Source organism: Ursus americanus, chromosome 16 (genome assembly GCF_024610735.1).
Source record: "Ursus americanus isolate L20-20 chromosome 16, mUrsAme1.1.p, whole genome shotgun sequence".
NCBI lineage: Eukaryota > Metazoa > Chordata > Mammalia > Carnivora > Ursidae > Ursus > Ursus americanus.
Window position 1 is genome coordinate 61,488,331 of NC_142142.1, and position 144,179 is coordinate 61,632,509.

Sequence of the window (144,179 nt, forward strand, 5' to 3'; positions counted from 1 at the left end):
CTGGAGCTTAATCCTCCCAAAACACCGAGGAAAACAGAGGAGAACAGGCACCTGGGCATCACTCCACCCAAGAGATGGGGAGACAAGCCAAACATTCCCGTTAGCCACGGGTGGAGGGATGGTTGACCCTGAGGTCTATCGATGCACCATCAAGTGGGCAAAAGAGGCTCTGGTGGTCAGGGACAGCTCTGAGCCAGGTCAGAGGTGCTGGCATTTGGAAGCTGGCCCAGAGAGCAGAGAGACGGTACATGCTGAGGAGAGAAGAGGGGGTCACTTACAGTGTCTGCCATGACCATCCACCCGTATTTGTTTCACTACAGGATACCTAGGATGGCCCTTCTGCTCTATCCGGGATGTTGGCTGCTCTCTACGCCACATGCTCCTGACTTTGACCTCATCTGGCCACCGCGAGTTGGTAAACCTCTTCCCCAACTCCACTGTCTTCTCACAGTTTTAATTTACCCTCAATTCTTTATTATCTCTTTATTACTTCATTCAAAGTTCTGCAATGTGGCTCAAAGACTCTCCAGGACTGCACCCCACTTTTCCCGATACTATTGTTTCGAGTACTTCTGCGTCTGCACATATTCTCACAAGCAATAGAGACAAAAAGGCGGCATTTGACATATTTTTCTGGCCCTATATTCTATCATTCCTCTGCCACTTCTATTCCTACCGAATTCGATCCCTGAGTTGTTCTTCCTTTCCTGGATAGAGCACATCCCCCATTAGCTCTCTCCCCATAGCCTTTTATGCCTTGACTCATCTCTCGTTCTTTAAGGCCCAGCTTCTTCTGTGATCCTTTTCTGACTGCCTGGGTAGAATCATTCCCGTATCAGTGCTGCCATGGTGCTGTTTCTTCTTCTGTGTGTTTGACCCATATTACAGCTATTGTCTCTAATATCTGCCAATAAATGGTGAGCTTTCCAGGCCATGCACGCACCTGAGTGCGTTTGCCACAGCAGGTGTCTAACAAACGGGCCTTTGGTAGCATGCAATCAGAATCAGATTAACTAGTCTAAAAGATGGGATGAGAAACGGTGTTAGATGGAAGTGTTATGTCAAAAGACTGACACCCAGTCAAGCGCTCTCAGGACTAAAGAACACATAACTTCAGTCATCTTTTAGAACATGCTTCCAAAAATGATAAATTAAAATGAATAAATATTGGAATGACCACTTTGCCATGACCCAATTCTCCTTTTTTCCCTTAATATTATTTCAAGCACTGCTTGTGGACTCGATTTACTTGATTCTTCAAGTATCCTGGAAGAAGAATCTTCTGAATACAGTACACACGGGAGCCCACTGTCCCACAGCAGAAAAATGGTGCTGAGTTGCTGCGAACGGCCTGGCTGGTATCCGGCCTCAGTGAAGGAGCCCGCTGGCACTGCACAGTGCAGACTCTGTCTTACATTTTAAAACGATATTTGAAAACAAAGCAAAACCGAACAAAACTGAAGTAGGTCTAGCAACAAGCAGCAAAAATGATTAAATAGATAGAATTAGCCCCATGTGAGAAAAGGTCATGGAGTAAGAGATATTTATTAAACAACAACAACAACAAAGACAGACCCAGGGTGACATTAACTGCCTAAAAGTATATCAAACATTATTTATTAAATGAGAATGCTGAGCAACTGAGCTCTACTTGAACACCACGAAATGAAAATGAAAAATAAATTTCTCTAAGAATTTTCTTAGATAAAAGTTGAATTTGTCTGATTACTGAAATTATTTATTTGTCAAATACATAAAATATATATGTTTAGACACATTTTGCCTGACACCTTTCAAAATTGCTCTAATGAACAGATTAGACAGTTACCCACCTAGGGGGTAACCCTATGACAATGCTCCCAATGCCTTTCACATTTTAGGGGATTGTTTTTTTAAGAGAAGAGGATCTGGATCAGATGTCAGATTTATGAAGCCAAAGCAAAATGAAGGATTGAAGCATTAACGATGTGATGAATGAGTCTAAACAGTAATGGTAAAAACATAAAGATACAGCAGCCAACACTCTCTAGTTGTAGTTCACTTCTCCACCGAACCTCTAGGCAGGACTCCGGGATTCTGAAGCTGTTTACGCTGGGACATCATAAATGCAAAGGAATGTTTACTGTAACAGTGACCTGTGCATTTTCTCTCTGTGGGCATTGAACAGTTCAGATTTAAATCCTAAGGGAGCGCCCTGTTGAAAGTCAAGAAGTAGCTAGGGTCGGGTGTCTGCTGCAGAGAATGTAGGAAATGTAGAGAAGAATAAATCTCTCCCTCCCCAAATTATTCTGCACTGTGGTTATTTGGAAAACCAGAGAAAGACAGTGATAGATGGCCCCACATACTGGTTTTCAACCTTCTCGGGAGCTTCTTAGGTATTATCTGAAATCAGCCCCTTACATGGAACACAGGAAGAGACTAAAGAAGTAGGCACACTGCTCCAGATCGGTAGGCGGCAGGTGTAATACGCAAGGGGTCTTTCTTCCGAGGCTTGTGTTGGGGGGCCACAAGATGAGTAGATCTCTGCACCTGTCCACCAAATCCAAAGAGTTTATTTGGAGGCCTTGACTGGGTTCAGTCATGCACAGTATTCAGATGGTCTCAACACTGCATCACTTTCTTGAGGCCATGCCCTTGGGATAGCTTCAGGAAGCTGGGAAGGTAAGAAGAATACATATTCGAAGGACAGGAAAGTGGGTGAGAAGCCTCTGACTGCCCCAGTCCAGACCACTGGTAAAGCGGTGGTCACATCCTCTCGATGGCCACAGTAAGGAACAAGCAGTGACCACATCAGTGAAATACGGTGAACAGACCTACAGGCTCAGTTTATGTGGGAAGATTCTGCAGCCCACAGGGACTGTGAGTATTATGGGAGCATTGAAAGCTGAAGGAAACCAGGAGAATATGATATCGTCAGTTATTATAATTTGTGTATTGTAAGTGTACATGTGCGGGTGGGTGTTTATATTTGCAGGACAAAAGGAAAGCGGAAGTTATATGTATTATATGCTTATTATGCAAACTACTTTCTATTGTGCGCTTTGAATGGATATTCGACCTATGTTGGTTTTATAGTTGCACCCAGAAGCCCCTGGAAAAATACTGCCTTACTGAGTTATAAAGACCTTCCATACATTGATGCATTTCATTATACACTATTTTAAAAACATCACATTTGTTAATATTACCATGAATCTCAACAGAAATATCTTTAAGTATTGAAAAGCTCTCAAGACCATGGCGGCAGATACCTTTTTTCCAAAAAACCTAATTTTTGCTTGAAAGCTGCAATTTTATCCTTGGCAGTTGTCTTCTTACAGGGACAGGTTTACTTCGCCTTTCATTTTGCTACATTTTCTGTTGTTAAAAGAAAATATCCGCAGAATACTCAAGTGTGAATAATCATAGTTTGTCAGTCTGTTGGCGTTTCAGGTAAATGATGCTTCATGAATAAAGAGACTCATTGAGCTAGCACCTGAAATCATCACCCAACGGTTGTGCTTAGAGACGAGCACTGAGCTCCGGCAGGCAACGGAAGAGCTTGATGCCCATTCTCACTCTGTCACACGGAACGTGAAAATGACACCTCATAGACTCAGGGGTCAATATTTAATAAATCTAGTAATTTCTATTGCTTTACCAAGGTCATTCATAAATAAAATTGATGTGTGTGTGTGTGTGTGTGTGTGTGTGTGTGTGTACTGCATGACAATGAGAAATACATTGACTGCAAGTAGTTTGTGGCCCCTACTGCGATGTGTGATAAGTTGCCAGCAGTTTTATCCACCACTGTTCCTCTTGAACGGTCAGTGAAAATGTCAGCACAGTAAAGAAGACCTAGTGTCTTAGTGTTATTATAACAATCATTGTGACCTCGAGGAGTCCCTGAATGATTTCCATGCACACCTGACACAGTCTGGCCCAGTGCCTAAAGTCCTAGGGAGCGTGTGCCATAGGGGAAGAGGGTATCTTCAGATGGGACCCCTGCCGGTGGCTGTCACCAGCCCACGTTTGTCCCTACATTAGAAACTCCTCAAGAAACAGCCCACTCGAGTGCATGTGCTGTGCGACGGTACCACGTGGAGACACGGGTTTCTCATGCTCTTCACTCAGTGTTTTGGGCTGTGAAACGCCTGTACTCTTTCTCTGTGATATTGAGGCTGTCCAGCTGGAATGTCTCATCTGCTCATTCTGGACCTCTGACCCCACCTCTGTTACTTGGTTTCTCCATCTCAGCTTTCTCCTTTTGCCTGGCCATCACAGAAACCATTTTCCAAGTCAATTTCCAGTTCCTCCCATCTGGACTTTCTCTCAGGGGAACAGTTTCCTCCTGAACTCCCCCCACCTCCCACCGAAGCATCACCTAGATGTGGGAACAGGAGAAAGCCAGAAATGTCCCCTATTTACTGGCAATAACTTTCCTGCAGAAGAACACTCACCATTATTTAATGACTTTAAGATACAAGGCTTTTATCAATTGTGACTTTGCCTGACAAATAATTTTCAGATATTAATGGCTTGCGAAAATTCAGACAGAGTACCTAAGCAGCATTTCCCAATTCCTGAACACAAGAATCCTATCAATAAAGAAACATGCATATATGTTACCTGTGGTAAGTAGTGGTGATCACTGAAGGTCTTTCTAGAGAAACAAGCCACTATATTTCAGGTCTGTATTCTCTAATATATACAATCAACTTTAGTTAACTTTTAAAAATTGGGAAAACAGTTCTTTAGTTTCCAAGTTATAATTTGTTTTCATATTCCTAACTTTGGAACTTTTTTCCCTGGACTGTCTCTGAATTTTGTCCTTAGAACAGAAATTCATGCTTTTGGACTTGGAATGCTGGGTTCATTCAGACCATCTGTGAATTCTCCCATAATTTGTCATGTATTAAACCCTAATTCCTTTTTAACCCTTTGTTGTTGTGGTTATTTTATCATCATTAGTTTTGGTGTTAAAATTAATGAGCCATATACCCAGGTGTTTCTTTTATGGTTTACTACTTCAAAATTTGGTGTCATTAATCAACCCCTCACTTCTGTTATTTTAAAATTAGAAAAAAAAATATTGCTGAAAATATATGGCTGTTGATCAACTCTAGGGACAGAGAGTCAGGCCTACGAAAAAAAATGTACCTGTCAGTTCTCTCTTTCTTTAAGTTGGAACAGCATAGACAGGGTGAGAACCCTCATTTAGACGGACTGTAGGCTCTCCAACATTAAGTACATTTCATCATCTTGTTTTTTCAGAAACAACAACAGTGGGAGGCAGATAGTTGCCAGTAATAAAAAATTTTTGTTGGACAACAGTATGATTACAACTAAAACAGAGACAGTATCCTCTTTTCTGTCGTCCTGTGTACATATTGACTATCTGCCTCAAACACCAGGAGGGACCCTCCGCCCAAAGTCGCCCTATCCATAATAGACTTGATCCATGTCTTCTTGAAAATTTTAGATTTTTCAAGGTTTTCTAACCCCAGGTGTTAGAACTCCTGACGATATTCCAACAATCATAGTCATTAATTTACATCTGACTGCATCTGTGTTTCTCCTTTGATACCTTTAGGTGTTTCTTCAGGAGAAGAGAGTGGGAGAGAGAAGGAATGCAGATCTTGACCTTCCCTCGTGCACTCACACATTTGGTACTTTGGTCTTAGCAGTTTTATTGAAAGAGACCGACTGATACCCTGTGTGTGTCTGAGGCAGTTAATCTGTCTGGAAATGTTAGTCTAATGTTGGGAAGTTATTTCAGAAAAAATATGATCATCAAACTAGCTCTGGACGTTGGTTTTGGTTTTCTTCGTGTCGTGGGCTTGCCTCCTACCTACTCGGGATGTCTGGGCAAACAGGAAGATTCTGTGACTGAGTCGTCAACAGTATCCCATTGCTGATGAAACAAGGGTCCTTTCTGCCTGATGTGTCATCTGTTCCTGACAGACTCAATCAAACATTGTTTCCTCATAACTGGCAGAATCCTCCCAGGAAGTCTCATGAAAATCGCACTCCCACCACGTCCCTCAGGCTCCACCTTGCGGGAGCTCTTTATGGTACCTGCTCACTTCTCCTGGACCAGTAGAGTGGGACAGAATGCCCCTGAAATATGTATTCGGCTCTATACACACATCACTAGGGTCCTGAGCCCACCGCTGGCATCACAAAAGACATGATCAGGAACGTAGCACCGCCTTCTCCCACAATTTCATAAGCTCCAAGGTTTGAATCTTAATACTACTGCTTGGAAAACACCAGTTCGGGGCTTTAAAAAAATGCAGGAAACCAAAACGCAGGTGAAAATATTCAAACCATGGTCCTTACATGATTTCAGCTAGAATTACGTGGAATACTTCTAAAAATACAGATTCCTGACTCCACCTTAACTCTCAGAAGCGGTGTCCTTGAGGATATCTCTGAAAAATTTGCATCTTTCATGAGAAATCCAGGTGGTTGTTTTTCTAACCCAAAATTTGAAAACCACTGTTCTGGCCTGTGTTCTGAGGCTGAGGATTTTGTTTTATAGGCAAAGAGACATGAAACCTCTCTTTTACAGGAGAGATTGAGGTCAATCTTCATCCAAAATCTCTTAAAGGGGTTTTGTGCTTTTTTTGAAATGGAAAGTAAAAATAGCCATCTTAGGTGACACTGTGCAGTTAGACAATAAATCAAAATCTGCATGTACGGGAGGAAGAGGAGAAATCCATTCTAAGTGCACTTGGTCACCCAGTTCCCCCTTTTGTGGGTAAGTTCGTGTGTGCTCCCTGAACCCACTTCCCATCCAGACAGGGACAGGAAAGGGGCAGAATGAGGAAGGAGGAGGAAAAAAAATAGAAAGGTAGTATATGACAGGTTTTCCCCACCTACAAGTAAAGATACTGAATTAAACAGGGTAAGAAAAGAGCGGGGAAAAAAGGATACTAATAAAATAAAATTAAATAAATAAAATAAAAAATAAAAAATGTCCATCTCAACACAACACAAAGCTTGTCTGATGCCCTCAAAGTTATCAGAGATCAGGATTAAATTCTGGCAAAAATGTAATGAGTTTTGTGGGTAATGACTAAATGCAGAAAATAGAGAGGAAAAGGAAAATTATATCATAAACCATGTAGAACATCCCAATACGCCAACCAGCAGGCAATTTTGAGCAGATTAATAAATATTTTGAGCTGATATTAAAGTAAGAGACAAGAGGATATGACTTTCCATATAAAGACTAGGGTAATGTTATAAAAGCAGTAGCATTTACCACAATGTGTTTCCCAGAACACATTCTGTATATTAAAATATAGATTTGCATTGTCACCAAAATGCCTACACACAATAAACGCATTAGAGATTAGCTCACAGAGTAAGAGACTCCCTTCCCCTCTCCTGCTATCTTCTTGTAGTTAGCACGCTGTGGCTCCCCCTTTCCAACCTGAACTTCCCAGTTCCACATCTGCACATATTTTCACTAATGATATTAACAGCAAACACATCAGTATTCCCTGTGCCAAATGCTGGTGATGCTTAGGACCCTCTCCCCCTCAGAGGCTGCTCTCAGGAAAATGTGTGACACCAAATTTTCGGTCGATAATATGGCTTTAAGTGACTAAACACTTCTTGAACATTAAGTGACTAAACACTTCTTGAACATGGAGGTACACATTTTAGGTGGGAGCTTACATGATAAAAGTTTTCATATACTGGAGAAGTAATTTCAGAGACCCTGGGGCAAATGGGTAAAATGATATAAAATCATATTCAACATGAAGATCAGACTCTGGAACTACTAATTCGGGATTTGAAAGGATTTCTGCATTGCAACAGGCAACTCTATGCCTTAATAAAGTGCACATTCACTGTCCTGAAGTGAAAGTTTCAAACATTTAAATAACTGTGGCATTAGTTAAATTACAGAAAAAATGAGTGTAACGTCCATATCTATTACGCGACATGCGTTCCAAACTACAGGAAGTCCAGGCACCCAATACAGTTTCTGGTACTTAATGGAGGAACAAATATTTGTTAAATATTGACTAAAAACATGCCTAGTCATTATATTTTAGTTTTACATTATCTGTTTTGGTCACCAAAAACTCTGTGAAGCTTAATGCAGCACATTATCTATGGTACAATACTGACTTTCAAAAATAACTATATATTTAACTTTATTCCTTGAGAATTTTCTTTTAGAGAATTTTTGTCTTGATTTGAGAAGACCCATTAGTTTAATGCAAATCACTTATTCTATAGTGACAGTGACAGATAACTTGCTCTAAAGATAAGACTTTGCCTGGATGAGAGAATTTAAGCGTGAGGAAGGGCAATAACTTTGCTAGCTCACACAGCAGTTAATGAGGGAGTAAGAATTTGACCTAGGCAGTCAGAATCCTGTCTGTCCAAGATTTCGATCACGTAAGAAGAGAACCAAAAGTGTACAGCTGCCTGCAATTAAGGGGAGGAAGTATTTCCTAGGAGGAAAGAGAAAAGGATTTATGATTTCAATGTAGCAAACCCAGCAGAGCATTCAAGGACAGTGGGGGCTAAGAAAAGTCCTTGTAGAAATTAAATGTGAATCCACTTTGCCAAAAGTTAAGGTGAGAGTGAAAGGAAGAGGAAGACAGTGAGAATAAATTATTTTTTTTAATGAATTTTGACAAAGAAAGGAAAGGGAATGATCAGTCACTCAGGTCAAAGAAAGACCTTTTTAAAGAGAGAGTTAAAAAAAATGGATGTGTAGGGAAGGAAAAAGCTATTGGTGAAGTAAAGATTAAAGGATGGTAGGGGAGAGAGAGAGTGGGAGGGAAGGAGAGAGGGAGGAAGAGAGAGAGAAGGGAGGGAGGGAGAATAAAGGAGGGAGAGGGAAGGAAAAGAGAGGGAGGGAGAGAACAGGAGGAAAAGGGAGGGAGAGAGAGAAGGAGAGAGGAGACAGGAGAGGAAACAAAGCATTGGAGAACGAATTCTCAGACAAGAGGAATAAGGGTCACCTCCAGAAGGTGGTGTGACACAGACCAGACTATTTGTTGGAATCCACCATTTAATTATTAGAATACAACTGGTCACCTCAGTGAAAAGCTAGATATATTAAAATAGAACAGTCCGTTCTTGTATTTCTAGTTGATTTCAGAACATCTTGATACAGCTGGTATTTCTATTTTCAAGGGTAAGATTCTGTTTGAAGGATTTTATCTACAACATTTGACAGTACCCATAAACTTCCTTTATGAACCATGGAGTTAGTTAGGAAAGAGTCGTAAATATCAATGTGAAGAGTGTAAAGTGTTGATGTGATGAGTGGTAGCGTCACGAAAAATCAGCTTGTTTAAACAGAACCCTAAACATTTATCTCACTGAATAGAAGAGGTATTGAAACCTTTCTTTAGCATAATGTCTTTTTGATGGCTTTTATGGGGGCAAGGATCCTCAGTCTGTTATCCACAGAGAAAATAGGATGAATCAGTGTTCCCAAAATGTATTACTAAGATTTACACCACACAATGAGTGTGTATGTTTAACCTTTACAAAGAGCTTGAGGGAAAGACTGTTTTTTTAAATACTTCAGTTAAAAACCATTGGAAATGTACTTTCCTCAAGAGGTAATTGATTCAGTAATACTGTAGAACTACAGACTGGAAAGTATGTAGGTTTACACCAGAATCATTTCTGTGTTTTGTTATACTTTTTGAATTTTTTAATAAATAAGATGAAGAGTAAATACAAGGAAAGTGAGTGAAATTAAATTAATATTTGTCTTTGTATCCTGAATGCCCTATGAGATCTGGAAATATTGTGAAAGAAGGACATTATACATTATTTATATGCTGTTAACAAAATGGAAAAGAATGTTATATTTGCTCTACCTCAGGTGTAAGTAGCCACATTTTGTAATGAACAAACATCTCTTAACAAAGAGAATGAAAGTAGAAAGGGAGTACATTTGTCAGATTGGAGTTCTAGAAAAATATTACGTAAAAACAGGAGATATAAATAATTCTTTTGGAAAGGACATTGAAAAACATCTAACCTAACCTATCATTAATACAGAATTTCTTCTACATTGTCCATCTCAAAGTATAGTAAGCACTAAGTACAGGCCAGTCACTAGGTTTGCGAAGGTGAATAAAGTATGTTTCCTACCCTCAGGAAATTAGAGTACAGCAGTGAAAAATAGCTGGGAAATAGTTTGTAGGTAATAGACAACAGTATGTTGTATAAAAATTATACAGAATGATTTTTTTTTCATCACTACAACAACAACGTAGAGGAGGGAGTGAATAATTGTTACATGTTGTGTCAGAGAAGGCATCGGGGAGAAGGTAAGTGTCAAGTACTGTTAAGCCTAAGGCAGGTGTCTACGTATTGTACATGTTTACCATGAAGACACATGAATAGTCGTCTCGATAATACTGAAGTATTTTTTATCTATCTGAGGTCTACCTGAAGCATAAGATAGGATGTCGTGTCTAGGGCAAGTGTTTTAGTCTTTCTGAACAATAACACACTGGTACGGCCCTGCAGCACAGACAAAGGGAGGGCCAATGGATGAGGAGCCTGGGAAGGTGGGTGGGGGCCGGGCCATCTGAGTTCTCATGGGTCAGGCCAACACACCTAACCTCCCACTGGAAGCACCAAGACATGGGGCAGAGAATGAACTGGGATGTGGTTTTAGAGAGATCGCAGGAATGGACCGTGTAGAGCAGGGCAAGGGTAAGGACACGGCTGGTGGTAGAAAGTGACCTCAAGGGTCCAGACATGCGAACGGGAAGACAAGTATTGCGACACACCATGAGGTAGAATCCCAAGGTGCATTCTTTGGATATGGAGTTAAAGGAGGAGTTGAAGACAAATGCTTGGCAAGTGTCACAGGGCGATTAATTGATATTAATATTCCTAGAATGCTTTACCCCTGGTGGAATGGATGGTTTTAGCCACTGGTGCTCAGGGTTCTCAGAAAGACCATGAGGTGCCTCCGATGAATGTAAACTCTTTGGTGACAGTCTTAAGACACTCAGGATGTCACTTAGTCTATGGGGATAATGTCCCAGGTGCCCGTGACTAGTCAACATTGCCTTCTTCACAGACCTTTAGCTGCCTTATAAATCCGCAGTGTATGGGCTTCACTGAGCATTTGTAAATAACTTACAAATTAATTGCTCCTGTTGTTCAGATAATTCTGTAGACGGATGAATCACATTAAAGCTACTCTGTGTTTTGTTTGCCAGAATGGAGGGAAACTGAACTTCCTATTAATGTATGCAGAGCAGGACATATGTGTACATTTATGGTTATTGTAGTAATAATTAGGAAAAGGTCCCTTTGATGTTTTGGCATAAGGCACCCTACAAAGTTAACTCCCTCACATCACATCCAAACAATATCCATAGACCATTTTACAAATAAGGAAACGATAAGGAATGAGGTTCATCTTTGCTGAAATGCCTTTCAGTGAGAGACTGGCCCCAAAGTTTATTCCATCAGAGGAGCTTTATAGAAGATAAGGGCCTGGCTCTTGCTTTAATCCCTCTGCATAACTTTCCTGGGACCAAACTGTACTCAGTCCTTGGCTCGGGAATGTAAGTGCTATGAAGAAAAGAAAACGGTCCAAGAAGCTTCGGGATTTTATCGGTAACATTTTCTACTTCTGCATGCTCAATATCAGGTTTTTAAAGAAAGATGTCTCATCTTAGTTTCTACTACTGCATTTGCTCTTTCTGACGACCATGCACTAATCTACTGGTATTATATCATGGAGAAGGTGAAACTCACTGTTCTAGTGTATAAGTTGACAAGATTTGTATACTTGGCAAATCCAATCACTGGGAAATTAGAGATATGACATACACTGACAAACATTCTTGCTGAGATTTACATTGACTCAGACCCATCCATATTAAGTACAGAGCGGTTGAGTTGTGAATATTTTATAATGTTGGGTAAATACTACCCTGGCCAGGATACAGAACATTTCCCTCATCCTACATATTTCTCCTCTGTCAATTTGCATTGGTCCCTCATTAAAGTCCTGGCCCTTGGCAAACAATGATAGACTTCTTGTCACAATAGTTGGAGTTTCCCATAATCTTACATAAGTGAAATCACACATATCTAATTTAGTAATATGTGTTCAAGATGAACCACCGCTGTGGGCGCATCTCCTGCTGGGTCGTCTCGCACAGTATAGAGGCACCATAACTCGTGTATCTACTCACTAGTCAACAGGTATTTGAATTTTTAAAAGGATTTGGCTATTGTGAATAACGTTGCCATGGTCTAACAGGGGAAGGTATGAAGGGAAGAACAGTAAGAATGTTGTAAAGGGTCATGAGCCAAGGAAGGCATGTGGCCTTTAGAAGCTAGAAAAGGCAAGGGAGTCAATTCTTCTTTGAAGTCCCTACAAGGCCTGCCAGCTCTGTCCTGCATGACTGTGTGTAAACCCAACTGCGCTGTCTTAAGCCTCCGGTTCATGGTCATTTGTTACAGCAGCAACAGGACTCGTACAGACCCTGCTTTGTCCATGTCTGAGTGTGGAGAGATGTTTTTATTGTTTTGGCTACATATGTAGAAGAATGGCTGAGTCACATAGAACATACACAGTATTATTTCAAACAACCAGATGACCTTAAAACCCTGTGTGCCAAGGGGAGGAAAGCATTCCTGCCGATATCCAAGACTGTTGTCCTATGTGACTGTCACTAAAATTAACTTAGGCACTATCAGGATAAACTAATTTTTTTGACTAAAACTACGTGCATGGGAGTCAAAGAGAACTACGTGTTGGTACCTTACTAACTATATAATGTTGGGAAGGCCACCTAACTTCTTTACTCTCTAGTTTCCTTATCTACATGACAAGGACATCAACATAAGTGAGAATGAACAGAATAGTAGAATCAAGCTCACTTGTTCACATTAAATGTTATGATTATGAATATTTAGCAATTCCTACAAAGACACCCTTAAAAACAATGTGTGTCTGTGTGTGTGTCCCTATACCAGGCTGAAAATTATAACCGAGTGTGACTGTGAAAGGTGTTGGTTAAAAAAGCATTTTCAAGTTTACATTCATATATGATCCCTCCAATTCAGGTAAAATCAATTATAATATACCTTAAAAATATACTTTGAAGTTGTATTTGTCAGCATAAGAAGAGGGTAAGTATATATAATCAATAAAGTAAATTACCATAAATAATAAACTGATACTATTCCTTGGGTTATGTAAGAAATACTAGAATGTGAGGGGGGATAGGGTAAATCTGACCAAGCTTCTAAATATCACCACTGATCTATTGTACATACAGCAAACTGAGTTACCTATGTCTGTATCCATATCCATATCTAATCTCTAGCTATGAATCTATCTGTACATCTCAAGCCACAAACCTGCATCACAGATGGGAGCACATTCTTCCAGAATGTCTGGCTCTCTGGTTTTGTGCCATCCTCAGCCATTGATGGCTATTGTCTAGATCCATCAATGCCTTAAAGGTTGCAATATGATAATATCCTAATTCTATCATTCTTTCCTCATTGATTATTATGAATATTAGCATAAAGTGTAAATTCCCTTGTCAACTTGAGGTGATTTCGTACAAGAGTGCCAAGATAAATTCTTCACAGTTTTCTAAATATCTAGGTGGCTTACTAGCATCCTCTCAAAGCGACAACCCCTTCCCCTATTCTGGTACCTCATGTGAAATTCACATTCTACTCAACTATTATTTGAGTGGTTTCTGACCTAATTGAGGAAAAAAACTATCTTAGGGGGAAAAAACAACGCACAATTTTCATTAGAATAGGAAAGAGTAGGGGTTAATTTTATTAAGCAGTTAGTTAAACAGTAATGGGGAAAATGCACATATTGTGCCTTCTATTTCAGTGTTAAGAAAAATCTCAGGTATGTGGGAAGAACAGAAGTTGATTATTTTTTAAATCTTCTAATTGTGACTTTTTAAAAATGTAACTATTAAGCAATAACAAAAACTCAACACACACAAAAATTCCTAAGGCATGAATGGACAGAACATTCACCTCAAAGTAATACAGGCAATGCCTATGATGAAGACTGCACAGACTATACCCTGAAGGAAATTCTTAACAGTTACACTTCTTAATAAAATAATGCATCCAGGAAGTGCCCATCAATGCTGCTAAAATCCTACATGAAAGCTGTATAGAAACTTCATGACAATGCTGAACTCCACCTGAGTCCTGGGCTCCTAGAAAACAATAATGGTTAATTAAGAAGTCTCCCCACCTCTTTTTACTTGAAGAAGGAAATTACTACAAAGAATCACCTTCCACATAGGACTTAAAAAAGACTCACAAATGATTCCCCCCTGCCGCATTTCCCTAACCTATGACAAGGCCATACACAGACCCTCCAAATCCCCATTCTTTGCCTCATGAATGATGAGCTGAACTATTTGTCCCCACTGACCAATCTGGTCAGTGATGACTGAACTTGACCAGACTTTAGTCAGGGTTCTTTCCCGTGTTGCCATTTGGACTCCCTGTCAGTTTGGGTCAGCACTAGAACAGAGAACAATCCTCTCAGTGGCCCTTTCCAAGCTTAAGAAAAAAGAGAGAGAGAGAGAGAGAGAGAGAGAGAGAGAGACAAAGAAGAGAGGGAGAACATAAACTATGGCAGAAAGAGAGCAAGGGAAGGTGGAAAGGAGAAGTAAGGAATGGAGGAAGGAAGGAAGGAAGGAAGGAAGGAAGGAAGGAAGGAAGGAAGGAAGGAAGGAAAGAGGAACAGGAAGACCACAAGGAGAAACATCTTCTGCACAATTGCTTAATCCCACCACACACAGGCATCTGGTCATTTCTAGCTTCCTTTATTCTCTTGATAAAAGAATGTCCCTTCTGCCTGGTCTCTGTGATGCCTTTAGATCTCATAGGCAGCATTCTCTTTGCTGCAACAGTCCCTGTCACTTTCTCCAACAGAGCTGTACCTGCTGTTGCAATGCTCTTTCTCAATGTGTCTCCTTACTGCAGTTCAGACTGGGTTTGTTTGCTATTTGTAACAGATGGACTCAACTGCCACTAACCAAACTGATCCATTTTATCACTAAGAGTAAGAAAAGACAGGCAGTAAAAAGAAAAAAACAAAACAAAACAACACTTGGTAGGATGAAATAGGGAGTATACACCGCTGCCTATATATAGTATTCTCACCAAAAGCAAACTAACAAACTTGAATCTAAACCTAACTCTAGCTCCAACTACACCCCTTATAGGAAATAGAGAAGCTGTAAGAATAAATCTGTTTGTTTGTTTGTTTGTTTGTTTGTTTGTTCTAACTATGAGGACACAAAGTAGCAAACCAAGACCATGGGGGATTCTATAGGACACATGACCCACTTCCTTCAATGAACTAGTGCCCTTAAGAAAATGGGGAAAAGAAGGGAAAAATCTTAGGTTCAAAATGGCTTAAAAGATATAAGAATGATGCTGAAACTTTGTGTGGATCCTGGTTTTAACTATCTGTAAAAAGACATTTTTAGACAATGAAGGAAAACTGAACTTGGGCAGAATATAGATGGTATTAAGGAATTATCATTATTCTTTTGGGTCTTAATACAGTTCTGTTTTTGAAATAGCCTCATTTATCAGAGGTATCCTAAAATATCTGTAAGTGAAATGAAATGATATTTGATATTTGCTTCAAAATACTCAGCAAAATAAAAACATGGCAGGTACAGATGAAACAAGGTCAGCCACAGCTGTTACTTCTGATCAACCGAGTGACGGGCATCTAAGAATTCGGCATGCTATTTTTTATAAATACCTGTGTTTGAAAATCTTCATAATCAATGCTTAAAATGATGGTTATGGACTTCTGGTTTTAGCTCTGTCATGAAAAGGGCTTGGAAGTCATCACTCCTGTCCTTTTAACAAGAAAAAAGCTGAACAAACTAAAAATTGACAACTTTTCTTGGACTCATCAGAGAATTAAGGTCACAGGGAAAACTGGAACCACTAAATCCGGAGAGGCACAAAAATACACGAGTCAAGCCACAAATAGCTCATCTGGAAAAGAAGCTACTGGAACCACAAATTGGTAGGAACCCTCGAGTGGTGATTGTGATGACTTGCTGGAGGCTGAGTGTGGAGTACCATCAGACGAGACACTGTGGGGGCCAGATCTGAGGGGACAACCACACAGTCATGGGTTTTACCTCCAGGAACCCCACCAGTTCCTGCAAAAACAAAATCCCCTTGTCTGGCAGGAAGAGGAGAAAATTAAGATTTCTGAAATACTTCAGAATATTTTTTTATAATAAAAGCCTGTTCTCCAAGGAAAAGATGACCCCATTCTCATCCACCCTGGGGAAGAGCAATCATCCCAATCTAGCCTCTCATCTCACCTAAGGGGAGAAAAAAATGTTAGCAAACACTTGTGAGGGGGGCAGTCCTGAGGCCCCAAAACTAAAAAACTGAGATGTAATTTTACAATTATAGAATACCTCTTGTCCCCCACACTTTACCTGCACATCATGAGGGTTTCAGTACAACAGTGGATTACAGCTCAAAGAGCTTCAAAACAAAGCTGCACTTAAGAAGGAGCTCTTTCTTTTTCTTTGCCAAAAATAATGGCAGAGACAAACACAACAATACGAGAAGGAGCTGAGCCTGAGAAACCCGCTCCAGCAACCGTGACATGCAGACCAGCTTCCACCAGATTACTGCAGAGCTTCCACCGAAGACCTACTCAGTTCCTGCTCCCTGACACACATGCCTGGCTTTCAAAGGAAAACCACAAGGCAAGCTAAAAGCCAAGGAAAAACAAAGTCGGAAGACTGTGACCTAGCACATGGTTGGCTTATTTTGATTTAAAGCCTTTACTGAATTAGTAACAAAAGATGAAATTGATAAATACCTGTAACATTCTGAGTGACAACATATGTTCTTGTTTCTCTTAATCTGAAAACATTTCTAGGATGTGTTTGCTAACATCTGCAGGAGTATGTGAGAGCTGATTTTATAGTTAAACAATCATTTTTTTAAACAAACTTAATTTTTAAAACTATTTATTTTTATAAAATTGTAGTATTCATGCCTAAACCCATATCAGTTAGATCCTTTAATTTTCTTGAGGGGAAAAAAAAAGGATCCGAACTTCTAAATTCGTAAGGAAAATAATTTTTTTTTCCTGTAAATAAAAGTTTTCTCCAAATACAAAACAAAGAGAAACTGCTCTATCACTCTTTCAGCGACAAAACTCTCGTTGACTGGTTTGAAGAAATAACATCTGACAAGGTTAATACAAGCAATTTATTCCAAAGGTGAGTGTTATCTCAGTAACTGTAGAAATGTTTCAAAGTAAAACAAAGAAGAACAAGGGCCACTATGGGTAAACGAACAACTTGAACTATCATGAATGTAGCAGCTGCAGGATATAGAGAGAGGGAAATGACATCCTTAGAGGGAAAGACAGAGACAGTGAAAGGAGAGCTCAATTAGAGAGGTTTGGACTCAGAATAAGGAAGAAATAGAAGCCACGAAATGCAAAGCTCAGTGCACTAAATTCACTGGAGTGACTTCATTATTATCCTATATTGACAGCATGGAAAGGTTTTACTGTTGCTAAGCAATATCCAGAAAACAAGCACTCTGCCTGGTACTCCTGCAGGGAAGGGGACAGAAGGAGGCAGGACACAAATGAAGCAGGACTGGCTACGGGTAGATCATTAATAAAGCGCCATGATGGATACATGAGGTTTCCTAAAACCCTGCTCTTTCCAGTTTTACTGGCTCAAAGTTTTCCTCAATAAAATAGTTCACATTTCTCCTATGACATTAAAAATATAAGTGCATTTTTACTGTTCAACCTGCTATGAGAAAATCAGGACCTTTCACTCAGGTGTTCGTTGTTTATTTACTCAACGACAACCACATGCTAGATTAAAATCCTGGATTTAGAACTCTTCTACACTCCGACCGAGACCTTAGAGGGGAAACAGAGACAGAAAGAATTTATCATCAGACTGTAAAGACTATCAGAACAATGATAATCACGATGAATTGGTAGCAATTATACAATATTCCCCTAACATAACAGAGAACAAATGAATAAACCCAAAGTAATCAGTGAACTGGCAGCATCATCAATAATTTGTTTTCACAGTTTCTGTCCACCAGAGCCTCTGCCACTCCCATAAGAAGGATGTCACAACTGGAATAATGATCCCATGATGTCAGAATATTTCTGTTTATTGTGGAATAAAACCACTCAACTTTCTGCAACTTGGTTAACATTTTCTCTTAATGAAAGATGTTCTGTGCTGAAATAATAAAGTACACTTTATTGTTGGCAAAGGGAAGGAAGCAGGTAAGAAATCTGGCATTGAGTTGCTGCCTGGGGGCCCCAGCCCAGTTAGAAAATTCTCATCATTACCAAGGTGAGCCATCGGCTTCTCATGGGTGTCTGCTGAGGGTGAACCAGTGTTCTCAATATCCTGGGCGAGATGCAATTCAAGCAGAAGACATGGCTACCGATAACACAGGCAGGTTAGTGATGATCTCACAGTCACACAGTTTCCTCTGTTAAACTTAAATGTAGAAATCTGAAGGCTGGCTTCAGGGTCCCTGAAGTCTTCCACCGAAAGGAGACCCATTCTCCAGGCTAACGCCTTGACTGAAGCCCCAACTAGGAACTGATTGGGAATGACTTACTTCTGTTATGCAAAATATTTTATTTACTTTTGAGTCTTCCTATTTTCTCAACACTACCTTTAAATCCAGCTGGTTTCCAAGAGCTACTGAACTACTGAACTACTGATTCTGTCCTGATATTTCCTCCTTATGCCCCTGCTTTGATGGGGGCCTGTATGGTTTCTCATGTAGACTGTTGCGGCAATAATTGATTTTTCTCCATTATTCCAGAAGCCACCCCACCCTGTTCATCATACACTCTGTGAGAGAATGACCTATCTAAACAATTACATGATCATGACATTCCTTCCTCTTCATTGTCTCTGGGAAAATATCTGCGTTTCTTACCTTGGTATGCTAGACGTCTGATGACATCACTCCCCTCACCCCCCGCCCCAAACTCCCCCCTTTCTCTAGCTCTTGTGCCTTCACACCTGTTCCTTGTTTTGACCACAACTTGCTCTTCAAAACTGCCATTCTTTATGCTACTGTACAAATTTTCTTCCATCTATGCACATTCAATTTTTCAAACAAGTTACCTTCTATGAGTTTTTAGAACCATTTTCTCAGAGTCCTTGTTTTGGCAGCTTTTAATCCCCCTTCCCTCTCTGAACCATTCCAGGGAGGCCCATTTTCCCTTGTGTTGTCAGTGCCCAAGCACACCTTTACCTTCACTTTTACTAAACCTCAGTCATTGGTTTTGTTAGAGGTCTTTCCACTAGATTAAGCTCCTTGTGGACAGGGATTTTGCCTCAATTTTCTATGAAGTTTTGTGTTTAGAACTGTCTGGAATGTAGTTTAAGAAACCCACTAAATGTTTGTTAAATGAGTTAGCAGTTTGTAATAATGACAACTGTTTTCAAGACAGGACTTTTAATTCTCTCCTTCTCTCTGATTTCACATTAATCTTGAGAAGATAACTCATCATTTTACTCCCATTTTGGAAATTTTCAAACACTCCTCATTGTGAGGTGAATGACCTGCAGACATCTCTAGTAGGAGTTCATTTCCTTATTTGAAAAGCTCCTTTTTAGATATTGTGTGCCCAGTCAGGTAGAAACAATCGCCCCCTCCTCCTCCCACATCCCTGCCCATCTCTGTCTTCAAATCTTTGAGCCTGCATCCCTATGCAGTATTTTTCATTATTTAAAAATATGGAATTTGCACTTAGAAAAGAACATAGACAATCGAGTAACATCTCATTTTATTTCATTTTGCATTCTACTTTTAGGGTGATTTCTTATTTCTCTATTGCATTAGCTGAAAGGAACTATATATGCTATTAATTTTTATCTCCCATAATACCTTGCATATCATAGCAGATCACTGTATTTGTTGTGTGAGAAAAATGAATTAATGAATGAGTAATGGTTGAGGGGTTAGTGTGTGTGTGCATGGGCACCAAATTGATTGCTGTAACTTAATCATAGAGATTCTGTCTTATGTTTCCTTAGTCTGCTTTCTTTTTTTTTTCTCATAGTTAATACGCTGAGGATTTCAGTTAAGTCTATCATATAAATAAGATAATTGTAGAATAATTAACAGGGAGTTAAGTCATGTTTAATAACTAAATGCGATCATTCCACATCTTTTAAAAGCACGGTAAGGAGAAAGCAGAAGCTGCCGCCGGGCAGCACAGAACTGAGACGATCACGGGAAACGTGTCTGTGAGTGGAGTTAGGCAAGGGCATCCTCCCTGCACGCCCTCATCACACCCAGCGTCTGAGTCTCATGCAAGACTGGAGGGAAGCAGGAAGGGAAAGGAACAACAGAGGAAAGGGTATTTTGAATAACTTTCTGATGAGCAGAGGGAAACTGACTTGAATCAGTGTGGACACAGATCCCAGAAGGCATGAAAAACTTACCCCGAAGGGACCTGTAATTAGACTATTCTTAGAGCACGTTAACACCTCATTAATCTGAGTGGGCTCTGACCTTAACATGTGAGGCATTTTAATAATTACCTTGGGACTGGCAGAGAGTTCCCCTCTTTGTAACTTAAGTGTTTCTCTGAGTTTCGTAAAATATCAGATGCTACTGGTCCATTTCAAACTCAATGTTCAAAGACAGTATCCACCAGTACATTTAGCGACGTCAGAAAATTTTCCGCGTGATCCGAGACAGGATGGACAGGGGACTGGATCAGTATAAACCATTAGTACAAGGAATTACAAAGCCATCCCACATTAGAGAATCATTACTGGGAGAAAAATTTAAATACAGGCCTAATAAATAAATCCTACCATTAGGTCAATTAAGGACTGCTTAATGAAAAGTCTTAACCATGCAAACAATTGATTTATAAATTCCATTTCTAGGAACTGAAGGTCAATAAATAAAGCGGAGTATAAAGATGTGGCTAGAGGGACGGTTATAGCAGAACTGCTCATTAGAAAAGAAAATTGCAAGAAGCCAAACGTTCAATAATAACAGTGCGTGGCATACTCTGCAGCCAGGAAGATACTGAGTAGATTTATGTTTACTCCCTCGGGTAGCTATTCTCAAATGCAAAAGAGAGAGCCACCAATGATGCATCACCCAGGACTGCAGATGGCACGGCGTAGAGGTTACGAATGAGAACCAGCCTTGCTGTTAGTGCTAGTTACAGTGACTTCATCTAGGCGAGCCGTTCCGTTTTCTGGGTCTAAGCTTCTCCAAGTGCAAAGTGGTCTGCCCGATACAACGGCTTTCAGTGCCTACTGTACTATGAGAGATTTTTATTTCAATGTTAGATACAACCAGGAAAACAACCCCTCATCCCCAGACACCCACACCCACAGGTCTCCTCTGCTTCGTTGCTAGTTTGCAGTCCTGAGCTGCTAAGTCATGAAGTCATGAGGCTGTGCTCGAAATGTCTATCCTCACGGTGTTTCCTTACTCTTTGCCAGACATTTGGGAACTAGAATGAAAGCAAAAGTGCTTTCAACTGCAGTATTATTGTGGATTATGCAAACTAGTGTATTGGATTTAACAAGAAGAGATTCAGGAAATAATGATGAAAATTTCCACTGCATTCAGCCATTCAGTATTAGCACTAAGTTGTTTTCCCACCAGGGTACAGCCCTCCCACAAAACAAGAACGCAATCTGGTAAAGAGCAGGGGCTCATGCACAGAATCTAGATCTTAGCCTAACCGCAAGGTCATTTCAGCTATGTCAAGTACTGTCGTTTTTCTGAAGGATGAGGCTCACCCTGTTCTTCAGGTTCTAGACTTTTCAGAACTACTGCAGTACCTGGGAGACAGAGTCGTGCTAAGTCTGAGAAACTGCCTTCTTCACTTTTCCATCTCTTTTTTCCTCCTGTGTTAGTTTCTTATACAATAAATTACCATAAACTTAGTGGCTTAAAATAACACAAATATATTCTTATAGTTCTGGAAGTCAGAAGCCGAAATGGGTCTCACTGGGTTAAAAACAAGGTGTCAGTAGGACTGCACTCCTTCTGGAGGCTGTAGGGAAAATCCATTTCCTTCAACAGTTTCTGGAAGCCACTCCGATTTCCTGGCTCGTGGTCTCCCTCTCCATCTTCAAAGCCAGCAGGATAACATCTACAAATCTCTCTTTCTCCCTGTCTTTCTTGCATGTGCGCGCGCGCACACACACACACACACACACACACACACACACACACACACCCTCTCCAATTCCTGCCTGACTCTTTCCCTGAAAAGGGCCCTGTGATTACAATGACCCACCTGGATAATGCAGGATAACGTCCCCATCACGAACTCCCTAACCCTTAATGTAATATACTCAGAGGGCCCAGGGATAGGACATTGACATCTTTGGAGTGACCATGGTTCTGTCTACCATGTTTCCTTCTAAACAATTCTTTACACCAAAATAATTTTGAGGCATTCATTTCTTAATATCCCGTAGTGATTCCCCATCAATTTCAGGACAAAATCCAAGACCTTGCCATGAAGGACCCAGCTCAGTAAATCTTATGTCCATCCTTAACTTGAATGAGTCCTCTACTAGTATCTTTTCATTCCAGCTGTCCTGACATTGTTTTGAACCTTTCTCCCTAGGCATGGTCTCTTCTTGGTCCAGGTAAGGGACAAGAGAGAAATAAATGAAGCAATGATGTGATGAATTGAGGAAAGAGGAGAGTTTAGTGGTATATTTAGGAAGTAGAATTATCTTCGCTTAGTGATCTCTTAATTCTGGGATACTCTGAGATGACAGGTGTGAAAGAGGAAACTAGATTCTGAATACAGAACAGGTTTGGGGGTGGAGGAAGATCAGATTCGGTTTGTCACATACAGAAGAAAATATACAGTAGATGTTACGATAAGAGCATTACTAACTTCCATGAAAAATTCAAGACTACCATTCATATCTATGACTTAGAGTCCATTTTAATTATTTATTTATTTTAACTACACATTTTTAAAAACAAGATAAACATCTGACAATACAAGGAGCTGTCGCTGTCTAAAAATATTCCCCTGTAGGGGTCTATGGATGTACCTCTTAAGCTGTTCCGCACAATCTTGCAAGACCAATGCAAATGATAAATGATGAAATAATTTTTGATTTGGATGGTAGTGCCAAGCATCTTGTCAGCTGTAAAAGACAGTTGGCCCATAATCTTTAAATGTTAGTCTATTCAGTGTGTTTGATTTAATTCCACAGGAAGGCTGTGAATAGCTAACTTGGTGATATTTGTCTTAGGTTTGCTTGCAAAGCTTTATTTGATGCTGATTCATAAATAATACTTGCTGCATTCGAGAATCTCATTATCCTTCATTAGGAAAAGCATACTAAATAGAAGTTCGGATTCATTGTCAGGCCCTGCCTTCGGGATGCAAGAGCCAAGGAGGGCAATGGCATTGCAGTGTGCTGGCACAAAGAGGCAAGAAAATGCAGGCTCTCATCCTCTTGTCTTTGATATTTTGCACAACCTAGGTCTTGTAACAGAAGACCAAACTTAGACTCATGTCCCATTCATAGATAAGAACTATTAGTAAACCTTTAAATGAGGAGATGTTTATTATATCCGCCCTCCAGGAACATGGTGCCTGGCGTAAGTGCTACAAGCAGTCTTCAAGTATATAAGAATAGCAACATTCATTTTTCCCATATGTGAAATCAATTATATTTATTAATCAGAAATTCTAAAATCCTCCTAAATGGGGATTAAATATTCTTGACACAGAAATTTTAACCAAGATTTACAGCATTTATGAAAATTTCCCTTCACACACATATCCACTTACACACACACACACACACACACACACACACAGTTTAATTAGACAAAGATATAACCGCTGGCTGTAGCTCTTCCCTTGTTTTGTTATTTTAATGTTTGCAATGTACCGTAGGTTGACAGAGAAATGTAAAATGCAGTCCTTTACCTCAAATAGCTTACGGTACACCGGGGATGACACAGCAAACAGAATGGGACAAACTGGAACACTCCCATTAGTCAAGTCACTGATTTCAGATACATTGACATCATTTTGAGGATGTACATATGAAATACCTAGGAAAGGAGTGTTAGTATAAATCAAAACAATGTTTTCTGCTAAAATATTTTAAACCAATTTCTTCAGAGAAAGAGTATTATTTAGAAATAGGAACATCTGGATTTTTGAGAAGCCAGTTTTGTAGAGGTTTAGAAACAAGCCGAGGCTAACGATTCAGAACACACAGGACACTGAGTGACAGCTCAACAGAACTCGGTAGCATAAGGCCCTCATGGTCTTACCACCATTCGTAGCTGCTCAGTCAGTAGGCTGTAAGGCCCAGATGTGCAGAAAGAATGAGGATGACAGGAAAACAGAGGCCACCTGTAAGACAGTGGGACAGACGGTGCAGCTATAAGCCAGCTCTGCAAGGCATTTGGCATTGTTGGGCCATGGGGTCAGGTGGTAGAGCAGTGACCACAAACGGTGAGTTCTGCAAAGGAGCAGTAGCGTTACGGATGCAGATGTATCCAGATTCGTAGACTCATCTGGCCAAATGAAAGGAAAGTTAAGTTCTTATAAATTCCAGCAAGGGAGAATGCACTGATTTTATTGTTCCAGACCTGGTACACCTTAAAGATGAAGAAATTTGAAACAATCTAACCAATTCATAGAAATGGATGCAGAAAGAGTGGATCTGATTGGATTTCCACAGGGAGCCATAAATGAAACAGACTCAGAATCAGCCTGCAGAAAAGATGATCCACATGATAGACCTATGTGGGTCATGGAATTGAATTGGTGAGTCAGAAAAAGGTAAAGGTAGGGGCGCCTGGGTGGCACAGCGGTTAAGCGCTTGCCTTCGGCTCAGGGCGTGATCCCGGCGTTATGGGATTGAGCCCCACATCAGGCTCCTCCGCTATGAGCCTGCTTCTCCCTCTCCCACTACCCCTGCTTGTGTTCCCTCTCTCGCTGGCTGTCTCTATCTCTGTCGAATAAATAAATAAAATCTTAAAAAAAAAAAAAAAAGATAAAGGTAAAGCTGAATTTCATTATTCCGAGTGTGAGGAGTGACTACTGAAATGACATTAGTTAGAGAGGGAAGAAGAAAGGAACGCACACACGTGGCCTCCAAAACAGCTCTTCTCTTTTCCTGAAGAAGTATTTCATACTCACAGGTCATTTTCATGTAGGCAAACAAGAGGATCACTAAAGAGTTAAAGAACAGGATATTCTGGGATTGTTTTTGGTTTTTTAAGTCACTTTATTTTTTTTAATTTTTATTTAAATTTAACTTAGTTAACACACAGCGTATTATTAGTTTCAGGGGTAGAATTTAGTGATTCATCAGTTGCATAGAACACCCAGCGCTCATTCCATCGATGGGCATTTAAGTTGCTTAAACGACTTTGCTAGTCGAGGCTCTCCAGAGAAACAGAACCACCACGGAGATCTTTTAGTAAGAAAATGAAAGAAGAAATTCTAAACGACAGTAGTAGATAAAACGTAAATAATTCCTCCAGCTTTAGAACCTGATTTGTCAATTCTTTCCTTTATTTTTTTTCTTCTGTTGGCTTACGGAGGACACATTTTAAGTTCATTTTCTCAGGGAGGGCTAAAAATGTATGAGCTTTTTAGCTAGTTGTAGTAAACCCTGGGAAATTGCTATATTCAACAGACTGAATCACTCACTAACCCTGCTGCAAATGAAACAAATGTTCCAGCAGCTTTTCCCTCGTGACTAATTAAATATTTATATGAAAGAAAGTGATGTATCTCAATAAAGGAAATACATTCAATTTATAATAGTTGCAGAATGCATTGTCACCAATTTCAAGCAAAGAGAAATTGCACAGAGCGATGGATTCATACTGAAATACAAAAACATTGCCCTTTGCCCTGACATCACTTTCTTCTTTATGCAGCTAGATTCTAACACTATTGTGCTAATTTCTTAGCTCTATTTTTTTTCCATTTCAAATTGAACTACTTCAGAATTTCCAATTTGCAAATTTAGTGCCTAAAAGAAACATTTTACTACTTCAAGGCACTTGTCCTGTGTTGTCTTTCATATTGCTTGCCATCTACTGGCATCACCCATGGTCAAATATTATAATAATATGTAATAACAAAATGCTTAGAGCAGCTGAAAACTGACTTGCTGCTGCTAAATCCTAATTTATTTTTTAGGATTTCCAAGAAACCAAATTGTTCAACCATGCTCAACTCTGCATCTAAGATGTAATGTCAAGTCAGAAAATGGCTTCATAAAAAATTTCAACATTGTAAATGCATTTCAAAGAAAGCCCTCCTGATGGCCCCTGCTCTAAGTCTGGCTTTAAATAGTCTGGCTTTAAATATGCATCAAGACTGAAATATAGTCACAGAACAAGAATTCTTTGAGGTCACGCTGCCTCTGAAAAAAATACATGGTCATCATTGGTCACTGTTTTTCTGGGGGAAGGGGAGATGAGGGAAGAAAAATCCCTCAGTAGGTTCATTATTGGCTTTGCAAAAACAGACTGCATTCTCTTAAAGAAGTGAAAACACTGTAATATATTATTTTTAATATATTAAAAGGTATTATTTTATTTTGTAATATATTACTCCAAACTGATAGGAATAAAGTAGACATTTGCAACAGTAACTGGAGTCAGAGTGTAACGTGTTCCTTCTGGAAGCTTTTGCAGCTCTGTCTTACTTGCAGGGACATGTGAACGGTCAGGGCTGGTTTTGTCTCAAGGTGATCAAATGCAAATACCTCCACATCCTCCCACGAATGGGGACAATCCATGTCTGCTCCCACAATTGTTTATTACATTTGGTATAACATTGCAGCCTTGTCCATTGTATATTTCCAAATGGGAGGTCGTCACTGGAAGGTTTTCCCCACCAATCGCTTTTGGTTTAGGAGTCCTCAGACTCGCATCTGTATATTCAGTGGCCCATGTGACACAATTACAGAATAACTAAAGTACTTAACTTTGCTTTGTTAACACATTTTATTTTTCCATTCCATGACAAGATGGCAAAATAATCTAGTATAAGACTAATACGTCATATGATTCAGTTAACCCTGGAGAAAAACCATATTGGATTACTTTATTATCCATGAATAAAATGGGTGACAAGCAGAGGTCTATTATGATAATATTACAGGGTATAGTCTCTGTTCCTGAGGTTTTCGATATGAAAGATACAAGAAGAGGGGCACCTGGCTGGCTCAGCCCGTGGAGCTCGGAACTCCCAAACGCAGGATTGTAAATTCGAGCCCACGTTAAGTGTAGAGATTACTTAAAAATAAAAGCTCAAAAAAAGAGAAAGACAAGAAGAAAAGTTATCTATTTCTTCACTAAGGACTGAAGGTGAATTACTTGTTATGTCCCATGCAGGTGGTTAGGAAACTACCAGATTCTATTGGAGATCTCTGAGTCTTACATTCCTTTTTTTTTTTTTTTTAAGATTTTATTTATTTATTTGATAGAGAGAGACAGCCAGTGAGAGAGGGAACACAAGCACGGAGAGTGGGAGAGGAAGAGGCAGGCTCCCAGCGGAGGAGCCCGATGAGGGGCTCGATCCCAGAACACTGGGATCACTCCCTGAGCCGAAGGCAGACGCTTAACGACTGTGCTACCCAGGCCCCCCATGAGTCTTACATTCCTATCCAGTACAGGGTATTTTCTTCCTAGTATTCGATAAATGTCCGTGATGATGGCCAATGTGCTGGGTCAAAGTGACTTCAGAGCTGCTATAAATTCTAATTTTGCTCTCACTCTGGGCATGAAATTACGGCCCCCAGAAAAGACGGTGTAGGCATTTGACCCTGTGTCAAAAATGGTTCCAAATGTGGTACAGTCTCAACTTTTCAAAAAGGTAAGTTTTAGAATTTACTCAATATATATGCAAAAGAGTAAATGCATGTAACTTTACAAATAAGGCAACATGTGTCTTTTGAAGTTACATCTCACAAAGTGTACTGAAGGGGGGAATGCATGCTGGGAAATTAAGCCATTACTGCTTGACAGTGATTGTAGGTCAGGCCTTTTTCTGCCTGTTTTATTCAATTTTGAATACTCCTGTTTCTAGGAGATGTCCAGCACTTATTAAGCATCCCATGAAAGTTCACTGGATGAAGGAAGGTTATAATTCTTCAAACCAACATTGTTCATGTTTTGTTTTGAATGGAAATTTAAAGAGATCCTTTAAGGCAAAAGACTATTAAATAGAAACAATGACAATATCTAGTTTAGGGACATAATGAAAGAAATTTGGTGGTAACATCCTTTAATACACAATAAAATTCAACTTCATTGGCTAACAATCTTCAAACTAATAGAGCCAGAGTCAGGATGTGGTTCCTCTCAGCTAGAAAGCTTCACTGGCACATTTTACCAATGTGCACTGAAGAAATGGGAAAGGAGAGTGTATACATGTGCTGAGGGTGGTTAGTGGCCAAGTACATTTTGGAGACCATACTCAACTTATCTCCCTCTCCAACAGTCTGAAAAGATTATTTTTACCAGTGTACCTCAAACTTATTTCACTACCGAATCTTTCAATCAAGGGTCATTTATACACATTTGGGAGAGCAAGCATTCTGAAGAACATAGTTTTAGGAAATGTAATAGTATTGCATAATTACAACCGTTGTCTAAAATAACTTATAAAGTCGGTCAGAGAAAGACAGATAGCATGTGATGTCACTCATGTGTGGAATTTAAGAAACAAAACAAACGAACAAAGGGGGAAAAAGATAGAGGGAGAGACAAACCAAGAAACAGACTGAACTCCAGAGAATACACTGATGGTGACCTGAGGGGAGGCGGGGGGGGGGGGGGCGGGATGGGGGAACAGGTGATGGGAGTGAAAGCGTGCACCTGTCGTGATGAGCACTGGGTGATGTATTGAAGTGCTGAATCACTGCATTGTACACCTGAGACTAATACTACACTGTATGTTAACTGGAACTTAAATAAAATTCAAAAACAATTTCCAGATTTAATGTCGTTCTACTCAAAATCTAAAGAAGTTTTGGGGGGGGGTCAAGTAAACAAGTAAAGTTTTAGTTCAAATTTAACATATATGTATACAAGAGCATCGAATGAAAGTGAGAATTACTTTTTATGAGAGGAACAAACTATTTTTTGATTCTTTAACAAATTATGTAAAAATGTGGGAATTTATTACAAGGACTTTTGTCACTAACTGGGATGAGCACAGGGTTTTTCTTTTTGACTTATTAACATGAAGAATTCGATTTTTCAAAAAAATTTTTTAAAGATTTTATTTATTCATTTGACAGAGAGGGGGACACCCAGCGAGAGAGGGAACACAAGCAGGGGGAGTGGGAGAGGAAGAAGCAGGCTCCCAAAAGAGGAGCCCGACATGGGGCTGGATCCCAGGACTCTGGGATCACGACCTGAGCCGAAGGCAGACACCTAACGACTGAGCTACCCAGGCGCCCCCGATTTTTCAAATATTTAAGCATTATTTCATTTTCTACCTATGGGTTATGGCTCACCATTCAACTGACATTCTCTTGCACTTGACTTGCAAAAACTTTATTCAAAAACTTTATTCTTGCATCTTATGAGTGAGACTTATTTCAAGTTTTATGCACTATATATGTACTATTTTTGTAGCTACATATTTTTAATTACTGGGAAATTGTCCTCCCCCCCCCATTCTAAATGGGTTAAATAGTCCCAGAGTTTTGTATTTGAAGTTAACAGTAAACTAAACTATGAAACCTTCTGGGTACATCCTTTTTGTTAGTAGTTTTTTGATAATCATCACAAAAAAATTCCAAGGCTTTTTGTCTATTTAGTTACTAACTTCATTTTGTGGTCATTTTGGTAATTTGTGCTTCCTAGAGAAAAATTGCAATCATATTTTATTATTTTATTAGCATCATAAAATAAAAGTATCTTTATATTTCTTTGCTCATGCCAAATTTTGTACAATCCCTGTGTTTTTTCATGTTTACATTACCAATTGGTTTACATATATTTTACTGCTTAAAAGGAACCAACTCATAACTTTATGTAACAATACAAATTTTATCTTTTTCTACTTAATTATATACTTTACTGTTTAAGTCCTCATAACTGCTTTTTCTTATATTATCTTTCAAATTTTAGATTTGATTTTTTTTATTTAATTTATTTTATGTTAACATATAATCAAACTGTGAAGGGGAACATTCTGATATGATTTTTCACAATTCATATAGTTTCATATGTAGTGGCATTAATATGTAATCTTATTTAGAGTTCATTTTATGTAAGTATAAAATAGTGTTAAAAATTGTTTCTTATTAGAGCAGCCTTAAAAACGATCCCATTGCCAGTGACTCATTTATATAAAGACTTTTCCAGGTTAGCAGACAAAACCATTTTTGGTGGTCCTACATCTGTGGATCCACAGAAACCAAATTACTGAGGGTTGCAAAGAATTAGCAGGTCGTTTGAAAAGCAGACATCCCTTCACCCAGACTCTGGTTTTCATGCTCAGGTTCTCAGTCCATGAGCTTTGCAGAAGGATGGTTTGGGCTACTGGAAAAACCATAGGTTATTTTTAATTTCTGGTTGTCAAAGTCACCACATCTGTAGGGAAAAAAATGTTTCTTGACTAGACGTAGTGGTGGTTTTTATTTATTGTACTAATGCCTCTCATCTATCTATTTTCATGTTGCCTACAGTAAACATAAATTATTTTCAGGAAAAATACTTTTTTTTAAAGATTTTATTTATTTATCTGAGAGAGAGAGAGAGCATGGGGGGGGGCAGAGGGAGAGGGAGAAGCAGACTTCCCACTGGGGAGCAGCGAGCCTGATGCGGGGCTTGATCCTAGGACCCCAAGATCACTACCTGAGCTGAAGGCAGACACTTCACCAACTGAGCCACCCAGTTGTCCCAGAAAATCATTTTTTTTTTCTTTTTAAATTCAGGTTGGTCTGTAAGTTCACAACTGAAGACAAGCCCTTTGTTCCCAACACAAAGCAGTGAGATGACTATGGAAATAGATCATATGAAAATATGATATATAAGAAGAAAAAAATAGAATATACAACAATTCAGTAAATAAATAAATAAATATAAATATCTCCCTGGAGTAGAAGGGGGAGGAGAATCAGGCTGATGTCCCCAGCCTGATGGAAGCAGAAGGGTGGGGGGGGGGGGCAGGGATTGGTTTCAGAAACAGCTCAAAGACAAAACCACTGCCAGTGAGATGGGAAACAGAGACAGGGAGGTCGGGCTCCTCCAAGAAGACCTAACCTTTCTATTCATCCAAGGAAAGCAAATCAAAGCAAGGAAGAAGAACTATCCCACACCCATCAATTTGGCAAAGGAAGGGAGGGAAGGAGGGAGGGAGGGAGGGAGAAAGAAAGGGGGGGATTAGGCGATTTCAGCTACCAGTAGAGAAATGGGAACTTTCTTAAACTGCTGGTAAGGGTTTTGAAAGCCAGTATTTATGGTCCACTCAAGGTGTTGCCGACATTGTTCAAATGCTTTGTGCACATAACTTATATCATCCCTACCGCGACCCAGTAAGATAGACGTTATTGTTACAGCCGTTTGACAGATGAGAAAGCGAAGTCACAGAGAATTATCTTGTCAAGGTCACACAGCTGGTTCTCGGGGATTCTGACCCCAGATCCCATATAATCCTGAGAACATGAAATAGTACAAATACTTTTGAGAGCCGACTGGAAAATTACAGTAGAGTTGAAGAGGCACACACGGAAGACCGTACCTACCCACTTCTACATGTCACTCCCACACCCAACACTTGGAATCAAGGAGGCAAGCGCAGGAAGGGTCCTTGCAACGTTATTTACAACAACGGGAGACGCACAGTATTTATTTCGCACCAAGTAGAATTCTTATATTTATTATTTTATTCTTCACGACAATCCTATGCGGGGTTACTATTACTAGTTCCAATTTAAAAATGAAGAGGATGAGACACAAAAGAGATGTGTATAAAGTGGCAAATATTTAAACTACCTAAATGCTGGGGTGCCTGGTGGCTCAGTCGGTGAAGCATCTGCCTTCAGTTCAAGTCATGATCCCAGGGTCCTGGGATCAATTTCACACCGGGCTCTGCACCGAGCTTGGAGTCTGCTTCTCCCTCTCCCTCTGCCCCTCCCCCTGCTTATGCTCTCTCTCTCTCTCTCAAATAAATAAATAAACAAAATCTTTAAAAAAAAAAAAAAAAAACCTACCTAAACGCTCATTAATAAAACAAGAGATTTTAAGCCTAATGTATTCATACATGGGAAGCTGACAGCAATTATACAGTGAGTAGTCTATATATATATTATATATGTATATGTATATACATATACATATATAATAAATTAATAAATAAATACATATGTATATGTATATACATATACATATATAATAAATAAATAAATAAATAAATAAATAAACAAGAGATTTTAAGCCTAATGTATTCATACATGGGAAGCTGACAGCAATTATACAGTGAGTAGTCTATATATATTATATATGTACATGTATATACATATACATATACAAATAAACAAAATCTTTAAAAAAAAAAAAAACCTACCTAAACGCTCATTAATAAAACAAGAGATTTTAAGCCTAATGTATTCATACATGGGAAGCTGACAGCAATTATAGAGTGAGTAGTCTATATATATATATTATATATATATATATATGTATATAATATATATATGGAGAGAGAAACACAGAGAGAGAGATGCACAAATCTGAAAAAAAAACCAAAAAAAAAAAAAAAAAAACAATTTTTGGAAAAGTTTACTGATGCTAATATATTTTTAAAGGTAGGAAAACATAAGGATAATGTTCTACACGTACTGACAAGATTCTCCTGGGATTGCAAGTAAAGAAAATGGGATGGGTAATTGTGTACCAAGGGACGCCAGTATCTACATAGTTTTATTTTTCAAACAAAACAAACTCTAAAGTTAATATGAACGAGTATGAAGATTTTTTAAAAACTGAGTAGTGGGTACACTGCTGTTTTTACATGATTCTCTATATTTTCCACATGATTAATATATTTTATACTAAAATATGATGGTAAATTGAAATTGTATCCATCATGTATTAATCAACTTGACATTAACTTTATTAATGTTATTAAAGATTTACTTGCGCATGAGAACAAGTTATCATGAAAAATTGCTAGCAGTATTTACCATTAATTAAGAATTTATTTTCTGAGACTAAGCTTTTATATTAATTTACTTATTTAATTATTTTATGAATTCTACTAAATTGGTGTAAATATTGTTGACATTGTTCAAGACAGAAGGATTCAAGGATTGAGCTGGGATTATCATGGACGTGTACCTGTGGTACCTGGGCTATCATACGTCTCTGCAGTGCTGTAGATGCCAGTGCTGACTACCGAGCTCCCAGAGTCATTAAAAGGAGAAGCCGTTTCTGGTCTCAGAAACGTGGGCATGAGCCCCGTACAACTCAGTCACCTGGACGGAAGCCCAACGCCAAATCCCTACATGCTTTTATTGGCATGGCCTCCAACGTCACGGCCCCTTAACCTCCTCCTGGGATCTCGGTTGTATCAAGGGCTTGAAATGGGCAACGGAGACCTATCGCCATGCACTGGAGATCGAAATAGTTCAGAGTAATTAACGAGAAGTTAGGATTTGGTACAGGTCAGCTTCGGCTACACAGGATTCTGAACCAGAGTATGAAGAGTTGTCCTCAAAAATGACACTGTGTAGGCGCGGTCTCCCTTCTCCATCCTTACTGTATAGCTTCCCTAAGCTGAGGTTAGTTTTTTCTTCATGGGATCACTCCTGAGATATGTTTCTCTATAATGCACCTTTACCAAGGAAGCTATAGCTTCTGAAATTACCCGCAGTAAGTGGTAACCATGTTGACGTTGAGAATGGAAATTCTAGTCCTACAATTCGACATGAGTCAAATACAAGTAAGGTGATGGGGCTCCCACGGCAGCTTCGGATTGGTAAGTGCTTCTATACACTGACCTCCATAAACTGTGTATGCTACGGTGTTGTAAGTTCCTGATTTTGTGGGGTGCCTGGGTGGCTCAGTTAAGTGTCTGCCTTCAACTCAGGTCATAATCTCACGGTCCTGGGATCAAGTCCTGCATCAGGCTCCCTGATCGGCGGGAGCCTGCTTCTCCCTCTCCCTCCTGCTCTTGCTCTCTCTCTCTCTCTATCTCAAATAAATAAATAAAATCTTCTAAAAAAATAAGTTCCTTATTTTGTGATGTAAAATACAGCTGTAAAATAGGAATGCATGTCCCTATATTTTCACATGTATAAACATATACACATAACACCAGAGGCTATGAATCCTCCAAGTGCCGTAACCATACCCAGGCAACACATGGAGCAGGTATCTCAGAAGAGTTCCTAAGTGTCAATCAACAGACGTCTACACTGCAGAAAGACGTTATTTCACCAGCCCTTTTCCTATTAAAAACCAGGGTCTGTTTATATGTCTGTAAGACAGACATAACAGAAAGTCGTATTTGAATCCTCCTGTACCTTTACTTCGGCTCAGGGCGTGATCCCGGCGTGATGGGATCGAGCCCCACATCAGGCTCCTCTGCTATGAGCCTGCTTCTTCCTCTCCCACTCCCCCTGCTTGTGTTCCCTCTCTCGCTGGCTGTCTCTGTTTCTGTCGAATAAATGAATCCTCCTGTACCTTTAAAATTTTTAGCCTTTCTGTCATCACTCAGAGACTTTAGTTCTTACCTTCCTCCATACTGAATATTTTCAGGAATTCAGAAAGCAGCAACTGGGGCAAAATGTAGCTGCTGCCTATAGCTAGCTTCTTCACCTCACGTGTAGTCAACGTTCTTAGAGATAAGACACGGTGCAGCAGACGCCTGAAGTTAACTTCAGATATAAACTCACATTTGTTTCATCACCTCCAATAACACACATTTTTTAATCTTTATACACACAACATCCTCATATTTTCACACCACCCAACGTCCTGACAAGTACGTTATCGTTGTTAGTTCTAGTGGTCTACTGCTGTGTAACAAACACTCTCAAAGTCAGTGTTTTAAAACAGCAAAAACCATCTGGTCATTAGCGCAGCCGGGGCAGGATGCGGTGGGGATGCGTCCCTGCTGTGACTTGTGAGGGGGGCTCCTACAGCGGGCCTCTGGGGACCCTATTCTGTGGGGAGCACTTTAGTCTACTCCCCTCTCCCACCTTCTGAAAGGCAAATTGAAGGATCCCCAAAAAAGGGTTTATAGGAAAAAGGAACACACATTTGGCCTGCATAGATTAGGCAGAGTACAGGATCAGAGAGAATCTTCCAAGAGAAGGAAAAGATATAAAACATAAAAATTCTCAAGCAGGTTAGAAAGTGGAGAGGCTGGAGGGGCCGCGAGAAACATGCTCGCTTGCTGGGGTCTGCCTGCTCACCTCCAGACCCCGTGTACAGACTGAGCACCTATCCATGAAGCCACCGGTCACCTCCGAGACCACATATCAGAGCCCAAGACTCAATTCTCTGAATCTCGTATCCCTCAGAGTGGAAAGCAGTGAGATCTTAAGTTCTTTCAAACCCTAAGAGAAAGAAATCATTAAAAGTGTGTGGAAAAGAGAGCAGCTTAGCTGTCATTTCCTGTGCCATTAACTTGGAAAGCAGCTCATTTCCATATACCTTTTCAGCCCTGTAGATATTTTAGATACTTAATCCTAACACATGCTAAATCACTGCACCCTGCGATACAATTTTCTCATTTCACATGTGCAAAAGGCTTTTTTTTTTTTTAACAGAACATCAAACTGGCATTCCCCCCCCCCCAGGAAAATATTTAAATTGAGTTTTCAATTATGCAGAGAATTGTACAAGTGAGCAAGGGAGCTCTCTATCAATACGCTGCGTTAGAAGGAGGCGGGGTGAGCTCTGCATATCTGTCTCACTACATCTCGCTGAGGCTCTCTGGCCCGTCTGATAATGTTGCAGCAAAGTGTATGAACTGTTTTCCTTCACTCACATAATGAGTCAGTGGGTCAGTCCGATGAATGCCAACAGGGTTATTCATTATCTGGTGACTGCCACATTTCTGAACAAATCTCCTGGCTTTTTGGGTCTACAGCTAGTCACTCTTCAAGGGCAATTTCCCAACCTTGGAGAAAGGGTACCTGAAACACTACCTGATTCTGGAAAAATTAGGGAGATCTTGTTTGCATGATATAAGCCATGCGTTTCAGGTTTGTCCTAAGGGATATGTAAATTACGTTTATCACACCCAAGAGTTGAAAACTGATTGAAGATACAGCAAACCACATAAAATAGTGGAGAACCACCACCGAGCATTGAATTTAACATTTACACAATGAATACAACAAATGTGATTTGATTGACAAGGAAAGAGAGTTGCAGGACTCTGCATTGTACACGTGATTTTCTTGTATCCTTCCTCTGGTTGGGGAGGAACACAGGGAAGAGAATGAAGGAAGTATAGCTTCTTCTACAGAACACCGCACTCTACAAATATGCCCACAACTCTCTCCTCAATTTTCTTGTATGATTAGCTGGGTTTTATGTGGGATGGGTTCTCTGATGGCACTGCTCAGTACATCCTGTGGAAGATGGTCTGTCCAACAGCTGAGGGATCTCGGAGTTTAGAATGTGGAATGTTTGGGAAATTCTGTTCTTAACTTTGGATATTTGCATCATTTTAGCACAACAGAAAAATCCCACTCAGAACACAATTTCCTTTGACATAAGGATGCATAAAGTTAGAGGTTTTGAGGGGGAAAGAGGAAATCAGGAAAGTTGGGAAGCATTAGGTTTTGTTTCTGTGGGAAATAAAAGTCAAGGTTATCCTGGGGATGGGGACAGTCAGCTTAAGCTAACAAGTAAAGGTTTATAGTAAGTACTGGGACAGAGAGAAGAATGACATGTAAAATTAATACTGTGCACTTTAAAGATCCATCTGTACTGAGAAGTTTTACTCTTCAAAGAATCCAAGAAGCATATTTATGTAATTAAGTATGGTAGATTTAATGTCTACGCTTGATTCTGAGTTGAAGATCCAAAGAAGGATGAGGCTGGAGGCCATGGGGATGAAGGCAAGTGAAGACATTTGAAGAGTATGTTTCAGAGTATTTATCTCTTAATTAGCCTCCTTGAAAAAAGGCCTTAGAAAACACAAATTTTGGGATTCAGTTGTCTTGAAAAACTGAACAGAACTCAGAGTCAAGAACAGAGCTGTGTATTCATCCAGTGAGTGTCATTCCAGCCGAAAAGAAGCATGGATGGGAGAGAAGAGCACATTCAGAATTATGAAAAGGGACTCAAACCACGATAAATGGACCAGCAAATAGCAGGGAGTAAATGTGGGATACTTAGTTTGAATTCAGAAACCAAATAGTGGCTCCATGAACTGGGAAACATGGAAGGATGAGAAAGCCAGACTAAAACCCCACTATGTGCTGTTAGGATGAGTCTAAGCCACCCCCGAAATGTCCAGGGGGACACAGGAGTTGTAAGCATGGGGAAGGATCAAGATTGGATTTGGACAAGTAGGAGTGTAAACAGTAGTTTAAAACCTCATAGTAGATGAGATTTCCCAAGGACAGCATGGGGGTAAGAAGGTCAGCAGGTGAAGGATGGAGCCCTTATTCTTAGGGGGTTGGAAGGAATGAGAAGGAACAGAAAATTGAATGGCAACATAAGAAAAGGTTGACGAGTAAAGGGGAGAACCGTGAAGATGAAGGTTCAGATGTGTGAGCATGTCTAGAATGATGGTGATGCTTTTAAGAATTTTATTAGCTTATTAACTTTGAGTCACTAATTAAAATATTAACTGGATGACAAGCATATTAAGGAGGACATGTGATGTGATGAGCCCTGGGTGTTATAGGCGACTGATGAATTACTGAACTCTACATCTGAAACTAATGATGTACTATATGTTGGCTAATCGAATTTAAATAAAAACAAAACAAAAACAAAGAAAATATGCAGCCTGATGCGTCAACTAAATTTTTATTTTTTCAAACTACTCTTTTTCCTCTTGCTGTATAAAACCTATAAATAATAAATAAAGACCCACTATTTAAAAAATTTTACATTAAGGGGCACCTGGGTGGCTCAGTCAGTTAAGTGTCTGACTCTTGGTTTCGGCTCAGGTCATGATCTCAGGGTTATGAGATCGAGCCCCACGTCAGGCTCCACACTCAGTGGAGCATCTGCTGGGGTTTCTCTCTCTCCCTCTGCCCCTCCCCTGACTTGCAAGCTCTCTCTCTTGCTCTCTCTCTGAAATAAATAAATAAATCTTGAAAAAAAATTAAATATGGACTATGCTAGATTTATGACTAATGACCTTCAAAGTATCTTCAATATTAATTTATCATTTTTACTTTAAAATGAGAGTACTAGAGAGTAAACTAAATATATATATAGAAGAGGTCATTCACGTTTAAAATTTAGTTTATAAGATTGTTATTGTGGCATCTAATTCCTTTCCCTAAATGAATGTCTGCCTCCAGACCAGGCAAATAATTTGAAAGGGATAATTTCTTTTGGTAATCCACTTATATACAAAACATAGCGTTCTAAGCATGTATTTTCTGTCAACAGTATCACTTCACAGTGTATGGAACTGTTCTGTTCCTCTCCTTCCTGGTGTCAGCTGCTCGTTCCTGCTCCTGGACCTTACACAGCTTTCATGGCCCACCTCTCTCTCCCACCTGGTGACTTGCTCTTTCTGAGTGATTCTGGAAAAGGAGCAGTTTTGGTCTCTCCGTCTGCAGTTGCTGGAGTTCAGACTTCGAACGACTCTCCTCATGAGCCGTATTTCTATCCTTCCTGCTATGTTTGGACTTGTTTCTGCCCCACGCAGGTGTCTGTGATAGCAGGACTCACAAATATTGACTGCTCTCCAGCCTGTCCTCTGCCTAAACCCCTGCGACACGGTGTGGAGCTGGTTTGTCCTTCTCCACGGAGAGAGCACAACTGAGGTGCCTTAAATTGCTCTGACCTTTGGAATGGGGTGGGGTGAAGGGAAGTGCTTTAGGATTAAGCTGGCTTTAGAAAATCTTCCTTTAAAGCAGTACCAAAAAAAAAAATCCTCTCTGGCTAAAAACTCTTTGAATTAAAATTGCCTTAATGATAAAATTAACTCATTTAATTCTCAAAAGCCCCAGGAAATAGTACTATCACTCTATGATTCCCATTTTAGAGGCAGTGACTGAACCTTGGAAGCCCAAGGTCACGGAGCTGGTGAGCACAGGACTATGTCTTTCTCCAGCACGTTAAGCCCCCTCCTGTACGGCAAGTCTCAGCAAGGACTGGAAAAGAGGGGAAAACCCTGACGTCCAGGTCACAGCTTCGTGCCCACCTCCATGCACCTGCCCATCCAGGCTCCCAATACTGGCAGGTCCGGTTTCGGGCCAGCCAGGAAAGAGCTATGGGCCCTCCCGGGTCTCAGAGCCACAGACAGAGAGATGGTATTTGCTGCTGCGTCCCTGAGAGTAAAAGCCTGGGCCGGCCACCAAGTCTGTCTCAGTCCAACTGCACTGTCCTGAAAACAGGCAGACATTTCTTATAAAACAGGAGAATCATTTGACATCAGTCTTGATCCTCAGAATGTGACTATTTGGTTCTCCGGAGCCATTTTAGATATTTTAGCGCAAGGCTCAAACCGGCTGCTGTAAGGTCTCCCAGAGAGGGTCCTCTTGGCTGAGAAGCTTCCACTAAAAGCTGGGGGTCGGGTGAGTGACAGCATCAGAGCTGTGCTTCCGAGAAAGGATCTGGAATCATTCTTGAGACGCGCTGCAACGGGCGATGTGCGTTTCAGAGAGATGATGCTGATTTATACATGACACACAGTGGTACCCAAGTCCCTTCTTTCTGAGCCGGGACTGGCTAGAGGAACTTCCTAGAATGTGCCTCGATGGCTCTTGACTAATATTTGGTTGTATGAGAAAACTCTGCTTGGTTGACTCTGGTGACTGACTTAACGAGTATCACTCAGTCTGGAAACTCACCTAACGATGCTGAATTTTCAGTGTTTGATACGTTTAGCAGCCCTGGTCTGTGGGCATAAAACCATCTTGGGAGAACATTTTCACAGACTTAACCCAGCCTTAAACTCTCACATGCCTCCTCTGACAGAGAAGTGCAAGAAAATATTACAAAGACTAAGGAAAGGCCACCACGACTGAAGACACTCCTTGGTAAAAACACACTCTCCCCTCACATGGCAGCAGAGCCCCAAATCCGGAAGGAAAGGAGATGGATCTTTTCGGTTTCTATGAAGAACAGCAACATGACATTTTAGTTATGGAAACTAAGGCAATGACGCTACAGCCACCTGGTAGTTTTTAGAGCTGACAATGTGGAGCCTTTTATGGTTTTAAAATATATTTAATATGTCTCTTACAACTAAGAAATTGCATTATTTCCCCTTAAACTGTAGGTCCTAAGAATAACAGGAGGGATATTTAACAAACATTCTTCTTTGCAATTTATGAAAATAACTTTTTAGATTTCAATAGAAAAAAAAAAAGCCTTTGGAAAGTTGTTTATCCCCTCTTTTCCTAGGCTGCTGCCAAGAGGAAATGAATAGTGTCTTTTGAGATATTCACAGACATCCGGTGCGGATTGGGGAGCTCGCTTTGAGAGCCAGCATTTATTCTATTTTCTGTATTTGAACCGTTCTCGACAAAGGCTGTCCCCGACTCTGCTGCAGTGTCTTACTGCATACCAGATGCTGGAACGTTCTCCCTCGCTGCGCGCTCCAAACACTCCTCGTCGGGGTCCTGCCCTCACTCGTCTCCTGCTCTGGCACCTGGGGGTACTCAGGTGGGAAACAGGTCTTGCGTCCTCAGCCTCCCCTCCCCGGCTCAGCACGGGGCAACGGCCTGGAGCAGATGTGCTCCCGAGGGCTCAGGGATGGGTAAGCCTGCGACCTCTGCACTGGGCGAGAGCAAGGGCAGGCCTCAGCAACATCCTCCAGCTAAGTGGGCACCGTTCTCCCCTTCAGGATCGGATCTGCTTTGTGGGGACGTGTAAATATATCGTGTTCACCAGTTTCCCCCCCAGCTAACCACCCGCACACACACCTGAAAGGGAATGAGCCTGTCTGCCTCCTGCCTCCCCTCACACCTCACGTTCGTGCTGTACAGTTTACGAACGTTTTGCATTCTGCTTGAATGGTGCCAATACACTGGGCTAAGAATACAAAGTTACAAATATAATCTCACTTTTCTCCCAACTTTTGAGTGGCTGTCACAATAATTTATTTATAGTGACTCATTCCCATCAAATCTGTATAGTGTCAGATACTCTGTTTCTCTCCAAGCCCACATGGAGCCTCTCCTATCAGTGGAAAATAAAGATGTTTCCGGTGCTTGCTCCGGGGTCCCAGCGACCCTCGCCTCTTACTCTCTTCCAAGTTAATTCCTAAGACTCAGGTGATGGGGCTGCTGGCTTTGCTTTCTGTTGAGACCGACCCCCTTTTCTCATGGTAACTCCCACTTGACTTAGCTCTTTCTTGCTCCAAAGGACCTAATCCCGACTCTGTATTTCTAGCATGCACAAGTTTCGATCCCCTGGTGGGTGTGCTTTCTAAGTTTCTTCATCCTTCAGCCAGGTTTCAAGGTCATAAACTCTCACTGTCATCAAGACATGAGCTGGTGAGTGCAGAACTCCCACAACTGGCCAGGGTGTGACTGTCCAGTTGCTGGCAAAGCCAGGGAGCAGCACTCGAGGATAACAGGGAACAGAAAATAAAATCAGGGTCTTCCTGTGGGTCACATTAGAGATTTAGCCCTTGCACGTGCCTCTGTCTTCCCTCCCACGGCACCCAAAGCCAATGTGCAGTTGTAACACTGCCTGGTATGCTTCAGCCCAAGACTGCAACACGGGTCTCACCCTGCAGCTAACACACCAGGAGAGGCGCAGTGAGCATCCTAGAGCAGAAGCTCGTTGGGCAGGGATGGGCAGGTGTCCTGCCCGCGTCAGGAAATCCTCTGGGGCCACAAACGGAATCTCGATCACATGAGGGCTTCCCGGGCTGCCCACTGTCCTGTAATGTCTCCTTTTTCTCCCACCAACACAACCAGAAATGTGATGAAGTCCAGGTTCCCAAACCTATTCCAGGAACAACCTTCTTTACAGTTCCTCAGGACTTGGTTGGCGCTCTCATTTCCATTGTGCTAGACTGGATTTACGTAACAGAAAAAAGAAAGGTGCTTTGTCAGAGTATTTGAAAAAAATCAGCAAGTCGGTAAGAAGCTTAAATGATTTTGCCATTTTTTTTCCAGGGGGAAAGAAAGCAGTTACAAAGATCAGAACTTTTATAGTGAATTGTGAGTTCAGGATTCATGGGTAATGAGACTGTGTGAGGCCCATAGCAAACGGAGTACTAGGTCGACTTAGCTAGAAGGGAAGGGGGTGCAGACAGGGTTTCTGAGTAGATGGATACAGCAAGAACAGATGCGACACAAGAGCCAGCCAGGGAGGGCTCACCGTGAGGACCCCACACAGGTGACTGGAGCTCCGATGGGACACCCCTGCCCCCGTACGGTTATAACACCCTCACAAAGCTGTCCTTCCAACCAGCTCACATACCGCCTTTACCACTGTCGGTTTGTATAGATAAAACCCCCCTCCCCCAAAACACAAAAAGTTACTTTTGAAACAAATCCTAAGATGTCAACATCATTTCTAGGGAAGAAGGGAAATTAAGCAGCATTATTTCTCACACTGACCTGTCGAGGCGTCTCAGGGCCGTCACTCCCGGAGTTCTGGACGTACACGGTGCGTGTCTCCATATTTGTATCAATCTACACACACATTGTGAATACCTGTGTGAAGTAGCCCACAAAAAATCCTTTCACAGTTTTCCGTACGTCTTATTCTCTGGACCCTTTTACAGACCCCTTCTAGTCTGTCGTACTTGACGCAATAGGCCAGCTCTCCTGAGCAGAGCACAATCAATGCGTACATGAGTCGTTAACACTCACAGAGGCAAGACCGCAAAGGAAAAGGATAAATCTATAATAACGTGTTACAAACACCCTTTCAGTGCTAGCTGAGTTTTTTAAGCTCTCTTTTATATACAATGAGTTTCCAGATTCACAGCTGATTTTTCATTTACACGAGTTTCTTGCTTTCCTTCTTGGTATCAGGTTGAATTTTTTTTTCCTTTTTCACTACAGAAACGTCCCCCATCCTTGCAAAATCTAAAAGCAGTGGAAATTCGAGGAGCTATAGAGAATGCGTGGGCATTTAAGTCAGACACGGTGTGAGCTGAATCTGACTTTGCACCTCTATGTAGAGACAAAAACACCTACCAAACATGCTTGAGGGGAGGCCTGAATGAGGCTGTACGTGGGAAGTTGTAGAGCCAATGCGGAACCGAGAGGAGAAAATCCAAGTTATTCATTATTGCCACAACGTGTATGTATGAGGCACCATATCTTGAAAGATTTCCTACATAAAACGGAGACTTGAGTAAATGATGAAGGAGAAAGTTAAATTATACATTTATTTTTTAACCAGGCATTTGCTAAGTAGGATGTTCTGTGGTGTCAGAGACAAAAGGAATGGCCCTATCATCCGGTAGCTCCGAGCCGCGCAAAGACGGGAACCGAGCGGACTGCGGTGGACACAAATCAGGGCATCCTGGGACCAACACAGAGGTGGTCCAGCTCTGTCTTCACAGGAAAAGCGCGACTGGCCTGGCTCTTCCAGGATGAGCAAAAGTTCTCCAGGTACAGGTGAACACACATAAACATATCACAGAAACACAGAAGTGCCTCAGTTACACAGGGAGGGTTAAGGACTCATAAACGATGCAGGTCATGTACGTGACACGGGGACAGAACACGTACGTGAACACAGAGACGGTGAACAGACTCAAACATGTGGCTGTGCCTTGAGTAATAAAACCCATGCACCTTCCCCGCAATCCCTTCATAGCCTCTTCTCCGGAGCCAGCCCTGCAAGCGCTGAAATGCGTTCTGTCCGGGCTCCGCCTCCTTGTAGCTTACCCACCCTCTCTGTGCAGGGAACCCTGAGCTAGGGACTTCGCGGGAGGTGGTGCTTCCCAGCGTCTACTTTCCTGCCTTCAGATGATCATGTCCCATCTGCTGTGGGTAGTTTGGGCAACTACCACTTCCCCTTCCTGGTCGTACAGTTCTGGTGGGACTGCCTAGGGTTTTCCTGGCATGGCTCACTCCCTTGGCCATAGTGACCGAGGTCAAGGAAGGGTTTCAACATATTAATTCATTGGATGACTTCTCAAATTACCGCATGAATACAGGCTTCAGCCAACAGGCACATTATATTTTCCCGGCCATCAGGGCTGCTTTGGACATTGGCCGGTCATCTAACCCAGGCCCACAAGCAGAACACCGGCCAGGTGTGCTGGAAAACAACGCGTCTCTGAGGTGGGCGGCGGGAGGAGTGAGGGCGAAGGCCACATTCCACGCAGAGCGCTCCTGGGAGAGCTGAGCGAGCCCGGGACAGACAGAGTGCAGAAGGGAAATGCTGACCATTACAATTCCAGCTTCTAACTAAACTGAACTGTTCATTTACATTATTAAACAATACCCCAGGTGAATTAATCTCATTTAAGTTCAATTATTGATCATTTTGAGCAGAAAGAATCCTGACTGATACCATCATCTTTTTTGTCAATGAACTGCAATTCATTAGCCTACATTTGCAAACTTTCACTTCCCAAATTTTGAGATCTCTTCAGTTTGTAGAAATCAGTCTATTTTTTTTTTTAAGATTTTTTTTATTTATTGGAGGGGGGCAGTGCATGAGTGGGAGCAGGGGTGGAGAGGCACAGGAAGAGGGAGAAGCAGATTCCCTGCCAAGCAGGGAGCCCCACACAGGACCTGATCCCAGGACCCTGGGACCATGCCTGAGCCAAAGGCAGACACTTAAACGACTGAGCCACCCACATGCCCAAAATCAGTCTATTTTTATCAATTGTCTACCCACTTCATCCATCTGAGAGAATTTAAGTTCAAGAATTTCTGATGCCTGTCACTGCCTTGTTTATTTTCCCCTTCATTTTATTATTTTTCTTTGGGGTTCAGGAAATCAATCTCCATGGTCTTTCAGCCCCTTAGGTTCCTAGACCATCTGAGTCTTACCACTTTCATTTTACATTTATTTTATGGGTATGTGCCGCTAACCTCAGAAACACATGCATATATATGCTATGCCCCTAGGTAACTACTCAACTGATTCATAGTGCGTCAGAGCAATCATCTATAAACGCTGTACCAAAGTTTAAAACTATTTTAATAAAGAATATAACTAAGCAAATAATGATCTAAAATGGAGTATTACAACTTACCAATGACAACATTCACATGATTGCCACAAATTGGGTATGAATAACCAATATTCGAAAGTATGAAACATAACACAATATACATAACAAGCATTTTGTGCACGCTTTAACTTCTAATTTATTTATTTATTTTTGAATGGGAAAGTGCTTTGGGGTCATCAGCAAACATCTACCAGCCTTTTACTGTTAATTTTATAACAGGATTCCTAATGGAGAATTCCGGTTGACTGCCTGGTGGATAAGTTTTATCTTATTTAAATAATGGTGCTACAATCCAATTTTTCCCACTCAAGCTCTCTCTATAAATATGCACAAAACGTTAGTTAATAGTGATTTCTCTTGTTTCTCCTGCATCACTTTTTTCTTCAATAAGTGGCTTCAGGGAGAAATGAAACTTACTGGTGAAGGATTAAAAACAGTTACATGTTCTCATCCAACTTACAAGTCAGTGTTTCTAATTAAACTCCAACCTTACAAATTTCTTTGTCTGGAATCTATCCTGTTGGGTGGTTACAGAATTGTCCAAGTGCATTCCTTCTATCTTAATGCTCATAGATAATGTGCTGCCTTAAACATCTTTATAACCGTTCATTAGTGGTAAGCACTAGGCTTTGACTTTCACGTCCTTGAAACCATGAAATAATGTTTCTATAATTCAGTTCTTCTTAATGTTTCTACTTTAAATAGAATGTATTATGAAAGTGAGATCTAAGCATTTTTAGAAATTCTGAGCTGGGGTATCAGTTTAGTCAGAACAGTGTCAAATGTGGAACGCAAACAACATAATTGGTACTTTGAGGTTGAGGTTGATGTGACATTCTCTTGAATATATTTTAATGCTTATGCATATTTAAATTAAAATTTTAACCTTCTGACATTCAAACCAACAAGCCATTCACCATCCAACTGGAGAGGCATGTCTGACAAATGACATGACACACCGCAAAAATCACTTGCCTTGAATCTATGCTTTATTGCACAAGAGAGTTCTAAAAAGCCTCGTTGTTTGCTAACATTTTGACAGTGGATTCCGATATTAGCACAGCTTTTCTGACTGATTATACAGAAATAATTCATTTCAAATATTTGTCTCTCTACAAAATGGCCTCCCGCTTGAAATGATGGGGGAGCGTATTCAAGTCATGACATGATCTCGTCTTCTGATCTTACTTTTTGTCTGGCACTGAGTTTCTGGCTAGCCCACACTATAGGACTTCTAGTTTCCAGGAAGACCGGGCGAGATAGGAGTCTGTGCTGGACACACTCTGCCCCTCCCTATCAGAACCCACCTGTTCCAGACGGTCTTACAGATTTTCTCTCTTTCTGACCCACGTTGTCGGCTTCAAAGCAGCAGGGCTCCCGCAGAGAAGTTTATCTGCGAACACAGCCAGAGCCAGGCTGATAGGTCAGATGCCAAAGCTGGTTCTGCCCCAACATGATCCTGTCCTGACCCACTTGGGGGCCATGCAACCACAGGGGCACTGTGATGGAGGATTCTCTCCTCCACCAAGAGTGGCACCCCAAGCACAGCCAGGTCCCAGTGGGGGAAATAATCATTTCATCACTCGAAGCTGTTTCAAAATTTATAATTTTTATCTCACATTTATCACAATGCCAGCTTTGGATTAAAATGCCCAAGCGAACATTCTCATGTTCAATGGGAGGCACAAGTGAAAATTATCGTATCTGACTGTGTACTTGCAGTGAGCAGTTGACATTGAAATTGGGAAGCTGCCAGGGGCCTTTGGCTTCATTCCATAATTGTCAAGTTTCATGGCATTGAGGAAGTCATTTTAATTCCAAGTCACAGGAGTTATTTTGCATCCTGAGATCCAACATTGCTACTTAAAACCAAAATATGCCAACATTTATGGCACGGAAATGCTGAAGACCCTTCTTGCCAATTGCCTCTGTTTATTTACTTCAAGTCCCAATAAACAGCACAGATCAGTTTTGCCACCCACGTTATCAATAGCACAGCAAATTCATAAAGAGTCTTTCTTCAGTGAACGGAAATGATTCGGAAGTCTGATTGAACTGAGTGTCCTAGTAAGGGAGATGGGAAGATGTTCTCCAATTTCAAGTTCAGGAAAGTAAGAAATACAAAAGTTAAGTGGCTGGTCTCCATTTATTCAAATAAATTTATTCAGGAGCAGAGCCAGAAATAAAGACCAAGTCTTCTGGCCCATGCACTAGGCCCCATGCTGCCTCACAGCTCTCAAAATGTTCCTTTTCTTGGAAAATGCTACAATGCTTTCCCCTCCTGCAACACTAGACTCAGACATACTGCCATCTGCTGGCCCGCTGAGGAATGTACCGCTTTCCCTTCAGCACGTCGTCCCTGGGATGCCAAGTGGCTGGGTCTACCAGTCTGTGCAGGAGAGCGGGAAAGGAAGTAAATGAATTTAGAACACTCCCGTCCCCATTAAAGGGCCCATATATTGACACTTAATATTTATATAACAACGCCATGATGTGCCTTGTTCTTTGTGCATGGAACATACTTGCCATCATCTCTTTCCCTCTGTGCCCTTATTCTGACATATTCTTCCAAAGACTTGGATCGTCTGAAACAGCCTTTCTTACAACATAACGCAGTCCGCGGAATGCCATCCATTTCTGTGTTGTCTGTGTTGTCTTCTGCCAGTATCCTGTGAGATGTGCTAACTACCCTTCGAGGTGCCAAAGACGGAATCACAGAAACCAAGCTACACAGCCACAGTCCTGGGATGTAGAAAATACCATAAAAATGTCCTCATGGGGCAGAGAACAGGATCTTAAAAATGTCTTCAACAGGACCCCCTTTGTTCAGAGCCAAGCTACTCTTTCCCCAGAAACGCTGTCAATACCTTCTTTCACCATATCTACTCTTTACAGCCTGCCTGCACACCCCTCAGGACAAAAGTAACATTTCCCAGACTCAATGAACGTATGGCGGACACTATTTATTTTTCCATCTCATTATCGTAGCTCAGTTCAAGTTACGACGTCTGTCTGTCTCTGGTGCTCATCCCTTACTCAGTTCTCTACGTCTAAGATAAAAGTTGAGTTTAAATAGTTGGAATACTTTTTTTTTTTTTTGATGAGAAAGATGAAATAATATTCATGTATTACTACAGAACCAACATCCCCAGGAGCAGCTCACACACGAGTTGAGACATCTATGTCACCCTCGTTACATGAATGCATTCTGCTTTAAGATCTTAAGAAAAATTTCTTGCCTGTGAAGGTGGTTCACAGACATCTTGGTTAAGAAATGTTAAATACAGAACTTATTTCTGATCTCTCAGGACATAAAAGCTCATATTCATGACAATGTAATTGTTCTTATAAAGGAATTCTGCTGATCTTTACAAATCAATTATCCTTTGAATTTCATAGTTTGAAACTCAATTCAAAGACCATTCATTGAATTTGGGATAAATGTCTATGTTTGTCCATCCAGATCTTTCACAGGAATATCTTATTTTGAGGTCATCTTGGGCAGAAGTAAGAAATGGTGTTGTTTCCACATTTTTTCAATATTAAGAGGGTATCAAAAGTCACAAAAGATGTGGGGAGTGCCAGCAGGGAAACATTAAGGAATGGAAATATTAGGTAGTTTTACTGACCTGTTAAAATCACAATATTGTGGAATTTTAATTGAAATATCTAGAGAGAGAAAACTCCAGCCCAGAAATCTGGCCCTCTCATGCCCAGTGCTCAGTGAAGGCCTATTAGATGCGGAGGATAGGACTGAAATCAGGCAACACAGGAGGTGAGGACCAGAGAGAAGGAACGGGAGGTTGCCCAGGCATCTGCACATCTTTGGTATGAGCTTGGACGAGGAGCCAGCTCTCTGGAGGGTTTATCTGAACTACAACTAAACCACCAGACTTTCGGAGAAGCAGTAACAAGAACAAAATGTTCTTTAGCCTTGTTCAATTTAAAGCACGTGCATCTGTAGTAATCTTTCACAAAATGATTATTCATACTTGCTTCTCTTTATAACATGGTGACAATATATCACACTGTAAGAATAGCAGTTAGATTGTAAAAGTGCTTGTGAAACCTTTTTTACCCCGACACCAGAAAAGTGAATTAGTTCAATGGTGTTACTCATATTTCCTATGTTATTTTTCTTTTGACTTTTCCTATCTTTCCATTTTACATAATTTGTTGTAAAACAGAATTACAAAACCTTATTTTTTTTTTAAGATTATATTTATTTGAGAGAGAGAGAGAGCACAAGCAGGGGGAGCAGCAGAGGGAGAGGGAGAACCAATCTCCCCACTGAGCAGGGAGCCCGATGTGGGGCTCGATCCCAGGACTCTGAGATCATGACCTGAGCTGAACATAGACACTTAACTGACTGAGCCACCCAGGCGCCCCAACATCTTATTTTTTAAATAAAGACTATAAGAATAACTCCAAATGAGATTTCAGACCTTAGTAGAAAATAGCACCATTTGTTTTAAGTAGAACATTATGCAATCAGCTTTAGCTTCCAACCGAGGTGAGTGAGAGTAAGGACAGAGCGTGCATTCCGGTGGAGTTGAGGACAGTTGAGAGCTCGGAGGCCAAAGCAGCAAAAGTCCACAGAGGCAGTACCAGAGGGTGAACAGTTGCAATGAAGAAATCTCTGATGGTATGTAGAAGGTCTGTCTCAAGATCCGTATATACAAGTGTGTGGGAAACCTTCCTGAAGCTGAAGGAAGGGCCACCGGGAAGGATTAGGGAGAATAATTACAGTTCATACAGAGCCAGAAACACTGCCAGAAGCGCCAGCTCATCAAGAAGATATCACAATCCTAAAAATATTTGCATACAGTAACAGACCTTCAAAATACACAATGAAAAAATAGATATAACTGCAGGGGGAAATAGAGTCACAATGATAGTTTCAACATCCTACTCTGAATAATTGAGGTTAGAAGTAATGCCAATTCTATACAGACTTCCAAAAACTGAAGAGGAGGGAAACCTTCCCAATCACTCAATGATAACAGCATTACCCTGACAACAAAACCAGAGAAAAGAAAAGAAAAAAGAAAAAAAAAAAAAAAAACTTCATAAGAAAACTAGAGACCAATATTTCTCATGAGCACAGATATAATAAATAAACATAATCCAACATATGTAAAAGAAGTAATGCATCATTATCAAGGAGAGATTATCCCAGCAAATGCAAGGCTGGTTTAACATTTGAACATTTACCAATATAATTTACCATAGTAACAGGCGAAAGAAGAACCACCATATGATAATGTCAATAAAAACAAAAAAATCCCCACAAAATAACTTGATGAAATCCAACATCTATTCTTGATTAAAAAAAAAAAAACTCAGTATATGAGGAAAAGATGAGAACTTGATTTTAAAAATCTAAAAAAAAAAAACAAAACCTGTATAAATATCATACTTTTAGTTTTAAGAGACTGACTGCTTTTAAGTTGAAAAACAAGGAAATCTCATTATGTCTGTTCAGTATTGTCCTGGAGGTTCTAGCGTATACACTAAGAAGAAAAATAATAACCCACACTCAAGAATGGAAAGAAAGAAGTCACACTGTTTTCAGACAACATGATCATTTACGTAGAAAATTCATTAGCATCTACAACAACAACAACAACAGCTATTAGAAGTAATAAGTGAGTTTAGGAAATCCGCAAGATGCAAGATCAATACAGAATAAATAAGTTGTGTTTCTACATACAAGTACTGAACAATCAGAAATAAAAAGTAGCATTTGTAATAATGCAAAAAATAGAAAGTGCTTATGAATAAATGTGATGAAAGATATGAAGACCCTGACACTGAAAGCTACAAAACATTGATGAGAGAAATTACAGAACACATAAATAAATGGAAATAAGATCTGTTCATAGATCAGAAGACTCAATATTGTTAAGATACTAATTCTTCACAAATTGATCCATAGTCAATGCAATTTTAGTTAAAACTCAGCAGGCTGTTCTACAGAAATTGGAAATAAAAATTTAATTTTTCATATGGAAATTCAAGGGATCTAGGGAAGTTAAAATAACCTTGCAAAAAAATAGTTGGATGATTACTACATTACCTGACTTCAATACCGATTACAGAAGCTACAGTAATCAAGACTGTGGTCTTGGTGTCAAAGCAGATCAACGCAACAAATCAGGCAACTCATGGAACAGATTCAAGAACACAAGGATTGATTTTTAGCAAAAGTGCAAAGGCAATTCAGTGGGGAAAGAGTAGTGTTTGCAAAATAAAACAATGATGGGACGCCAGGGTGGCTTAGTCAGTTAAGTGTCTGACTTCAGCTGAGGTTATGATCCCGGAGTCCTGGGATCGAGCCCCATGTCAGGCTCCCTCCTCAGCAAGGAGTCTGCTTCTCTCTCTCTCTGTCCCTGCCCCTCCCCCTGCTCGTGCTCACTTGTGTGCTCTCTCAAACAGATAAATATTTAAACTTTTTTAAAGTTTCAAAATAAAATGATGCTAAAATAATTGGATGTGAATATAAACAAAAGGTGAACTTTAATCCATACCTCATATCATGTACAAAGGTTAACTCAAAAGGAATCATAGATGTTAAGTATAAATTTAAAACTATTTAAATTCCTAGAGGAAAACAGGAGCTAGTCTTTGTTATCCTGAGTTAGGAAGGATTTCTTACATAAAAATTAAAAGCACAAACGTGTACAAGAAAAAAAATGATGAATCCCACGTCTTCAAAATTAAGTACATTTGCTCTTAAAACTTTCTGTTAAGAGAACAGAAAGGAAAGCCACAGACCAGTGGAAAACATTCACAATACATAATGTTGGCAAAAAAATTGTATCTAGAATACATAAGGAGCTTTCAAAGAAGAAACAGAAGCCACACTGAATGTTTGGCAAAAATATTGAACCGACTCTTCAGAAAACATGAATGGATGAGCTCACTCCTTCCACCCCTTCACACAAAGCACTCATGTGAGCACACGGGGCGACGGTAAGCATCTACAAGTCCAGAGAAGAGGTCTCAGAATGAGCCCCACCTTGCCAGCACCTTGATCTTGGACTTCCCAGCCTCCAGAACTGTAAGAAATAAATTTGTTACATAAGGGGAAAAAAGTGTGCAGATGCTAAATAAACACAGGAAAAGGTACTCAGACTATTAATCATTAGGGAAATGCAAACTACAATGACAGATGTCTACACACCAAATAGAATATTTAAAATTGAAAAAAAAAAAAAAGCGGACTCAACCAACTGTTGTGAAGGATACGGAGTCATCCACTTCACTTTTAAGTTCACACAAGATAAATGAAAGAGTGTGCCCCATAGAAAAAGCTGTTCAAAGCAATGTTATACATAACAGACAGGGAAACAGCCCAGATTTCCATCAATAGGCCAGCGAATGAACAAACTGTAGTGAGATGAACTACTGCTCAAATGTACAAAGAATAAAGCAATGCTACCCAAAATAACATGGATGAGTCTCAAAACAACCACGCCGAGTGAAATACGCAAGAGAAAAATGAATACATATTGCATGATTACATACAATTATAAAAAATCCAAACTAATCCATAGTGACAGGAAGTGGGTCAGATGATACCTGGGAATAGGTATGGGTATGGGGTGTATAGAAAGGAGGGACTGTAAGGGGCAGAAGGAAACTTTTGGGGATGATGGATATATTCATTATCCTGATTGTGGTGATGGTTTCATGGGTACATAAATATGTCTAAATTTATAAAATTGTAGACTTTCTAAACAATTTATTGTAGGTCAATTATACATTTAAAAAAAAAAAAAAACAACAAAGCAATGAGTAACAGGAAATGAACTGGCTGGGTTGGATTAAAATTTTAGAAAGGAAATGGTCCCTAATGATTCCCTCTCTTGCATCCCCGTATTTTATATCGCTGCTTTACAGTTCCTTCCATCAGAAGCACAACCTCTAGACCACAGAATATTATTCTGTGCTAAAAAGAAATGAGCTATCAAGCCATGAAAAGACATGAAGGAACATTAGACGCATATTATTCAGAGAAATAAGCCAACATAAAATGGCTCTAGACTGCAATTCCAGCTACATGGCATTCTGGAAAAGGTAGAACTATGAAAACAGTAAAAAGACCTGTGGTTGCCAGGATTGTGTGTTGGGTGGGGCCAAGGAGGGAAGAGAAGGGAGGACAGAGGAATTTTCTATTGAACAGACTTCCCAAAATAACAGTCCTTTCTCTTCTTGACCAGGGTCATACAGAGCTGGTAGACAGTGTTTCTGGAAGTTCAGAAATGAGAAGAGGAGACTGGAGCATTAGAGACAGGTAATGATTTTGGATATATAGGAAATCTGAAAGTAGGCATTCCAGAAGTCGTGTGGTAGCTCATTAATAGCACAACTCATCTTAAATTCTATGTTTTCTCTCTTCCAGTCTTACCTGTGAACTTGGAGGGCTCACCCTGTCTTGGTAAGGCACTTCTGTCTTGCACTCAGCTACACGTGGTGTCCTCAAAGTCTCTGGGCGGTAAACCTGCCATCTCCCATTACGATGGCAAGGGGCAGTGAGCCAGAAGACTTGAGGGTATAGGTATGTTACATACCTATCTGTGACCTTTTTTTTTTTTTTTCCACATGATATGCCAGTTAACTGTGTGGCTTCTTAAGGAAACTACTCGAAAATGAGTCCTAGGCGGTTTGGGGGGCAAGATAAACTAGTTCACCAATGTATGTCAAGATTTTATTCTCTATGTTCTAAAGACAAACTTTGAAAAATACAAGTCTTGGGCCTCTAAAATAGTGTCTAGTTTCCAGAATCTTACAGTCTTCCTAGAAATGAACCTGGAATCTTAACATACAGCTCTCCCCAGTTTCAGAGAGAAGGTGGAGAGAAAAAATTAAGTTTTCATGAGTTAGTGCCTTCTTGGAATTTTGCTTGTTGTACTTGCATGGGGAGGCTAGTTCCTGGTAGACACGGTATCTCAGATCAGTACTGCCCAAAGAAGTCACATCAGAGGGAATGGAAGCTGGATGAGATGAATTCTAAGGTCCTCTGTTTCCCATTGTAATTGTCAAATTGTTTATTCATAGATAGAAAGATTATTTTACAAATACTTAAATAAAATTTACTTTGATATTTCATTAATTTTAAGCAAACTGAATATTACTGGAATTAAAATATCCCTGTATATTAATTTATAGATTAAAAATATTTCCAAAGATATAGTGGGCCTTTAAAAACTCATTGACAAGAAACTAGTTTTTATACATTTTTTCATTTTTTGAAGATTTTAATTATCTATTTGAGTGAGAGTGAGCGAGTGCATGAGCAGGAGGGAGACGCAGAGGGAGAGGGAGAAGCAGACTCCCCGCTGAGCAGGGAGCCCGATGTGGGACTTGTTCCCAGGACCCTGAGATCATGATCTACGCCAAAGGCAGACGCTTCACCCACTGAGCCACTCCGGCACCCCAAGAAACAAGTTTTTAGTACTGAAATTTTACCATTATTTTATCATTCTAATTGAACATATTTTGCTTTTCCCAGATTAAAACATGCTGTTGAATGATTTTTTTTTAGAATACTTTGGGAATGGAATTATTTTCGTTTACCCGCAGAAGCATATTAGAAGAATGAATGATCCCTCCCTGAAATCTCAAGAGATTGAAAATTTATAACCAGCCCTTTAAAGGAGCATCAGATTCTCCTTTCAGGAAGAAAAGAAAAACACTACAGAATTAAAGAGGAAAATGTTCCAAAGAACAAGTTCTAACATCTACCTTTCATGAAATCTGTCTGAATTGAGGCACACAAACATACCTGAAGTGGGCCTCGTGCTGGAGTTTACCTCTGCCATCCACTCTGACAACACTGTGGCTACCTGAGCTTCACTAAATCAGATGCTATGGAGACCCTATAAGGCAACACCCACTCACCGTGGGGTCAGTCAGTGAAGGGAACAAATGCCCTAGGGCTCTGAACACTAGCTGGTCATGGGCTTCTGGGTAGAGTTCTAGAACATCTGTAAACCAACTTTATTGGACTAGACAATGGCAGAGGCAAATGAGAATAATAGTAAAAACCCTTCTGTTTCTAACATATGACTCTTGTAGAAATTTGTGAATAAAGTTCAATGGTTGTTGTAGATACAGATTGAGACCAACTTAACTGTCCTGAAAATCCCACTGCATAACAGAGGGCTGGGTGGTGGGTTTTCCAACCTCTGGACGTAGAAATTAGAGTAGGGCTATATGCATGCTCTCTGCGTACTGACTTGGCAAGAATTTATGGGCAGCTAACATCTGCACAGAAGAGCAGAAGAACTTAACATGCTTTTCATTACTGATCACCATCGCCATGGCGGCCAACTCTACAGCATGTGCATATGAATTGTCAACTGCAATAGTATTGTAGTTTCTGCTCTGAGAAAACTGTCCCTGACATCATTTACTGGCATTCTTTATGCCTTTAGGGATAACAACTAATTTTAATATGAGCCTAGGCGAAAAATTAATTATGAAAGCAAATACATTCTGCAAAAGACAACAAGCCAATCCCGCATCCCTAAAGCAAATATTACTCTGGTAGCTCCCTCAACTATGCCTCCTGGCAGCACTCAACGAAGAGATTTAACTAGTCATTGTTGACTCTTATTTCTAATGTGGGCTAGGTACTTTCACAAACATTGATTCGTTCATACATGCATTGAACACCTCACTATGTATCAGTCACTAGATAAGGCACTGGGAAGAAAGGTCAATAAGACATAGCCTCTTGCCTCTGAGCATAATTTAGTGCAGGCAGGACAGCTGGAGAGAATGGGTAAGCTACAACACAGAATGACAGTGTGGTTTACAAAGATATGAAAGAGAATACCATGGCAGTACATACTAGATGCTAGTGGAGAGGTCTCAAAAATGCATGCTATTGGAGTGTGCCAGGGTATACAGTTCCGACCTAATCCAGAAGTAAACCATGCATGTATTTTCAAGAAGAGTAATAACTGGATTAGATCTGTGTTAGAATGATCACTCTAGTTGTATCACAAAGAGGGTTAAGACTGAGCACAAAAATCGCTATAGGGAGCAAACTGAAACAGACAGGAAGGGGGGGAAGCAGGGTGAATTAAGAGAGGGGTGAGTGCAAACTGACCTTCAGGCACCGCGTTTCCAGTATCACACTGGAGCGTGATATTGTTTCCTAGTGACTATCCCAGCTGAAGGATGGAGATAGTTTCAGAGTCTTTGACTTTGTCTCCCCCGTTGTAATCACTTTTACCCCAAAGGCTAAGGAATCACGGTGCAGGTTTTACCAGCTGCTAAGTATTTTAATTACACATTTGGGAAACAGAAAAAATGACCACTGGATGAATCCACAGACCCAAGAGACCCACTTTAAGGTATAACTTTGCCAAGACTCTCTATATTACCTGGCCCTAAATGGCCAAAGACGGATCAGGGGACCATGACGATACTTTGAAAGAATCTCCAGGGATCAAAGCCAGTTCAGATTGGTGTCCAACGGTCCTTGAAATGTTTGAATAATACAATTATCTCATTCTATTGCTGCACCTGAATAACTGGCTATAAATCCCTTAGAGGAAGGCCTGAAGAGATCATGGAATGTATTGTCAGTGATGTTGCAGAGCGGCTTGTCTTGGGGACCTGGTCTCCTCTCCGACCAATGGATTCCAGATCCGAAAACAGGCTCGAGTTAGGGAACTGAAAAAATGATCACAACTTTTTATTGAGGCAACTTTCCTCTCCCTGCTGGTCATCAATCTGATTTCTTCTACTGGGAAAAAATGAGTAGAACTCTTGCAGATGGCCTGTTTTCCCCTCGGGGATACCATGTTCAAAATTCTTTGTACGTCAGGTCCCTTGGCTTCCACTCTGACTTGCTAGGTAATAGGATAACTGTAGTCTATTAGATTTAATATTTAGCTCCACCACCTGTCCTCGATGTTGGGGGAAGCCCTATCATGCCTATTACGCTCAGCAAGCCACCTTTTATGATCGTCTCTCTTACTGATTGCCTGGCTTACTGAGTAAAACCACGAAGGAAAGTTCTAGCATTGTTGGTGTCCAGGTCATCATAGCACCTATAAATAGTATGTCCTGTGCACCTTCCCATGGAACATAATTATGTGGTAGACCTGCCATATATGCTCTGTCCAATCCCAGATGCCCACTTTCAAGAGTGTTCTGATTTCTTTTTATACTTTTTGCTGTGGCAATTCTAGCCTTTTTTTTTTAAGATTTTATTTATTTATTTATTCAACAGAGATAGAGACAGCCAGCGAGAGAGGGAACACAAGCAGGGGTAGTGGGAGAGGAAGAAGCAGGCTCATAGCGAAGGAGCCTGATGTGGGGCTCAATCCCATAACGCCGGGATCCTGCCCTGAGCTGAAGGCAGACGCTTAACCGCTGTGCCACCCAGGCGCCCCCAATTCTAGCCTTTTGACATCCCTCAAGTGACGTGAACATGGAGCAAGTAGCAAGTTTGCCCCATCTCCTATGATCTTTGCTTTTCTGTTAAATCCTATAGCCCAGGAAAGCATTTCCAAGTCAACAAACTCTCTCCTACCCTATTGTATATTCTTGCCCCTTGATTAAGCACCCTCAGAATACAGTCCCACTTATACACCCCCAGGACCTACTGGTATATGAAATCTATTTCGTGCAGCTCTTGTGGGCTCTAGAACCTGCTAGGTTATGCAACAACTGACCCCTAGTTATAGTAGTGGCCATGACAGAATGCGGGGCAGATCTTGAGGGGCACCCCTGATTCTGAGTTGTCTACCAACATAAGAGGTAGGGAATGGGGCATGCTGGCTCTTGGCGGGGGTGCTACTTTTATAGACTCAGCAGGATTCCGAGAAGTCAAAAGATACATGGCATCCACCCTGCTGTCTTCATCCAATGTGCTAAAGCCCCAGGTGTTTGGTTTTATTAATCAGGGCAAATGACCTTGACATAACCAAACAGCTTTGGTGAACATTTAACCATCCTTGATGTTGGCTTCTCTGTTACATTTTTGACTTGGTCCTCAGCCTTCTCTTCCTCTCACTGCAGGAGATGCTTTCCCATCTGGCTTTCAGTGGCGTGGTACTCCCCGCTACACCACCTTTCCATGGAACATCAACAGCATCTGGCAACAGCCAGGCAAGCATGCTAGCCTTACAGCCACCGTTTTCTGTATACATTTCAAACACCAAGTGCTTTCCTTCCTATACAACACCCTCCTAGTCTACTAGCAGTAAAAGGGTTGGCAAATGGACCAGCACCTTCCAGCATGAGCACCTGTGCTCCACCAACTTTCAGCATCGGGACACCTACTGTCAAACAGGTAGGAAGTGGATGATCCAACTTCAAAACACAACTTCAAACATGATTTATCTTCTCACCTGCTTCCTCCAACTACTCCCAGCCCATAATCAGAATTTATGAGGAATGAATATTATGATGCCGGCCTGCTGAAACATTGACCACAATGGCAGAGAGCACTCAGTGAGAATTTCCCCAGAATTATCCCGTATTCTCTTGAAACTAGAGAGATTTTATACATCTGCCTTGATCAGATACGGGCTGCCCCAGATAGCTCTCTACAGCCGAGCCAGACCCTGAAGGAGATGACAACTGGATGGTCCTACTCAGCACACTCTCTACAGCTGGACAGAAGGTCCTTTATCTTTTTTTCTTTTTTTTTTCCTTTTTTTTTTTAAGTAATCTCTACACCCAACATGGAGCTCAAACTCACAATCCAGAGATCAAGAGTCGCATGCCTTACCGACCAAGTCAGCCAGGCGCCCCTGGACAGAAAGTCCTTTGAAGGGAATTCTCTCTACACATTTCTAGGTCTTCCAAGTGACATGAGTCTTTTCAAAAGACAACTTTTGGCTTTGTTAATTTTCTCTATTGTTTATTTCACTGACTTTTGCTCTTATTTTAATTCTTCTCTACTGATTTACTTATATTTAATTTGCTGTTCCTTTTCTGTCTTCCTGAGAGGAACACGTAAGTCACTATTATTAGCTTTTATTTTTGTCCATTAGAAATATTTACATTTATAAATTTCCCACTAATCACAGATTTAACCACATCCCACAGGTTTAAAACTTAATATCATCCTTGAGTCATGGGTTATTTTAAAAGTTAATCACTTACTCTATAAATACTTGAATTTTTTAAGTAATCTTTTTATATTGCCTTCTTGCATAATTTCACTGTAAGAAAAGAACATACTCTGAAGAATTTCAATCCTATAAAATGTGTTGTGAATTTTTTTTCCTGACCCAAGATATGGTCCACTTTGAAAACTGTTCTATGTATACTTAGAAAGATTATTCTTCAGTTGTTTGATGCAGTCTTCTACTCATTTCACTTACGTCAATGATTACGAGTGTTATTCTTTTTTTAGCCCTGATGATTTATTTTCTGCTTGCCCTAATATTACATAGGTTCTAATGACTCTATCTTTTCCACGTTTTCTCTTAGTTTCATTAGTTTTTGTTTTACATACTTTTTAAAGATTTATTTATTTTTTACTGGGTGGAGGTAGAGAGAGCACACAAAGGAGAGGAGCAGAGGGAGAGGGAGAAGCAGGCTCCCCAGTGAGCACAGAGCCCAACTCAGGGCTTGATCCCAGGACCTTGAGATCATGCCCTGAGCCAACACCAAGACTCAGATGCTTAGCTGACTGAACCACCCAGGTGCCCCTGTTTTATGTATTTTGATTCTGTGTTATTAGACTATTTTAGTCTATGTTATTGCATAAGTAGCATACAAATTTAGAATTATTATAACTTTCTGATGAAAGTAAATTTTATTTTGATGAAATGTCAATCTTTTCAATAGTCCTTGTCTTTACTTCAAGGTCTATGTTCATATTAATTCAGCTATATCAGACTTCCACAGGACATAACTTATTGTCTAATACCTATGACAGTTGTTGAGATTTTTCCAACTCAAAAACTTCTGTCCTTAACTGGAGTTTTCTATACGTATATATCTATGTAATTACTGATATATTCAGTTTTAAATCTACCATCTTAAAGTTTCATATTAATACTGTTTTTTGTTCCTTTTTAATCCTTTCTTTTTTAGGATTTTTGAAACTATTCAATTTATTTTCTTCTATCAACGTTTAATTAATTTTTTTAGTGGCTAACCTAAGTATGTATATGTAGGTATGTGCGTATGTATGTGTGTGTGTGTGTGTATACATATATTTATCTTTGATTTATTAGACCTTATTTCAAATTAATACTTTCACTACTATCTGGACAATGCAAGTAATTCACAACCTGAACTCGATTTTCTTATTTTCATGTATTTGCCTTCTCTACATATTTTAAACCCCACACATCATTATTGTTTTAAATAGTGAATATTCTTTTCTTTTGACCTCCTTGATAACATCTTTTCATAATTGTTTTAGTGTGGTCACCCCAGGATAAATTTGATTTTTGTTTACAAAGGACTTATTTTCTTTGTTCTTTGAAGAAATAGAATTCTAAAGTGGGACTTACATTTTTCTCAAGTGTTTTAGGACATCTCTTTGTCTTATAGTTTCTACTGTTTCCAAGTTTGCTGTCTTATTATTTCAACCTTGAAGGAAACATGACTATTTATATGGCTGCTTTTCATATCTTCCTGTTTTCAACATTTCAGCCAAACCAACAATGAGTCTGCGTGTGTGTGTGTTCTTTTATTCATTTGACATATTTTGAAAACTATTTGAAATAGGGCCTTGATAATTCTTTTTTTTAAGCTTTGTAAAAATGATGGCTTTTTTTTTTCCCACTGAGTATTGTTTCTTTCAATTTTCTGTTGCCCTTTTTCTAAGACGAATTATACAAACTTCCAGACTTTTCACTATGTTGTATCTGGCCCTTACAGTCTTTTTTTTTTTTTTTTTTTTTTCATTTTTTAATTCTTTGAGCTTCAATCTGGGAATTTCTTGCTCTACCACCTTCTAGTTCACTGATCCTTGGTTTTATGGTGCCTAATTGCTATTGCTATTTTTGTTACATTCTTAATTTCAGTTACTATATATTTTTCTAGAATTTGTATTATTTCAATAGGTTCTAGTTCTCTGGTTAAATTCTCCATTTTTTCTCCAGTTTTCAAACACATTAATCATTTCAAAATTTTGTGCCTATTGATAATTACAACGATCAAATCTCTTAAGCTTATTTTAGTATTGTCTTTGACTTTTGTCTTCTGATTTTCTTTTTTGTTTTTTCTTTTTCAGTCATTTTTTTCTACTTCCTTCTGCGACAGATTTCTTTCTTCAACTTGACTTTGGAGAATAAAAAAAAAAAATTATAGTGATAGTGAACAATATGATCTTGTTGCAAAAAGAACTTAGTGTAATTCTTACAAGTCACTAGAGTATGACCAGATCCTCTTCACGTGGGGTAGGCTGGAGCTCAGGCTTGTAAGCCCGAGTCTAGCTGTACTCTGCCTCTGCGTCTGAATGAACTCCTTACAGGTTTATGGGGTAGGTTCTCAGTTGGGGTGCTTTCCTGAGCCCCTGTTTTCTATGAGCGTATGTGAGAAGGGACCTCTACGGTGGTTTCCGCAGTCCTGGGAAGTGGGTGAATTCTCTGCCTTCTGGATTCCACATCGCAAACCCGCGCCTGAGGAGGGGCAAATGCTCTGGGCAAACCCACACCTCAGGATTAGAGGCTGACTTCCCTGCAGGGCACTCTCCTCCACGATCACTTCCTCTCCAGCTCTGACTGCCCTGGTCTCCCTGAACTTGGAACGTGTTCTTCCCATCACAAGATCAGCACGACCCTCGGCCACGACTCCCTCTTTTGCCTTCATCCCCATCACTGAGGATCAGCGGATGAACGGGTGGGGACACCTCAGAGGCGAATGCGGAGCTCACCTTGATGCAATTTCCTCTTCTCTTAGGTCTGGTCTCTGCAAATCTTGGCTGCTGTGATTGTCCTCTAAAGAATTCACACAGCTGTGCTGCTTTGTTTTTGCTTTCTTTCCAGATTTTACATCTACTTCCTTCAGGAGGGTTTCTTTGATACACGCTACTCCCTCACAGACAGAAGCAGAATTCCCAACTCTGCTTTTAAAGATACAAACTGAAATAGTGTTTGCTTCCAGTTCAATATTTTCTAAGTCTAGACATATTTGCTAATTTTCTGTTTTGTTATCAAAATTCCAAAATTCAGAGATATTGTGAGAAATGTTAAAACTGCCCACGTTTTTAGTCTGTGGTTCCAGCAACATACCAGAGCAATTTTTCACATTTGACGACCCCTCTGGAGAGAGAGCCTCGGCTGTTATTGCCCAATGAGGAAAGGTTAAAAGGAAAACCACAAGCAGAAATATAATAAGTTCACGAAAACTGCTGGAACAATTCCTGTGTGGGCTGTGTTACAAAAGAGAGCCTTCCTGCACCCTGGGTGAGCTTCAGGACACGCCACAGAGCCCGTCCCCACAGCAGGGCATCGACACGCGTGCACAGCGACGACACGAAGTTTAATGCTTTGGAATGAAAAATGAGTAATCCGATGTGACTGGGAAGTCAGGAACTGTGGATGTTCTTCTCCTCCTTGTCTGCTCCCTCACGCACTGCCTTCTAAGTCCACACGGTACTCCCTACTGCAAGGGAAACAAGAATTTTTTTCAGTGTTGAACAAGAAGCGTTTCTCACCGTTGCGGAAGCTTTGGGAGAGTCTGGTATGCCTCCCTACTGGAGCCGGATGACCTTAGGCAGGGACTAGCGAACTTCTCTGGCCCTACAAGAACGAGGGCGGATTTGGAGTGTAGTAAGAATGGGTCATGAGACCGTGTCTTACCACGGGCAAGGTTGAAAGGGCCACATCAAGTATGGAGGGGGTGTTAGTTAGATAACTTCCTCTCTGGACGATGCCAAAACACACAGGCACCATTTCCCTGAAGAGAAGCAGTTAAAATCAGAAGGAAATAACTCCATTAAACAGGAAAAAGACAGGAGACAACAGGAGGATGAGCGACGACGCTAAAAGCACGGAGAGTTTAAAGGACAGTAGGCAAGAACATGCCACAGGCTCTGTGCAGAAGCTCCCAGCTTTGCTCCTAAACGAGCCATACGTACTTCGCTGTGCTCTGGGCAGGCCTTGGAGGCAAAAACATGTGTGTACAGGGTCAGACGGAATGTCAGTGGTCACCCTGGCATCACAACCCTACCGGATACCCTAACAACACGGAGGTCTGAACGGGGTGTCCGTACACTGCTTAAGCACACCTGGGATGCGTCTCCTAGAAGTCAGTGACTTTGTGCTGGCTCATTCTTGCTAAACACAAGCAAGATCTTAGAGGGGCCACTATGCAGCCCCCGTCCTCATTCTCTCTCTCTCTCCTCATACTGACCACCTGCCTCTCCCTCATCCACCTTCTGTTTTTCTGTCTTATTTGTATCCCCTCCTTCTGTTTCTAATATGCCCACTTTTCAAAACACCACCCTTAAAAGGAAGGGGAAAGGGCAAAAAGGGTTAACCTAGGAAGAGTCAGCAAGGTGGGATGGGGGAAGAAAAGATCATGTTTCAACCCCTTACCATTTACAAGGACGGCCTCTGCTACAGCCTAAAGTATTTTCATATAGCTCTCACGGAAACATCCAATCGTAAGAACCTCATCACTTCAGTCAGCTGATTCTGTTCGCCATCAGTTACGATGTTTGAAAAACTTCTTCCAGTGAGCTGAAATCTGCCACTTTCTAAACTTAGGTCATTGCATAGAGAGGTCAATGGCGTTTCTGGTGTTGTGAGATGCTGAGGGCATTCAGACTCACTAAAAAAGATGGAGTCCTTTTGTATCAGCTAGAAAGTTTGGTTAACACTCAACCACAGTCATTCCAGGAAACAGAGGATTATGTATTAATAATACTGAATCCTAGTTACCTATCTGGTTTTGGACTCCCTTTATAATTGACTCTGGGCTTTCCCATAATCCCTTGCTGTTTTTACAGTTTTCAGGGCAGCACAACATCGATTCTGTTTCTCGTCTACCTGAAAAGCAAGGAAACACTCAACAGATCACACTGAAAGGTGAAGACAGTAATTGAAGACAGTAATTGTTTATCGAGAATGAAGTTGTCACTGTTGCAGTAAACATTTCTCCATTCAAGAATCTGAGAAAGGACAGATTTTCATTTCCTCCAGGGTTTAGTGCCTGTTAATAGAAGGTCAAATCTATAGGAAGTGGTGCCTCTGATTGACGTGCACGAGACCTCAGCTTAAATGCAGGTTTGACCACTGCACTGCTGTGTGACCTGGGGCAAACCACCTCACTCTGATTCAATCTCTCATGTATAAAATACCACCAACAACACATAAGTATAATATAAAACTATAAGATATTATAGATATAAAATATACTTTCCCCCACTAGATTGTGTGCTCCTCGAGGGAAGTAACTGATATTACCCTTCATTGTATCTAAATCCTAAAACACAGCAGTAAGTGCTCACTAAATGTCTGTTGGGAAAAAAGCAATGATAGCTGCAATATTTCCTTTCACTCCCTCTTATTTTGTAGGCAAACAAGTCCCAGTAAGCAGAAGACAAACTCTTTAGGGCCAAATATTAGGAGGCGGCTTGGAAATCTTTAATGTGTTCATAAGATTAAAAATCACCTTACGTTGAGGTATCAGAGTTTCTACTTAAAAATATATAATTTTCTCAGTGAAATAAAACAATATAATTTTAAGTAGCCATTGCCCAATATGTCCACAATCCTGTGTAACAGGAATATTGTATTAAGGAAAAGAATGAATAATTGATATTTATTTGCTAAACAAGTGGATACATGTCCTAGCATCCTCAAATAAAGAAAACACCCAAATATCTCCAGTAACTTTTAATGATTTTTTAAATACTTTTTAAAGCTTATTCCTAATTTCTGGAATTCAAACTAAGAAAAACAGTTAGAATGATGTCTCATGACAGCAGACGTTACGTTCGGAGGATCATTACGTACTGGGGTCACGGTAATCTAACGAAGCTCTTTGAAAAGGCAACAGGAGAATCCTGAAATCCTGAATATCTTATAGAAAGAACCTTGTGAGTTAGTCATCATCAAGATCAAAAACATACAGCTAACGCAAATGGACTGTCCCCTGCATCTCTCTGAAACAGAGTGCTGCAAATAGAAACACAGAGCCTGCCTCTGTAAGTCAGCTGGTTGAACTCTCAACAATTGCTCTGTAAGCACAAAGAAAGCACTCTCAGGTTAGTCGTTTTCAGCCCGATAAAATGACCACTTATCCCCGAAATGTCTGCCCCTGTAGTCACCAGGACCCAGAGTCCCTACCCATCTGTCTCCTGGGAAGGCATGAGGAATAAAGAATGGCTCACACAAGGCTCTTGTTAGTGCTAACCTCCGGCAGATGTCTCTAATTAGGGTTAAATGGGTGACCCGTGCTTATTCGGAAGCAGAACATACTTTATGGGAAAGGATGCTTTTGAGTTGGAACTTAAAGGAAGAACCGAGGGTAGGGATCCAATGTGGGAACAAGGCATTTAAGCAGTGGGAAGAGCAGAAAGCCTTGGAAGAGAAACATGCTACTATGAACAGAAGACGGGGAATACGGAGCAAAGATTAGTGGGAAGTTAGATGAGAACAGTGGGTCAGGGTGAAGTTACGGAGTGCGGTGGAAGTCCAGCCAAGAAGCGGGACACAGCTAACTGGACAGGGAGGTGACGCTGGAATATGACATTTGAAATGCCAAGAAGAACCTGGCCATCATGACGACTGAACCCAGTGATGAGTTTTTCTAGCACTAAATATAATGATTTTCTGAGCACTGTGTTACCTTTTTTTAGATCAAAATTACTTCTAAAAATTCAGAGGCCTACTAGAGCTCCTTAGAGCATTCAGTCACCCTTCACTTGAGAAATACAGAGAAACGTCCATAGGCAGGTACATATTTCAGATAAAAGAGGGCTGGTAAGTGACACTGGGTCCACGGTGAGGAAGGGCTTGCTGATTCCACAACGTGCCACGTGCACAGAGCCGTGGGAGCCTGACAGGCGACACACATCCACACCACGTCCTGCGTTAACCAGTGTTCTGCGTCGGCTCTAAGGCACGGTGGATGTTCCGCTAACAGGCAGTGTAACAAGCACCCATCGGTCCTTAACATCCAAACTCAACATGGAGATGTCATCTGTCAGTCAAGATGCCCGGGCTGCCCGCTCTCCATCCTCATCAGCGCCCCACGCAGTGCTGTCGGCTCGGCTCTGGCGCCGCTCAGTGCTGTTCACCTCTTCCTTTAGAAGCACACATTCGCTCTGTCTCTCATGTCTCCTTCTCGAAAATGAGGCTCTGGAATCGCTTCCCATCAAGTCACATAGGCAACGCGCTCATGAACAAAGTATTGTGGAGTGGGGAACAGCCAGTGTCAGCAAAGTCTCCCTGCCTGCCTATTTGTTTCAGGCAGGTGTTCTGTTTCCTTAAGTGGGTAGGACTGTGGCGCGGGGAATTTTCAGCACCCTAATTGTATCAGCCCAATGCTGACAGCCAAGTGCGTGGATGTAACCCAGGGAGAGGGTTCAACCCAATCACGGGGGGGAAGCAGCACCAAGGCTGAGAAGGACGAATGTGCCCTCACTTTCCTGAACATACATCTGCCGGGAAGCACACCTTTCGCGCCTTACTGTGGAATGAGGGTTTGAGCTGTTACTGTAGAGCATTCTGATTGCTCGATTGCACGATGCCTGCCGAAGAACCAAGGGAAGCTGCCGAAAGGGTCCAGACAACGTACCTGCTCTGAACAGAGCTGAAAACACACTGCTGTTGCCACATCCCCATCACAACACGCCCTGTGTCAGCAGCACTGACCCAGCTCCCAAGTCCTGGCAGAGCCGGGCCGGAGGCGGCAGGCTAGTGGAAGAAACACGGTCAAGGAAACAGTTCCAGCCTCCAGTCTGCTGCTTGGTATCTTTGTGTGCTTGGACTAGTCCCTTTGTCCCCGTTTTCATCTCTAAAATGAGAGTTCTCAAATCTGCTCCATCCCCTTCACAGGATTCTTATCCCATCAAGCTTTTAAAACTGGTAAAATGCAGTTCCACTCAACAGCACTGTTATTCCGTAGTCTCATATTTACTCTTAGGATGACTGAGATAAGCCGAAATTGGCCCCCCATACATAAGAAGCTAACTCTCAGAAAAGCTGTAAGTCAATAACACTAAAGGGTCTGTTTGCTGTTCACTGAGGCCGAGAGATCTCAGCAATTCAATTCTCTGATACAGAAGAGAATTTCATTCTTGTCTCATAATACAACAAAAATGCTTCTGTCTTGCATTTATTACACTCTAATATCTAGAAAGCACTATTTTTGATACTTTACTATCCAACTGTATTACCTGTTGGCATAATGTAATAGAAGTGGCCGTGGGCTTTATCATGGGCCCAATGAATAGGGGTTTGGCTAAACAAAGAGTTATTAGAGGCATAATCACTGACCGTGAGATACTATGGTGTCCTAGAAAGGCCACTCAACTTGGAGCCACAGGCTATGGAACTAGCTCTTCTTCTCAACAGTAAATCCATGTAACAAGTCATCAGGTGCTGCTTAATTCTTCAGCCCTTTAAGCATCCTTATTTATTGAATAAAGAATAGATAAAGAATCAGTTTTTTTGATACGTTGTCAGACTGATACGTTGATACGTTGTCTGACTGTGTTGGACATACAAAGTGCTAGAGTTTGTGTAACTATTTGCAATAAATAATGACAGAAGCCAATATATAATTACCGCAGTAGTAGTGTTTGCAATAAAACAGGAAGGGAAGGTGAGACTTGGTGGACAGCAGGGTATCTTGAGATTCTCCCATTCTGGAAGTGAGTGACGCTAAACCCTCCCGAATGACAAGTGAGAACAAAAGGCCGTTCAGTCACTTGTAGATCTTGCCAGAAAAATGAGGGAAGTGATTGGATGAAGGTCAACAGTGAAAACACTGGTCATTCATTTTGGTCTCCAATTCAAGTCATCTGGAATTCTTTGGTCCCTACCCCTAAATCTGGATTAGAAAGATTTCACGGTCTTCTGTGTATTAAAACAAACTTACTATAAATAGCTTTTATCTTATAAAATAACTTGTAGCAGAGAGTGTCACTCAGGATTAAGGATCAATATAACCTATTTTGGTATACTAAGCTAGAAGGAAAATGTAAATAAGTAATATAGCTAAAGTTAAACTAAGTCAATCTGAAAGATATTATTTCCAAGGAAACTACTCACAAAGAAAGAAACACAAAAGCTAACACTGAAGTGCTTAGAAATACAGCGATGATGGTAATGGAAATAAAGGGTAAAAATGAGCTGATATGAGGCATCTATCAGCACCTGTTCTTACACAGAGATATTTAATGATACCAAGGTTTAGGCACCTTGATGTCTTTTCATCTGATACTGACATAACAGTGTTTTTCCTTAGTCTCAATGAACTTTGGATAAGCCATTAAAGGCATCAGTTCATAGCATCACAGGCTTCAAAGATAAACAGCTGGAATCCTTTTTTTTTTAATTGCTTAGATATCCATCTACCAAACATCCAGATATTTAGAAATATCCAAATTACTGGATATAGAGTATAACCTCTGGGTGATGAAGACGTATCAGTTACCATGCAGTAATATTAACTGATAGAGCGACAGGCCCAGTGGCCAAGCTAATATCCTTGAAAGATGTGAAAGGCTGACAGAATGAAAAATGTGGAGAGCTGGATCATTTTTCTTTTTCAGAAGTGTTAATGTAGTCCTATAATTAAACATGCTCAATCAACAGATTCTTTAATAATTTCTATCAAGAATAAATATCACAGAAAATTTCTATTTAGCCAGATATGTATTTATTTAACAAGCTTTGCTGGTGGCAAACATAAAGGTCTTTGAAACCACAACAACACAAAAGGGAAGGTTTGTGTAAATTAATGTTAGTGAAAGCTCAGACAGAAATTGCTCATGAATTATAAGGAAACAGGCATCGATAAGCAAACCAGTCACAACAGACAAAAGCAGGGGTAGGAAGGAGACTTCCTTGGCTGAAACCACAGCTTTGAGGACCAACACATTCCCTGACTGGTAGTTCCCTTAGCTTGTGTGTATATGGTATCAGAGTAATGAGTCAAAAACTGGAAAAATCGCAAGGACTCAGTTACTTGATGAACATGAGGTTAAAGATTTTGGTAGATTTTTCAGTTCACATTTTAGAGTGATGATGCTGTTCACACAAAAATCTAAAAAACAAGTTACAAAGTGAGAATAAAAGGTTAACTACTAGGAGGAGATGAGAAGGAAAGGAAAATATCTCAAGCTTACTACTGATTTCAATTGTCTTGAAGCTGCTCTCAATGAGAGTCTGGATGTTTGTAGATACTCATTTTGGCCGAATTAATGTATAGGTTTCAATAAGCCAGAGTATTCTAAGGGGACTGTCTTTGCCATGACACCAGCTGATGGTCCTGAAAGCATTACCAGTATTTTAATCCAAGATCGTTTAGAGCAAAGCAGTGAAGGAGGAAGTCATAGAGAACTCTGCATTAGCACGTAACAGCTTCATTTCACCGTCACCCAATCCACTAGTGGGCAGGCAAGTTCAGGGCTTGTCATGAAAATCTTCGCACTGAATTAGCCTAGGTTCTTAGTTGCAAGTAATGGAAGGTAAATCTGGATGATTTAATCAGCCGCCAGAAGGAGGGAGAACCAGACTTGATAAGAGTAAGAAAAAGGGACAAGTGGAGTCTAAATCACAGGACACTGAGACCACTCCTGTGGCCACCTCTGAGTATGAGAGCCACGGACAGCACTGCCACCACCGCGAGCCCCAGAACGCCAGGCATTTTCTCTGCCACGACACTCACAGATGTCCCCTCCTCTGAGACACCTCAACCTAAATGAAACGGAGGGTGAGCATATGGTACTGGTAACACCACATGCCCAACCTGTTTCTGCCCAGGTGACCTGGGAAACCAGACTCTGTCTCTTCAGTGTCCACAGACTCCTCTAGTGTGGGCAATGCTCCAACACGGGGAGGACGTTCATTTCCTGGGCAGATAAACAGAGACGAAAGCTCACTAAACGACACAGAAGGTTAGGAGAGAGGTATGCTATAGGGGATGATGGGCTTGGCCTCAGAATAAGTGTGAATTTTGGAATTTTGGATCCCTATTTCCTAAATATATAACCTCCAACATATTTCTTGTCCTTTCTGGGTATCTACTGGTTTGTAATTCCCATGAGGGAAGACAGGGGTCTGCCTTCTCTGTGCGGTATTTTTAGCAGTAGGACAATGCCTGGCAATGAGCCAAAGCCCTCAACTAGCTCTTGAATGAATGACGAGGCCAGATTCCACCACTGTGCGTGCTGACAACAGCACGTTAGATGCATCCTAAACACCTGTTTCTGTGTGCGGGATTACTCAACACGTATTTCACACCTACCAGACTAAGTGCCAGGAAATAGGGTCAGCATCTTATTTCTGATTGTCTCTGCTGTGCAGAGCATGGGGTCTAACACTTGGTAAGTATCTGCTAAATAACAGATGAATGAGTGCAAGCCTAGATATAGTTTCTCACCTGAAAATCTGGTATCCTACTCATTTGAGGATTCAATGGAAGTATGTCAAAATATTCTTACATAGTAAGTGCTCATTACAGTTGTTTCCCTTCTGGAAAAAAATGACCTCCAGAGTTAGAGTTCATTGTGAAATTCAAAAATGTAGTTGCCTCATTTAGGCAACAGGAAAACATTGTGCTGTTAAATTTATTAACCTATTTTGTTCTAATGCATTTACATTCTTGTCTCCTGTAATGTGCTGAGAGCTCCCTCGATGAAGGGAATGGGTCTGTTTTTAGTTCATCAAAATCAGTGTCTCCTAATGTTTAGAACATGTTCATTTTCTTGAAAAAAAATTAATAAACGAGTGAATGGCTATGTGACAATGGACTTTCATCATTTCCCAGACTACAAGAGTCATCTCAGAATCAACAACATCACTTTTCACATCATGAAAGAAATACATATATTGCAAGTGAAGACCCACTATAGCTTCTTTGTCCTTTATCCATGTTTGGATATCCATCATAAGATCCAAAGTTTAATAAGACGCTTGCAGTAATGTATGCTTCTAAGTGCTGAGTACACATTACCAAATAAGAAAGTTTACTTTATTTTGAAAAAGAAAAAGAATTTTGATAAAAAACTGAGAAAATCAGGCCTCAGGAGCAAAAGTAGAAGGCAATCCACTGAGAGATGGTTGTGCAGCAACACTGGGGGCGGGGGAACGGGTAATGCTTAGTAGGCATGGCTAAGCAACCCAAATAAAGGAGAACAAGGATAAAAGTGCAGAGAAAACCATATATTTGTATATACAACTACTAAGTATGATATAGTTTTAAAGCAAGAAAACATCCTAGAAGTGGAAGGCACACATTAAAAGTCAGTGCTGAAAAGGCTTACTGGACGACCAGTAAAATGCACGAAGAATTTCATTCATGTACATCACCACGTACTTTCAAAACCCTGTGGATAAGAAGAGAATCTTCAAAGCAACAGGGGTGGGTCAGGAACTGGTCATATTACAGGAGTGGGAATCACAATGACACTGGGCTACTCGGTAGCGTTTCTGGATCCTACAGTAAAATGGAGCTACATCTTCTAAATTCTAAGGAAAATTACTTCTTTTAACCTAGCATGCTCTGCTACAACCAAATACCATTAAAATTGTAAAACAGATTAAACACATTTAAAACTAATCAAGGATTGGGGTGCCTGGGTGCCTCAGTCAGTTGGGCATCCTACTCTTGATTTTGGTTCAGGTCATGATCTCAGAGTCATGAGATCGAGCCCTGTATCAGGCTCTGCACTGGGTGTGGAGCCTGCTTGTCCCTCTCCCCACTCTCCCTCTTGCTCTAATAAATAAATATATAAAAATCTTTAAAATAAATAAATAATCAAGGATTTAACAGTTAATCTTCCAAGTATCCTTTCCTAGGAACTTGTAGAAAAGGTGCTTGTGGGAAGCAAAACAAGAGGAAGGAGTGGGATCCAGAAAGGAGGACTCACTGTAGAAGGATGGCTGAAGAAAGTGCCAAGATGGCAGGCTTGTGGCAGGTGAGGAGCAAGCGGTGCAGATAGCAGCAGAAGGGGAAAGTGAAAAAGGAGAAAGAGAACCAGGAATTTAGAAACAGAAGCAAGCCAGATACATGATTTGGTGTGTTACAGCTTGTGTGAAAAATTATTGCTTTGGGGAAAAGTAATGGAAGATAAGTAGATAATTATATAAATAAAAGCAATAAATAAAAGCAAAGTCCACACTCGACTGTGCTTGGCTGCTTCAGTGTTACTGTATTTCCATTTTCCTAGCACTCCAGAAGAACTCCGGTTGTTGCCGACTGAAAAGCTTCCCAGTACCTATTACGTATGTGAGCCTCCAATGTTTTTGGAAAAAGTCTTTATTGCCTATTTTTGTCCAGAGAGTTTTGTTGCTTGCAACCTAGAATCCTAACTGGTATGAGCACCTGGGGATAAATATAACAAGAAATGGTGATGATGTATGTAATAAAATGTCAAAGCTTTACTGAAGAAGATAAAGAAGGCTCAATAATAATAATAAATTACAAGAGCAGTGGAACATCCAAATACATATCTATAAACTCAGTACAATCCCAATGAAAATTCCCAAATTCTCAAGATGTGAAAAATAAAATAAGAATGCACAAGATAATTTTCAAACTGAAGAGCAATGATAGAACTATAAAAATTATAGTATTGTGGGGAGCCTGGGTGGCGCAGCGGTTAGGCGTCTGCCTTTGGCTCAGGGTGTGATCCCAGGTTCTGGGATCCAGCCCCGCATCAGGTTCCTCTGCTATGAGCCTGCTTCTTCCTCTACCACTCCCCCTGCTTGTGTTCCCTCTCTCGCTGGCTGTCTCTATCTCTGTCAAATAAATAAATAAAATCTTTAAAAAAAATTATAGTATTGTTAGAGAAGAACACAAATAAGTTAATGGAATTAAATATGGAGTCTATAATCATAACCTGTTAAACTAAGGAGACCTTGCAGCTCAGTGGGAAAAAAATTATTGGGAGAAGTAGATAAGCAATATTTACGAACTTATATTACTCCTTCATACCAGAAAGAAAAGCAATTTTTAGAAATATGCATAGCCAATATAAGAAAGTATTCTTATATAATAAATAAAGAAGGACTTACTAAGCTAGATATAAAAGTCACAAGCTGTAAGGAGGAAACAGTGGCAGAGAATTCTGTAGGAAGAAAAGCCCCATGGTCAAAATTAAAGGGTAAATGATTATTTGAAACTGTTTATAATAGATCAAAGTTAACATCCACATTATACAGTAACCTTCTACATATCGTCAAGAAAAACCATACCCCCAGAAATTAGGTAGACTGTATGAACAAGATTTCCAAGAATAAATACAAAAGGTATGCAAGGAAATAAAACTATGATCAACATGGTAGTGAGAAAATCCAAGTTAAACCCTTTCAAGATACCTCTTTTTATGTCCTTTACTTTGGAAACACTTAAAGATTTCAAATAAACAATCCTGAAAACACTGAGGGGAAGCAAGTACACACAAGAATCCGAGGTGAAGATCCCAACTGCCAGATCTAGGAGGATATGTTGGTGTTTTTTATGAAAAGTGTAAGTTACTTATTTTAATCACGTAATTCCAATTCCAGTGTACTATCTTTCAGAAATCGTTATATATTTGTGTATACAATAGCACTTAATGAAACTTTGTTTTTAAAAATGAGAAACTGGAAATAACCTAATATTCATTAATAGAGAATTAGTTAAAAAGAAAGATTGCACACTGGAACAGAATGTCCTGGGAGAAAATGTACCCAGATTTTCAGGACAGGTTCAAGGCCAGACGTCAGATCCCCAGAGAGAGCAAGGCGGTACTCAGGTTACAACCTTTAGGAACAGAAGTGTCTGCTTCTCCTTGGCTGAGTCAGGGACTACAGCACCTCGCAAGGAGGAAACTTGGTTTCTACTAAGCTCCACCATTTCTGCATTCTGGGTTGGAGGAGTGCGGGCTGTTCCCCTGGCGTGATCACAGCTGCAGGACATGGCCAGCCAGGGGCTGCCAGCCTTCCCCACCTCAGCATTCTGCCGCATGATTTCCTTCAAGTACTGTGCTGTAGAGCCTTTCTCCTGCAGGAAGTCCCTCTACCTGGGAAGCTGGCCTGTAAGAATCAGCTTCGTACAACTGGCAAAAAGGCCACCTGTTATTTTCAGAAATTCTGTGATCTGGTAGATAAAATACGGGTATCTTCAAACCAGCAAGAGTAAGATTATTTCCACCTCACAAGTCAGTAAACGTAAAAAGCAGGGCTTTAATTTTTTTTTTTTTTCCGATTGAGGTGGTTGTTAAGCATTTCCTAGCATATCATTGCTTTTATTTCTAACTTCTCATCATGAAACACGACATAAACATTTACAAGAATGAGGCAGAGCTATTTCCCAACAAGAAATACATTTTACCAACAAGAAATAATTTCTAGGACATAATCCACAAAGAACAATGTTTATAGAATAACAATTTTGTGGAAAAGAAAAGCTTATATGGAATGTGTAGGTATGTAAATATCTAAAATAAAAGCTCCAGAAATTCACATAAAATAGCTGACCAAGGTTGGCCATGGGAGATCATGGTGGGGTCAGGGTTCTTTTTCTTATACTATCTCTCTCTATAGAATATGAGATCTATGATACAGACTAGTTTAAAAATCTGTAATAAGATAATGTCAATAGGTTATATATAAAATTTTAAAATATTGAACCTAAATAAAAAATAATAAAGAAAATATTTGCCAAATGAAATACTTAATGCATTAATGCTTTTAACATATAAAAAATTCCTGACAAATATTAAATTAATAAAGACACCAATAAAAAATTATACAAATACAGAACAAGAACACACAAAATACTAATTTATCATGATGGCAAATTATCATAAGCAGAAAAGGAAATAAAAATAAAATTTTCAAATATTCAAATATTTCAAACTTAAAAATTACTATTGTTGGATATAAAAAGTATATACCATCGGTACATTAGATAGAAACTCGCCTATAGTGCCATTAGAATAACTAACTGATATATTTCCTGAAATAATTTTATCAATATGTACTGAGAGTCATTAGTATTATCAGTATTTTTAGCCAAGTTACTGCACATTTTGGAATATACAATAAGGAAACAGCTAAATATACAGAAAGTTTTTTATTTTTGCTTTTATTTTTTTTTAGACAGCATCTTTTCTTTTAAGATTTTATTTAAATTCAAGTTAAGTCACAGGTAGTGTAATATTAGTTTCAGGAGTAGGATTTTGTGATTCATCACTTACATACAACACACAGGGCCCATCACAAGCGCCTCCTTCATGCCCGTCACCCGTCTATTCCATCTCCCACCCACCGCCATCCACCTATATTTGTCTTACATTTAAGTGTATGTCCAGCTTCTAAAAATTGTAAATACTCCAAACTAAGTTGAGATAATGAATAAAAAAATGACTGATATATTTAATGAATGCTTGACTGATATCAAAAATTTTAAAAAAGAAAATGCTCCAAAATGGTTCGAGTGGATTATTTAAGGATTGAGATTATACATGACTTTTTTTTTGGATTCACATTTAAGCCTCTATCTACATATTTTACTAGTTTTATGAAGTAACTACTTATCAGCTATATAATCAGAAAATCAATCACTATTTTACAAACTGTGGCAATAGGAGTTGATAATCTAATAGAAAAATAATAAATGGAAAAAATAATAGACTTTTCCAAATATTACTGGCTAAGGAAGAAATTAAATGAAAAACTGAAGGAATTTATCCAAAATAATCTGAAGGCACATGACTCTAAAGACAATCCTTCCATTTCAGAACATATTGTAAAAAAAAAAAAATTGTTTACACATATATGTTTTAAGTGAAAACAAAAGTTATATTCTTGAAACAGGAATCAATACTCTGGTCTCCATTCCTGGTTTTGCCACTAACTTTTGGAACAGTAGGTTTAGCTTTCAAAGCCCAAGTGTTTGTAATCTGTGAGAATAGTGGACTATATTTTTCTATCTTTAATATCTTTTCTTTCCCAACTTTCCAGATTCACAGAAGGGATTGGCTGAGTTTAGGAAAAGAACTGAGGAAATCTCATTCGTAGCACCCGTATTAATCTCCACGTATGTTTGCAATGGTGACAGGTGAGGGGAGAGTAAAAACGAAGTTTATGTGATTCATCAAGACTCATTAAACAAGGACTAAATGTGACAGGACCTGACACTTCCAGGTTCCTGCCAAGTAGACGGGCTGACAAATCAGAATTTATGATTAGATTATGGCCTCCACAGGAAAGGAGGTACAGCTTTGAACTTTATATATATCAGACAGCAACTGACTTGTGACTTCAGGGACTTAAATTACTTTCAGAGAGCTTGACATCCAGAAGGAAGACAAATTCTTTAATTTTTTTTTTCAAGATTTTATTTATTTATTAGAGAGAGAGAGAGAGTGTGAGCACGAGTGGGGGGAGGAACAGAAGGGGAGGGAAGGGGCAAAGGAAAGACTCTCCAGCCAAGAGAGCTGAGTTCAATCCTATGACACAAGATCATGACCTGAACTGAAACCAAGAGTCAGACACTCAACCGACTGAGTCACCCAGGAGCCCCAGGAAGACAAATTCTTGACTTAAACAGATACATGTTTCCGTGTAGTTTTTCTGTTGTTTGCTGAGGGCTGTTTATAAAGCAGATTTAATTAGTTGGGGTATGATATTCTATTTTTTTTAAAAAAAGATTTTACTTATTTATTTTAGAGAGAGAGACAGAGACAGACAGCAAGCAGGGGGAGGGGCAAAGGGGGAGGGAGAGAAAATCTCAAGCAGGCTCCCCACTAAGCGCAGAGCCTGACGTGGGGCTTGATCTCACAACTCTGAGATCATGACCTGAGCTGAAACCAAGAGTCACACGTTTAACCAAATAAGCCACCCAGGCGCCCACCCATCATATGATATTCTAAAACAGCAATACTAAAAAGGTCATAAATTTCACAGATGAGCACACAGATAATTTCTTAAAAGTAAAAGAAATCCACTTTCATTTACTACACAGTTTACTCCATTTACATTTTACTTCACATGTTTTTTCTCAAAAGGAAACTTCCACAGCTTACAGAAAATATCGTGACCCAATTCAAATAAGACCTGAGCTTACTGACTGACCTGAAGGGTCACCAGCCGTCTGGCAAACGTATCCATGTTTTCTATTCTTGAAGATAAGTTTAGCTAATTTGCACTTTCTCCTACAACTCTGCTAATGACATCAGGATTGTCTTTCTCTACTCTCTATCACCAGCTTTTAAAAATAACTCTTGAAAAAAACCTTAAAAAATATTATACTTAGCAATCAGTTACTGTAGGAAGAACACGGTAATTGAAATATTAATGGATCTTGATGTTTTTATCGCTGAAAGAAGCCTGATTTTTTGGGGGAAAAAATGAGTAGCAAAACAAAGCCTAAATACCTACTAATAAAAAGGCTCCATTTTAAAGCTAGTTTAGAAGAGGAGAGACTGCATGTGACTGATGGGACAGAAGCAGCCCTGGGGACCTTGTTAAGATCCTTGAAGCCATCTACCAGGTGAATGTTTTTACTGAAATTTGCTAATAATAAAACCACTGCTTTTGTCTTTTAAGTTAAGGCGTCATCAGATCCGCTATGTGTTCTGAGGCCAAGATCTAAACAAGAAGGATGACCAGTCTGCAGGGTCTCCCACTAGCTCACCATGACTAGAGGAGCAAGGATAATTGTCAGTGTGATATTGTAGAGCAGAATCATTACTTTTACAGAGAGGAAGGCCCTGTCTCCAGTCTCACAGGGACATCTTCCCTTTTCCTCCTCAGGTAGGAAAAGACAGGGCCCTAGATTTTTTATTTTTTATTTTCTTTTAGTATTTTTCCCCCTGACTATCTAATGATTTTGGAAGATATGTGTGGGTTTTTGGGTCATTGTTGATGAATTAGAGATGGCAATTAAATAGAAATACTCTATATATTATTAAAAATTAATGTACAAAATACATTCTTAATCTCATATTTATAAAAATATGAGTAATCCATTTATTTTTAAATAAGGCAGTGGCCATTTTGAAAATCTAATTAATTCAACCTAGTCACTTGATGATGTTCTTCCTTACTGAAGAGCGTGTGTGTTTCAAAGTGTGGATTTAAATACTCGTGAGACTGTCTTCCCTTCTTACCACCAGAGGTCCATCCTACACCCCCTCTTCAGGCCAGCTCTCAGCGTTGTTAACCTTTTGTGTACACATTCGTTCCTGATAGATTATTACCTCTTGGCCTCCCACTGAACAAATGTGTTCATACAGGTGTTGTTCCAAAGTCTCTTGGAACATAATTTGTTCCCTTAGGATTTAAATGTTTGTCTTCTCCCCAGATTCATATGTTGGCATTTCAACGCCCAATGTGGTGGTATAGGTCATGAGTATAAGCTCTCATAAATGGGATTAGTGCCCTTACAAGAAGAAGTCACACACTTAGCTGTCTCTCTTTCCGCCATGTGAGGATACATGGAGAAGCAGCCATTAGCAACATGGACGATGGTCCTAACTAGAACCTGACCAAGCTGGAATCATGACCCCCGGATTCTGAAAAATAAATGTCTGTTGTTGATAAGTCACCCAGTTGATGGTATTTTGTTACAACAGACTGAGCTAAGACAGTAGGTCCTACAAGGAGGTATTATTGCCTTTATTAATAGAGATAACATTTGTGGAACATTTGTTAAATATCAGGCTCTATGCTAAGTGCTTTATGTGCAATTACTCTTTTAATCCCCTTTACAACTTTGTGAAATAGGATCTATTATTATCTCACATTACAGATAAGAAATGGACCTCAGATAGGTCACAGAGCTGCTAAGTCATAACGCAGAGACTCGGACTAATTCCAGAACACCATGTGAAACTGCTTCCCCTGTGTTGGGATTCTAACCACTGCTTTCTCTCTTTTCTGTTTTAGCAAAGGGATATGGGTTTTTGCTTGTTTTATCTTTACATTTATCTTTTAACTTTTGTTTCCTTCAGAGAGAGACCTCATTTTGCCTAAGGGAGGACCCGAATTACAAAAAGGTTAGCATCAGGTGAGACTGCGTAAGTCATTTCACTAAACGGGCATTCAGTCCATAGATCTTATGACTCACATATACCCAGACACAGGGAAACTAAAAATTCAGCTTGTTGGGGTGACATAACTGTGACATCTCTGTTTCCCTGGAAATAAACCGAGATTAGAAGGCACAGAGAATAGCAATAAGGAGTTACCTCTTGAACATAAATGTTTTAATTTTGTTAGCTCCTCTCAAAAATAATCGAATGAAAAATGACTCTCCACTGTAAGGAGAACAGCAGAACAGCAGCAGAAAATGTTTACAACTTATTTCTTTTTTCAATTTTACCCAAGAACTCAACCTCTAAAACACATGTATGCTGGGGGTGTTGGCCAACTCGTACCACTGTTTGTGGGGAAAATACAGCAAATCCACCCAAACTTGTACACACGAGAGTATGGACCGCATGAAGAAAAAGCAGCTCACAGAGAAAAGGAGGGAGATAGATAGATAGATATTTAAGATTTTTGTTTATTTATTTTAGAGAAAGAGAGCAAAGCATGAGCGGGGGGCGGGGGTGGGTAGGGGCAGAGGGACAAGGAGAAGCAGACTCCCCACAGAGCAGGGAGCCCGAAGCAGGACTCGATCCCAGGACCCTGGGATCACGACCTGAGTCAAAGACAGACACTTAACCAACTGAGCCACCCAGGTGCCCTGGAAAGAAATACTTTTAAGACTATTTCTCTGTGGCGTTCATGAATGCTTTTAATGAGAATGTTAGCTGTAATTAGGGTCTCCCCTTATCAAGAAATCATAGTTTACAGCAGAGGTTGGCAAAATTCTTCTACAAAGAGTGAGATAATAAATATTTTAGACTTTGAAGGCTAGTTGGTTTCTGTCACAACCATTCCATTCTGCCATTTTAGCACAAGAATAGCTACAGACATATTTAAACAAATGGGAATGGCTGTCTTCCAAGAAAACCACAAAAACTGGCAACTAGCCTGTAGGCCAGAGTGTGAAAACCCTGGTGTAGACGACAGAGATTCAGAAATATGAATACTTTTTTTTTTTTAAGATTTTATTTATTTATTTGACAGAGATAGAAACAGCCAGTGAGAGAGGGAACACAAGCAGGGGGAGTGGGAAAGGAAGAAGCAGGCTCATAGCAGAGGAGCCTGATGTGGGGCTCGATCCCGTAACGCTGGAATCACGCCCTGAGCTGAAGGCAGACGGTCAACCGCTGTGCCACCCAGGCGCCCCCAGAAATATGAATACTTCTGATAAAATGAGCTGAAACTGTTTAATAATAAAATCTTAAAGATGACAGTAGACAGCTTGTCAAAGTGATTACCAAGGAAGTACATGTTAATATTCTTCCTGTTGTTTATGGGTCTAAACACAAGAAAACTAACAATGCATTCTATAGCTTGAGGTAGTAAGGTCCGATCAAGAACGAGAGTTTTATTTTTTTTATTATTATTTTCTAAGATGTTATTTATTTGAGACAGAGAGAGCAAGAGAGAGAGAACACAAGTGGGTGGGGGGGAGAGGGAGATGGGGCTGGATCCCGGGACTCCAGGATCATGACATGAGCAGAAGTCAGACACTTAACCAACTGGGCCACCCAGGCACCCAAAGAGAGTTTGTAATGAAGTAAAGACAATACAGTTGGTGAGCCTGAGTTCTGGGGCAGCATGAGCAGAACTTCTTGGAAAAACATCCACATAGAAAGGTATTAATTGAATCTGAGTCCACTTCAGAATCTTAAATGTATGACCATAGATCATCTCAAAGCTGATGAGGTCCTTAAGGACACATGTCCTGTATCCACCCTTGCCATCCCTTGCTCCAACATTTATGACAGATTTGAAAAGTAGTGTACAGTCATCATTCCTCTACACATACATAGAGGAAAAAGAAAAAAAAAAAATGTACCATTTGAGGAAGTAGCATCTCTATCCACAAAAGCACAAAGGAAGGTGCAGGTTTGAAGTTCAGTGAGTGAGGAGAGAAAAGGCCACCTGCCAAAGCCTTCTGCTCTTTGACTCTGATCACTGATTCCTCTAGAAGGTTTTTACTTAATCTGACTGCACACATCCCCTGTTGAACAAGTTCAATTATGTCAAAGACAAAGGAAAGTAAGAGTAATAGTCATTCTTTTTCTGGACATAAGAAAGCTCATAGTCACTGCCCAGTAACCCAGAGATGAAAACCGGGCAGATCTTCTAATGATTTTATTAAAAAGATTATTGGGAAATCTGTTTTTCTTCATGTTTTCTATACATTGTGAATTATACCATCATTTATGCAATCCCATCAGCTAGAAACATCTCATCTTCTCCCACTCTCCACTTCTAAGCCTTGACAATCTTATAGATTCTATCTCCAAACCAATTCTAAAGCATGACCCCACTTCCATACACCCACTGCTACTGCCTTCCTTATGGCCATAGACTTGCTTAGCTAGACTTGCAGAACAGTCTTCGAAGACACTTACCTTTTATACATTCTAGAAAATGGAAATCAAAACCACAATGAGATATTACCACACACCTGTTAGAATGGCTACTATCAAAAAGACAAGAGATCGTAGGTCTTGGCAGGGACATAAAGAAAAGGAAACACTTGTGCATCATTAGTGGGAATGTAAACTGCTACAACCCCTATAGAAAACAGTATGGAGACGCCCCAAGAAATTAAAAATAGAACTACCGTAGGTTCTGGAAATTCCACCTCTGGGTATTTATCTGAAGGAAATGAAATCACTATCTCAAAGTGGTATCTTCACCCCCATGTGTGTTGTAGCATTGTTCACAAGGGCTAAGATAGGCTAACAACCTAAGTGTCTACTGACAGATGAATGGATAAAGAAAATGCATAAATAGATATAAGTATAAATATGGTATATACATTATATTTAAAATGGAGTATTACTCAGCCATTGAAAAGAGGGAAACACCACCGTTTACAACAACATGATGAGCCTTGAGGGCCTTATGATAAGTGAAATTAGTCATACGGAGAAAGACAAAAACAGTATAATCTCCTTTGCTTGTAGAATCTATAAAAGCCAAACTCGGGAGCAAAGAATAGACTGGTGTTTGCCAGGGACTGTGGGGTGGGAGAAATTCAGAGATGTTGGACAAAGGGTACTAGTTATAAAACAAGTAAGTTCTGGGAATTTAATGCACAGAATGAACCACAGCTAATAATACTGTACTGACTGATACTGGACATTTGTTAACATAGATCTTAAATGTTCTCACTACACACACACGTAACTGTGTGAGGTGACAGATTTGTTAACTAACCTTTTTTTGATCATCATTTTACAATGTATACACATGCTAAATCCTCATGCTGTATGCCTTAGATTTACACAACGTTATATGTCAATTACATATCAACAAAACTGGAAGAAACTATACCACAATCAAGTGGGGGGGGCTCTATTTCATCTTTTATGTTCTTACCAGAATTACCTTTTGAAATGTAAAACTTATGTTTTCTTACTTTAAGTCCTGCAATGGATAAGCCATGCATAGAGGACAAACTCCAAATTTTTAGGATTTCCATGATCTATCCCTGGTAGATGGGGATAACTGCCCCTTCTCCCAGCAACCACCTGCCTGCTTACAGCTGTGGGCATGACCCAAACTGGGCTATCATAAAACTTGTGTCCAACCACATTGATTGGCAAAGAAGTTGGCATATGACCCAAAGTGGGTCTATCAGATTTACCTTCTAAATATTTCCTTAAAAAAATAAAAAATAAAAGATTTTATTTATTTATTTATTTGAGAGAGGAGATCGGGGGAGGAGCTGAGGAAGAGGGACAAGCAGACTCCATGCTGAGCTCAGAGCCCAACACAGAGCTCAATCTCACAACCACGAGATCATGACCTGAGTTGAAATCAAGAGTCAGACGCTTAACTGACTGAGCCACTCAAGAGCTCCACTCTCTTAAGTATTTCTAACTCCAGCTAGGAAAAGAGCATTATTCCATCTATGGTTATACAGTTTAAGAACTTGAGTACAAAACAGAGGTCTATTTTCTAATACCCCTCCTCCACATCCCTCTTATGCAGTAGCAGAGAAAGAAGAAACTGCACAGAGGAGAGTAGAAACGAGAAATGGCCGCCATCCCGAAAGTCTGAATCCCTGATCACAGCCATCTCTGATGTTAGCTTCCATCCACATTACTGTGCTCTGTCCTTCCATTTGGTGATGGGACCTAATTAATTTCTTGTTTTAGCTTACACTGCTATATGGAGTACTGTCACTTGTGATTCAAGAGTTTTGACTAACGCAACAGCCATTTCTCACCCTGGCTTTAGTCTTTCTGTCACCTTTTTGAAGATCTGCTTCATGTCCATAAATGCAACTTTATCCTTGGACTCCTCTTTAAACCATCCTGAGGCCAGAGTCAACAGGCCAGCATACTCTTTTTCCTTCCTCTCTCTCATTCTTGTCCTGTTTGGTTTTCTGAATCCCACCAGATAGTCTGTCAAGAGCTTTAGAATCCAACAACAGAAACCTCTCAGAGGCCTGAGAGGTCATGATGGCACCAGACAGAAATAAAACGTGTTGGAAAAAGCCAGCTCCTGGTGGGACAGACACTTCTAGAACAAGATAAACAAAGGGTTGTCCAATGAGAGACTACTGGAAAGGAAGAAGAGCTGAGGTATGAAAAATGACTTGTAAAAGCCCCGGAGTACTTAGAGTAAATAATCATTAGCATTTGGTGACATTGACGAAACACTCCAGTTGGAAGGCCTGAAGGTCTACTCTGCGTCTATGGACAAATAAATCAGCCTCATTGAATCTCAGCTTACTTTCTACTACTGGATATTAATACCTCATCTGGATATATCACAGTTGTGTGAAGATAAAATAATGAATAGGTAAACTGCAGATTGGATAGAACTTTATAAATACACAGAATCCTATGGGGGCACCTGGGGGGCTCAGTAGGTTGAGCATTGGACTCTTGGTTTCAGCTCAGGTCATGGTCTCAGGGTGCTGAGATGGAGCCCTGCTTACAGCCCTGCCTGGGGCTCCCAAGCTCAGTGGGGAGTCGGCTTGAGATTCTCCCCTTCTGCCCCTCCCTTCAATTGCACACAGGCTCGGGGTCCCTCACTCTCTCCTTAACAAATAAATAAATATTTTTTTAAAAGAATACATTGTACCTTAAACCAAAGGAGTAAGTCTAGATTATAGAACATGAGATGCTGAGACAGGCTAATGGGACCAGGGACTCTTCTACGTACCCTCTGCTGGGTCACACTCAATAGGGGCTATATTTTCTATTTATTTACCTATCGAAAGCACTACTGAAAGTTAAAACAGTACTACTTCCCAAGTAATTTAACTTTTTGAGGATAATAGGAAAAAACATCATTCCTGGTTTTCAAGGTCTGGATTCACTAAGTAATAGAAATAAAACACTTGGTGAAGACATGGCAATTTCTCTGACACTGCTAAGAATTAAATAAGGGGGGAAAAGGGTATTTTGGACCCTTTTTAAGAGTTTCTTTCTTTCTTTTTTTTTTCTTTTTTTTCTGATACTGCAAGGATTCAAGATAATTAGATTTATAAAACAATACAGCAAGAGCTCCCAATTTCAGCATTGTGACAGGCCCATTGATAAAACCTGCTCAGGCAGAAACCAAGTTGGAGAGAATGACAGTTTATTATTGTAGTTCTCCTGAAGTAAAGGAAATATCCTTAGAAAGTTGAATCCATCCATCCTCTTTTAAGCAGAGGTCATTAGTCTTTTTCCTTTATTAAAATGAGCACAAATTGAACATTCATAAATTGACTCTCTCTATTCAGCCGTAGTCTGAAACTTAGCTTCCATACATTTTAACAGACATTTTCTGAGTCAGACTTTCCTGGCAACACATTCAGAATGTAACTCTGACCTTATGACTGTAAGAAAAAAGAAAGAAAGAAAGAAAGAAAGAAAGAAAGAAAGAAAGAAAGAAAGAAAGAAAGAAAGAAAGAAAGAAAGAAAGAAAGGGAGGGAGGGAGGGAGGGAGGGAGGGAGGGAGGAAGGAAGGAAGGAAGGAAGAAAGAAAAAGAAAGAAAGAAAGAAAAAGAAAGAAAGAAAGAAAGAAAGAAAGAAAGAAAGAAAGAAAAAAAAAAGCAGTTTCAACCTGATAAAAACTTGCAATGTAGTGTCTGCCTATGAACTTAAGAGAATGGCAATGACAATTATTATTCTTGGCCACTCATTTCCAAGATTTGCAGATTTCATATAATAGTAAATAGCTTTTCAGTGTAAATATAAAGCCACATATTCGACAGTCCCATCTCCTGCTATTTCTGTGTATTCCTGCAGGAATTACTAAGCACACAAGGCATTGAGCTAGAAATAGTCATAAGCAGACACCACAGCACTACGTTCAAAGACCAACAAATTCAGGAAAGGGAAATGCTACTTCCTTGTCCTGAGCTTGACTTTAATTAGTTTTCTGACCTTGGGTAAGTCACTTTTCCTGTGTCATCCATTCACTTAACACTTTTTTACTGAGGGCTGCCCATGGGCCAGACACATGACAGACTGAGGAAGGACTTAGCCTTCACGGAGCCGATGTCATAGTAGGTCAGACACACATTAAAGAATTTAACCCAGAGATAAATACATCTACAGATTGTGCAAAGCATAATAAAAAGAATTTGATGTGAAAGAATATTTAAAAGCACGGCCCCTGATTTATTCTGCCAGTCCTGGGAGGCTTATCTGAGGAAGTGAAATTCAAGCTGGGCCCCTTATGGACAAAGAGACAAAGAGGGACTGTAACAGGTTTGAGGAACGTGAGGTCAGTGTGGCTGGAAGGCACAGATCAAAGGGAAGAAGGACAGAGGGTAGAACTTAAGAGCTGGAAACAGCACAGCCTACATCCTGTAAAGCCTTATGGACGTGCTACGAATTCTGGACTTCATCCTAAATGAAATGAAAGATCTCTGAAGGATGTGAGGCAACGGAACGGTGTGATCAGATCCATATTTTTAAAGGTGACCTGGGCTGACAAGGAACCAGGAGACTGGCAGAAAAAAGATGCAGCAATTAGAAGGAACAGACTAGACATACACACAATGGAATGTAGATAAGGCTCTAAAAACCACAGCACCAAACAAAAAAAGAGAAGACAGAATGTTTTCTACAGCACACTGCAGATGACAGCCTGCCAGGTGTATGTAAATAGAAGGATCCTTATTAAACCCCTGGTTGCTCTTGAACGCCTGCATAGGAACAGTAACAAGGAGCAGTGTCAGGGGCATAAACAGCTGGGTCAAACAACAGAGGGGCCTCCTATGGACCAGCGATGTCAGCAGGTTAGGAAGTGCCAGTATGAGATACAGGAAATCCTGTCCCAGAGTTCCCCTGTGGACATGCACTGAGGGAGTAGCATTTGAGATGAATCTTCGTGGAATAAGTAGGGTTGCGATGGAAAGGGATGAAAAGTGTTATTTCAGACACAGCATGAACAAAGCAAATATTTGCAAAATACAGAGAATGTTTGAGCAGAGGGGTTCGGTTTAGTTTGGCTAGAAAATAATTATAACAATAAAAAACCAGAGGGAGGAGAAAGACTGTAAAAATAGGTTCAGTCTAGATACTGATAACGTTGCATGCCCTAAGGAGTTGACCTTCTCCTTAGTAATAAATCTTGCACCATGTTTTCAGGAGGAAAGGGATGGGAAATACAGGTGTATGGTAGATTTAAAAACTGTGTAGAACAGATTGAATGGAGAGAAGATAGCTGAGGAATCTGCAGCAGAGAGACCAGGTACAGGGAAAACGTAACCAGACAGAAATGTACGTAGAAGTCCAGGATAAGAGATTATGAGGACTCGAACACGCACTTCCAGGAAGAAAGGGAAAAGTCAGAAGTGGAGTGTAGACAAGTCATCATGTGGCTTTGCTAGGAGGAGCACAAGAAGTGCTGCGGTGAGGAAGAGGAAGATGTCAAAGAACTCAGGAAACTGCAGATAATCGAGAGAATTGAGATATCTTTATCAGGAAAGAAATTTAAAACACATAGAACAAACAGGGTAGCTGGAGGGGAAGGGGGTGGTAGGATGGGGTGACTGAGTGATGAGTATTAAGGAGGGCACGTGATGTGATGAGCACTGGGTGTTATACGCAACTGATGAATCACTGAACTCTACATCTGAAACTAATGGGTACATATGTTGGCTAATTGAATTCAAATTAAAAAATAATTTAAAAAATTAAAAAAAAACCAAGTAGTTAGAAATTCAGTTTTAAACACCTTCACTGTAGAGTGCTAGCATAACATGCAGGTGGATGAATTAAGAAGGAAACAGGAACGCAAGATAGGAGTTAATGAACCGGAGGTGGACCAGAGGAATATGAGAGGTAACACAGAGTACCTGGTAAGGTCGCTGGGATACAACAGACTGGGGTTTGAACTGATGCTGATATTATGCATCGCACTTTATGGTCTTTTATCATTTTAATCAGTTGATCCATGGAATAAATACTATTTTAGCACCTATTAAGGACAGGATGATACTACGGGCTAGGGATACAGCAGTGAAGTATAAAACACAGTCCCCATTCTTGTCACCCTTACCGTGGGAGGTTTTCACATTCAACGTTAACTGAGTGCAGAGCACTGGGGCTGGGCACATCAGTAAGATGTGCCCCTTGCTGTACTGTGGGTACCGAGAGAGTGACAAGAGACACCCGAAAGAAGGAGACTCCACAGACGATACCGGACCTGGCTCTGGAAGAATATGAATAGGAGTCCATCAGAGTACATTCGTAGAGACTATCAGCTCCGTTAGTTCTGATCTCAACCTGAGAGGGTCAAGGAAACAGCTCCTGTTAAAGGAGTGTTTCTCTGGGGATATTCTGAACTATTTATCAAGATGAGAAAAGGATCATTTGGTCATCCTGTCAATCCGTGTGTTTCTCTTCCCACTATCAGTGCTTCCTTTGAAGTATGTCTTTTTATTTGGCTCTAGGGGGAAGTACTAAAGTATTCTATGAGAAGACTGGTCTTCTAGGGATGTGAAGTGGTGTGTTCGCTGCACAAAATACAGTTTCTAACGCATCATGGTTAATTCAGGCAAATATACTCTCTAAAGAGAAGTCTTCACTTCACTCTGTCTATAAAGAAGTGGATTTAGTAAACAGGTTAAAACAAAGGTTCTCTTATCAATAAAGACTTTCCCACAATATTATAAAGGTGGCAAAGATCTCTCTTTGACAAAAGGGCTTTCACTTTCCCAAACACCAATGAATATAAATAACAAGCCAAGTATTTTTTCAGTTAGATTCACAGTGTTTGATATTAATATATTCTAAAGGATTTAAATTTTAGCTGAGTTTTAACACGTTAAAAGTTAATTATTATTCCCCAAATTAAGTGCTTTATTTTGCAGAGCATGCATTGTGCCTCCTAAGAAAATAGGCATTTTATTTTCTGCTTAATTATCTGCTTCTTCCTGTCGATCAGTGTCAGTAGTTTGTCAAAAAAGAGTCAAGGACACCCTGCTTTGGTGTCCATGCAAATATGTTTCAATTATCCCCAATGAGTTTGCAAAACCTGCATAAGTCATTAATTTGAAAAACATGAAAATGAACGCAGGGGAATTTGGAGCTGATGTCAAAGACATTTTAAAATTATTCCCATTTAAACTTTGAAGAGTAACACTCAGAAAATGCCTACTGCAGCTAATTTTAACTACTACAAATGATAACTTACATCATAAAGACACAACTGGTCAACTCCATTATCCTAGTTCTAGCATAATTTTGTCTAAAACTTAAAATTTCTTTAGATTAAAATATGACTATATCAGACAGCCGAAATGATGCAAAGTAAACATGCCAGCAGACTGTATGTAAACGACCTCACTGGGTGCTTCAGTCCTCCAATTCAGATTACATACGTGAACACAAAGAGAGGCTCATTCCCTACGAGTGTGGGGAAATTTCTCCCATTCACTCGTAAGTTTAGCTCAATCTGTCCCAGAGCTCACACAGTGATTTATCTTATGCTGTCAAATATTTTTTAAATTATTCATTTGATAACACCTAATTGTTCATCCATTAAATGCAAGGTCCTATGCAAGGCACTGAGTATTAAAACATGTCAGCAGTCCAGGGGCTGGTCAGTCAAAATGACTGACAGTTACACAATCACTACAGTGAATTGATCATTTATGAGAGGCACGCCTCTATGCGAAGCGTTTTATTTCTTTTTATAGATAGAATAAACGATCGCATTTACCGCACACTCTCTGGCCTCCCATTTCTCGCTAGCCCCCTTCCATCAGGCTCCCTGCCTTACCACTCCACTGAAAATGCTTCTGTCTGGGTAACAATCCCTTCCACCCTACCAAACACACTGTCGAGGAGTCAAGCCTCATCTTCCTCCACCGAGCAGCACAGGACACGATTGGTAACATTGTCTTTTGAGAAACACTTCTTCACTTTGATTTCAGGCCTTCCTATCCCCCTGACTTTTCTGCCAGCCTCTTCTTCCTGATCTCTCTAAATTTTAAGATAATGCAGGTCTCAGTTCTCAGACCTTCTATTTGCTCATTTTCTATATCCACTGTCTTGATTTTACTTATCCTTACAGCTTTACACAGACACACGTACACACTGATGACTCTCAAATTCGCATACTGTTCCTGCCAGACTTGCAACCGCCTTTGTATTTACCATGTCCACTCTTACGTCCAGTGGGAGCCTCAAACCTCTCTCTATAGTCAGCCTCTGCTCTTTCTCCCATCAGTCCCCTCACGAAGGCCCCCAACTGTCTCTCCACTCTCAGGAAATGATGACCTGATCCTTCTCCTTGCTTAGATGAATACCTTGGAAACATCCCTGACCCCAAAACTTCTCTCAAACTCCACATCTAATCTGTGAGCAAAATCTACCTTTAAACATATACCTAAAGGGGTGCCTGGGGTGGGGTGCAGTCAGTTAAGCCACTGGCTCTTGGCTTTGGCTCAGGTCATGATCCCGGGCTCCTGGGATGGAGCCCTGAGGCAGGCTCCCTGCTCAGTGAAGAATCTGCTTCTCCCTCTGCCCCTTCCCCCTCTGCCCATGCTCTCTCTATCAAATAAATAAATAAAATCTTAGAAAAAAATAAAGAGAAGAAGAAGACGTGGTGCTGTGACAGCTCTGTATGGACTTGGCAGGTGCTGCAGTTGTGTAAGCTAACACGATAGGGGATTTGCTTCTCTCCCAAGCAGAAAACAGATAAGCAACTTGAAGGCTCGGGAACATAGATGTCTTGATTCAAACATCCTTTTTCCATGTCAATCCCTGGTCCCTGGTCGTTGTGCCCTAAATCGCCAACTGGCATCCCCCGGCTACAAATCTGGATTCCTGACCCTCTGGCTATGCCTCATCTTTCTGTTTCTATGAATTTCCTGATGCTTTGTCTTCTGCTTTCTCTGTGTCTGTGCACTCAATGTTTGTGCCGTCCTTCCCTGATCCAAACGAACGAACACCCGTCCACACGCTCACCCACACCTGACCTCTCCTCTAACGCTCAGCGATTGCCCGAGCAGACAGGCGCCCACTCAGCCAGTTCCTTATCTGTGCCCCGCCCCTCATGCCCACTATGGTACCAGTTGTAGCAGAAGCTGAAACTAGATGGTAGGAAGGAAAAGGAACATGGATGCAATAATGTCAGTTGTTGGAGCCTCAATCCCCTCTGGGTGACTAGCTTTCAATCTCACTTTTCACATTCCCCATGGAAGTATTCAGTTTTCCTTCTCTTCTAACACACCATTTTAGAGAAAAAGAAATCTAGTATCCCTAAAAGAAATTATCTGTGGAAGTCATGGTATGAGTTGAGAGAAGTCTGGCCCCCCTTGGGGAATACTTTCCCAGTTACAGTAATAAAACTGCTACTATAAAATGCAGCAAGTCATGAAACCCAGAAGTTGCACTTGGTACAGTAACACCATCAGAGTCACCCATGGGTCAATATTATACTATATTACTAGTTAAGTTGTAAAATTTTGCTGAAAATGCATGCAATGCAGGGTATCAGCTTCTACTCAAACATTGCTCTTAAGTACTTTCTATATCCATTGTATTCAGCTTTTCCTAAAGTTTTTGGTTTTCCTAGAGTTCCTCTTCCCAAATTTCACTCCAAATGAAATACGAGATGCCACACTTATTCAATATTTGATATGTCATGTGTGTTTTTCAGAAACATACATGATTAACATGTAGGTGTTATGAATCTCAACAGACACTGAATAGTTTTCATCACAGCATCATATAATTTCTGAAGCATGTTCTTATCTAAAAAAAAATAGATCCTCACATAATCTGTTAAGATTGTCAGGGTAAATATTACCATTCCTATCCTGAGCGAAGAAACAAAGGTGCATAAGAACTCATGCCAATGATTAAAAGCATTCCCTAGTTCATGTGAAATGAGGCACCCTGAGACTCTTCCACTATTCGGTATTATTTTTCTAATTATTTATATTCCTTATATTTCCTTTATTATTTACCATCATCTACTACACTACCCATGCAACGGCCCTTATTTCTGTGTATCTCCCCCCACACACACTCGCTTGGGATGTAAGCTCCATCCAGTGCAGTTTGTCTTTGCTTCTGTGTTGGTGGAACCACGAAAAATACTTGGCATTAAGTAGGCACTCAATACGCCCTTATTGAATGAATTAACAAAAAAAGCTGAAAGAGAACTCCTCATTAGTAATAACAGACACCTGGAAATGGTGGACAAATGGCTTCAAATCATTATAGCTAGCATGTATTGAGCACTGAGCAAACGGCAAGCACTGTGTCCGCGTGTGTGATCTCGTGATGGAGCTCATCACAGTGGGTAAGGAAAATCAGCTCCATCGTGAGCCCCCTGAGTCTAAATCACAAGTCCACATTTACCAGCTTTGCGCCCTCAGAAAAGTCACAGAATCTTCTCAAGTTTCAACTGTTAAATGGTAACACAGGAGTGATAAAAATACGACCTAATAAAACCTTGGCAAGGGCAAAACCTTGTAAATCTATCATAATTGCTCAGGTAAACGATGCTAACTTAAGTAACAGTAACTCTTACTACAAGCCAACTTGCTATGTACTGTTACTATCTCCATCTTACAGGGAGGAGTGTGACGTATAGTATGGCTAGGAGATCTGCTCAAGATCACAGGGCAAGCTATACTCTCAGATCATCCTGACATCACAGCTCACATTCTTAACCTTACCAACACCCAGCCACTGGGAAAATAATTTCTAAATCAGAAGAAAATATCTTCTGACAAGAATGACAAGAACATTATATTCTACTAACATCTTAATTATATATGTGTGTGTATACATACATATACATATATATATATTCCATTTTATTTTTTAACATTTTCATCTTTTTTTAAAGATTTGATTTACTTATTTGAGAAAGAGTAAATGAGACAAGCGGAGAGTAGGGGCAGACCAAGAATGAAGTAAACATAATATATTCAATAACATAGTTAAATTCTCTCATTGCACTGGGCCTGTGTTGCAGCAAATATTTATTGAAATAAGTCAGCCTCCTGCTGGGACTTAAAACAAGTTTTATTAAATGAGAATTTCCATTGAAATGGTATTTGCTATTTAGGGTTTCACCGGCATGTAACATAATCTCCAAACCAGGAATTTAGTTCGATCTTGAGTTTTAACAGGACATACGGATGCACAGAACACATACCAATACATCAATCACATGTGTTGATCACGACTTGGATTCGTTCTCTCCTCATCCCTTTTGTCTCTCCCTCCCACTCCCTCCCTCTTTCTCTCCTTCATTGTCAGTGTGTGAATGCACATCTAGAAACTCCAGAATCTATAAGTGAATGGCGGTTAAGAATAGTTATCCTCAGAGTTTCGTTACAGCAATGATGGATAAAGAATCATTGCCAAACAAATGCAGTACAGGCATATTTCTGGGTGGACACGCACACACTCATGGTGGCTTGTGGAGAGAGGACAAGACAGAGAAAGAGAAGGAAAGGGAGAGGGAGAAAGGGAGAAGGTAGGGGAGAGAGGGAGGGAGAGACAGTGAAATCTACAGAGCCAGGACACTTGAGTTGCCAGGGCTGAATTCTCTGGGGAATGACATTTGTTAGGCATGTTTTCTGGAAATCTATAGCCTAGCTGCCTGGAATAAATATACTTGGCTATTCTCTTTTCCTTTCCCCACAATAGGGTCAGTGGGGTGAGCTCTTATTTACAGAGGAAACTGGTTCCAGGAAATTGGGTAGGTGGTTACAGTGGAGTCTGTAATGTGAGCCAAAGGTTTCACACTTTACTCTTGAACAAAGACAGAGAATTCTTGCATTATTTCTTCCTACCTGTATCCTACTACCAAAAATTTGACATTATCTTTCCCTTGAACTGTATTCTGGTTTAAATCCGATGTTAGTGTTTTCTTTTTATAAATTTCAATCAATTCTCATATGTGCTTTTTTAAAGGAATGTTTATGTACTGCAACTGATTTGTATGTGTTACTAATCGTCACCATAAATAAACCGTCAAAAAACATTCATATATAATACATGCCAGGACTTTTTAAGCAAAACATTTTTCAAATGAAAGAAAATCTAAATAATCAAAAACACTTTAACAGTTAGTAGCTTATGTTGCACTTGAAGACTGTGTGGGTGTGTTTTTACACATATGCATGCAAATGCATACACACACATATATGTATATAATACGTGTAAGTGTGTGTGTTAATCTAAAGCCCTGTAGCTATAATTATCTGCTATATCTTTGACTTACTAAATTCATTATGCATTGTTGTACCTCTAATTCTAAAATCTCAACATCACTGAAACACAATGAACAAGAGGGTATTGGGTAAGTCGGTCGTCTGGAGCTACAAGGCTGCAGGTGCAGTGTCACACCGACAATATCTGAAAAAGTCCCACTCGGAGCCAGTGGGACTGGATCAAATGGGCAATACTGTAGAGGGAAGATTCAATTCTAAAAAGGCACATGAAGCTTGACCAAAGAAAGAGATGAAAATAATCCATTTATCGCTGGCATATTCACAATCGTCTATTTATATAACATATGAAACATACTAGACACGCCTGGCACACAGTGTTCATTCAGTAAATTCTACTTAGGGAGGAGGATAGGAGCACGGGATTGTGAGACTAAAGTCAAGTTGCAGTTTCAACATCTGTTAATTACACAACTTTGGGAAACTTATTTCACCTAATTTTTGTTTTATCTTCTGGAAAATGACACTAATAATGCCAGCCTCACAGAATTATTTTTAAAATGAAATCTTGCATATAAATCATTACTATCTGGTCATCAAGTGTCTCTTCCACCACCACCATCAGCAGCAGCATCACCACCAACACCACCACCATCCCCATTATAGGGATTTTTCTCTTTTTCTTAATTTTTATTTATTTATTTGTTTGTTTATTTGTTTATTTATTTATTTATTTATTTATTTATTTATTTTGTAGATCAGGTATAATCAGAAATCAGCTAAGGATGAAGAAACACCAAAATTGAGCCACATAACAAGGGCATTCTTAGGAATCAGGATGAAGCTGTCAGGCCACACCTAGAAACATGTGAACATGAGGATATATTTAAAGCAAAGAGATAAAGGAAGACTAGAAATACGGGTGAACAGTGTTGGAAAAGGCAAATAGGAAGGAAAGTGGAGATCCCACAGACTGCAGGCAGAGGGCTGTTGGGAGGCAGAAGAGCTCACGGGTCTGAAGTGTTTGCCTTCAGTGACTATAGTTCTCTTCTCCTAGGTTCAGGCACATATCTTCAAATTCTGTCTGCCTTTCTAAGTAGCTCAGTAATTTTTTAGGCTTGGCAATACGAATTTACAGTAAGAGTTGAAAAATTATTTCCAGGAGATCGGAGGGAAGGGTACTCTAATGAATGAACACAAGCTGTTCCCACAGCAGTGTTCTACCCTGTTATACTTGCATTACGGTGGCGGTATTTAAACTCTAGTTCCTGGTACTTAAGCTTGATATTTGAAAGAGAAGTGTTCATTTTATTAATATTCATGTATATTATTCATATATATGTATATGTGTATATATATATATGTATATACACACACACACACACACACACACACACACAAATGCTCCCACTTTCCACTGGTGTATTCACATTGGTAGATTTATATGCAAATGTAACATCTAAGACTTGCATAATTTTATACGTGTGAAATAACACAAAAAACGAATTCCTTGAAAAGAACTCTACAGCCTGTCCTTTCCATTGACAACATAGAGTACAGAGGGCAGTTTCTAGTGAACAAAAAGATACCAGTCGGGTTCCTACTCCCAAATCTACACTTTGGTGCTAAAATATTTAGATGGTTCTATGCCAACTGAAAAATGGCCACCATTCAGGACCAAGCTTACTTTCGAGTTAATCCCTAGGACTGTACTACCATCATATTTTCATTATAAAAACTTTAATATTGGGCCAGGCACTTTACAGGTATGTGATTAAGGAAGAAATGAATCCCCAAAGTCAGAGGAAGACACAATTCAACCAAGAAAAGCATCTTTCCTTTTTCTGTACAACTTTCCTTTGAAAGTGGAAGCTGTCCAAAGGTGTTTTTATCTGCTGCTATCCCCCCCCCCATTCTGATGGAGGCTTAATGGAAGGTGGGATAGACTGGAAAGTAAAATCTACTCAACACCCATCCACACCGATGAGCGGGCTTAATTGGCACCCTCCTTCCCCTGGAGAGTATTAAGCCCCATACAAAGTGACTTATTATTTTCATTAAATACAGGTGATTAAGTCTATAAACAGGCTTTCTCTCTGTTAATAAAAAGGTATCAGAACTCTCAAGAACTCAAAGCCGCTGCTTTTAATAAATGCAGCTGAGTGCAATGGTCTATTTATAGATTTATCAGTGATTTATTAATGGCTTAAAAGCTTTGTTCAAATCACACAAAGCATGAAAATAAATCATTTCAAGATTCACTTATAAATTGGAAAAACATAATCATGCTGAAGACTTTACAATATATGGAACAAAAATAGTCACTCAAGTTGAATCATCTGGCTTTTACCAAATTAGAAACATATTTTTTTAATTCAAAAGATATTGAGCAATAGCATTCCGAACACCATATTCCTTTCTCAACAGAATACTAGACCAAGTCAAACTTCTGCTAATTGTACAGACTGATACGCTGATGTTAAAAACAACCTTGGGTTCTCCCACCGAAAGGAAATAAAGTTACAATTACTTCTTTACAGTGAGCTGACCTCATCTTTCGCGGTACTGAAGAGTATCATAAATAGGGAAACAACGTTCCTTTTGTGAAAACATCAAAATAACATGAAGTAATTGATACAACTACATTTTCTAAGTCTTTGCTTTGAAATTTGAAAATCCCAACTCAAAAATGGTTTGTAAATAATTAATCCAGAAATCTGTTCTGCTCCCACAGCACACACAAAAGAAACAGGCCTCATTTTGAAAGCAAAACATTTTCTTATGTTCTACAAAAGGTTAAACCTTTAAGCAGTCTAATGGATCACTGTGGGAAGCTTTACTCGGAAATGCACAAAATGAATACATTTTCATCAAAATGGTGTTTATGAGATCTCATTCAGCCCAAGTGTACATCTGCATAGGTTATTAAAAAGTCCAAGTGTCTAATGGGCAAGTGGCAAGCGGCAAAATTTTAGTCAGCATTTTCTGTTCTATGCTCTACCAATCACAATAAATCAAGAAAGAAGTCAACTGTTAACACCTCTAAACTCTTAGCATTGCACAAGAGAGAAAGGCTACAGCTAACGAGTCTCACGTTTAAGTGGCTGAATCAAAGGGGTTGAGTTTCGATAGGGTTTAGATTTAACAGCTCTTCCCACACAGGCTGAAATGTATCACACGACCTTAGAGCTCATTCTGCAGCATTAGGGACTTCACTTCAGAAATTTTACCAACCGATTCTGCAGATTACAAAGATCTATTACAGCCAAGTTGCCAGGCAGTGAGAAAGAGGGAGACTGGACACTAACACATTCTCTGGGAGTATTTTGATTAAGGTTGCAAATATTTAGCTATCGTTCATCTAGGGGTTTGTGGCATATGCATTTACTTATTTTGGGGAATGATAAACTGAATGATACGTTAGTCAAGAATTTCCTTTTTGTGGAATGTTGAAAAATGACCGACCCAAATACGAAAAAAGAATTTGGTGAGAGTGAGTAGATGGCAGAAAACTTAACTTGATTAATCTAAATATGATGAATCTGAAACCTTAATATGGGGCTAGATTCTGGGGGCAGCAGCACTGAAGACTTCCTGGCGCAGCCTCTGGCTTTTCTTCTGAGGACAGGAGAAGAGCTGTGGAGAAGAGCTGTGGATTCACCTACTTTAAGTACAGTGCTCTTTGAATGGTATTTGAAATCCCACAAAAAACATGGGAGTGCCTGCTACTCATGATAGCTATTAAAAACAACCAACCAAACATGATGTAAATGTTACAGAAAGAGACCAAGACTGAAATTCAACCTAAACTCATATACTTACAACATAAGAAAATGCAGTACACACTCACAGAATTCCTAGAGTGATGGTTCTAAACCAGGACGCTGAGCTGGATTCCCTCGAATGTTCATGGAAACTATCAATGTTCTATGCTCCTCTCCCAGGAATTCTGACACAGGTCGCCTGGGAGAAGAAGCAGTAAATCGTAACAGCTCCCTTAGAAAAGGGCTTTGGCTCTGGGCTTTGCTGGGCCCACACATCATGAAGAAAGTTCTAGAACTTCCAAACAAGCAGTATACCTGAATGTCCTCAACCTTCATTCTGTCTTTCTCCTTCTTCTGGCTCTTTGTTCAAATACCTGGAAAAAGTATGTGGAATTTCATATAATTGTGATCTTCCCTTATGATAATTATGCATTTATTTATGTATCTGAATAGTCTTCCTTGAACGAGAGCAAATAGATTTTCTCATTATTCTCTTCAGTATCTAAATCTAAATACAGAACGGAAACTTTGCAGTACTGAAAACGTTAGATGCAAAATACCCTGCTTTTCTCTGATGCATGATCTCAGCATTTAAATGCATCTTTGCAGGAGATTATACCAATTTCATGAAGTCCATCTTCATTTCTTAAGGTTTCCTTCTATGATCCTTGCAAAAGTAGTTCATTCGAATAACCTTCGTTACAAGAATTTGTTATGAAATCCTATGATACTTGGTATTTCTGGGCCGAGTGGTTGATGGAAGGCTCTAATCACTGGAGGGACTCCTGCCCACCGCTAAGAAATATTTGAAGAAGACACAGAACATCTGACCTGCTGTGAGAACATTCCCTTACAGAATGCAGGAGGATGTTTGCTATCGGCGTAACTACAGGAATTTGTATTGTCACACTTTGCTTATCCAATGGGAAATAAACTATTGGAATGTTTGCACACGGCCTGAACCAGAGAGTATTTGTGGACACTCTGTATGTGGACATTATGAGGAGTGATGTGTTTTCCAAAGATACTGACCCTACTTTTATTAAGAAATACCCAATTTTATCTTCGATTTAAAAAAAACCCTGAGCATAAATACAAAAACTGCTTTAAAATATTTGCTAATTCTAATACCTAGACTATCTCAAAGTTTCTATCATTTGCCTTTCCCCAAAGAAAACATGTTTTCTTATTTGTTCACATGGCACGCAATTTTGAATTATACTGTCAACATAGTGAATTACTTGCTGTAGAAAATTCTGAATATTTTTGTTTCCCCAAAGAGTGCTATTATTTTTTTAAGTGGGCAGTTAATGCGGATGAACTAAAACGTCAAGAGCGGGCATCTGTGCTGCATGGCAGCTGAAATGCTATATTAATTCTTTTCGCCTTAGCTGACCTGCTTATAATCTGCACCGTATGTGCATAGTTCAAGGTTCAGGGAAGAGTTCCTACATAGAATTTGGGGTATTTCCCTCTAGTGGTATCCTTTCCAGGGTATACTCTAAAATCTCAGTCACTGTGGTTATCTCAAAACTTACTCTTGTTCTCCAAACCAAGAAGACTGAAGATGTCTAAGGGCGTTTTAGTTGGTTCTCTTGGTGCTAAATGGAATGTACCTTCAGACTAAAAGCTGCATAAGGAGTAGTTCCCTTATTCTTTTTCTGTCTTTCAAATGCCAACTTCACTTCAGTTTCTATCTACATTTATATGCTCGCCTGTGGCATTGGATAATTGTCTTTATATATATATATTTTCCCCAGATTTTTAAACACTGAGATATAGTTGATAGATAACACTGTATTAATTTTAGGGGTAAAGGTAATGATTTGGTATGTGTATACTGCAAAGTGATGACTATAGTAAGTTAACATGGATCATTACACGTAGTTACGATTTTTTTTTTCCTCCTGATGAAAACTTTCTTAACAACTTCTGAACATACGGTATTTTCCCCCAGATTTTATGGTTGTTTTCTGTAGGGAGTTTGGTTCAACCGGAACTACTTCACCATATCTGGAAGTTTATATTAAGGATGTTGTGCCAATTAATCAGCGAGTAAGAAGAGAGTCCGAGCATATAAAGAACTGAATTGGATAGAAATGAATTCAATTTTAACAGCCACGTATCGCAGTTGAGATCTTTTCACAAGTTTCTCAGCAAGAACTCTTGGGAGTTTTCAGTTTATCAGGATTAATATCATGAATATAAAACAGGCAATGGATTTGGGACATCATTATAGAAGAAAACTAATGATAACACTATCAGCCAAGACTGACACTAATAAGATGTATTCTTTCCTTTGCCTCCACAGGCATTTTTACCAGGTTTGCTTAAATCCTAGAAAGGAGAGGGCACCATCAGGTAATTATTATGAGATAAGAAGAAGATCATTATTATAGTACCAGTGATTATAAGGGTCTTGAGCCATTTGAATTTGAAATGGACATTTCCTTATTCACTTGCCCTGTAATTAAGATAAATTATCTTTTTTCAATTTAAATTAATTAACATATAATGTATTATTTGTTTCAGGGATACAGGTCTGTGACTCAACAGTCTTAGATAACATCCAGTGCTCATTACATCACACGCACTCCTTAATGCCCATCACCCAACCCCCTCACACCCAGCAACCCTCAGTTTGTTTCCTATGATTAAGACTCTCTTATGGTTTGTCTCCCTCTCTGATTTTCTTATTTTTCCCTCCCTTCCCATATATCCTGTTTTGTTTCTTAAATTCCACACATGAGTGAAATCATATAATATTTGTCTTTCTCTGACTGACATATTTTGCACAGCATAATACCCTCTAGTTCCATCCATGTCATTGCAAATGGCAAGATTTCATCCTTTCTAATGGCTGAGTAATATTCCATTACATATATATGCCTCATCTTTTTTATCCATTCATCGGTTGATGGACATCTGGGCTCTTTCCATAGTTCAGCTGTTGTGGACATTGCTGCTATAAACATTGGGGTGCAGGTGCCCCTTCGGATCACTACATTTGTCTCTTTGGTGTAAATACCTAAGGATAAATTATCTTTTAACTTAATGTTATCAAATCTTATGACCTCACTCTTCAAAAAGCTAGAATCTTTCAAAAATTAAAAGAAAAGCAGATATGCTTACCCTGTAAATAAATGCCACTGTTAGTACCTTCCTTAACACAGTATTACTTTTTAAAAAATCACATACACAAGTGCACCTGGGGAGCTCAGTCTGTTAAGCATCTGCCTTTGGCTTAGGTCAGAATCTCAGGGTCCTGGGGTCAAGCCCCGCATCAGGCTCTCTACTCAGCAGGGAGTCTGTTTCTCCCTCTCCCTCTGTGATCTCTCTTTTGTTCTCACTCAAATAAATTAAATTAAAACCTTTAAAAAAATCACACACACAGATAATACAGAAAACAAAATTTTAAAAACCATCAGTTAAATTAAACTGGATATTAAACTAAAAAGAATTTTTAAAACTATGATGATTTTTACTTGGCTTTTGGGACCATATAACAAGATTGACCAAAAACTGAGCCAGCATCTTTTTCTGCTGCTGTTTTCATCCTTCAGAATGTTCTAATTATTTATTTTTGAGTGAAAATATTTCCTAAAAGGGAAATGCCTGCACACTTAGACGACTGATGAGGACCAGGTTGTCCAGTCCTTGAATAAAGTCCCTCAGCTGCTTTCTGCCAGAAACTTCACCCAGCCATTGCCAAACAACAAAATTACAAGACCATCAGCACATGAGAAAGTTGGCAATTCTGGACTTTTTAGAAACAGTAGAGATGTTGTTGAACACTATTTCTTGGAACATGACTTCCTTTGGGACATCTATAAGGGCTTGCATTAAATCCTGCATGTCGTAAGAACAACACTCTGGTCCCACTGAATACATGCTTTTTCTCATTCACAGATAAAAAGTCAAAATGCATTTAAAGCACATTAGTGACGTGAGGGCCCTATGAATTGAAGACCATGGTAACTAAGTCTGAACACAAGAACAGGTTTGACTGTTTTCAATGTACTTACTCACTGCAAGGTATGCCAGTAGTCAAGAAGTATGTTGTGGAACAAGGAAATTATAAGCCAGGTCTTGAGCACCATAAATATTTTTAAATAAAAGAGAAAGAAAAATGAATGTGATTTTCTATTTGTTGTTCATTTGTTTATGGTAATAAAGGCAAAAAGATAAGAAATGACAGAAACCTAAGTGTATAGGAGAAATCAAAATGTACAAGCATAGGATATATGGTCAAGAAGAAAACATTGATGAATAACTCTATGATGAGAGGGTTATTCCTTCTAAGAAAAAAGCAGCAGTACAAACCGGAGCCTTGAGATTAACTTGAGTGAATGTCTGTCTTCGGTTCTGTGTCAGTCAGGAAAGGTTATGCTACACAGTAACAAATGACCCCGACATGTCAGTGGCTGACAGTGAAGGCTTATTTCTAGCATATATTACATGTCTATATTGAGTTGGCTGCAACTCTGTTCCACATCACTTCACCATGGAGCCCCGGCTAATGGAGCAGACTCTGTTTTGAACACTGCTAATTCTCATGACACAGCAAAACGGTGAACCACGTGCTGGCTCTTCAAGCTTCTGCTCAGAAATGACATATATTATTTCTGCTCATATTTCACTGGCCAAAGCCTGTCACATGGTCATGCCTGAGCTCTACAGGTGTGACATAAAGCTCTCCATCACTGAGGAGCACCTCTAGGAGAAACACTGAATAAGGACGAACATAAAATATACCACAGCTATCTATTAGCATGTAATTTAAGATTTTTTTTTTCTAAAATGCAGTGTGCCATTGTTTAAAAACAAAATAAATAAAATATCAATATTGAGGATTGTTGTGAAGAGTAAATATGATGAGTATTAACTGCTTGGACCAGGGACTGAGGCTCAGAGATTATAGTAATTTTTATTATTACTCTCTTCCATTTACCTATAATATGACCACATATTATTCGGCAGACCTTTGTTACAAGAACTCACACACAGGCAGCACAAGACTTGTTAGTCTGTGTGGCTGGCAGACAGCATTTTGTCAATTCAGGAACAAATCCAATGAAAATGCACATTTTTGACAATTAGACACTGTAAAAAAAAAACTTTGTCCCACCATTTGTCCCTCAGAATGAAACCTTTGGAGAGGAAGTCTATGTATCTGATTGATTGATTTTATTTATTGAGAAATAATTCATTCCCTGATGGGAGAATTATGAAAAATAATTGCAAAATTTAGGGTGATAGTTAAGGGAAGTTGGTGTGATCATTCCCGATGGTTGAATTTGATCACTCTTGGCCTATGGAAAAGTGTTCCCAAAAAAGTCCAAGTCAGTGGGAAGCAATCCAGCAGAACCATGTTCCTATAATCCCCTCAAAGCTAACTAGGGACCAGTTATTGCACAATCTCCAGGAAACATGGCCCAGAACATTCAGGAATTCACACTAAGGGGCCTGTGTTTGCCATCATTATTTTCATCACTAAACGGAAAGTTTTGCTAGATGCCCCAACAGCTTGTGGTAACTAAAGTACATCTGGTTCATAATGAACCAAGGCCCTGAAAATAAAACTAACTACCCTTCACAGCAGAATTTTCTGACACACTCTAACTGAACAATATTCTCCCTTTCTCTTTGTTAGGAGATGCTAGGCATTCACTAAAGCTCTCTGTCAGTCACATTTCCCTGAGTCGGGGGAAGGCATTCTATGAAATTTACCCTGGAATGGCCACAGATTGTTCATTAAAGAAGGATGAACTCCTTGTTGCAACTACTTTATACCTATAGGAGAACAAAATACATTTGAACTAGTTGGGGAAAAATAAGATACTATGGGTTTTTAATTATAAATGAGTTATATAACAATCCTTGACACATCAATTATTTGATGACTCACTCATAACATATTTTCTGTCATGTATGGATTACGGATTGAGAAACCTTTCTGTGTCCCTTTATACAGCAAGAATCACTACTACACTTGACCAGTTACAGAGCACATTGAAACTTCTCAACTTTGGATCCAAGTTTCAAATGTACTTATTCAGAAAACATACACACACACACCACAAACACAACAATAAGGAGGGCACGTATTGCATGGTGCACTGGGTGTTATACGCAACTAATGAATCACTGAACTTTGCATCAGGAACCGGGGATGTACTGTATGGTGACTAACATAATATAATAAAAAATATTATTATAAAAAAAAAAAAAACAAGAAACACTAGGTCTAAAAAAGAGACAATCTTCCCTTTGGAATTCTCAATTATACTCCCTATTTGTATATGTGTATGAATATATGTGCAGTGCATATATATTTTTGTTTACTTTTATTTGTACTATAAGCTACTTATTTCACCTATATGCTCTCTGAAGACAGTTGGCCCCATGCATTTGTAAAGAAAGCCTTCCTGAACTATTGCTCAAAACTAGAAAACCTACAGGTTTGGGTTCTCTCTTTCCAGGGACAGGTGAATACTTCATATGCTTCTCACCACTCTCCTTTCTATCTCCACTTCCTAACCTATATTTCTTAAAACAATATAATATTCTATAATAAAGTGAGAAATGTAAGACAGCTCATGGTCACGGTTATATTTCCTTAAGATCAATTATGAGCTGATGCTACCAATACTACCTTCACTTATTAACGTTCATAGATGAGCTCTGTGTTCTGTTTCTTCTTCAACCACTGATAATGTGAAGGATCCCAGGAAAGTCCTCTTACTGTCAGGAGAAGGGAGCATGCATGGGGTGTGCAAGCATCATCCTAGTCAGTCTGTGTGTACCGGTTTGTTCAAACCTCCCAATAATCACGAAAGGTTCTAGTTTTTATTTTCATTATTTCAATACAGAAACTGAGGTCAGCGTTAAGTGACGAACACACCCGAACTCAAGTATAAGCATGATCTTCAGGATAATTAAATCCACTAAGAAACACAAAGCTTTTTATTAGAAACACAAGTCCTCAACACACATAGCACAGTCATGAAATGCAAAATTCCCTATTATAATGGGGGAAAAAGGTCATGTCTGATAAAGTCTAGCAAAAGATAGGATTATCGGGAATGTATGAAATAATCTAGAGTTCTAAGGTGCTACGTAATTCTAATATATGGTGATTACATTACCTAATTAAAATTATTTACATTTTTATTAATAGAAAGGGTCAAGTATAGGTAAAGAGATCAAGTTTTACTAAATGCACCCAATTGCAGATTTGGGGAGAACAGAAAAGTGAACTTAGGAGCCAATGCTAGGGAACATTTGGTTCTTAAAAACCATTCTACTTCAGTAGAAACATCTATTGTTGAAAGTCCTTGAAGAGCACTTTCAATACTTGTGTATTGCCATTTGCAGATTCAGCTGTGTGAACTATTAGCCTAATCACTATCGTGAACACTGTTTTTGCAGTGTTTTCCACATCTGTTCATCTTTCCTGTTTTAATACAACCACACTGGTTCACAGATCTATCTTCTTCCTGTATAGTTAAAAAAAACTTCACCTTCTAACTCCATTCTGTCTGAGTGATGTATCCTTCCTTGAGCTGCCAGATGGAATTACAAAACTATGACCATCATCCCGAAATATGAATGCATTCCTCATGGGTCAAAGTTTAGCAACTAAACTCCATGGCAAAATGCAATCTTATCTTCTTTATCAGAGTCCACTCACTCATCTTTTTCATGAAAATTACCGTCATAATTGCTTTTCGTGGCTACAAACTATAATAACGTTTAAGTAAAGCAACTAACTGCTTTTAATATAACTCAATGGTAAGTAAGAGGGAGACACTTCTAGTGACCACACAGTTGCATTCAGAAGTCTCCCCTACGTTACTCCCAATGAGCTTAATTCTACCGGCTTCCCCCAGGTTGCTAGCTATGCATGCATGGCCACCACACTCCATTATCCTATCCACATGTCAGCAGAAAGCTGCTTTTCAAATTAACCACAGCAAATTTGGTATTTTTTTTAAAAAAACTAAAAAATTTAAGAATAAAAAGCATTAACTATACTACATTTGGAAATCAGAGTATTTATCCAAATTAAAATTAAGGTAGGAGCTTCCTGGGCTCAAAGACTCTTATGTAACAACATCTCAAATAAGGGGCACCTAACAGGCTGATACACTTCCTGAGATGGGTGAGAATCTCAGCCCCTTGAGATCCCACTTTCTGGACTTCTCTGCATGTGTGGGCTTAGGACATAGTCCCAAAGTCTCTCACACAGTCTATAAGGCTCTTCACACTCAACTTCTGCTGCTTCCTCCAGGGACCCCTATCATTCCAGTCAAACTGAACTACTTGCAATTCTCAGAATGCTTCCAGATTCTTTACACAGGCATTTCCCCCAGTTTCCCTGTAGAATATATATACACTTCCCCTCAAGAATAATCATTCCCATTCATCACTCTGTCTCATTTTACACACCCTTCTGGTCTTTCACAACTCATGTCTCCTCCTCTATTGACTCTTCAAGGATCACATTTCGGACACACAGGCACACACCCCAAAAATACCATATGTCCCACATGTCACTATAATGCCTTGTGTTTGTTGCTATTTTAGCACTTAACACAGAAATGAATTCACAGGTTGCCCCCCCCACACACACACACAAGAACACAGTACTAATTCTTAGTAGGAGTCCAATAAAGAGTTGCTAAATAACTTAGATAACTATTATATGAAGTAGGTGAAGAAAATGCCAAAAATATATGCCAATACATTAAACAACCTGGAAGAAATGGATGCCTTCCTGGAAACCTATAAACTACCAAGACTGAAACAGGAAGAAACTGGTTATCTAAACAGACCGATTAATCATGAAGAGATTGAATCAGTGGTCAAAAACCTCCCAAAAAACAAGAGTCCAAGGCCTGATGGATTCCTGGGGAATTCTACTAAACATTCAAAGAAGAAATAATACCTATTCTTCTGAAACTGTTTCAAAAAATAGAAACAGAAGGAAAACTACCAAACTCACATTATGAGGCCAGTATTACCTTGATCCCAAAACCAGGCGAAGACCCCATCAAAAAGGAGAATTACAGACTGATATCCCTGATGAATACGGATGCCAAAATTCTCAACAAGATCCTAGCAAATAGGATCCCACAGTACATTAAAAGGATTATCCATCATGACCAAGTGGGATTCATCCCTGGGATGCAAGCGTGGTTCAACATTCGCAAATCAATCACTGTAATAGATCACATTAATAAGAGAAGAGACAAGAACCATATGATCCTCTCAATTGATGCAGAAAAGGCATTTGACAAAATACAGCATCCTTTCCTCACGAAAACCCTTCAGAGTGTAGGGATAGATAGTACATTCCTCAATTTCATAAAAACCATTTATGAAAAGCCTACAGCAAATATCATGCTCAATGGGGAAAAGCTGAGAGCCTTTCCCCTAAGATCAGGAACACGACAAGGATGCCCACTCTCGCCATTATTATTCAACATAGTACTAGAAGTCCTAGCAACAGCAATCAGACAACAAAAAAGAATAAAAGGTATTCAAATTGTCAAAGAAGAAGTCAAACTCTCTCTCTTTGCAGATGACATGATACTTTATATGGAAAACCCAAAAGACTCCCCCCCAAATTATTAGAACTCATAAAACAATTCAGTAATGTGGCAGGATACAAAATCAGTGCTCAGAAATCAGTTGCATTTCTATACACGAACAATGAGACTGAAGAAAGAGAAATTAGGGAATTGATTCCACTTACAATAGCACCAAAAACCATAAGATATCTTGGAATAAACTTAACCAGAGAGGTAAAGGATCTATACTCTAGAAACTACAGAACACTTATGAAAGACACTGAAGAAGACAGAAAAAGATGGAAAAACATTCCATGCTCATGGATCAGAAGAATAAACTTAGTTAAAATGTCTATGCTACCCAGAGCAATCTACACTTTCAACGCCATCCTGATCAAAATACCAATAACATTATTCAAAGAGCTGGAACAAACAATCCTAAAATTTGTGTGGAACCAGAAAAGACCCTGAATTGTCAAGGAAATGTTGAAAAAGAAAAGGCTGGGGGCATCACATTGCCTGATTTCAAGCTATACTACAAAGCTGTGATGACCAAGACAGCATGGTACTGGCACAAAAACAGACACATAGATCAATGGAACAGAACAGAGACTCCAGAAATGGACCCTTGACTCTATAGTCAACTAATCTTTGACGAAGCAGGAAAAAACATCCAGTGGAAAAAAGACAGCCTCTTCAATAAATGGTGCTGGGAAAACTGGACAGCTACATGCAAAAGAATGAAACTTGACCACTCTCTCACACCATACACAAAGATAAACTCCAAATGGATGAAAGCCCTTGATGTGAGACAGGAATCCATCAAAATCATAGAGGAGAACATAGGCTGCAACCTCTTTGACATCAGCCACAGCAACTTTTTTCATGACACATCTCCAAAGGCAAGAGAAACAAAAGAAAAAATGAACTTGTGGGCCTTCATCAAGATAAAAAGCTTCTGCACAGCCAAGGAAACAGTCAACAAAACTAAGAGGCAGCCCACGGAATGGGAGAAGATATTTGCAAATAAAACTACAGATAAAAGGCTGGTATCCAAGATCTATAAAGAACTTCTCAAACTCAATACACGAGAAACAAATAAATCAAAAAATGGGCAGAAGATATGAACACTTTTCCAATGAAGACATACAAATGGCTAACGGACACATGAAAAAATGTTCAAAATCATTAGCCATCACGGGAATTCAAATCAAAACCACATTGAGATACCACCTTACGCCAGTTAGAATGGCAAAAACGGACAAGGCAAGAAACAACATATGTTGGCAAGGATGTGGAGAGAGGGGAACCCTCTTACACTGTTGGTGGGAATGCAAGTTGGTACAGCCACTTTGGAAAACAGTGTGGAGGTCCCTCAAAAAGTTAAAAATAGAGCTAACCTATGACTCAGCAATTGCACTACTGGGTATTTACCCCAAAGATACAGACGTAGTGAAGAGAAGGGCCATATGCACCCCAATGTTCATAGCAGCATTGTCCTCAATAGCTAAACTCTGGAAGGAGCTGAGATGCCCTTCAACAGACGAATGGATTAAAAAGATGTGGTCCATATATACAATGGAATATTACTCAGCCCTCAGAAAGAACGATTAGCCAACATTTGCAGCAACGTGGATGGGACTGGAGGAGATTATGCTAACTGAAATAAGTCAAGCAGAGAAAGACAATTATCACATGGTTTCACTCATTTGTGGAACATAAGGAATAGCAGGGAGATCAGTAGGAGAAGGAAAGGAAGAATGAAGGGGGAGTAAACAGAAGGGGGAATGAACCACGAGAGACTATGGACTCTGGGAAACAAACTGAGGGCTTCAGAGGGGAGGGGGTGGGGGATTGGGATAGGCCGGTGATGGGTATTAAGGAGGGCACGTATTGCATGGAGCACTGGGTGTTATACACAAACAATGAATCATGGAACACATCAAAAACTAATGATGTACTGTATGGTGACTAACATAATAAAAAATAAAAAAAAGAAAAAAGAAAAAGAAAATGCCAAAATAAAAAAAAAAGGAAGATGTTATCTTGAAACAATGAAGAAAAAAAAGAAAAACTACTAGAAAACATCATGGTTAATACAAATCTGTTTTGAATATGCGGGGCCCACCTAGACAATCAAGGGTGCTTACTTATCCTAAAGTCAGTGGATTAGCACCTCAATCCCAAATGCAATCTTGCTCCCTTTGCCAGGTACTGGAACACATTCACAGGTTTCAGGAATGAGGATGTGAACATCTTTGGGGGCCATTATTCTGACAACCACAATCACTACTAGAACACTAATAAAAAATCTTGTGAATTACTTTAGCATCAATTACCTCCCACTTTCTACACCAGTTTTTTTTTTTAACCATTTTCATTACAGCTTGATTGACTAAAGGGGATTTTCTTTATTCACCAATAGAATAGCTTAATGTGAATGGAGGTGCTATTGGATTCTCACTTACTTTATAGCTTATGTTCATTTCTTATTTTGTGGTTAATGTTCAATAATTAATGAAGGCGGAGTTGAGAAGCAATTAGAGATCAGGGGATCTCTAACCAGCCAGAAGCCAGCAGGTAACCTGCATCCAGTAACTCCCCAGGGTCTCCTTTGCCCTAAGTCCCACATTGACAGAAAAGACTGTTTAAAGCAGCAAGGAGCCTACAGCAACCAGCCCTAACCGCACACATTTACGACTCTGAGATTTCAGAAAATGAAGGGAAGAGTGTTTTGCTTGACTTTTGTAAGTGGTGATCTTAAGTACAGAAAAATATATCAAATTGAGCATATTCAGCTTAAAACAGGCTATTAATTTTTAAATAGCATATATGAAAGCAAAGAGGTTTTTAATCTAGAGTACCATTAACAGCTATTTCTAAGACTTATTTTCGTTTGGGTTTGAGCAACTTCAATAGATACATGGAGGTAATTCTGGAAGAGCTTACTGTGGCTTCATCTGCATCCTTGTCACCATCGGTGTGCGCTGAATCAGGGCACCCGCAGGCAGCCCCACCTCCTCGCAGGTAGCCTTTGACTGACCTCCATATACTCACATCTAGATTACCGAGAGCTCTCCATTTCTTCCATAAAACACAAACACGGAGGCCCAAATGCACGGAAAGCACACAGTTATTAGCTAAATCTCTAGCGTGCCTTCTTCCTACTCTGCTCTGTTCAGACCGGTCCTCTACCGGCTCACATCAGCTGACTCGTATTTCTCAGTAAACAATAAAACACAAAGGCAAAAAGGAAGACAGTTGTTATTTCTATGAATACCAAGGAGACTGCTATGGAATGGCTCAATAAAGACGAGATGCTAAAAAAATTGCCGCTCAATTATATTTGGGTGAAACAAATGTTAAGATTGGAGAAAAGAGGGGCGCCTGGGTGGCACAGAGGTTAAGCGTCTGCCTTCGGCTCAGGGCGTGATCCCGGCGTTGTAGGATCAAGCCCCACATCAGGCTCCTCCACTGGGAGCCTGCTTCTTCCTCTCTCACTCCCCCTGCTTGTGTTCCCTCTCTCGCTGGCTGTCTCTATCTCTATCGAATAAATAAATAAAATCTTTAAAAAAAAAAAAAAGATTGGAGAAAAGATAACTAAAAATATTGCGGTATTCTTAAGACTACTTTATGCAGGTAGGGAAACTGGAAACATTTTAATTGGAATTAATACAAAACCAACAATGTTGATTACCAAAGAATATGTACTTTATGCAAAAGCTGTATCTCTACACTAAAAATTAGCAAAATTACATATACATAAATAGTTTAAGTAGCTTTTTTTTTTTAAGATTTTATTTACTTGACAGAGAGACAGTGAGAGAGGGATCAGAAGCAGGGAGAGTGGGAGAGGAAGAAGCAGGCTCCCAGCGGAGGAGCCCGATATGGGGCTCGATTCCAGGACCCTGGGATCACACCCTGAGCCAAAGGTAGACGCTTAACGACTGAGCCACAGGCGCCCCAAGATAAGTAGCTTTTACCTATATGTCTGATATTTTATGACCTTTTCTTTAACAACTTCTGGATTAACAGGCTAACTCGTGGCTCCACTACGAGGAGCAATGGATATTACGTAGCTTCCCAGAACTCCAGAATGTTTCACATGTCCGCAGTAATCCTATCTCACGTTAGACCATGTCAGACATGACCTAGTCCTTCCTGTAATAGAAAACAGCAAATGCATGCATTTTAGGACTATGCTGGATGTGTAGACGACCTGTGTTCTAATCATGGGTAGGATATGTTAATTGTAAATAGTATAATCGACCTGTCTTTCCTGAAGAAGATTTAGTACTAACTTCATTTCCATCTGAACTTGAGCTCTGACCTTCTGAACATAAAACAGGGTAACCCTTTGCCTCTGAGGGTAAACACTGCAGAAAGAATTTAAGATCTTAATGAGCTCTATGTAGCATTTGTAACCAAATTTCTACAAAGGAGAGCAATTCTTTTTTCATGTGCAGCCTTTTTTGTTGTTGTTGTTATTACAATTGCTAGAAATACAATCACAATGAAACATACCTGGATAATTATGTTTTTCAGATTTATAAAAACCCTCACCAGTTTGTCTTAAAGATCAATGTGGTCTGCAAAATATAAATTTCAAGCCATAGGTTTAAATGTCAGGCCGCCAGTTTTCTCAAGTGACTTGAATGATTAGTTATGCTAGATGCCAGATAGAAGTTTCTAGTCTCCAGAAACAACCTCAGGAGCTTACTTTGTAGGACGCAAGCACTCTCTCTCCTGGGAATGTACCACAGGCCTAAAGGTGAAGGCTGAAACTATTTTTTCCTGAGGAACATGTTTGAGAGCCAAAACTCGTTTTCTTTTCCCCAAGTCCTTTCCAAATTCTGAGACACAAAACAGAAAAATAAAACCACAGGAAAAAAAATTATTAAGCTTGCCACATTCCCATTACTTTGTACAATCTTTGCAGGTTTTTCCCCCTGGTGTGGACATCACGCTAAAAACATTTTGAGAAGAAAATGATATCTGAAGACAGAACTTTCCTGAAAATTCTTTAATGTAGATGGTCAAGAAGAAAATAGGAATTGTGTAGGTCAATCCCAGTCCTCAAAAGTCCATGTGCCACTTCAACGATCCGTTAAACTCCGCCAGGTTGTTCTGCGGGAAGAGGAAAGGGAGGTTCACTTGCTTTGGAGTGGGGGAAGAGGAGGAAATTTCCTCCGAAGAACTTCATCCATTAATCCAGGAACACCAACAGTGTGCCAGGCACGGAGCTAGATGCTGAGGGATGACAGAAGGCACTGGAGCTAGAGCTGCCACAACAAGCATCACCGGCTGAGGGGCTGAAACAACAGAAATTCATTTTCTCACAGTTCTGGAGGCTGGAAGTCCAAGATCAAATTGCTGACAGGGCTGGCTTCTTCCAAGGGCCGTAATGGAAGGACCTGTTCCAGGACTCTCTCTGTAGCTCGCAGATGGCCCCCTCTTGCTGTCTCTTCATGACTGTCCCCAACTGTCCCTCTGGGTGGGCACCTGCTGTCTGTGTCTCCAAATTTCTTCTTGTTATAAAGATACCAACCAGACTGCATTAGTGCCCATGCTGCTAGCCTGCGTTTACCTTCGTCACCTCCTTCTCCAGTAGTTACCTTCTGAGGTTCTAGGCTTGGGCTTCAACATAGCAATCTGGGAGGGGGGGGCACGATTCAGCCCATAGCAGGAGCCAAACACACACGGTCCCATCGATCCCCTCAAAGTCACAGACAGAAGGGCTTCAGTTCTAACTATAAAATAAATGAGGTTAATATTTTTAAGGGGACTATATATGTAAGGAACCCATATTTCTCAGCACAAATGATAAGCCTAGGAATGTTTACTAACTGAAAATGAATCTGTGTTCAACAGAATCACTCTGAGGCCGCTAATGTGGCTTAATTGCACGTTTCTTCTACCAGAGGCTTCAAGATCAGCTGCCCCCAAACTGGATAGAGGTGGGAAAGCCCTGGCAGAGTCATGGTGGCCAAGTCGGACTGCAGCAGGTGGCATTCTCTAGATGATGTGATGAGAAAACACGAAGTATTGCTTACTGGAAAGGCCAGGCTTTGTTTACCTCTTTAATTTAAGCTCCACTTACAAACACCGAAGAGCTCGAAGATTCCACCCCGACCAAGTAATTCTGGCACTAGATGATTCACTCACAAAAGAATTTACTTGCCTCTGAAAACGTTTTCACTTTATAATATAAGGTGATCACACCAGACCTGTGGTGACAGAAATAGTTCATAGATGGGACCTGAGGGATTCCTCAGGAGTTCAATCTTTCAAATATAAATAAATCCATGTGTATGTTAGCCTAGAGATTCATATCATTAAAATAACTGCTGTTTCCTCATTAACACTGACCTGACATGAAGTCATCCTGGAGCTTCTGTTCAAAACGATTCCGATCTTCAGTTCTCTTGGAATCAATGATTTTCGTTCTTCCCGTGGTTCAGATACAATTCATTTTCGTCCCCGGCTTCCTCCCATCACCCCATCAGAGCATCCGACAACTAATTTTGCTTTTTGCGATCGTACTTTCTCTGCTTGCACCCCGTCCAGAGGAGACAGGTGGGAGAGGAAAGAAGCTACAACCACCTGCTGGGTGCTGATTCCCGGCTCGGCTCGGCCACCTGCTGCCGACGTCTGACCGCTGCCCGTCTCGCTGTCTCCTGGGCACTTGGATGCGCCCACACCTCACAGAGCCCCTGTGAGAGCGAACGACCCCGTGCTTTGGGAAGCATCTTGTGAAATTCCATGGGAGTGAAAGGTGAGATATTCTTAGGCCTTCGTGTTAAGTCCAGGTAAATGGTATGGCGGAGACCTCATTTTTATTTTATTTTATTTTTTGGTAATCTTGTCTTAGATTGAAAGTCAACATTATTAACAAAACCTCATACAGTGAAGGGTGGGTCTCATGTTAAGAACGGTTGAGGAATCACTATTGCTTACTTCCTCCTCTGGACGAACACTAGCTAAAACTGTAAAATGTTTGTTTTTCTCCTTCCAGAAGATCCTTCCCAAAGGAACCGAAGTACCCCCTTCAGGAACAGTAATATCTCCACACGCGTGCACATGCTACGTTTCCCTGTGATCCCAAGAAGTTACTCTCCAAGGGTTAGTAGGCAGATTTCCGCGTTTGGGTGAAGGGCCCACCTGGTGCCCGCCGAGCTGCAGGATTCGAGGGGCATCTGCTTCCACACACGCATTACTTTCAAGTAGACATTCACAGCGTGTATCCAGGTGCTATAAATACACTGTGTGTGTCCTTTAGCTGTTTCTGTTTTATGATTCATTAAACAGGAAAGCCAAATGCCACAGCCAATCACAGTTGCGTCTGTTGGTTCAAGGCCTCCCTGAGGCCAGCTGCTGCCCACCCTGGGGCTCTGCCGAATGTGTCACCTTAAATATATTCTCCAGGATCAAGGTCGGATGCATTTAGTGAAGGACTTCTTACATGTGCTAATGTTTATTGACTGATTTTAGAAAGCCCAGCCAAGCTATTCTTCAGCGTCCTCTCCTTAAGCCGTGTGGCAGAAAACAGGCTGGACAGAACCGCGCTCTTACGTAATCGGCCGCGTTCTGCTGGAGCTTGGCAGTAGGTCAGAAGGGCACCGGGCAAAGCTCCCAGGCCGTCTGACCTGCTCACTAACAGCCGGATTTGAAAGATATTATCCAGTGATACCAACCCCTCAACCAGATCCCTTTAGGAAGTAACTTAAATCTAGCAAAAAACCCCAAGTAATTGACCTATTGAAATCTTTGAATGTTTTAATAATATGAACATTGATGATAAAGCTGAATACTTGGTTTATAAAATTCGTTCATACATGTAGTAATCTGCCATAGTTTCCTTACTGGAGACTATAAAATCTACATCTTTATACAAAGGGGCCCAGCTCTGGGGGACAATGGCTACCGCATCAGGCAATGTTCTTCGTATCTTTCCACAAAATTTGGAAGACGCTGAGCACACTGGAAAGGTGAGTAACAGCAGCCTCAGTGGGCTCAGAGGCTTGGCTGGCTCTGGCCAGCTGCCCTTCACAGCAGGGCCAAAGAGAATATTCCAGGCCTCAGCCCCTAAGACACTATCATCAATGATTTATTTAAGAAGAACTAGGGGCACCTGGGGGGCTCAGTGGTTACACATCTGCCTTTGGCTCAGGTCATGATCTCAGGGTCCTGGGATGAGCTCCGTGTCGGACTCCTTGCTCCGCGGGGAGTCTGCTTCTCCCTCTGCCCCTTCCCCCACTCATTCTCTCTCTCTCTCTCGCTCTCAAGTAAATATATAAAATCTTAAAAAAAAAAAAAAGAATCTCTTAGGTACATGCAAACTTCCTCACACACCCACATTTTTCTGGGAACCACATGTGGGTACTTATACACTGTAGGATATTAAGGAAGTCATTGCTTTTGAGGGTGGGCAAAGCATTAGGAATGTGTTATCATAAATAAAATTCAAGTTATTCAAAGGTGCATTAATCCCAAACTTCCAAGTAAATAATACTACTCACAAAAACTATAATGGTAATAATGTATAATAATGGTGATATTTTTTTATATTTACTCAACTTTATAGTGTATAATATACTCATTCTTTGTGTGTGAACTAAAGCAAATGCTACCTTTGAAAAGAGAGACTGTTACTTTCATAAATCTGAGTTTTTGAAACTTTCAGTTTCTTATTACCATTCAAAATATTCTTGGAGATACACAATTATATAGAAATATTTGTACGGGTACTTAGTCATTATGGGCTTTCGCATTCCCATTTCCCTACAGATCTTTGAGTAGAAGGAAATGTGGATGAATGAGTAATTAAAATATTAACTCTAGCCAATATTTATTGAGCACTTCCTTTGTGCTATGAACTATTCTAATGGCTTAATTATTTTAATCCACTTAAATACTATATATATATAGTATTTAAATACTATATATATATAGTATTTAAATACTATATATATATAGTATTTAAACTTGTTATGAATTTGTTGAATTATAGCAAAATAAGAGAGCCACTCAGATGAGGTCTTTATCGTCTCCTGGATCTAATGTTCTACTGTCCTCAATACATTTGTATTCAGTGGTGCACATACATGCTTGTACACGTGTGCATATTCATGCTCTCACGGCAGGTCAAATTACTGGTTTAGTAACAGTTTTCAAACATTTAAAATTTAAGAAAGTTCATGCTTAGAGCTACTATGTGCGAAAAAAACGTACTACTTTCTGGAGAGAAATGCAATGAGTAGCTTCCCCGAAGGAGTACAATCTTGCTAGGAGACAGGACACACGCTCCCGTGGTTAATATTTACGCCATACGTTGTTGCCCGCATGCTGCTGTCGCTGCTCTTGGAGCCGCGTGGGCACGCCAAGTGAACGTGGTCACTGACCCACGACATTGGTCTTGCCAGGAGAAATCGATGCTATTTGGGTTTCTGTTTTCAAACAGGGCCGCTGTTCCCCCTTGTGAGCAAGATCCACCTCCACTTTGTACACGGAATTCCGGACTTGGCTCTAACCCTTCCTTTCAGCCACTGTGTTCATGATCTTGATATTTATGTTGATGACCCTGTGCCACTGTGGACGTCCTTGATCCCTTCTTCCCTGTACCAACAGGATTGCTTCTAGGACCCCGTCACCCAGTTACATCAGGCTCCTTCTGAGGTCTCCAGATTGTCGTGCTTCATACCACACAGGGCCCTCAACACCCAGCTCCTCTCGAACCTCTGAACCGCACCCCCCCGCCCCTTCACACAGGGACGACCTCACTTACTGTGTGTGTCTCTAGCATCCATGCCCTGCAGGGCCTGATCCCCATTTTCTAACTGTGTACCAGGTATTTTCACCAGGATAATCGGTCTCTCTTTCAGATATTTAGAAGTTAACTCAACCCTCCTTCAAAGTCGAAGCTTTATTTCAAAAATCCCTACTTGAGTGTTTGGCCTCTTCAGCAGTCATCTTAGAAGATCCTGAGAGTCCTTGTTCTGTCTTTGCACTGAAGAGCAAGTGCTGGTTCCCCATGACCTTCACAGTAACCCCTGCATTGTTCTGTTGGCTGGGCTGCGTCCCCGCCGGCTGAGTTCAACACCACACGTCTGACTGAGCTCATTAGCATTCCCCATGGGCCTCAGGGCTCACCTCTGCAGTCCGCTTGGTGCTCTGCTGCCAGTTTCATCACCGTAACGCGCTTTCCTCCTGCAGGGTACCTTCAGTGACCTGCTCGTCTCGCCGGATGGACACACACCTCTGTCGTCGTCCTACCATGCACCCTGCACGTGTCCACATCGTCGGTGACACCAGCACATGCTCCTGCAACGTCCTTTCCTGCTCTCCTCTTTCCACACTGGGCTGGTCCTCCATGGGGGTCTGCTTCCTGCAGAATCTTCCTAGTCAGGGCAGACTTCACTGCACTTCCTCTTCTTCAAGGAAAATACTGTTGGTGCCATGACCACGTGAGCGTCCACCTGTCAACACTCATGGAAGCAGAGCCTGGGGGCTCTCACCTCTGTTAGCGCGCATTACTGAATGTCACAGCTGAAAGCGAAAACAAGTGCATTCTCTTCATTATTCCACAGAACCCACTTATTTAATATTCAAGGAATTAATTTGGTGCCCAAGTATGTATTAACCTATGTTATGGAATGAATTGTGCCTCCCCAGAATTCTTTGTTTTTAAAGATTTTATTTATTTACTTGACAGAGAGAGAGAGAGAGAGAGAGCGCACAGGCAGGGGCAACAGCAGAGGCAGAGGGAGAAGCAGGCTCCCCACCAAGCAGGGAGCATCACTGATGCGGGACTCGATCCCAGGACCCTGGGGATCATGACCTAAACCGAAGGCAGTTGCTTAACCAACCGAGCCTCCCAGGTGCCCCTCCCCCAAATTCTTCTGATGAAGTCATAATCCCGGTACTTCAGAATATGACTATTTACAGATCGGGCCTTTAAACAGGTAATCAAGGGGATACAAGGTCATACGGTTGGGCCCTACTCCAACCTGCCGACATCCTTACAAGAAAGAGATTAGGACACAGACTGAGGGGCCACCGTGTGAAGACAGTGGAAGGTGGCCATCTGCAAGACAAGAATCAAACCGACCCTGTTTACCCCCCAATCTTAGAATTGTGAAGAAGTAAACTGCTGTTGTTAATGCCACCCAGCCTACGGTATTTGTTCCAGAAGCCACAGCACACTAATGACCCTGCATAATTATGTATATTTGATATTTATATGATGTTCTATGAAGCCATTTGCCATTACCTATTACAGTCCATTCAAATGTTAACATAAATATATATAAATGTCAATATAACAACATACTGTTGTCAATCAAACACTAAAGAAAACTAAATAACATCTGATTTGGTGGGCATACATCATGCTTTTCAAAGAGTAACTAAATGATTCTAAACAGCTAAACCTTACATCTAAATGTGACCCTGAAAATCAGCATCTAAAGTGAAATAGATATATTTACCACTTTGATTCCACATCATGAAAGTTTGCTTGGTGTTATATCTAATTCCTTTCCCGTTAGAAGCAACAATGAAGTTACTTCAGTCCTTTATACTCCTTTGAATTTAAATGCCCCTAAACTGCCACAAATGCTTAGCAAAAATCTGATACTCCAGGGATTATTCAAAATCTCAACTAGACAGAACAGAAATTGTCTGACTGATGGTCTACTTTCTTCCTGAAATAAAGAGTGATTTCCCCAGTCATTGTATAGATTAGAAATGTGCAGAGATACTTTTTTTTTTTCCTTCCCAAGGCTACAACTACTGCTCTGAGGATTTTTATAAATACTCGGAATGTCAACTCTAATTTAAGCAGAAGCAAAATATGCCCACTATTGGGTTTGACACGCAGGTTTGCCCACTCCCAGCAAAAGCAACACCTGAATTAGTAATTTTAAATATAAAGTCTTAAAATCCAGTGGACTTTCTATAAAAGTTAGTCATTATTTTTTAAGATTGGAAATTTAGTCCCTTTTTTTATTGTAAACATAAATTTAAAAGTACGGTCCTGAAATGGGACTTGACTGTGATGAGAATACAACAAACACTAAATGTCAACTTATCCCTGCTTTGCTCTATTGATGTGCCTGCTTTCTCATCTGTGTTCTTCTCAAGGATTCCTAAGGGGTACAGGCTGGGTTTCCACAGAACACAATCCCTGCAATGGCGGTTTCTGTGCACGTGGCTGACGGGACTGAAGCTCTGGAGAGGGTACAGAAGGCAGCGTGCAGCAGAGCAAGAGCTGAACTGAGATGGCGTCACAACAGTGGCCTTCCTGCAGTCCACGCAAATCTCTGGAGTCGAGAAGGCCTTGCAGAATCCTTCCAAACTGGGGAAGGAGAGCTGGGCCTTCTGCCTCCACATGGTCCAAGACATGGGTGTAGGCTACTGTAGGACAGGGCAGGACTCTGTGTGCGGGGACTCCCTTCAGCAGATGGCAATCCTGGAGAAAGACTCAGCTGAGACCTGTCACCTGCCAGCATTTCCAGAAACTGGGAGAATGAACACCCAGGCTTGAAGCTAATGAGACATCATGCTTACAAACCATAGCATCCACTATAAAAAGATGAGAATTCAACTTCATACATACTGGCCATTGTTTTCAGGTCAATAATTTTAACATTTATAAGACTCAATTTCCTTCTTTGTAACTGGAACTATTAACACTTTTCAGGCTTTCTCAGAATAATTTTTTTAAAGCCAGTATGAGTGAAAATTCTTTGGGGCATAAAGAATCAGAGCCAAAATGTATCTTAGAAACTATCTAGGTCCATTTCTTTAGTACGGCCAAAGAAGAGGAGCCTAATATAGAGACATAGATTACTTCATACCTGACACAATTCTAGCATTTTCTATTTATTACTTCATGTAATTCTTACTACGACCTAGGAGAAAACAGACAGACAAAGAGAGGTCATGTGACCTGACCACAGTCACAGAGTCGGGGGCAGGGGACAACAATGACGATCTATCTCTAGTCGCAGTGGCTGTGCTTTCAACCACTATATTCTATCACTTCCAGTGGGACAGAAGCCCATGGGAGGTTAGCAGTCAGGTCTTCAACTTTCTGCCATGTAGTTCATTCAACCTACACCTGGCAGACGTGTAGAAAGCAGAGATAGCAAACGAACAACCAGGAAGCAGAACACACCATGACATGTTTATTTGATCCATTGTTCTTTTTATTCTGTTTTTAAGCATTTGTTTGTTTTAGTCTGCCCAGGGGTTTGTAAAGTAGTTTGACTGAAGGGGTGTTTATGTTTAGAATGTCACCAAGAAGTGTCGCACCTGTATTAGTTTACAACTGATGTCACGCACATAAATGTTCCCAGCCTGGTCTGTTCAGGCACTTGAGTTTGAAACCCCAGTTACCCACATGTAGATGATGGTGATGATAATGATGATGGTGGTGATGATGGTGGTGGTGACGGTGGTGGTGCTAGTGGTGGAGGTGATGGCAGTGGTGATGGAGGTGGTGATGGTGATGGTGATGATGGTGGTGGTGGAGGTGATGGCAGTGGTGATGGAGGTGGTGATGGTGATGGTGGTGGTGGAGGTGATGGCAGTGGTGATGGAGGTGATGATGGTGATGGTGGTGGTGGTGATGGCAGTCGTGATGGAGGTGGTGATGGTGGTGGTGGTAGTGCTGGTGGTGATGGAGGTGGTGATGTCTGTGATGGTGGTGGTGATGGTGGTGGTGGTGGTGGTGGTGGCAGTCGTGATGGAGGTGGTGATGGTGGTGGTGGTAGTGCTGGCAGTGATGGCGGTGGTGATGGAGGTGGTGATGGCTGTGATGGTTGTGGTGATGGTTGTGGTGGTGGTGATGGTGGCAGCAGTGGTAGTAGAGGACAAGAAACAGTACAAGCAGGAGGAAGAGATGGAGGTGAGGAAGAAGGAGACAAAGAAAGAATATAAAAGAAGGAGGAGGGAGAATGGAAGGGAAGGCAGAGAATAAGTTATCACTAATAATAATATAAATATTCAGTACCTATTACAGTATAGTCTTTGCTTCTTTTATATTCTATTGGTTTTCTCTGAGAAATGTCATCTGATATACAATTTTAGAGGAGTGCCACTCTTTCCAGACGGATGTAATCTTCTTAAATGAATCAATGTCCCCACACCAGACTGACTCTTTTGAGGGGAGCCGAATGTCTGCATGCTAACACAACAGATATGGGGTTGGGGGCGCAGAAAGAGAGGGACGGTAGGAGAGGCATCTTACAAATTATTAAAATACAAATATTTTCATCCCATATTTCGTCAGAAGAGAAATACCTATGAAGATCAAAGATACATTACTGTTTTCTTTTTCAGATAATTACTTTTAACAGGAAGGGATTTTTCCATGAAAGCAGGAATTGAGGCATTTTGAAAAGCTTATTGCTACTGAGCACCTACTTTCTACAGGCAACATGTTTCGGATGGAGGAGAGAGAAATAAAAGCAGACATTTTCAATCATGTAATAAATTCCATAAGAGGTTGAACAGACGGCATAATTAGCACACAATTAAGAGACAAAGGTCTCGTGTGATCAGGGAAGGCTCCCTGAAGAAGGTAAAATCTAAACTAATGCTTGAATAAATATTAAGAATTGATCAGTTGAATAAAGGGGAGAGGGCACGTTAGGGATCAGGAATAGCACATAAAGTCATAAAAGAATGTGAAAAATATAAATATCTCTTCAGAGAGAAATCTATTTGAGATTACTAACAAAAAGGCAGGGGACGGCTTGCAGCGGCGGAGCCATGGTGCCCACTGAGTGTTCCTGGAGAGGAAGCCCACACACAGGACAGCAGGACGGAAGGACAGATGGAGAGCAATCTCTGAAGGCCCTGTGGTTGTAACCAGCTGTGCCTGAAGCTAGCTTCACTGCTTATGAGATTCTTCATCCCCAGGGTCTACACGCTCCCTTTTTGGCTTAACCAGTGAGAGGCACGTTGTACTTATAAGCAAGAGAACTGCACCTAACGGAAGTTCTTTTTTTTTTTTTTTCTTGCTTTTGATTTAAAGTACTTTTAGAAATCCATGTCTTATTCTGAAGTGTAACCTTCATAGGCCCCCAGAACAGGACCCTGCACACAGCACCTTGCATCTCGTACACATACCCCCCAATGCACATGCACAATTCCCAGAAGAAAGACATTCTGACGACTGGTCAGAGAAGCTATGAGGAAATTGAAGGTCAAAGGACACAGAGGAAACTGGCAGTAGAAAGCCCTACAACACATCACCCGTGTATGCGGTTAATGGAGCCCGGCTCCTGAACCAGCCTTGTTGCCATGGTTGTAGTTTTTAACTTGTCAAAATGTGGTCATTTACGCTCAGCCCCCATTTCTAATCACTCAGGTAGCGTTTCAAATGATGATGCATTTCGCAACATGGAAGTTTACTGTTGTATGAGCCCAGAAAAAATATGAGGATAGTTTCAAGATCTGTTTATCTGTGCAGTAAAATATATGATGATGTCTTCATGTGGGTGAAGAGCAGAGAACCACTAAGCATTAAGTTCTTGAAAGACCCAAAGAAAAAAATCTACCCAGTTGATTTAAATTGAGGCATACTCGCAAAATACAATGTATTGCTGTTATTTTTAAAGGCAGCACCTGAAAGTGATATAACACTGTAAGTTAACTATACTGGAATTAATTTTTTAAAATAATTAAAAACTTAAAATAAAAGATCATTGTACCAGGAAATTTTCAATTATTCTAACCTCATGTTTTCATTAAAAATACTTTTAATTCTGTACTTTTGCCAAAAAGCTGATTGTACACTGGAAATACCGTAGATTAAAACAGGATAGAATACCATTTTTCTGTGTGTGCATTAGAATAACAAGCAGTTGGACAAACTCTCCATAGGACAGTTTGTCCTTTAGGCTAACCCAAAACCAAGAAACACAAGGTAAGTAGAATCTGTAAGGTGACAACATGGACAGATATTTGCTTTTCTGTCTTCAAATGATCACGAAAGGTGACCAGTAGAAAGCCATCGTCATCGGGATTTCCATCAACGACACACACTGAGCTCTTCCTGTATGCCCAGCACTATGCCAGATACCTCTACATACATCAGCTTAGAACACTCAGGTGCAATACGTGATATTATTATCCTCAGTTTTTATATGATAACACTCAGGTTTAAATAAGTTCAATAATTTATCTAAGGCAACATGGCTAGTAAGTTCCAAGTTCTAGGTCAAGTTCCAAGCTCTGCTTTTCTCCAGATCCAAGTTCGTAACCATCAAATTTCAGTTCCAAGTGTGTACTGACAACAAGGAAAGTGGTATCTCCATATGAGAAACTTCCTCTGGAAGGAATTCAGCTCAGGTTTGCTTTACAGCATAAAGAACTACCAACCTTCACTGACATGCTCATACCCCCTGCATAGGCTATGTAGGCTGGTGGTCACAGGAAGCAGAGCACCAGCACAGGGAAATTCCTCCTGGTCTTGGTTCCTCATCTAGTACAAACAGGGCAGAACTCCAAACAGAAAGCTCCCATGTCTGGAACTTTCTTTTTCTTTTTTTTTTAAATGATTTTTTATATTATGTTAGTCACCATACAGTACATCCCCGGGTTCCGATATAAAGTTCGATGAATCATTAGTTGCGTATAACACCCAGTGCACCATGCAATACGTGCCCTCCTTACTACCCATCACCGGTCTATCCCATTCCCCCACCCCCCTCCCCTCTGAGGCCCTCAGTTTGTTTCTCATAGTCCATAGTCTTCAAGAGCTCAAAGACATACCCCCCCCCTGCTCGTACTACACACTTATATAATAAGTAAAACAGATACTACATACCAGCTTTCTTATTTAAAATATTTGACTTTAAAATTTTTTTGGAACATTTGAATTTGAAAATCAATTTCTTCACTCAACTTTGTCTTGAAAAACTTGAAATACTGATAAGTTTTCTATGGTTGTAAGTCAGCTGCTGGTACAATAATGCTGTGTAACAAAGTGACCACCACAAAATTCAGTAATATAATTAAAAGCATCTATTACCCCTTTACAGCAGGGAGGTTTGCTGTTTGTCTGATGCTTTGCTGGGGTAGGCTGCTTCCCATGCCTCAGTGACCAGCCCAGGCTAGACATAAAGCAGCGATCTCACCAAGGGCGTGCTGCTAGGAGGCAAACAGAAACCCATGACACCTTCTAATGTCAAAACTCGGAATTTGCACCCTGCCAATTATAACTACATTCTATTGGCCAGAAAAGTAACATGGTCACACCTAAAATAAGTCAATGGGGCAGAAAAGTCTGTTCATCCCACAGATAGGAAGGGGAAGAAATACCTGAGGACCAACAACCCAAGCTATCACACCCAGTCATTTACAAACTAAGTAAATACAAAGCGTCTCTAGTTGCTGAATCATGGTCTTTGTTGATTCTACGTCTTCAGTTACACTCATCTCAGACCCAGAGTACCTTTCACCTCTTCTCTTCTGCAAGTTCCTATTCCCCTTTGACAAGATCTGCTTACAGGTCACCTCATTTGAGAAGCCTTTCCTGACCTACCTTACAAATCGTAGGTGTAAACTAATGTTTATGTGTCTTGCTGTTAAAGGAGACACACACTCAGATACACGTTTTAGGATTTTAAGTAGGTTTTCTTTCTTTTCTGTCCTTTTCTGTCCTTTTCGGTTTTTCTTTTTCTCTCTCTCCCTCTCTCCTCCTCTTCTTCTCTTCTTCTCCTCCTTCTTCCCTCCTCCCTCCCTTCTTCCTTTGGTCCCTTCTTTAAGAATCTTGAAACAGACATTGTTACAGCTAATATTTCTGGTTCTCTGTGTTCTGGGCACACAATACAACTACATACAATTAATTCCCTGTTCCTGGAAGTTAAACATAATCATGTGACCTGCGTTGCCCAATGAAATGGGTGCAAAAGGGAGTGCCTCTTTCAGGCAGATGCCTTTCAGAGCTGTTGCACAATCCCCCACCATCTTGTGTAGCAGCGATTACCAGCAAACCCAGGTGAGGGGGGCTTCCCTCACTCAACGTCCCCAGATGAGGATAACAGGGGACAGAATCCCCAGTGACCTGTGGCATACATGTAGCATAACTAAAAATACACCTCTCTTGAAGATCAGTAGAAGAAAGGGATAAAGAAAGGGGGGGGGTAACAGAAGGGGGAATGAACCACGAGAGACTATGGACTCTGAGAAACAAACTGAGGGCTTCAGAGGGGAGAGGGGATGGGGGAATGGGATAGACCGGTGATGGGTAGTAAGGAGGGCATGTATTGCATGCTGCACTGGGTGTTACACGCAACTAATGAATCATTGAACTTTACATAAAAAACTAGAGATGTACTGTATGGTGACTAACATAATATAATAAAAATATTATTATAAAAAAAAGACACTAAGATATTGGATCATCACCACAGCATAACCTAGACCACCTTGACTGCTACAGACTCTTTATCAAAGTCCTATTCTTATCAGAAGTTCTCAGGATATTAGGATGTAAAGTCCATTTCTATGAAGACACTGAAAGAGAATCCTACAAGCCCTGGTGCTCATACAGCACTGGGATTATATGAAATACAGTTGGACGTACACAAGTTAGCAAGGGTCTGAGAAAAAAAATACTTTAATTTTTAAAATTATCAAATTTATATAATCACTAATACATAAAAATGGTTATAGAATAGTAACACCCTAAATTAGATTAAATTTTAAGTGACATAATCTTTAGAAACATTAATTATCACGTGAACATTTTGGTAAAATGTTTTTAGATAACTAATTGAAGGTAAATTTGTTTTCGGATCACCTGAGTTTGGGTGAAAGGATTTACTATTCCCATTTTTTGTTACTGCCCCTGAACTCTGTAAGTAGATATCCCATTTTATAATTAGCTCCTTGAATTCACCTCAGCAATTCATCTATGGAAAGATACTGACTAAATCCGGTACTGTATCTATTTGGAAATGGTCTGGAGCTGGTAATCCCCAGATTCATTATAAAATATACTGATTATTCCAAACAATACGAAGTCCAGCGTAATAAAGAGTTAAACACACATCCGCGTCTAGAATAGTGACCCACCACTGGTCTAAATAGAATGCCTATGGATTTAAGCTTTCCTCTGCACATGTGATTTCTTCTTACAGAGCACCAGAAGGAGCAGCGAAAGACTATACGTGCTGGATGAAGTACATGACAGGGGAAAGACAAAGATCTCAAGGATGCAATCCAATATCTGGAGTTGGATGTATATCATATAAACTGCAAAGCTTTCAAAACCCAAAATGCTCAAACGTATCCTCAGGTCATAGGAGGTTAATTTGCAGGACCGGGCACACCGCACTGATATGCAGTGGTTTTCAGTAACTTTCCTTCAAAAGCACACCTGCAGGTCTCACACTGGGCCTACATCTGACCTCAGAGGACAGGGCCTCTGCTACGTATCCCCGTACGTTAGCGGTACGTGGATGTGTCAGTCTTTTAGCTGCACTGAAGAACGACTTTGGCTTCGAAGTGGGGAATCAAGGACACACCACTCAGAACTCATAATTACTGTATCTGCTTCTGTTTCTTAAAGCGAGAGAGTGTTCCGAAGCCACTGACTCTGGGTGAACTGCCTGAGACCACGTACGGCACTACGAATACACCTATCGACGTTTGGCGCACCACAGACGCCTCGACTAGGTGTGTGAAGAACATGAAATCCGACTTGTCTGCACCTGCTTGTTTCTTCCCACCAGACTGTGACCTTGCGGGTGACAGAGCACACCCCACGGATGCCCCCGTCCCCGCCCCAAGGCAGAAGGGCTGAATCATCTCGGGAGTGATTCAAGTTCCCGGGAAGCATTTGATAAAATCTGATGAAAGTACTTCGAACACCATCTGCCAAACGAGGATCGTTACTGTTCTTAGCTGGAACTCACTGACTGAAGTAGGGTCATAATAGTTTGTCTTAAATATAACGGACATCTAAACAATAGCAATTTAATCTAAGTACAGATACATGCTTACATAGGGACTCACTTACAAGGACCTCGGGTATTTGTCAAAATACAAGGTTCTGATAAAACACTGCTGAGCACATTCTGTATTTGAAACGATCTACTTATGGGGCCTCCCCGTCTCACTCATCAAAAGCCAAGTATTTTCCAAGCGACCTGCGTGCTGGATCAGGGTTCTCCAGAGAAACAGAACCAACAGGAGATGAACAGATAAACGGACAGACATGTATCATCAGGACGGGCAGACGCGATCACAGGGGCAGAGACATTTCTGACCTGCCATGTGCACGCTGGAGGCCCAGGAAGGCCAGGGGTGGGATTCCAGTTCCAGCCTCGAGCCTGAGAGCTGGGGGCCGATGGTGCGTGTCCTGCTGTGAGCCAGAAGGCCCCAGAACCAGAAGCCCCAGCGTCCAGGGGCAGGAGCTCACGCAGAGAGCACACTGATGCTTCCTCTGCGTGCGTGCTCTACACAGGCCCTCGGCAGAAGGGATCGTGCCCAATAGGCCTGGAGAGGGTGGCCACCTTCTCTCAGCCTGGATTCCAGTGCTAACCTCGCCTGGAAACACACACACACACACACACACACACACACGGAGGGTTTTACCATCTATCTGAATATCCTTTGGCCCAGGCTTGTTGACACATACGACTAACACAATGGCCCAACATAACCGGCACAAGTCCCTTCCCTCACTCGAAGGAATAGTGCTCCAGCCTCTCCTGCCGTCCCAGAGCTCATCAGGCCTGCCTCCAGCTGGCCTTGCTCTGCCAGGACTGGGGACCAGTCACTGAACTGGCTGAGTATCAGTGAGTTCCTGTCCGTCATCAGCTCGGTAATATCTGAAACCGGATTTCAAATCGCAACCTCCACGAGGCCTCCTTCTTGCATTTCTTAATCCATTCCTTTCTCACATACTGCAAATGATTTTAGACTTGTCTGTCTCCCTCCACGAACGAAAGCCCTCCGGGACAGGGACCTGTTGTGTGTCTGGTAACCACTGCACCTTCGGGAGACAGGAAAGTGTCCACATGCAAACACGTGAAGAAGGCAGCAGTGATCTTGGGAAGCACTTTATTTGTGAATATTTCGCCCTTCAGTGGTTTTTTAAAAACTCATGTTACACAACTCTAAGGCAAAAAGAAAAACTAATACTTTTGTAATTATATATAACTAATAGTCAAAGAAATACTCAAAATAGGTTTATTTTGGTTCACTAGTTTCTGAAAGAATAGAAATGGGAGGATTCCATAGAGCAGGACCCTGGGATATGAACGCTCGAAGTGACTCAGTGTGAGTATTATCCAGGCGTTACAAAGAGGACACAGCACAGTCTACGGCAACGTGCACGTGAATCTAGGCTCTTCCAGCATCCAGAAGGGCCGCACAGAGTGGATTTTCTGAAACGATGGAGATGCTCAAGCTGGACGGTCTGACACCACAGCCACCAAACATATGCGATTACTCACTACGTGAATGTGACTATGACTGAGGATCTGAATTCTGAATTTTATTTAATTTATATTCACATTCAAATGGTTACATGGGGCTAATGGCTATTCTACTAATAAGCTCAGATACAGATAAAGGATTTTAAAATTCTCTGATATTCAATTTTACTATATGCAAAAGGATATGAAATGCTTTTTTTTTTTTTTTTTTTTTTAGTACTAACAGGAATTAAAATAAAAATATTAAATGGTCATTACACTGCCTGACACACGGTGGGCACTCATACCAACACTCTTGCTGCTGCTCTTACTCCCTGTCAGGACTTTTACTGACGTCTTGACGGTTGTTTCCTGGTTCCCCAGTTGTGACCCTGTGGACTCCGTGAGGTACCAGCCAGAACTTCAAGCCCGTGGTTAAGACCACTTTATCCCTATCTTTTCACTGTTCTGTTTGTTGTAGTTCATGGTTCAATCTAGCCCCGGGGGGAAAAAAAGTATAAAGGAAATTCTTCAAAAGGAAAGAAATGGACTAATTATTGAGCCACGATTTCAGGCAGAGGGGTCTATGTGTTACAGAGATCCCTACGAAGCTTGCTGGCTGCTCTCAAGTGATTCCAGCGCGTCGTGTCCTCGTCCCCCTGGAACCGTCTGCCTCTAACCTTCCTGTGCTGACTCTAGTCAAGAAGGTAGATCCTATCCCGCCTTTTATGGTTTCTACTGTAAAAACAGCAAATCCATGTGCTCTGTAAAGTGATACACACCTCATCCAGAAATACTAATTTTGCTAATGTTAAGGGGTATTCCCATTTCTATCCGGATTTGAAATCAGAGTTAGATGAAGAGACTTAAAATGTCCAAACGGTTTCTGATTCTGAGAAAGCCATTTAATCTTACGTAAATTAACCTGTTACATCCCTTGAGAAAACAGTGTTTGTTTTTGTTGTTATTTGTTTTAGATGAAGGCTATGGTTTGAGAATTTCTTCCTAAGACCAGTCTGAAAACATTTTTGAAAATTCAGTAACGTTTTCCCCACGATACCAAACACACAGACGCATTGTTTCCGCTTCATAAGTCAGAGTTTTTGACTGGTATAGGCTTAAGGGCATATGGCCAAGCCCCACTTTAACAACATAAAGTCATAAAAGAAATGTCCAAAACAATTAATTTAAAAGAAATATGACATTCTTTTTTGCCAAATTTGTTTAACAAGCTTTTGTCTTTAAATCTACCTGTTCCTATCATCCATTTTACATCTAGATTCTCATTCTTCTAAACCCATTTTTCTTAATATGGAAGCAATTTCTGCAGACCCTCAACATAAGACGGCTGAGTTACACATATATGCACATACACATACCGGACGATGCAACTCTGGGTTTTATCCTCTGATCCTTTGAGGAGTCTGCTCAACCAGGGTCCTCCTTTGATATAGAGATAGAACACCCCCACACACAGGGGCCCCTACAACCATGTTTACATCACATTTATACAACAGTGCCTAACTCATGGTATGGAATAAAATAAATTAATAATAATCAATGTCAATAACATTTTATTGAATGAATGAGTAACTCATTCTGTCCTGGCCACAGCTGACCGGACCAAGATACTTAGCTAAGCTGCCAATCCGTGTACAGACTGCACTTTTACTCACTGACTTGGCCATCCTGCGGCAAGGTCATGAGTTTCACTTCACATTTGGCACAACTATTTGGTACCACGGATAATCAAAAGCAAACTGAGCTCAGGTGCAGAGAGTAAGAATAAAGAGGGTATGAAACAACACATCGTTCTAGCATTTCAATATATTGCACTCTGCCTTGTGCTAGCTCACACGAATCCTGTCCTTGCACCAGAAGACCTAGCACAGACGTTATCTCTGCAACCTGGAACCAAGGTGCCCTGCCTCCACACAGCGGTGCTGTCCCTGGTGTTCCCACCACTGTCCTCCTCTCTTTAGTCCGCCATTTGCCCCCCTCCCCGGGACATCATTGTGGGCACATGCTTTGTGTAGCCTCTAAACTCTTGTGTAATCTGAAGGTGTGAGACAGTCTGAACCATCTGGAACCGTTAACTGGACACAATAAAAGCTGCTCTGACTGAACCAAAGATGAATTTACCAAAATATGCTGTTATTCAACTAAACGTATTAATGCAACTTTCACTGAGTAAAGACAGTCCAGCTAGCTCTTCATCCAACCTGCTTCCTCTTATTTTCGGGCACGAAGCTACAGTCCGTCAGCACCCTCTCTTATAGGTAAAGAGAGTCATGTGACTGAATGCTAACCGGGACGGACGTGTGTCACTTGCTGGTTTGGCCTCTGAAACCCCATGTATGGCTTTCTCACGCTCTTCCCTTTGGCGGATTGAGGTAGACACAACTGTAGCAACCTTGGAAGTCACGTGCTGAAGCTGACAGTGTTGCAAGATCAGGAGAACCCGAATTTTTGCATCACCGCATGCAGGATAACCTCTGCCCGAAACCATCCTCCACTTCAGACCTGACACGGGTGAGGAATTAATGCCTGTCATGTCAAGTGGCTGAAATTCCGGAGTTCATTTGTTCCCTCACTAATGTTGTTCTAAAACGCACATGGAAAGAGGCTTATGTCGTGACAGTGGAGAGGTGAGGACCTGGGCTATCACCTCGGCAGAAGAAACCCAGGTGCCCCCTGCACACAGCCTCCCAGAAGGCAGATGCTTCGGGAATGGGAAGCTCAGAAGATGGAGATCGTGAGTGCTCACCAACGGGGATGGGGAAGCAGGGAGAATGCACCTGAACTTAATAGCAGGAGGAAGGCTCCCTGCAGCTGTCACCGAACTGATTATCTGAACGCAAAGCAACGCTCTTTTGTGCAAACAATACGCACTACTTAGGGAACGACAATTCGAATCAGGAGGCCCTGCCTAAATGAATGGGGCTTGATGGTGTTTACTCAATTCTAAATCTCCCGAACAGTGATAGAAAAATAAGCCCTGCAAAGCACTTTGGAAATTTCACTCACAGAACACTGACGGACTCAGCCCGAGAAGCTGGTAGAGCAAGATAGGGGTGAAGAAGAAAAATCTCAGGGCGTGTATTATGGGGCTCTCCCCGGGGCCTCCCCCAGGATCTGTTTCCATAGCAACTCTAGGTTTCCACCAGCTTTACAGATGGCATTGAGTGAATGTCAAAACACTGAATAAAAAAATTTGCTATGTATACGTAGAGTGAACCACGTCCCAGAATATTTCATGCTAAGTCAGCATGTATTTGTGTGTTCTGACAACACCGAAGTACTAACACATAGCGATAATTTACTGGGCATTCTTGCCACAGGATGAAACAGGTGAAAGTTACATTTCAGCAGCTCAAGGCTGCTGACAGATCAGTCCCCAACGCTCTTTAACAGGAGAGCAGACTCCCGCCACATCACGAGCTAGATCAGTGGGACACGTCAGCCTCTCTTTTCCTTTGAATTGTCTCGTGTTTACACTGGGAGCACAACAATGCAATGGTAAGCACAACCAATCCTGAAGTGACTTAATTTCTTCTTTTCCCGTAAGCCAACCTCAGATCATTTAGGAATAGGAAAACTTTATTTATTATTTATTTATTTATTTATTTAAAAATATTTTATTTATATGAGACAGAGAGAGAGAGAGAGAGCGGGAGGGGGAAGGAGCCAAGGGAGTCGCAGTGAGACTCGATCCCAGGACCCTGAGATCATGACCTGAGCCAAAGGCAGACACTTAACCAAGCCACCCAGGCACCTCAAAACTATTATACTATTTATAATAACCAATATTAAATGCTTACTCTTTTTACCAAATTTTCATGCAGCCCAATCTCAGTAATGCATGTCATTAACTCTGCCTGAATAACTCTGGCAAATTTTCCTGAGTTACAACACTAAATCTATGTTCTAAGGACATTTAGAGTTCATTCTTTCTTTTTTTGTTATCTAGATTGAACTTAGAGAATTTAGTGGGAATTCTTCCAGAGCCCCGGGCAACTGTGCATTTTTAAATAAGCTCTAACTAGGTATAATTAATTTAAATTTCATCAAAGTGTGAACAGCATTGAGTCAAATATGTAAGTCTGCCCATGAGACAGAGACAGCAGGTGGGAATATTGCACCTCAGGCTTCCAAAAATGATCAATCCCATAGAAATACAAATCACTACCTAGGATAATCAGGCATCAAGCAGTATAATTAAGTAGCTGGTTTTAACTGAGAATTTTACACTCCAGACTCTAGACATCAATAACGTACAGAGTGTGCTCTCAGAATCACATCGGATTGAAAAGGTGGAGGCACACAGTTAAGGAGAAAATCCGGACAAGTTAAAGGGTGCCTGCTGAAGCTACCTTGTGTCTGCAGAGCACCTCCTGACAAAGCAGCGTCACGGGACTGTGTGAAGTGTGCGAGGGGAGAGCAGGAAGGACGGCAATGTGCAGTAGGAGAGAATGGTCTTCAAGACCAGGGTGGCTCTCTTCTTCTGTAGTTTGAAGCGACCTGGAATACAGTAACTCAAGACCCGACACTCTGAATTCATTCTGCTCTCACAATTATTTACGGAGAAATTCTACAGCAGATATGGCCGTGTTTGCTGCGTGACGGGGATAAGGCAAAGGCAAGGAAAGCAACAGAACGTTCCTGAAAGAGCTAATGAGTCAGTGGGATGTGTACTGTTGATCCAGGTATGGTATAGAATAAATACTGTGTTTGACTAAGTATGTTCATATTCCAGGGGACTCAGAGAAAACAGGGCCACAGTCTCTGAAGGGGATTGTTTCAGTGGAAGAATGACTGTGATGGGGCCCTCAGTACTAGACAGCATGAGGGCCACTGCTCCCTGGAGCAGACAGACACTTGCTTCTCTGATTGCTCTATTTTTACTGACACTGGGAAATGCTGGTTGCCGAGCTCAGAGTTACCATCTACACGGTCACAAAGACTCTCTCCTTGGCCTAAGTCTACTCAGGGTCCTCTATGCGGTCCAGGCCCTGACCTCAGGCTCAGTCCTTGGCCAGTTCAGGTCAGTTTTAACAAGAACTCTGCTGGATCACTAGCAAAAATCCCCCAACCATCACATTTGATCAGTCCCTCGTCTACCACCTGGGTATCTGACCACTGGCCTGCCATCAGCAAGAAACCTGTTGAGACAGTCCAGCAAAAACGCCCCAGCCTTCATGTTCCCTCTTAGTAACTTCCATCCACTGAACCCACTCTGAGTCTCAGCTACAAATTTCCACTTCTCTTTGTTGTGTTCAGACTTGAGCCTGATTCGTCTCTCCCCTGCTGCAAAACCCCACTGTAGTAGTCCCCTGGAGTAAATTCTGCCTTCCCATCTTTAACAAGGGCCACGGATAATTTTTCTTTAACACACACACACACACACACACACACACACACACACACATTCTTTAATAAGGGAAGCATCATGAATTCCTGATACTGAGAGTCTGAAGAGCTGAACCGGTCCCCAAACTTTATGAGACTAAGGTTTTGTTTTGTGTTCTGTGTTGTGTTGTTACACTTACTCAGATACCTGAGAGAGTCTGTGCTTTAGTTAGTTCCAATTTGTATCTGAAATAGCAAACAAGTCTTAATTCATGGCAATATTTTAAAACATGGTTGTGCTTCAAAAGCACACAAAATACATTTGGACATTAGGGGCATTTTGACAAAGATGTTCGTTACAATATTAAGGAGTTGACGCTTCCTTCAGTAAGATATAAGAAAGCCACTGAGGGCTCTCAAACAGGATAATGTTACGACAGGCCCCAAACTTTATGGAAGACGATTTGGGACGTGCTTTAGTTCAAAGAGAAGAACACAGGTTGGAAGATGGGCTGGGGGAGGTACCAGTGGTTCCGTGCTGTGGATGCACTGGGAGGGTGCACACGTGTCTGCAGAGTTTGCCGAACACTAGGGAGCACTCTTCACATCACAGTCTATGTGAGCAGCACCCTTAACACTGGGCAACACCCACCTTTCTCAGTTACATGGGACAGCTCACAGGCTGGGAAACAGAGTGGCAGCCATGGTACTTAAAGAAAAGACATGAAGGATTCTACTGAGAGAAGATACAAAGGTATGGAAACATTTAGAAATAGTTACTGAGGTACTGAGAGGGGGCAAAGTTATATCCAGATTTTAAATCCAAGTAACTTGAAGAACAGGTTATTAGCAACACTCGTATTAGAAACAGAAGTCAGGAAGAGCTGAAAAATCAGGATTTGGAGCAGAAAATGAAGTTTACGATGATGCTGGGATTTATTTAGGGTGAGTGTGAGATGCTTCAGTAACATCCCAATAATGACACCCAACAGAACTTTTAGATTCAAAAGTCACCCAAGTGAAGATTATACTTGTAGCCACACACACGCGTGTGCACACATACACACACATGAGATTACAGAACACAGAAAAGTAGCAAGAGAGCAAACACTTTAGGGAATGGTTTTGTTCAATCCTAAATAAACTATGATGGGAAAGAAAACGAAGTGAAGCAATAGGTAGAAGAAGACAGAAGTCAAAGGATGAGGGAGATCCAAACAAGACAAGTGGGGCCAAGAACGTCAAATTATATAGAAAGATCAGGAAGGGAGAAGAGTTGATAACAGCATGCGGACTAAACGACCGAGATATCATTGATTACCATCAGGAGTAGTTACTGTCAAGGTATTTGTGGTCAAGGAAAAGAGAATATAGAAACTTGTCAAGACTGCTGAGAAAAAGATATCATTTTTGAGTTAAAATGTGTAGCTAGGCATATACATGGGAGAGGAGGGGAAACAGATAAAATAAAGAGATAAAGATACAAGAAAGTAGGAGACACCGATGGAGCAAGAGGTCTCAGGGCAGGTGCAGAGGGAGGGAATGAAGGCCAAGGCCAAAGGACTGGACTCAGCGGAGAAGACAGCCAAGTCCGTCATGATAAAACCAAGGGTGGAGGGGCACCTGGGTAACACAGTCATTAAGCGTCTGCCTTCGGCTCAGGGCGTGATCCCGGCATTATGGGATCGAGCCCCACATCAGGCTCCTCCGCTGGAAGCCTGCTTCTTCCTCTCCCAGTCCCCCTGCTTGTGTTCCCTCTCTCGCTGGCTGTCTCTGTCAAATAAATAAGTAAAATCTTTAAAAACAAAAACAAAACAAAACAAAACAAAAAAAACAAGGTTGGAGGGAGTCCAGAAAAATCCAGAGACATTGTAATAGAATGCACAAAAGCTGAGAATGTGCACAAAAAATTCGGGTATGTCTCAATCTTTTCAGTGAAATAGGAGAAGACACCTGCTAAAATTGAGGGATGTGCATGATGAAAGAGGACAAACCAGGAACTCCTGCAGGAATAAATCATTGTCCTTTTATTATCACAAAGAAAGCTGGGGACACGTCTATCTGAAACTGTCTCATCTGCTCCCAGGACTTCAGTATGCAGAGATCTGGGGACTAGGGATACATTTTGAATTCTAATTATTTTTAGGGATTTTTATTTGTTGTTGCCTTTGTTTTTAGGTATAACTGGCATATGACATTGAGGCCCAGCTCAGATGATATCCATAACATAGAGGCATCCCCACATCCCAGATGAAATCAAACAAGTTATGCTACTTGATACCAAAGCACTTTTTCATGCCACTAACCCAGCTATCTCTAGGAGAGTTAGTTGTATTTACATACAAATACATAACATAAATGTACAATAGTTATCTATCTACAGATTTACATCTTACCTGGATAGACTGTGAGCTGCTTGAGGACAGAAAAGTGCTGCTTTCTAGAACAGACTAATGAACAAGAGAAACGGGGGTAGCGGGTGGGGAATGGGACTGATTCAGAATCATTTGAGACATGCCTTCAGGATCCCTGACCTCTCCTGGAGCAGAAACAGCTAGAGGAAGGCTGTACTGGGCTGCGACAAATACAAGACAGGAAATAATTGTCAGGTGACCCAAAGGGAAGAGAGAATTTAGAACCCAAAATGCCCCTTTCACAACGAAGTCTCAAAGCTCGCCTATTTAATGGACATCTGTATATTAATTTGAGGAGAAGTCTTCACATATTAAGAAACAGAACGAAGAAATTGAATGAAGGAATCTGTCCATCAATTGTCAAGCATAAAATTAAATGTACTTGACATTTTCCAACTTGGTATGAAATTTCTCTGTGACTTTTTCAGAACTCCTCCAAAATGGGCATGGAAGGCTAAAACTCTACGTGTGCAATGAACTGAAGAGAGATTTTTAAAGAAAAGTTATGCAGTCATTTTCCATTATAGACAGGCACTTTAGAATGATGAAAACTTTCACGAAACCAGAAGCATATGAATTACAACCACAATGTCTGTAATGATTTTATTTTAGCTACTAATACAACTCTTGGGCTTCAGCTAGCATAAAGCAAGTCCCCAGATGAATTAGGAAGGAACAATTTGGTGTGTGTGTGTGTGTGTGTGTGTGTGTGTGTGTGTGTAGAAAACATTAATGCACTCCCTGTGTTGTCTTTTTTCCCCTTGAATCTTGTGGCGAGAGAATTTAATATGTTTATCTAATAAAAGAGCTCACTGGATCCTTACGAAGGGATAGGCAACATTAAATACCCGAGCCCTGGATTTGGGATAACTGCATCTTTGTAATTATCTACAGTTCATTTTAAGCCCCATATTCAACAGCTTATTTGAAGATATTATCTTAAAGAACCTAGACAAAAATATCCTTTTTTTTTTTAAATCTTGCATCCATTCTATCAACTGTGAATCCTAATCCGTATATTTGGGAAAGATGTTTTCCTTTCTATTACTGCACTAGCTTTTGCTCTTTAATCGTATAATGTATGGATTCTGATCTCTACATCACTGCCAAACAAGAAAAATGCATATAGTTTAGGTCTGACTAAACAGAACAAAACGGGTCAAAAGGAAATCTGAGAGCAAGCCTCAAATGAGGTTTTAGTACTTTTTTGGTTTTTGTTTTTAATTTATTTTATTTTATTTTCTCTTTTTCTTGGTTTAAATAATAATCCATATTTAGTTAGGAAATAGAATCCTGTCTTTTTCCTACCAACTTCTATGATAATTCCTGATTCTCTCATGGAGAATCAACAATAAATTGTTTATAATGATCAAAGGAAAATAAAAGAACCATAAAAAAGAAATAATAAGAGAAGGGCCAATTTGAAAAATAAATACATAGAATTTTAGAAATAAGTCAATTTATATATATAGTCAACTACATTAAAGATGCAAAAAGTGCATTAAAATGTTGGTTATCCTTTATTCATATTTCAGAATTTAAAATCTCGTCTTGCTAGCTTTAATTTTTGAGATTATCTTTAAAAATCATATTAAATATAGAGATTCAAAGGAAAGAAGCTAACCATGACGGATGCTTCCCATACAGCCTGACACCAACAGGGTGGGGTCCACCTGCACGTGGTCTTTGACAACAGAGGAACCTGAGGCTCGGAAATAGTCCCACACCTGCAGTTCACCTGCACCGGCCAGGGATGTCTGCTCTACCCATCCTGTGCTCTTCCTGCGGTGTCGGCTCTACCCATCCTGTGCTCTTGCCCAGGGCGTCTGCTCTACCCATCCTGTGTTCTTGCCCGGGATGTCGGCTCTACCCATCCTGTGCTCTTCCTCAGTGTCTCCATCAGTAAAATGAAGAATAGTCTGGTACTTGCCTCAAAGAGGTTTCAGGGGTTAATAGGTGAGTGTAATATAAAACACTGCCCAATACACAGTATGTGGATTGTAAGCTTTTTAACGATACCTGCATACCTTGGAGAGACTGCAGGTTTGGCTTCAGACCACCCCAGTAAGAGAATATCACGATAACATGAGTCCAGTGGCCTTTTTTGGTTTCTCAGTGCCTATTAATGTTATGTTTATACTGCACTATAGTCCTTTAAGTGTGATGTAGCATTATGTACACAATTTCCACACCTTAATTTTAAAATACTTTATTGCTATCATATGGTATTTGTCTTTCTCTGACTTATTTTGTTCAGCATAATACCCTGTAGCTCCATCCACATCATTGCAAATGGTAAAATTTTCATCCTTTTTGATGGCTGAGTAATATTCCATTGTGTATATACCACATCCTCTTTATCCATTCATCAGTTAATGGACATTTGGGCTCTCTCCATAGTTTGTCTATTGTTGATAATGCTGCTATAAACATCGGGGTGCAGGTGCCCCTTCAAATCAGTACTTTTGTATCCTTTGCATAAGTTCCAACCATCATCTGAGCTTTGAATAAGCCATCATCACTGGTCACAGATCACCATAACCAATATAATAAGAACAATGAAAAAGTCTGAAATATTAAGAGAATCACCAAAATGTGACACAGAGACACAAAGTGAGCAAATGCTTTGGGAAAAATGTTGCTGACTTTCCTGACGCAGGACTGCCATTCCTTCACTTTAGCACAAGTACAGAATCTGTGAAGCACAGTAAAACACACATGCCTGTATCACTGTTTCCCAGCACGCCCGATGCATCGCTGTCATTGCTTGTGTGGAACCTCTTTTCCCTCTCACCCCTCCCCCCTCATTCAAAAATACATCAACAGCCCCACAAAACCTAAAACTATAAACTCAATGGGTTTTGGGCCCTTGCTGTCTCCTTCCATTCCTAACAATAAGCACCCATCCAAAAAATAGGTGTTAAGGCTCATGAAATCTATTACAAATCCATCCACTGAACAAATAGGTATCAAAATCTTTAACCAGCTAACCAAATAAGCATTTAAAAGGAGGGATATCTTTGAAAGAGGATATGTAAAAAGTATATTACATGCACTTTAATTCAGGCACGTGACCAACAAGAGCTGCGCTCACAAGTGTGCCTTTCACCGCTCCTGTCCCGGGCAGCACAGGCCCCCCCACCAGGCCCTTCCACCACCTGCTGAAGGTTCTACTATGCTGGTCCCGACCCAAGGAGCGTACAACTTTATTTCTTCACAGATAACTATCCAGGCTGGGAAAGGTGCCAGCAACTTTCATTATCAGCCCCAGAAAAGTTATCAGCAAAGTCTGAATTCTAAACTGAACCAGCTAAGAAAAGATTCCAATTGTCTTCCTTGTCCGCAAAGACATGAGCAGGCTTTGAACATGATTCAGTGGAGATCGTGAGTGAAAGAGTGGAATCCAAGGTACTTCAGTTGTCTTAGTAGATACTGGTGGGGCTCTATTTCCGTTGATCAGAGGCTGTGTGGGCTTATTTACGCTGATCTCCGAAAAATAAAAAGTGTCCTTGAAAAAGTGTGTGCATTTCCTGGGTCCGAAACATTTGGGTCTGGGGTCCACACCCCTCAGCGGCACTGTTTGCCTCGGTGAGAATGTGTTCACAACTTTCTGGGAGTTCCAATACTGGCTCTTGGGTAGTGGAACTGGGACAAAAGTCCCAACCATCAGCAACCACGAAAATCTACCCAGCAGCAGACAGGCTCACTTGGGCTGAGAAGGAAGTGGTGGTTTGTTTTTACTTTAGGGGAGACAGAGAGGGTAGGAAGCAGGTAGGAGAAAACTAGTGTTTTGTTTTATAAAGCAAATCTGTGAATGTAACTGGATTGCTACTAAGAAGAAAATTAAGATTTTCTGGAAGATTTTTAGGTTCTTTGTCAAGACTATAATTCTGAGTTCCTACCCTGAAGTAAAGTATAGTTGTTTGCGTGAGCAATGAAGTTTCCATCTGTTTCCTCTTGATTTAAAGATGCAGTTTTTAAAATAAAGCCACCAGACAATGTTTATTGAAAGAATGGAAACTCTCTACTTATCACCCAAGTAAAATACAGATTAAAACAACAAGCTTAGAAAGATAGGATTTTACAGAATGCCGGTGTCACTTTATTTGCAAAAATTTTATTTTAAATGTGCCTAACACCTTCAAAATAATTATAGACTAAAACATATTCATAGAGCCAAATCTTATCTCAGATAATAGTATCTGGGAAGACATGAAAAGCAAATTAACTTGCACAGGCATGTCGGCAGTCAGATATCCTCTCTCAAATGACAGGGTAAACAAAAGAAGACTTCACTGTGGCAAATCATATTTCTTCAAGAATATGTAGGGCATTTGATAGAATTCAATTTTGGAAGAATATGAAAGAAATAAATCTCAAGCAGTTGCCAAGATCCTTCAGTTATATAAAATTACACCTTTAAAATTATTCTTTTGTAGGAGAGCAACCCTAGTCTTTAAAACTTACACAGGTTTCTCTTGTAGAAGCTGACTGTATCTTAAATATTTCTCTAATTTTCCATGACTGTTCACTTGCCCCTGAAGTCGTATTTTTAACACTGTTTGAATTAGTTTATAATTGGTTTAAATAAAAAGCAATCCGTTGGATTAGCCAAGCACAGAATAAATGATCCCAGGTGTGTGTGTGGCGGGGGGGGGGGGGTGTAGCATGTGTGTTTGTGGCGTTATCAGGAGTCATTGTTAAAATTTTAGAAATATGTTAAAATTTTTATTTAGAAAAATTTATCTTTGACAATGAAGGACTATGTTGCCAGCAGTGAGTAAATGACTAATAAAGAAAAAAAAAAAAATCTGAAGCGGATTTAAAACTACAGATACCCTCACTGCAGTAAGAGCTAACCTGAGCAGCAGCTGCTTTTCCCATGACTACACAAACACCGATATAAATAAAGTCCTGCTTCTCGCCGTCCTGCACAAATCCTGTAGGGCTAATCTGAGCACAGAGCTCCCATTAGCTTCCAAAGTACTCTTTAGTTCTTGGTTCAGCTCTGCAGGGATATTAAACAAGACAAGATGCAGGCCAGTGCCTTTGAGATGAAAACTGGAAACAAATTACTACACACTATTTAGTTGAATAATAAGAAAAATGTGTTCCATCCCTACACACCACTAAATTTCTCTGACAATCTCCCTTAATCTTCCGACACTTGGGTCTCATTCTTTTGCAATATTGTTTCTATCACAACAATTTTGAAATGTGGGTTATTTCATCTCAGGGAAACTTGGATACAATCTGTTAAGCGGTAATTGTGTTACCTACACTATTGATTTGGGCACTCATCCCACAAGGAGCTTGGCGAGTGATGAAGTTTGCTTGAGCCGCACTGCCTGACATTACCTTTATAGACATTGCAGTGAAAGGTTTCCACTTCTTTCAAAGAAAGGTGAAGTACAAATATTTCTTAGAAATGTAATGTTCCTCAGCCAGAAACCTAGCTACAGACCACAAGTTACTCAGCTGTTGCACACAGATCAATTCCAAGCACAAGCAATTTTTAATAAGGAATGGCGGGTTAAAGACAAAGAAAGACTCATTACAATGAAAGGATCCTCAGCTTTTTTTCACTTAACCAAATTAGATCTAATGACAAATAAAACATCTTCAGATATCTCCCAAAATCATGAAAACAAGTGAAATGAATGAAATCTACATATAGTGGTTCTGAATTTTTTTTAAATTCTTAAAATCTTAGCATACGGTGTAATAATAGTTTCAGGTGTACAATACAGTGATTCAACATTTCCATACAATATCCAGGGCTCATCAGGACACAGGAGACTCACCTAGGGGCTCTTGTTCAAAATCGGATTCTGATTCGGTGAGACTGGGATGGGCCCAGAGAATCTACATCTCTTATAAGCCCCCAGGGATTGCTGACACACTCTTGAGTATCAGCTGTTGGCTAAGATAATCAATGATGAAAATTTGTTTTTACGAGTACTTATGCTTCCCAGTACCTGCTATGTGCCTGGAACTTTACCTAGATTATGTTCAACACTCCTAACGACTGCCCAAGGAAGATATCACCGCCCTCATTGTACAGAGAATAAAAAATAAAGTCTACAAAGAAAATACACAGTGTGAATAAGGTAAAAAGATACAAATGGGTAGAACTGGGGCCTGAATATAGGGTTATCTGGTTCCAAATCTTTTCATTAATTTATTCAAATTTAAACAAACATGAATGGAATATGTACATGTGTAAGACATCAGGTACTGAGGATACAGAGCAGTACAGAAAGATGGAGTCTGGACTAATGCAGTTTATGTTCTAGCAGGGAAGACAAAATTAAACCAACAGACTCTATAATTAGTTACATAATTATGATTTGTTAAATCCTGTGAAATAAAGTTGAAGGTGTTCTGAAAGATTATAAAAAGAAAGACTGGCCTAATCTGGGCTTTAGTAAAAAAAAAAAAAAAAAAAAATGCTACCCCAAAGAAACATCTTCTGAGTTAAGACAGATGTGTAAAAATTAACTAGGTGATTGGAGGCGGGGTCAGTGTGCAGGCATATGAACAATATGTACGAAACCCCAGGGAGAGGAAACTACCAGTGTGGTTAGGGATGAAGGGTTTGAAATGCGGCCAGTGAGAAAGGCACTGACCAGATCATGTGAAGTCATGAGGCTATGTTTATGATTTTGTTATTTTTTTATTTAACTTCAATTATTTAACATATAGTGTATCAATAGTTTCAAAGGTAGAGTTCGGTTATTCATCCGTTGCATACAACATCCAGTGCTCATTACATCTCGTGCCCTCCTTAATGCCCGTCACCCAGTTACTTCATCCCTGTACCCCCATTCCATCCAGCAGCCCTATTTATTTCCTATGATTAAGAGTCTCTTACGGTTTGTCTGATTTTTTCTTATTTTATTTTCCCCTCCCTTCCACAATGATTCTGTTTTCTAAAATTCCACATGAGTGAAATCATATATTGTCTTTCTCTGATTGACTTATTTCGCATAGCAATATCCTCCAATTTCATCCACATCAATGTAAATGGTAAGATTTCATCCTCTCTGATGGCTGAGTAATATTCCGTTGTATATATACACATCTTCTTTATCCATTCATCTGTCGATGGACATCCGGGATTTTTCCACAGTTTGGCAATTGTGGACATTGCTGTTATGAACACTGGGGTGCAGGTGCCCCCTTACGATCACTACATTTGTCTGTTTGGGGCAAATCCCCAGTAGTACAATTGTTGGGTCATAGGGGAGCGCTATTTTTAACATCTTGAGGAACCTCCATACTGTTTTCCAGAGTGGCTGTACCGCCTTGCATTCCCATCAACAGTGTAACAGGGTTTCCTTTTCTAAGAATCCTCGCCAACATTT